Below are 144,179 nucleotides of genomic sequence, written 5' to 3'. Positions count from 1 at the left end.
ATTGTTATGATTAAACAAAAAATCGGAGCCAGCTGAGCGAATAGACAAGAAATCATTTAACAGGCGAACTGGACAAACTTCCGAGTTCCGGAACCTATGCAAATGAAGACGCTTCCCCGCGCCCAGCTGATCCGTTTTACAGAATCGAATCAAAATACTGCAGCTCTCTGCCGATAAAACGACGTCCGAAAATAACAGACCCGAATTTAGCGATCTACTCGAGGGCACTAGCTCGGAAATTCTCAGCGCCGCAAAGAACATCAGTGAAAAAGCCGCCTTAAAAAGGACCGACTCGTAAACCGAAAAACAGACCGAAACCGTAACTGCACATAACTTGGTTAAAATTGAAATCGTGATAGGTTTCCTAGAATCCGCGTGAGAGGTGGTTTTTCGATAACCCTTCAACGCTTGGCGTACCGTAAAAAATGACAGACAGGAAGGAAAATTTTTTAATTTTACGAAAAAGGACACGCCTGCTAGAATCTTGTTGCCGTGTGTCCAAGCATACTCCTTTTGAAATAAACAATTCAAGAAAGATAACACTAAATTCTCAGAAAATCGATCCGCGGGTTCACCCAAAAATTGCAGGTGCGATAACCAAAGCGACCACGCTGATTGATATCCAGCCATGGTCGATGGAGCTAAAGAACGAACGATATTCTTTGCGACTAAATCTAAACAATGTTCCACAGATAGGCCGGATACAGCCAGCTCGCCTCGTCTGCTTCTGGGAACAACGCGAAAAAACGCTCCATCTGCAAGCGAGACAAAGCATCGGCCAATACATTATCTCTGCCAGGGACGAAAGTCGCCTTAATCCAAATGTTCAGTGACAAACACTTAGATACCAAATATCGCAACAAAGCGATAACAGGGGGGGACTTGGATGACAAGCAATTGATTGCAAAAAGAACCCCCTTGTTATCCGTCCTAACCATTAGACGCTTGTTCCGGAAGCAGTCACCCCAGATCTCCAGTGCCAGCACTATGGGAAATAGCTCAAGCAACACGCTATTGCGCGTGTAACCCAACTGTATCCAACGCTGGCACCAACGATCTGCACACCAATGTGTGCGCCAGATAGCTGCAAAGCCAACTGAACCTGCCGAATCTGTAAAAAGACAGAAATCTTTGTCCAGGATGAATTATTCCTGCCAAATATTTTTGCCGTTGAAATCAATTAAAAATTGATACCACACCAACATGTCTTCCCTGATCTCGGCAGTCAAACGAACATGTGAATTGGGAGACTTAAGGCCCGATATAGCCGTGTACAGTTTCCTGGAAAATAGCTTCCCCAGAGGTATGACCCTGGAAGCAAATGCCAGCAAACCGAGTAAAGATTGCATTTCCTTTAAGGAAACTTTCCGTCTACGGATCAAATTCAAAAGACATACCTTGAGTTTGGAAATTTTCTCCATGGGAAGTCTGAACTCCATTGCTGCAGAATCAATTGTGATACCTAAAAATTGGACGCAAGTTGACGGAAAAGCCATCTTCTCCTGCGACAAAGGGATTCCAAACTCTTTGCACATCGTGAAAAAACTACTCAAAAGGTGCAAACAGTTAGAAGAATCAGCTTTACCTAAAAATAAAAAATCGTCCAAATAGTGGACGATGTCATTAGAGACACAAAAATCTGAGATGACCCATTCTAAAAAAGTGGCAAAACATTCAAAATAAAAACATGACAGTGAGCAACCCATTGGGAGGCATCTGTCAAAATAAAACTTACCTGCAAAGAAAAATCCCAGGGAATTAAACGCGTCCGGATGCACTGGCAACAAGCGAAATGCCGATTTGATGTCTGTCTTTGCCATCAGGACACCCCTACCAAGCTTTCGCAACTTACCCAAAGCATCATCGAACGAGGAATACTGAACAGTAGCCAAATCCTGACTAATCTCATCATTCAGCGACTCCCCGAAAGGAAACGATAAATGATGGATGAGCCTGTAAGTATTAGGCTCCTTCTTTTGGACAATGCCCAAAGGAGGGATCCTAAAGTCACAAAAAGGTGGGCAATCAAAAGGGCCTGCAAACCTCCCTAATTCCAGTTCCTTACTCACCTTTTCAGCTACCACGGATTCAAGGCCATACACTGACTTTAAATTATTAACCATTTTGCAGCCATGTCCAAAAAATCTAGGCAAAGGAAATCCATCCCGGAAACCCTCAATTAGGAGGGTGGCCTTCACCCTGTCTGGATAACGCCGGAGCCACGGGAGCATGGCGGTGAGCTTCACTGGGGTTACAGCCTTTTTGCACAGCACTTGCAGGCAAGTTCCCTTGCCTTTTGAAACATTTTGCAATGGGGTGAAACCCAGAGCAAAAGGCACATTCATGCCTATATTTGCACGACCCAGGCCATCTACACACGGATTCGTTGTAGTTGAAACAAACGCCCTTGCGAAATTGAAAACCTGTGGCAGGTGGCTGCTGGGTCTGCTGGTTAGAAACATAGAAACATAGAATGTGTCGGCAGATAAGAACCATTTGGCCCATCTAGTCTGCCCAATATATCTGAATCCTATGAATAGTCCCTGGCCCTATCTTATATGAAGGATAGCCTTATGCCTATCCCATGCATGCTTAAACTCCTTCACTGTATTTGCAGCTACCACTTCTGCAGGAAGGTTATTCCATGCATCCACTACTCTCTCAGTAAAGTAATACTTCCTCATATTACTTTTAAACCTTTGCCCCTCTAATTTAAAACTGTGTCCTCTTGTGGTAGTTTTTCTTCTTTTAAATATGCTCTCCTCCTTTACCGAGTTGATTCCCTTTATGTATTTAAAAGTTTCTATCATATCCCCTCTGTCTCTTCTTTCTTCCAAGCTATACATGTTAAGGTCCTTTAACCTTTCCTGGTAAGTTTTTTCCTGCAATCCATGTACTAGTTTAGTAGCTCTTCTCTGGACTCTCTCTAGAGTATCTATATCCTTCTGGAGATATGGCCTCCAGTACTGCGCACAATACTCCAAGTGAGGTCTCACCAGTGTTCTGTACAGCGGCATAAGCACTTCTCTCTTTCTACTGCTTATACCTCTCCCTATACATCCAAGCATTCTGCTGGCATTTCTTGGGGTCCCTCTCCCCAAGCACATTGTTCACCCCTATATTTGATACAATTTGTAATATTTCATTTTTGTAATAAATCGTGTATTTATTTTTACCTACACCGCATCCGATTCATTGGTTGAACTAACCATCCACCTGCCCACAAAGTCCCACATCTCTTGGTTTGAGGCACCAGCAACCCCCTATAGAATTTTTCAAGGGACGGTGGCAAAACCTACTCATCTATATGTGTACAAAGGAAAAAAAAACCCCCGTTGCTAAGGTCCTTTAACCTTTCCTGGTAAGTTTTTTCCTGCAATCCATGTACTAGTTTAGTAGCTCTTCTCTGAACTCTCTCTAGAGTATCTATATCCTTCTGGAGATATGGCCTCCAGTACTGCGCACAATACTCCAAGTGAGGTCTCACCAGTGTTCTGTACAGCGGCATAAGCACTTCTCTCTTTCTACTGCTTATACCTCTCCCTATACATCCAAGCATTCTGCTGGCATTTCGTGCTGCTCTATTACATTGTCTGTTAGGAAAAGGCTGTCTCGAGAATATCGACCTTTGTGGAAGAAAAAGATCCAACCAAAGGCCGACATCCTTAACTCCCCACTTCATTGCTGGCTGAACTGCCAATTTCTGGCGGAAAGCCACATCGTATTGGAACCATGAAGTTCCCCCAAAACTTTTATAGGCCTCCAGTATCATATCGGCATGTCTGAAAAGACCAATGCTTCTTTCAGGGAATTTTTCACAAAGTACAGAAGCAAAAATAAAAAATCCCTGTAACCAATTGTTAAAGGATTTGGAGATAGGACGTCTCCTCTCATCCTCATCCTTCTTATCATTCTTAGCCACAAAGTCCCTAGCTGATGGTAAAAGAGACAATAGATCAATGAAATTGCCTTGCCAAATTTTCTCTTTGACGGCCTCAGATAAATGAAATCCCAAAGGAGAGACCTCACAAGTGATTGCCTCCCTCAGGGATGTTTCAGGAAGATTCTGAGATTTCGCCAAAAGATAAGCATTCGAAACTTCAGAGTGCAAGCTCTGCGGCCTAGTGGGGTTAATATCCAAAACATCAACTGGGGGAACCCATACATCCCTAGGAGAAGGGGAAAGCTGAACAGCAGCAGCACACACATCCCTAGGATAAGGGGAAGGCTGGACAGCAGCAGCATGAGTGTCGAGCATTGATTTAAATTCATGAAGAAAACCTTGCAGTAAGCCCGAGATCGGCTGAAATGCACTCTCAGAAAAAGCAGTGCTACTCATTGCTTGCTCTGCCCCCCCCCCCTGGGTGACCTCAGAGGGCTGAGAACTAAATGTAGGGGCCGTGACTGGGTTAAGTAAAGCTTCCTCACCTGCCCCGTCCTGTGTGCTCCGCTCCGGACTCCTCCGTACGCTCGGTCCCGGTGCTGTCGCCGCCTGCGACCTGGTTCCGCTGTCTTGAGCTGGCCTCCGGGCAGCACGAGTCCTCGTGGGGTCGACTCCCACCCTCCCGGTGCAGAGTGCGCCTCCTCTTCGCCGGTCCGACCTCCGGACCGGCTCTTCCGGGTGTGACGCGCCTGCGCACACCCCGGCCACTGACGTCGACGTTCTCCGGTCTCGCTGGCGATGACGCTCTTCCGGCTCCGTCTGCCGCGTCACCCGATCCGCGTCCACCATCTCTTCCGGTCGCCTCTCGCGATGCCATCCCGGTCCGGTCTCCGCCCCAAGAGTCTTCGGTTCCCGTGACGAGCGGCAGCTCGAGGCACCTCCGGAGCCAATCTTCGCCCCCGTCTTCACCGGCGCGCTCAATCAGTCTTCGGAGGAGGCTCATCTTCGCCGGGCGCTGGAACCGGTAAGTAGATCTTCAGTCCCTTCCCGATGGACCGCTGGGCCGCAGTCTTCCTGGCTTGACCGACACCGCTGGCTGAAGTCTTCCTGGCTTGACCGACACCGCTGGCTGAAGTCTTCCTGGCTTGACCGACACCGCTGGCAAACCTCTATCCTCCTCCGGACGCGAAGCGGGGCTGTCTTCTTCCGACTTGCTGAGATGTCTTCTCTCTTCTTCTGTGTAGACGATGTGGAGAATCCGTCCGTGAGGGGACCCCTTAAATGGCCTAGCTGGAGACCCCTTGACCAATCAAAATCCTGACCTCCCAGCGGGAAAAACAGGATTAAACAGGTAAGGGGCTTATTCTCCCCAGATACTCGGACAGCTAATGTTATGACTATCAGCCAATCATTTTAAAATATTAGCTGACAGGAAAACTGCCTAACAACTAGCTCTGAACTTATCACTGACTGTATTAACCCTTTACCTGCCACAGCCCCATAAACAAAATGGGCTACTGAGCCCATTTTCTTTTTATTCCAGTCTGAGCTTAGACATCCATTTTAGATTAAGAGTTTATATACAATTAGGGCATTCAACATTTAATTAATGGAGTGTGTATGAGTGTGTGTATATATCAGTCATAACATTATGGCCATCCACCTAATATTGAAAAGGTCCCTCTTTTACTGCAAAAAGAGCCCTGACCCATCAATGAATGGACTCCACCAGGCCTCTGAAGGCATGATGTGGTATCTGGGGCCAAGCCATCAGTAGCAGATGCTTTAAATCCTGTGAGGTGGGGCCTCCCATGGATTGGACTTTCCATAGTGCATACTGGTGCCATCACTTCCCCAGGTGAGAAGGCGATACACATATTCTCAGCCATCCACATGATGTGAAGGCAAAAAACGTGATTCACCAGACCAGGCCACCTTCTTCCATTGCTCCGCGGTTCAGTCCTGATGATAACGTACCCATTGTAGACTCTTTAGGTTGTGGACACAGACACCAACTGGTCTCCGGCTATGCAGCCCCATATGCAATAAGCTGTGATGTGTTCTGACACCTTTGTAATGGGACCAGCAATAACTTTTTCAGTAAAACAAAAGGTTTATTTGTTTTAGTTTTTAGAGCTAATAGTAATGTGGCAGGGGAGAAAAAGGAAGTTAAAGTGGAGTTAAAAAGAAGTTAAATCTAAACCCAAGAACAAATGTGTAATACAGTTGCGCTCAAAGGTTTGCACCGCCTTGGAGAATTGGTAATATACAGTATGTACCATTTTTAACCTCTTCCGGACTGCCCGCCTCAGATTTACTGCGGCAGGCAGCCCCTCCTGCGCGAACCGATGCGCGACTCCAATTGCCGCAGGGTACCCGCGATCGTTCCCCGCTGAGAGAGAAGGATGGTCTGCTGTTGTAAACACAGCGGACTGTTCTCTCTGGAATGATCACAGAGCGCCTGTGATCCTTCTATGTAGGATCACAGTTCTCTGTGATCATTTCAAAAGCCCAACCCCCATACAGTTAGAAACACTCCATTTTTCCTTTTACCTATATCTGAGTACAAACTGATGGGATATTGATCACATGACGGTTACATATTTTTGCGCAGCGATTTTATTTATTTATAATATTTACGCTGTATCAATTGGTGGATTGCTTGCAGCAATTATATTGTTAATTGGTTGCTCGTAGGATTTATCGTTTTAACTCCCCTAGGCTTATATTTAACCCCTTGATCACCCACTGTGTTAACCCCTTCCCTGCCAGTGTCATTATTACAGTAGCAGTGCATATTTGTAGCACTGATTACTGTAGTAATGTCACTGGTCCCCCCAAAAGTGTCAAAAATGTCAGTTAGGGGTCCGCTCTGTCCACCGCAATGTGGCAGTCCCACTAAAAATGCCAGATCGCCGCCATTACTAGTAAAAAAAAAAAAAAACAATCAAAATGACATAAATCTTTCCCGTAGTTAGTAGACGCGATAACTTTTGTGCAAACCAATCAAAATACGCTTATTGCGATTTTTTTTACCGAAAATGTGTAGCAGAAAACAAATTGACCTAAAATGTTAAAAAAAATTAGATTTTTACGATTTTTTTTTTGGGAATGTTATATAGTAGAATGTGAAAAATATTGTTTTTTTTTTTTTTTTTTTTTTTTCAGAATTGTCGCTCTTTTTTGTTTATAGCGCAAAAAATAAAAATCGCAGAGGTGATCAAATACCAAAAGAAAGCTCTGTTTGTGGGAAAAAAAGGACATCAATTTCGTTTGGGTACAATGTCGCACGCCGTGCAATTGTCCATTAAAGTAGGGCAGTGCCGAATCGCAAAAAATGGCCTGGTCATTAAAGGGGGCAAATCCTTCCGGTCCAGAACTGGTTAAAGAACACATGAGTGAGCAGGCAAAATCTATTTTTTTTATTTCCTATGGGATTCATATTCAACTGTAGGTCATAACAGAATGGCACAACGATAAAACAAAACATAGCAACAAGTAAACAAATGAAATGACCCCTGTTTAAAAGTCTGCATCCCCTTACTTCTTAACCGCTTGCCCCTCACAGGCAAAGTGACGTTAATTACGGACCCCCCCGCGCGTGTGACCGGCGGACCCGATGTCTGCCGGTCACTCGGCAATCGTCGGGGGAGAGGGAGAAAGTCAGGCAGCTTGTGTAAACTTGTAAAATTCTCCTCTGTGTAAATACACAGATCACACGGTTCTACTATGTAGAACCGTTGATCAGTGTCCTTACACCTCAAGTCACAGCCAATCACAGTAAGAATCACGCCCCTAGGGACACACACAGCCCCTCCCTCTCAAATAAGGTTAACCCCTTCACTACCAGTGTATTTTTACAGTAACAGTGCATATTTATAGCACTGATTACTGTAGAAATGTCACTGGTAACCCCAAAAGTGTCAAAAATGTCAGTCAAGGGTCCGATCTGTCTGCCCCAATGTCGCAGTACCGCAAAAAATCGCAGATCGCCGCCATTACGCGTTAAAAAAAAAAACAACAAAAATGACAAAAATCTTTCCCTTTGTTAGTAAACGCGATAACTTTTGCGCAAACCAATAAAAATACGCTTTTTGCGATTTTTTTTTTTACCAAACATATGTAGCATAAAACAAATTGGCCGAAAATGTTAAAAAATTTTGATTTTTACATTTTTTGGGGGGGAATTTCATATAGAAAAATGTGAAAAATATTGTTATTTTTGCAAAATTTACGCTCTTTTTTTGTTTATAGCGCAAAAAGTAAAAAGCGCACAGGTGATCAAATACCACCAAAAGAAAGCTCTGTTTGTGGGAAAAAAAGGACGTCAAATTTGTTTAGGTACAGCGTCGCACGACCGCGCAATTGTCCGTTAAAGTCACGCAGTGCCGAATCGCAAAATACCCCCTGGTCGTTTAGCAGCCAAATCCTCCGGGGCTTAAGTGGTTAATACTGTGTATTGCCCCCTTTAGCATCAATGACAACATCCAGTCTTTTGTAATAGTTGTCTATGAGGCCCTGAATTGTTGTAGGTGGTATAGCTGCCCATTCGTCTTGGCAAAATGCTTCCAGGTCATAAAAAAGTCTTGCATGAGCCGCACGTTTGAGATCTTCCCAGAGTGGCTTGATGCTTTTAAGGTCAGAAAACTGTGGTAGCCATTCCAGAATCTTTTACATTTTCTGCGGTAACCACTGGAGGGTCAACTTGACCTTAGGGTCATTCTTGTGCTGGAAAGTCCAAGAACATCCCATGCTCATCTTTCATGCAAAAGAATGCAAATTGTCTGTCATTATTTTCTGATAACATGCTGCATTTGGCTTGCCATCCATTTACACAAGATTCCCCATGCCTTTACAGCTTACCCCCAGAGTAGGGATGGTATTCTTGGCGCTATAGGCCTTGTTGACCCCTCTCCAAACATAGCCCTTATGGTTGTGACCATAAAGCTCTATTTTGGTCTCATCACTCCAGATTACAGTGTGCCAGAAGCTGTGAGAGGTGTCAAAGTGTTGTCAGGCATATTGTATCCAGGGTTTTTTTGGGGCATTTGTACAGTAAAGGCTTCTTTCTGGAAACTTGACTATGTAGCTGATTTTTGTCAAGTATCATCGTATTGTGCTTCTTAAAACAACTACACCATCTTTTTCCAGAGCAGCCTGTATTTCTGCTGAGGTTACCTGTGGGTTTTTTATTTGTATCCTAAACAATTTCTCTGGCAGTTGTGGCTGCAATCTTTCTTGGTCTACCTGACCTTGACTTGGTATCAAGAGATCCACAAATTTTCCACTTCTTGTTTGAACATTACTGACTGGCATATTCAAAGCTTTGGATATCTTTTTTATCCTTTTTCATCTTTATAAAGTTTCATAACCTTGTTACGCATGTCTTTTCACAGTTCTTTTTTGCTCCCCATGGCTCAGTATCTAGCCTGCTCAGTGCATCCATGTGAGACCTAACAAACTCATTGGCTATTTATACACAGATGCAAATTGCAATATAAAAAGCCACAGATGTGGGAAATTACCCTTTATTTGCCATTTTAACCTGTTTGTGTGTCACCTTGTGTGTCTGTACCAAGGCCAAACATTCCAGGGTATGGAAACTTTTGATCGGGCCATTTGGGTGATTTCTATTATCATCATGGTTTTAAAAGGAGCCAAACAACCATGTAATAATAAATGGCTTCATATAATCACTATCCTTTACCCCTTCACGACTGCATTATAGTCGAATGACGGCAACAGCGTGGCCGCACTTTGCCAGGTGGCGTCATATGACATCCTCCCATGCTTATGCTGCCGGCACGCCCCCTGCAGCGTGCATCATCAGTGATTTGTGTTTACTGAATCCTTTAGATGCAGCTGATCACGGATCAGGGTAAAGAGCCAATTTACCGTGGCTCTTTACCATGTGATCAGCTGTGTCCAATCACAGCTGATCACAATGTAAACAGGATTTGCCGGTTATCAGCAATCCTCCCCCTCACGCTGACAGTGCGTGAGGAGAGGAGAGCCAAAAACGGGCAAATCCACAAGGGACATCTGCACTGACAATCAGGGCACTGATCATCAGTGTCCTGATGATCAGTGCAGCCCCAACAGTGTCCACCAGTGCTGCTAATTTGTGCACACCAGTGCTGTCAATCTTTGCCCACCAGTGCAGCCAATCTGTGCCTACCATTGCTGCCAATCAGTGCCGCCCATCAGTGCCACATATCAGTGGCCATCAGTGCTGCCCATCAGTGTCACCTATCAATGCTGCCCATCAGTGCCCATCAGTGCAACTTATCAATGCCACATATCGGTCCAGCCTCATAGGTGCGGCCTCATTAAAATTTCTGTAAGCTTTGAGAAGGAGGTGAGAGGAGGAGGGAGGAGCAGGGGAGCGCCTTTATTGTTCTAGGCTTTGGGGCTGTGTGTTTCTATTGATGCAGACAGTGTAGAGAGACACAGCTCTAGTCCCTGCATGCAAGCGTAGCACCATAGGTCACTGCAGTAAAAAGGAGCCACCCTGAAATAGGAAACCTGCGGCAGTGATCATAGCACCAGTATAAACTGGAACATAGGCAAGGATTGAAAAATAAAGATGCATACTCCGTTAAGTGATTAAATCAGCTGCTGAATGTGCTTTAAAACTGAGGGTTTAATATTACTTTAAATTGTCAGTAAACCCAATTTTTTTTTTTTTTATCATTATTGGTTTTAAAATGATTTCCTCTTATGTGTGCCTTGCATTTCTATTAAAAATGTGTCATTAGATAGTAAATACATGGTGATCCGTGAGAGTGGCAACACTATGGCAGCCGATCCTGCATTGCCACTCTGCCACTGTGTCTTCACACGTTCCAGTTTTCATTATCTCTTTTCTCCTATCCAGCCCCCCCAAGTGACTCTACTGAATGCCTTGTGGGGCGGCTCCAGAAGCATGATTGATAGTGGAGGTGACAGTGACGTCAGCAGGATGCGTCATGTGCTGCCTCTCAGCTCCACCCACTGATCACTCATTATGAGTGAAGAAACATGGGGAAGATCGCTTGACAACAATAAATGATATTTAGACAGTTTTCTCTCTGTATGTTTTTAGAACTGCTACAATCCAATGCTATGCAAAGCACTTACTACGCAACCTGAACACCATGAGACAGGTGATACATTAAACTGTTCCCAGGATTATAAGGTTAGGAATCAATTACAACTCAATTTTCTGAGAACATGTATGTCCCACAATCCACCATGTCGGTGGCAGAAAGTCTAATGACCTTCCTAATTGACATTAAATTAAAATCAATCTGTCCTGTTTAGTTGCCAGCGTGCATTGAAAAATGTAATCTAGGCAGAAGAAGAGGCAGAAGCTGTTCAAATTTTACAAGATAATATGTTCTGGACTTTGTGTACAAAAACATTTGCCACAAATATTAGTTAGTGGGCTAAAAACAAGGTGGAGTATAAAAGATCATTATACAGTGCATCCGGAAAGTATTCATAGCGCTTCACTTTTTCCACATTTTGTTATGTTACAGCCTTATTCCAAAATTGATTACATTTATTATTTTCCTTAACATTCTAAAAACAATACCCCATAAGCCCCCGTTCACACTAAGGCGACCTGTGAGGCGACCTGGTCGCCTCACAGGTCGCCGTAGGTCGCCTTCCATAGGGAAGCTGCGGACCCGTTCTAATAGGAGCGACACAAGTCGCTCCGACTTAGAAAAAGGGTCCGGAGCTTCTTTGGGGCGACCCGGAGCGACCGTCATAGACCTCAATGTTATGAAGTCCGTGCCGGCCGCTCCGAGGTCGCGGCGCGCTGCTCGCACCGCGACCTCGGAGGTCGCCCCCCCAAGTCGGATCGCCCCAGTGTGAACGGGGCCTAATCGCAACTGGAAAGAAGCTTGTTTAAAATCTTTGCAAATTTATTAAGAATAAAAAACTAAAAAAAAAAAACACATGTACTTTTATGTTCACAGCCTTTGCCCAATACTTTGTTGAAGCACCTTTGGCACCAATTACAGCCTCAAGTCTTTTTGAGTATGATGCTACAAGCTTGGCACACCTATTTTTGGGCAGTTTCTTCCATTCTTCTTTGCAGGACCTCTCAAGCTCCATCAGGTTGGATGGGGAGTGTCGGTGCACAGCCATTTTCAGATCTCTCCAGAGATGTTCAATCGGTTCAAGTCTGGGCTCTGGCTGGGCCACTCGAGGACATTCACAGAGTTGTATCATAGCCACTCCTTTGTTAACTCTGCTGTGTGCTTAGAGTCGTTGTCCTGTTGGAAGAGGTCCAGAGCGCTCTGGAGCAGGTTTTCATCAAGGATGTCTCTGTACATTGCTGCATTCATCTTTCCCTCGATCCTGACTAGTCTCCCATTTCCTACCGCTGAAAAACATCCCCACAGCATGATGCTGCCACCACCATGCTTCACTGTAGGGATGGTATTGGCCAGGTAATGAGCGGTGCCTGGTTTCCTCCAGATATAACGCTTGCCATTTAGGCCAAAAAGTTCAATCTTTGTTTCATCAGACCAGAGAATTTTGTCATGAGCCTTTTACTGTTGAGTGGCTTCTGTCTGGCCACTCTACCAAACAGGCCTAATTGGTAGAGTGCTGCAGAGATGGTTGTTCTTCTTGAAGTTTCTGCTCAGAGAAACACTGGAGGTCAGAGTTCGTTACCTCCCTGACTAAGGTCCTTTTCCCCTGAATGCTCAGTTTGGCCGGGTGGCCCGCTCTAGGAGGAGTACTGGTGGTTACAAACATCATCCATTTACAGATGATGGAGGCCACTGTGCTCATTGGGATCTTCAATGCTGCAGAAATTATTCTGTATCTTCCCCAGATCTGTGCCTTGATACAATCCTGTCTCTGAACTTTACAGACAATTCCTTGGACTTCCTGGATTGGTTTGTGCTCTGACATGCACTGTTAACTGTGGGACCTTATATAGACAGGTGTGTGACTTTCCAAATCATGTCCAATCAACTGGATTTACCATAGGTGGACTCCAATCAAGTTGTAGAAAGGATGATCAAGGATGATCAGTGGAAACAGGATGCACCTGAGCTCAATTTTGAGTGTCATGGCACTGTGAATACTTATGTACATGTGATTTTTTTATTTTTTTATTTTTAATACATTTGCAAAGATTTCAAACAAACTTCTTTCACGTTGTCATTATAAGGTATTGTAGAATTTTGAGTAAATAATACATTTAATCCATTTTGGAATAAGGCTGTAACATAACAAAATGTAGAAAAAGAGAAGCACTGTGAATACTTTCCAGATGCAATGTATTTAACCCCTTCCCACTGAGCGCCTACCAGCCCTTTAAGGGTTCTAAAAGCTGAGAGGCAGAGACGGGCATTCGGGTCATGTGACCACTGTTATTGGCTGTCACAGCAGTCACATGATCAGAAAACTCCTGATCGCTAGTATGCATCGGGAGCATGTCAGTATCCGCTGGCTACTGTGCTGGGATTGCCCTCTCAGCACTGTAAGCTGTTTAACCAGGGCTGCAAATAAGCGGCCGCTCAGTGATAAGTCCCACCCACCAAGCGTCAAGTGGTTAATATAGACTTCAGAAGCCTACTTCTTCTGAGCCCAGGTTGTCATGGACCTGCCCCCTTGGAAGACGTCATCATGGCAGTGTGGGCTCACTGTTTTTCTATGTGAATGCTGTCCAATGTACAAGTCAAAGGAGCCACTGAGCAACAGGGGGTGCTGGTCCCAATGATGGCTCCTTCCTTACATTACTTTGGAATGGAGCAATCACTGACTGTAGAGGATTAAAGTATTCTTTTAAAGAGTATGTAAACCCAACATTTCAAATTCCTGATATGTGGCTGCTGTACCATGTAATTGTATGAAAAAGTATCCTGTTCTCTTTTGTATTGCTTCCTTTTTGTGAAATACTTGGTGATCCTGCCAGTCCCTCTGCTAAACTGACCACACTACCCCCGAATCACTGCAGCCTGCACCACCATATCCCCCCCCCCCTCCCCTGTGCCTGTTCAGTCTCAATGTCCCCTCCTGGCGGCCATCTCCTCCCTCCTTCTTCTAGGATGCCTTCTCCTTTTTGGGCAATCAGTAAACAGGTCTAAGGAGGAGGATCCGTGTGACAATAGCGAATATTCAAATTCGCATTCGCTATTGTCACACAACTGGGTGGGCTCAGGGCGCAGTGCTCTGCTCCCTGAGCCCACCCTTTTTTTAAGCCTATTAGAGCCTCTGGCTGTAATCACGTGCTTAAAAAAAAAAAAAAAAAAAGGACCCATGGATAGGGGGTCGGCGCCCCTAATGGACAGGCCGCCACTGGAGAGATCATTAGTAAAAAATCAGCACACGGTACACACATTACACATAATTAGGCACATATTTAACCCCTTGATTGCCCTAGATGTTAACCCCTTCTCAGCCAGTGTCATTAGTACAGTGACAATGTATATTATTAGCACTGATCACTATATTAAAGAGGAAGTAAACCCTCCTCTGCAAGTTGTGCCTATGATAAGGCTTACCTATAGGTACTGTAAATATCTCCTAAACATGTACCCAGGGCCGCTGATAGGGGGGGGGGACCACCAGCCCTCTTGTAGGGGGCCCGAGCACACAGGGGGGCCCACACAGAGAGGGGGATTAGTGATGGACAACAAATACAGAAATCTTCCTCTAGCACCTGAATCTGATCTGTCCCTCTCCCTGCTATCAGCTTTTATCTGTTGAGAAAGAGACAGTTGCCCCTCACTAATCCCCCTCCCTTGTGTGGGCCCCCCTCCCAGCACTTATCTCTGCTCAGGAGTTTATTTGTAAATTGTAACTTTGTTTCTCTCTCTCTGTCTCTCTGATCACTGAGCTCCAACTCCCCAGCCTGTATATTTTTCTCATCTCATCTTCTTTTTTATTTAACATAGTTTTTTTTAGATTTAGCTAATAGTGATTTTGTTGTAATCTTTAATATTTTCTTGGGGGGGGGGGGGGGGCCCTGCCAGGTAGTCTGTATGGGGCCCCGCGATTTCTAACAGCAGCCCTGCATGTACCGTTTAGGAGATATTTACCTTACATGCAGCCAGTCACTGGCGCATGCGCTCTGAAGGAATGGCCGCTGGTGCCGTTCCTTCAGAGACCCGTGCCTTGACCGTCGGCTCCCGTGTGCGTGCGCGGAAGTGACGTCACCGCGGCTCCGGCCAATCAGATGGCCGGATGCCGCGATCCCGGAAGACGGGCGACTGGACATGTTGCCCGTCATAGAGGTAAGCGGGCGGCACGGCGGGGCTCGTTCTAAGGTAAGTATTTCATAATGAGCTAGTATGCGGTGCATACTAGCTCATTATGTGTTTCTCTTGCAGGGTGAAAAAAAAAAATGTGGGTTTACAACCTCTTTAATGGCACTGTGGCAGTTAGTCAGTTCCCCCCAGCATCAACTAGTGTCAGTTTGCCCGCCGCACTATCGCAGTTCTACTATAAGTCATCGTTCGCCGCCATTAGTAGTAAAAAAAAGTTTGAAAAATATAAATTCCAGTATTTATACAGTACCATAGTTTGTAGGCGCTATAACTTTCAGTGGAAAGCACGCCGGGACCAAGGCATATCCCGAGCGAACACCGCAGCTAGGAAGCTATACAAGATCTGCTATTGATTTGCAAAAACGCCTGTTCCCATTTGATTAAATGTGAGTGTAATCTTCATTTATTTTGATTCAATAAATTTAAAATACGGAATTACACTATTGTGCACTTTCCTTCCCCATATGATTGCATATCGTGCTGCCATATTTGCTGGGAGAATTATCCACTAGACCTCCAAGGATATCCATCTGGTCCCTTACTAGGATACAAGCCTTTTTGACTTTTATGCTATATTGCATAGGGATCATTTTAGTCCGGTAAGTGGAACATCCAAAGAGGGTGGATCTGTATCTACACTGCACTGGATTGCTGGCATGGTTTTGCACATATCTATTGGCACTTAAACACTTGGACTATTTTCACTGGCTACTTGCTGAATGCACTTTATGTTTAATTTTTGGACTTTCACGTGGAACTATTTATTATTAATTTCTAAGTGTTTTATTGTATGAGATTAATTATTGTATTCATCACAATTTATTGCACTTTTTTGCACGTTGCACCTTCACTTGTATTTCATATTTCATATGCTAAATATTGATGGCAATTTAATATTATTTAATCACCACCTTTTTGCGCTGTGTATTAGCAATTTCATACATTTTACGAATTTTTATAATTTTTTGAACAGCAGCATTTTGGTTTTTAGCACATTATTTTATCCATAGAACACTTTATATTAGTTTAACACAGCATCGCATGACCAAGCAATCGCCAGTTAAAGCAGCACAGTGGCGAATAGCAAAAAATTGGCTGGTCATAAAAATGGTAACATTTTCCGGAGCCGAAGTGGATAACTGATTATAAAGTGTAAGTTGGAGATTGACTTCAATTTGTTAGCGGTTCTAAATCTCCTAATACATTTAACACTCCTTCCCCCCCCCCCCCCCCCCACACACACAAACTGACAATGCTGCTGTCTGCTGTGGCTCCTCTTCTCATTCCTCCAGAGTTTAGTCTCACTAATACCGGAGGTATGTTACTGGCCTGGTCACCAGGTGAAAACACAGATGAAAAGCCAAAGAAAATAAAACTAATACAGCCACCATATCTAATGATTTGTGTTTAAAAGTCACAAGTGTTAAAAAATAAAAAAATAGGAAAAAAATGTTACCAAAGATTGGGTTGCTGCAGCTTAATGGTGTGTTAACCCCAGCGCTGTATCCTGGCCTAGGCCAACAAGGCCCAGGCCTAGGGCGGCACTTTGCAGGGGGGCAGCAAAAAAATATTTCATTATTTGTATAATGACTATGGACTTCCTATTTATTATACAAATAAGTGAAATAATCCTATAATTACAATCAGTGGCAGAAAACACAAGTCCAAATATCTTAAAAGAGTAATCTTACTAATCCCGTGACATAAGGCTGTACTAATGGGCACTGATAAGGCTGCACTGGTGGCCACTGATGGGGCTGCACTGGTGACCACTGATGAGGCCACACTGATATGCTGCACTGATGGGCAGTAAAGAGACGGCACTGATAAGGCTACACTGATGAGGCTGAACTTATGGGAACTGATGAAGCTATGCTGATGGGCACTGATAGACTGTGGTTATGGTCTGTGGTTTAAAGATGACAGGGTGGGTCATAAACAGGAAGGGGTGTGGACTTTACAGGAAGGGGTGGGTCATATTTAAATTAGGGGGTGCACAAGTTTAGTCAGGCCTAGGGCAGCACAAAACCTAAATACACCACTGGTTAACCCACTAATAGATGCTGCGCTACCCTTAAGTGCCATGGTGCTATGACAAAACAACCAGTCTTGTAACCCAATGCTCATACATGCATAAATACATACAAGTATAAGTGTGAAAAAACTTAAAATTATTATTCAAATAAATAACAGTTAATGAGCTTAAGATCAAGTATGCTCCCAGGGAAAAAAAATAAGTGAATGAATTTTCATCCAGAGGATTCACGGTGAAAGTTCTCCATGTGCATGCAAATAACCACTGCAAAACAACGTGCGTACCCACACCAGGGTGTGCACTCACCCGCAGGTGTGGATCACCTGGACTTATACCGAGGTAGGTATACAAAGCGCCTGTGTATATGTAATTCCATTCGGGAATAAAGAGTCCCCCTTCGAAGGTTGCAATTCATAGGGAAGATAAGATCATAAGATTCTACATAGCGTGATAACGTTTATTAAAAATACACATAAAAGTAAAGATGTTCACTCACATAGTATGGTGTCGTATTCTGACACCGGGAATTATCTGCCAACAGGTACGATGAGGAAGCCGCTTCTGTTCCGCGTTCCCCTGGAGCCAGCACGTGCCCCACTAGGTGGAAGTGACATTGTACTTGACCATTAAGCCCACTCCTACGCGTTTCGTCCTCCAAACGTCTTTAGGAAGTCTGTTGCCTAGATACGGCACCATGCAATGTGAATAAACATCTTTACTTTATGTGTATTTTTAATAAACGATATTACGCTATTTTGAATCCTGTGATCTTATCTTCCCTATTAATTGGAACCATCAAGGGGGACTCCTCATTCCAAGGTGGAATTAAGTATACACAGAAACTTTTTAGACCTACCTTGGTCTAAGCCCATGGGATCCACACCTGCGGGTGAGTGCACACCCTGGTGGGGGTACGCACGTTGTTTTGCAGTGGTTATTTGCATGCACACGGAGCGCTTTCATCTGGAATCCTCTGGATGAAAATTCATTCACTTTTTTTCATTGGGAACATACTTGATCTTAAGCTCATGGACTGTTTTTATTTTAATAATAACTTTTACCTTTTTTTCACACTTATTGTATGTATTTATGCACGTATGAGCAGTGGTCAGAAGACTGGTTGTTTTGTATTAGCACCAAAGCACTTTAACTTTGTTACTCAAAAAAGTGTACTGAAATCGGGTAGCGCAGCATCTATTAGAAGGTACATCTAAGCTGCATTATATTACATTTTTGGCTTTTTGTGTAAAAAAGCTTTAAGAACATGAATTTATCATTAAATTCGGATGGCAATGTTCTTATTCGGTACTTCCATTGACTAGAGTGTTGTAACGACAGCCGAGCTGTGGAGGGATCCCCATAACTGCTGTCATTATAACACATTTTAGTAAATAAAACCATGTTGCAAAATCTGTGTGTGTGAAAACAAGCTCTTTGGATGCTCACCACTTTTCTCATCTCTCAGTTAACTCCTACACAGCTTGACTATAATAAGCAATGCATGATTCAGTCCCATTACCTACAAATAGCAGGAGGAGTGTTTTATAGTCTATGGTGGGTGGAAGTTGTGGGGTGATCCAGTGCCATCTTAAGAGCCTTATAGGCCCCTGGGCAAAGCAGTGCACTGGGGCCCCCTGGCTACACAATCATGCACGAGAATAAAAATGCAAGTTATCGATAAGGCGATATTTATTTTTATTGGTACCTCTCTTGTAGTATATAGGATTCCCTGTAATATGTATATAGTAAGGTATATACTCCAGGTAGTTGTCTCTTGTAGTATATATTGGTCCCTGTAATATGTATATAGTAAGGTATATCCTCCAGGTAGTTGTCTCTTGTAGTATATATTGGTCCCTGTAATATGTATATAGTAAGGTATATACTCCAGGTAGTAGTTGTACTCTCTTGTAGTATATAGTGTTCCCTGTAATATGTATATAGACTATATACACATTACAGGAACCAATATATACTACAAGAGAGTACAACTACCTGGAGGATATACCTTACTATATACATATTACAGGGACCAATATATACTGCAAGAGAGTACAACTACCTGGAGTATATACCTTACTATATACATATTACAGGGACCAATATATACTACAAGAGACAACTACCTGGAGTATATACCTTACTATATACATATTACGGGGACCAATATATACTACAAGAGTCTCTTGTAGTATATAGTGTTCCATGTAATATGTATATAGTTAGTAAGGTATATAATATACTCCAGGTAGTTGTCTCTTGTCTTGTAGTATATATTGGTCCCTGACCTATATGTATATAGTAAGGTATATATTATCCTCCAGGTAGCAGTTGTACTCTCTTGTAGTATATAGCGTTCCCTGTAATATGTATATAGACTATATACACATTACAGGGAACACTATACTACAAGAGAGTATAACTACTACCTGGAGGATAATATATACCTTACTATATACATATAGGCCAGGGACCAATATATAGTAGGTAGTATATCCTCCTCCAGCCAGGACGGGTAGTAGTTGTCTGACTGTCTCTTGTGTCACTCACTGATTGCCACATCGATTAGATCCCCATCATCATACAATGCCATGCCATCATCATTATCACTTCACATGTCATTGATTGAGAATGAGTTAAAAAAAACTGGCAGACTTACCTTACACGGCTGCACATGGCATGGGAGGAGGTGGGAGGAGGCCGGCGGAGGCAGAGCCAGTCTTCTTCTAGGGTCGACTCGACGGACGGAGGAGAGGAGAGTGAGGAGGAGAGCCGACGAGGAGGAGGATCCTCCTCCGAGTCCTCCGCTGCGGCGGCGGCGCTGTGCATCCTGGGTCTGCTCTGCTGCTCACGTCACTGGTTGCTAGATGCCAAGCGGGCTGGCCTTAGCAACCAGTGTGTGCAGGGCAGACTCGAGCCACCCACGGCCGCCGCCGGACTCCGGAAGAAGCAGAAGCAACAAGGGGGGGGCCGGACGCCCGGCGGACAACGGAACGGGGGGGGGCCCTAGACCACCAGGGAGTGGGACATCACATGCCACCAATCCATCGATCCATGTGGGGCCCCTTGGCAAGTGGGGCCCCCGGGCAACCGCCGGGTATGCCCAATGGAAAAGACGGCCCTGGGGTGATCCTTCTACACTCAGAGGAGCCCCAACATGATTTATTCACCACTATGAGTATGGATCATGGAAAGGATCTCAGAGCCTGCCTGTGTCTCTGTGCACAGTGTAAGCCATGGGTGCACAATCTGTGGCCCTCCAGCTGTTTACAGAACTACAACTCCCATGAGGCATTGCAAAACTGACTGTTACAAGCATGACTCCCAAAGGCAGGGGCATGATGGAACTTGTAGTTCAGCAACAGCTGCAAGGCAACATGTTGGGCACCCATCATGTTAGCGATCTCACTAGGACAGATTCTGATTGGGATGACCTGCACAAGCACTGCTGGACTCTTCAGGAACTCCGCTCATAGGGATCAATGAAACTCAGGGCTCCTTCACACCAGACACATTGATCAACTCAGGCACAAAGCACAGTCTAAAAACTAGAAAATTATTAAACCTTAGCACTGCTTTCACATAATAATCACACATGCTAACTGATGAAAAAAGTGCCAGTGCCATCAATAATATATAAAGGTGCAATCAATAATAAGTGAAACATCCACCAATGCATAAACAGTGCCAGTGTTGGTGATTCCTTCTTGCAAAAGATTCAGGTGCCACTTCGTGCTCCCGTCCTGAGTCCCCACTCACCAATAATAAGATTCGAAACAGTGTGGTATGATCCTCAACTAATGGACAGTGGCGGCCCATCCATTGGGGGCACAGGGGCGCTGCCCCCCCCCTATCCATGCATCCGGCCCTCTAATCTACATGCAGGGCGCCGGACGCATGGATTCCAATGGGGTTTTTTTTTTTTTTTTTTTAAGCACGTGAATAGAGCCAGGGGCTCTAATAGGCTTTAAAAAAGGGTTAGCTCGGGGTGCAGAGCACTGCGCCCTGAGCCCACCCAGTTGTGTGACAATAGCGAATGAATATTCGCTATTGTCACATGGAGCCTCCTCCTGGCCAATCAGGAAGCGGGTCCCGAGAGCCGTTTCCCGATTGGCCGAAAGAGGAAGCCATGCCATTGGCCAAGGAGAAGGAGGGAGGAGACACTGAAGACTGAGGGGGTCAAAGTTCATATCGGCGGGCAAAAAGCCTAGGTGCCAAACTGCATTGTTGATAAAAAAGAAACAAGTGGGAGGAATGTGCCTTCCATACCTAAAAGATTATTATACTGCATCCCTGCTTGACCAGTTGAGATGCTGGTTTCATCCCTCTTGGGACAAACCATAGATATCCATGGAAAACGATGTGGTTCATCCTAACAATTTGCAGAACCTTTTACTAATAGCCCCACACTTACCTAAGCACAAGTTCCAACATTTCCCAACCCTTTCTGCCTCATTGGAAGCCTGGAGGTCTTTTATATCTCACCGAGACCTATCTCACTCCCCCCAAACTGTTTCAACCCCCCTTTTATCATTGTCCTATCTTACTGATGAGTTAAACGTATCCCTCTGGCATTCTTCTTGTGTTCGTCAGGTGGCTGACCTACAACCCATGGGTAATCTCCTCTCATTTGAGGATCTTCTTTCCTCCTACCTGTGCTTGAAAAAGGAGAGATTTACCTATTTGAGACTTTGAGAAATCTGATTCACAACTATCGTCCTACTAATCTTGATGTACCACCACAAGTCTGGGCATACCTTACCACAGACACACCCAAACGCAAAGGCATCTCTTTGTTTTACTCTTTGCTTCAGTCCAAGTCAGTTTTCAAGAAGACTCCTTATATGATAAAATGGGAAAGAGATTTTAATACCTCCTTTACAAATGAACAATGGACAAGAGCTATCTCTTGTAACTACAAATATACTAAATGCACTACACATGGGGAAATCGCCCAGAAGCTACATCAGAGATGGTACTACACTCCCTATCTGACGGCCAAATTTCTTAACCCGGCTGGGGGATCGTCGGTTCAGTGTTGGAGAGGCTGCGACCATGTGGGCACTCTTCTCCACATGCTCTGGTCCTGTCTTCACCTTCGCAGCTTTTGGGCTGCGGTTTTCTGATTGACCTCCACAGTCACTGGACACCTTCTTAAACCAGATCCGGCCTTGGCCATCCTAAGTATAGGGGCTGCGGTCATCCACTCCTCTCTAAGACCGACATGTATGTTTGTTCTTCATGCTTCCAGACTTACTCTGATGCGAAGATGGAAATCTGATGAAACCTCTGAAATTAGGGACGTTATTAAGCTCGTTAATGAGATGCATGTTTTTGAAAAACTTCTAGCCATCAAAGACGGCCGTGCCTCCAAATTTTCCCGTGACTGGCTTCCATGGTCCTCATACTTTAAGCTAGACAAAAAGTTATGGTGAATAATGCTTTCTTTTCTTGGGGATTCTGGTATACTACCACAGTTGGTTACAGTTTGCTTCAGTTTTCTATAGTTCGATATGTATTTTCACATGCAACACGCTTGTCATTCGTTATTTTACTGACGTTGTGATGTACTATGCATCTGTACGATTTCTCTCAATGTATCTCCAGAGATGTATAGTAACTAAGTAGAACTACTTCACTACTGTACTTAAGTACCGAAAGGTGGTATCTGTACTTTCCTAGAGTAGAATTTTTTTCTCCTACTTCCACTTTTACTTCACTACATTTTTTCAATGATTTCAATACTTCTACTCCGATATTTTTTTTTCTGTACTGCATAGTTACTTGTTACTATTATAAAAATTACCACTGCCAGAACAGTAGATGGCAGGTTTCATGAAGCTCAAAACATGTGTATTATCAGCGCATAGGAAAATAAATGCTACTGTATGTATAAATAAAAGCTGCATTTGAAATAATAAAAAACAATATGATGTTCAAACTTTTGACTTCTTTCTTTAATAACTACATAACACAGTACTTGTACTTTTACTTTCAGTACTTGAGTAGCAATTTTTTTTTCAAAACTACTGGTACTTTTACTTTCAGTACTTGAGTAGCAAAATTTTTTAAAAAACTACTTGCGATACTAAAGTACAAAAAATGTTGAATACTTTAGTACTTCTACTCAAGTCACTTTTTGATCGAGCACTTCCACTTCTACTCAAGTCACTTTTTGATCGAGCACTTGTACTTTTACTCAAGTATGGGTTTCGAGTACTTTATACAACTCTGTATCTTACTCTATTCTTGAACGTTGTACTGTTGTATACTTCTAAAACGAATAAAAATATTTGTTAAAAAAAAATACTAAGGGGGAAGCCGCCGCCGCTGCTGCCTGCCTGCCCTCCACATGTCCAGGGTGAGTGAGCCAGCGACCGGGGGGATATGGTGTGCAGGCTGGAGTGGTTGGGGGGTATGGTTGGTGTGCAGGCTGGTGTGGTCAGGGGGGGGGGGGTATGGTGTGGTCCGTCTAAACCCCCCCCCCCCCCCGGCCCATGGAGCACCAGCCGCAACTGCCAATGGATGGATGGATCTAGCTCGTTCTCTTTCGGTTTACAGTGCTTTTAGTATAGTGGTGATCAGTAATCCAAAGAAGAGAGATAGAGATAATTTAAGGATATCGGTTCCAAGGACAAACAATCACAACCACATAATTAGTTCTGTATATGGAAGAAAAGAGGAAGAAAGAGGCCAGGAAACATAAGACTGCTGGGGACCTGTAACCCCAACAGAAGTGTTTCTGCACTCTGATCCTAAATCACTGGACTTTCAAGGTTGTGAGGTTGTCATTATTGTAATAGAGGAAACATATTCTATTAAAAATACACCTTTTATTTTAGTATCAAAAAGAGTAAAACAATGATATATCAAAAATATCAATAAATCGTTGTACAACCATGTGACCACATGACATACAAAAACTGTTTCCACAGGCAATGAGACAATCTGCCGTGGCTCCCTGCTAATCAAGTGCAGCGAGGTTTGGACTGAATCCCCCTTTTTTCCTTGGCATATCGTGGTCTTGGTTGTCTCTATTCAGAATGAACATACCTATGGTCCCTACCTTGTCATCACTTCTGCCTGTCTGTGAGTTACCAGCGCGGTCCAGTGCCCGTCAAGGGTCTATCCTCATCAGTGGACAACAGTTCGCCACTGGGGGTTTATGGCCATCGGGTGTGTACCATTCACTGCGCACCGTGAGATGTTTGGGGCGTCTGGCATTTTCAGCAGATTGTCTAATTGCCTGTGGAAACAGTTTTTGTATGTCATATACGGTCCCTGAGGAAGCATTCAAATGAGCAGAATGCTCTGCAAAACGCGTTGGGCTGAATGATTATGTATTTACATCGAATGCTGTATCTACAATAAATGTAAACAGGCAAATGAACCACCACTGTATGGTTGTACAAGAATTGTATTGATATTTTTGATATATTATTATTTTACTCTTTTTGATACTAAAAAAAAAAAAGGTGTAGTTTTAATAGAGTATGTTTCCTCTATTAATGACAACCTCACAACCTTGAAAGTCCAATGATTTAGGATCAGAGTGCGGAAAGACTTCTGTTGGGGTTACAGGTCCCCAGCAGTCTTATGTTTCCTGGCCTCTTTCTCTTCCTCTTTTCTTTAATTTATCAAAGAAGGGAGATATTCATAGCGTGATACTGTTTTGTTTAATGAACATTAAAAACAATTGCACTAAGAGCTGTAAAAATGTTTGAGCACATGTATATCCAGGGATCGCCACTGCAGTGTTCGTCTCAACTGTTGGGCAGAAGCTTCTGAATACGCCCAGAGGGAGAGGTGAAACGCGTCAAGCAGGAACAAGATAATGATGCCAATCCGACAGCTGACACGAATGCTGCAGTGGCGAACCCTGGATATACATATGCTCAAACATTTTTAATGCTGATAGTGCATTTGTTTCAATGTTTGTTTGTTCATTAAACTAAACAGTATCAGGCTATGGATATCTCTCTCGTCTTTGGATTACTTATTCTCTCGCGATTCTCGGCGTAACATCATCTTTTACATTATACCAAAAATTGGGCTAACTTTACTGTTTCGTTTTTTTTAATTCATAAAGTGTATATTTTTTCCAAAAAAACTGCGTTTGAAAGACTTCTGCGCAAATACAGTTTGACATAAAATATTGCAATGATCGCCATTTTATTCTCTTGGGTCTCTGCTAAAAAAAATATATACATAAAATGTTTGGGGGTTCTAAGTAATTTTCTAGCAAAAAATACTGATTTTAACTTGTAAGCAACAAATGTCAGAAAAAGGCTGTCTTTAAAGCGGTAGTATACTTTTTAACTTTTACCTACAGGTAAGCTTATAATAAGGCTTACCTGTAGGTAAAATTTATATTTCCTAAACCTGCACATTTTAGGAGATATTCACCCTGCATGCAGCTGCTGACACCAGCGGCGTATGCGCTCTGAAGGTCCGGCGGACCTTCAGAGCTCCTTGCCGGCTCCATGCCGGAAAGTGAACTCCCGCACGCATGTGCAGGAGTGACGTCATCACAGCTCCAGCCACTCACAGCGCCGGAGCCGCCAAACCCGGAAGAGACGCCGAGGGAACACGACAGCTCCCTTAGCCGTGTCCGGGCGACCGTGTGGGGGCTTTGTTCTAAGGTAAGTATTTCACAATGTGCTAGTATATGATGCATATTAGCACATTATGCCATTGTCTTGCAGGGGTTTTTTTATTTATTTTTTTTGTGTATGTAGGGGACACTACCGCTTTAGGAGGTTAAATTGTCCTCCTTTACAGATGGAAATTCATTCCTTTGATCTAAAAAAAGGAAATGATACAACATTGTGTTTATAGTTATCTAGCAGCCTTAACAATGTTGACACTGCCGCGGCATTAAAATTGCACCACTTTGAATCCGACATCTCAGTGCCACTTTACAGTGGCTTGCATACAACTTCTTTAATCACTTCAGCTCCTGGAGGTTTTACCCCCTTAATGAACAGGCCATTTTTTTGTGATATGGCACTGCATTGATTTAACTGGCAATTGTGCGGTCGTGCGATGCTGTACCCAAATACAATTGCTGTCTTTTTTCCCCCACAAATAGAGCTTTCTTTTGGTGGTATTTGATCACCTCTGCGGTTTTTATTTTTGTGCGCTATAAACAAAAAAAGAGCAACATTTTGAAAAAAAAAAAAAAAAAACAATATTTTTTACTTACTGCTATAAAACATTCCCAATAAATAAATGTAAAAAATCAAATTTTTTCATCAGTTTAGGCCAATTTTGTATTCTGCTACATATTTTTGGTAAAACAAAAATCCTAATAAGTGTATTTTGATTGGTTTGCGCAAAAGTTATAACGTCTACAAGCTATGGGATAGATTTATGGACTTTTTTTTTTTTATTGATTTTACTAGTAAGTATGGCGGGGTTCAGCGATTTTTAGCGAGACTGCGACGTTGCGGCGGACAAATCTGACACTCCGTGACACTTTTTGGGGACCAGTGACACCAATACAGTGATCATTGCTTAAAAAAATAAATGCACTGTTACTGTATAAATGACACTGGCAGGGAAGGGGGAGTGTGCTCCTAGGGAGTGCTTTCTAACTGTGTGGGGGATAGATGTGCTAGAGGAAAAGAGAGATCTGTGTTTCAGCTTAGCTGAAACACAAGATCTCTCCCTGCCTATGTGACAGAACAGCCATTTTCCTTGTTCCCCTGCACGATCGTTGGGTCCAGCGGCCATGATGGCTGTCAGGACCCAACAATCGTGCAGGGGAACAAGGAAAATGGCTGTTCTGTCACTGCCGCTGTGCCTGATCACAAAGGCAGCGGCGCGCGAATGCCCTTGAGAACCCCTGCACAAAATCGCGTACCTTTACGTGATTTTGTGCTGCCGGGCCGCCCTGCCGCAGTATATATGCGATGGGCAGTCCAGAAGTGGTTAAAACAAAAGCCAATGCAAGCAGGGCCTACTCCGCAGACCCTGCTTTGCTCAGTAGGGGATCGCTTTGCTGATCCTCGCTGAGCAGGCGGATGCAAGTTCAATGTCCGCTCACTGTGCAGAGTGGAGACAGACAGAGTCCTGCTCTCCTCTATGGGAAAATCAGTGAAAACGGATCGCCTGTCTGTTTGCACCCGATCTTATGCAATCCTTCAGATGGATGGAAAATAGGGTCACTATCCACCTGGATATGGCGGATCAGATCGGATAGCGGCAGGTGTCAGCGGACATGTCACCGCTGACATCTGCGGCTCCATAGGGGTAAATTGAGGGTCCGATCAGGTCCGCCTGAAAAACTGACAGCTGGACCTGATCAGACCGCTCGTGTGAAAGGAACCTTGAGTCGCACTGATTAGAATGCTTCCATTTCAGTTCATGGGGCGCGAATTTTCATGCAACTTTGAATTCTCAAGTCACATGATCAGTCATGGCAGTCTGTACCGGGGCTCAGTCGATCAGATTCAGAGATTTTATGATGAAAAAAGATGCAATCAACCATTTAGGATTGCATCTTCCACATATCGGTTACAATCCATTTCCCTATGCATCATTGCATGGCAAATTGATTGGGTGGGTTGACAACTATAGGTCAGGTTTTCCTATTAGACAAGGTTGATCAGAAAATAAATAGATTGTTACACAAAAGCGTGTATGGCCACCATGAGAGAACTTACACATGGCTGTATGGAAATTCTGCAACAGGAATGCAGAAAAATCCGGTGTAAAGATGCTCTGTATGCTGTATGTATGGAACACTTGAGCAACCTTTACATGTGAACAGTGGTGACACAGCGTAGTGGTTGCTAGGGTGCAGCCACCTAGTGTCCTTGGTTGCTAAGCTGCTGCAGCATGCTGGTAACTGCTCATCTGAGTGTTTACATGCACACAGGGATGGTGGAGTGATAATGGGGGGGGGGAGGGGGGATCTGTCTGTTGGGGGTGGGGGCATCTTTTTCCTGGTATACATGCGGTTATATTTACAGTTGTCTATGTACTGCGCAGCCTGTCACTGACTTGTACACAACTCCTGCGTGCTCCTTCTTACAGTATATGACTCCCTATGTCAGTGTGATTGAGCCCTACAAAAACACCTACATTTTGCTTTTCTAGTAACTCCATTACCAAATCACAAAATTTCATCCAAATCATCCGAATTTCACCAAAATGTTCCCAATTTCCCTTACCCCCCACTTTCCATTCTCTGCTACAGAACACTTGGAGGAAGAAATAGAAGCTGTTTTATGGAATAATCGGACAAATAATGGTTATCTGGTTATCTGCACCGCCAGAAGTCATGATCTAATCTTTTTTAATTTATTATACAATTTATGTGGAAACCAATCAAAATGATGGAATGAGCAATCAATTGAATAACCATAACCTTCCCTACAATCAATGAACACTCAATTTATGGCCCATACACACGACCTGAAAATTAATGGCAGATTGTCCTTTTCCTTTGCATGCTAGTCGCATATCAAAAATAAAGAGCTTACTAAAGTTACAAATATTCTCGTACGACAGATTAAAAATTCGAATCTACCTGAGGAAGACACTAGACCCTTTGTCGACACGCGTAGGGGTGGGGCAAAGACAGTGATGGCACCCAGAAGCTGCGTTGGTTTAACTGACAATTGTGCGGTCGTACGACGCTGTACCCAAATAAAATTTATGTCCTTTTTTTCCCCACAAATAGAACTTTCTTTTGGTGGTATTTGATAATCTCTGTGGTTTTTATTTTTTGCACGATAAACAGAAAAATACTGACAATTTTGAAAGAAAAAACAATATTTTTCACTTTCTGCTATAAAACAAAAGAAAAATTTTAAAAATCAAATTTCTTTATCAGTTTAGGCCAATTTGTATTCTGCTACATATTTTTGGTAAAAAAAAAAAAAATCCCAAAAAGTGTATATTGATTGGTTTGCGCAAAAGTTATAGCGTTTACAAACTATGGGATAGATTTATGGACTTTTTATTTTTTTTTTATTGTTTTTACTAGTAATGGCGGCGATCAGCGATTTTTAGCGGGACTGCGACATTGCAGCGGACAAATCTGACACTATGGGGTTTATTTAGCAAAGCTAGAAAGTGAAAAATTAGTCACATTTCTGCCTAGAAACCAATCAGCTTCTAACCTCAGCTTGTTCAGTTAAGCTTTAGCAATAAAACCTGAAAGCTGATCGGTTGCTCTGCAGAATTTTGACTAATTTTGAACTTACTAGCTTTAGTAAATAAACCCTCTAAGTGACACATTTTGGGGACCAGTGACACTAAAACATGGATCAGTGCTAAAAATTTGCACTGTTACTGTATAAATGACACGGGCATGGAAGGGGTTTACATCAGGGGTGATCAAGGGGTTAAGTGTGCTCCTAGGGAATGCTTTCTAACTGTAGGGGGAATGGACTGACTGCAGGAAGAGAGAGATCTGTATTCCTTGTTAGTAGGAACACAAGATCCCTCTCTTCCTGTCTGACAGAACGGTGGTCTGCCTTGTTTACATAGGTAGACTGCTGTTCTATCATTCTCCTGAACGATTGCGGGTGGCCGGCAGCCATCACAGTCGCTGGACCTGCTGATTGGCTCCCGCTGTGTCCAATCACAGCAGGAGCGCGGCTCTGACGGCATGTGCGCGCCCACTAGAGCCCTTTTACAAAATCATGCACAGGTACATGATTTTGCGCTTAAGGGCCACCCTGACGCAGTATATGTACGTGGGGCGGTCCTTAGGTGGTTAAAGAAAGAGATTTTAGTGTAAAAGCACTACTGAGATTTTATTCCATATGGTATCTGGACATCAGCGATTGGAGTGGGGTGATGTGACGAGGAGTAATCATTGGGGTCTTATTGGAAACCTCTGCTCTAGCCCAGGAGGCTAAAGGTCTTATTCTGACCAAGCTTAATTGCAAAGGTCGCTCTACTGAAGGTGAGAGTTATACTGGGGGAGCACTCTGTTTATCGGAACACTACAGTATAAAGGGAGAAGGATTGAGAAATTTTGATTAAGGAAGGAGACAGGTGAATGGGAAGAGTTTCACAGTTATTTCAAACTTCACCGTTATGGACTATATCTTCATTTGTTTTTTTTTTTGGTTTTAATTGGTTACTGCATGAATTTATACGTAGTGGTTAACCACTTAAGCCCCGGAGGATTTGGCTGCTCAAAGACCAGGGCCTATTTTGTGATTCGGCACTGTGTGAGTTTAATGGACAATTGCGCGGTCGTGCGACGCTGTACCTAAACGAAATTGACGTCCTTTTTTTCCCACAAACAGAGCTTTCTTTTGGTGGTATTTGATCACCTGTGCGATTTTTATTTTTTGCGCTATAAACAAAAAAAGAGCGACAATTTTGAAAAAAATAACAATATTTTTCAAATTTTTTTATATGAAATTCCCCCCCCTAAAAAATTTAAAAATCGAAATTTTTTAACATTTTAGGCCAATTTGTTTTCTGCTACATATTTTGGTAAAAAAAATCGCAATAAGCGTATTTTGATTGGTTTGTGCAAAAGTTATCGCGTTTTTTAACTACGGGAAAGATTTATGTAATTTTTATAGTTTTTTTTTTAACTAGTAATGGTGGTGATCTGCGATTTTTTTTGCGGGACTGCGACATTGCGGCGGACAGATCGGACCTTTGACACACATTTTTGACACTTTTGGGGGTACCAGTGACATTACTGCAGTAATCAGTGCTATAAATATGCACTGTTACTGTAAAAATGACACTGGCAAGGAAGGGGTTAACTTTATTGGTAATTAGTGGGTTAAATGTATCCCTAGGGGCGTGTGTCTAACTGTGGGGGGGCGTGGCTAGTGATGTAACCACAGAGACATCTGTCTCTGCCTTTACTTCAGGGAGAATGACAGACGGCTGTGTTTACTTCAGCCGTCTGCCTTTCTCCTTCTCCTGAGCGGGATCGCGAGTGGCCGGCGGACATCGGAGCCACCAGTCACACGCGCGGGGATGCCCGTGAACGAGCGGGGGCGTGAGCGCACCTTCGGCGGCGCGCGCTCGCACCCTACAGGCTCCTGGGCGAGTGACGTAATACTACGTCGGTTTGCCCAGGAGCGGCTGACTGCCGCAGCAAATATACTGAAGGCAGTCGGCAAGTGGTTAAGCATGAAGTTTATATGATTTAAACCAATAAGGATTGAGGATCATGTGAGATATCATAGTCTGCCAGTGTTAATTTTGGCACCAAATTTCGATTTAGTTTTAGTTATAGTCATTTTAGTTTTAGACATATTTTAGTCATCTGAATTGTTTTTGTTTCAGTCATATTTTAATCTCCAGAAAGTTTTAGTTAACTAAAAATCGAATAGGTTTAGGTAAATTGTAATCCATCATTTAAACCTTTCTCTAGAATTTCGAAACAAATTTTATGCTCTTGGAGTAAAAATCTAATAATATGTTATTATTTATGATATTAAGGTTTGAACATGCACTACAGACACAGATCTACTGTAGCCATTGTGATATATAACGTCTTTATAAATAAAACCAAGTTTCATTAACAAACAAAAATATTGCCTTTTGACAAACAGCGCAACTTTAAAATACAAAAAAAAAAAAAAAACAGTAAACTCTGTTGACTGTATTGTCCTCGCACATATTACATTGATATATTACCAACATTAACCACTTGCCGACCAGTCACTGGGACTGCACTGCGGCAAAGTGGCTCGATTCCGTCCAGCGACTCCTCCCCTTCTGGGCGGCGCTCGCGCGCCGCCGGAGGCTCGCTCCCGCTGTGTTCAGTCACAGTGGGAGTCGGGCCAGGGGAGGAGCAGCGGCGATCGCCGCCGCTCTTCCCCGATCATCGGGGAATCGAGTCTGGAGATCCGCCCGCTTGTGTAAACAAAGCGGGCAGATCTCCTAAGTGACAGGCAGGGTCAGATTGCAGGGTTCAGCATAGCTGAACATGCGATCTGTCCCTGTGTCACTCAGTCACCTCCCCCCACACACGTTAGTAAGCACCAGGCATACATTAACCCCTCCCTCTCCAATAAAATTAACCCCTTCCCTGCCAGTGTCATTTTTACAGTAACAGTGCATATATATAGCACTGATTACTATAGAAATGTCACTGGTACCCCCAAAAGTGTCAAAAATGTCAGTCAAGGGTCCGATCTGTCCGCCGCAATGTCACAGTCCCGCAAAAAAAAAAAAATCGCAGATCGCCGCCATTACTCGTTAAAAAAAAAAAAAAAATGACAGAAATCTTTCCCTTAGTTAGTAAACGCAATAACTTTTGCGCAAACCAATCAAAATACACTTATTGTGATTTTTTTTTACCAAACATAGGTAGCAGAAAACAAATTGGCCAAAAATTTAAAAAAATTTTGACTTTTACATTTTTTTGGGGGGGAATTTCATATAAAAAAATGTGAAAAATATTGTTATTTTTTTCAAAATTTACGCTCTCTTTTTTTGTTTATAGCGCAAAAAGTAAAAATCGCACAGGTGATCAAATACCACCAAAAGAAAGCTCGGTTTGTGGGAAAAATTTAGTTTGGGTACGGCGTCGCACGACCGCGCAATTGTCAGTTAAAGTCGCACAGTGCCGAATCGCAAAAAGGGGCCTGGACGTAAGACAGCAAAATCCTCCGGTGGTAAAGTGGTTAAATGGTAAGAAAAAATATAAAAAAAATTATTTTTTTAGTACAGACTTACCTGTAAAATCCATTTCCTGAAGTACATCATGGGACAAAGAGCCATAAATCATAACATATGTGTTATAAAGCCACCTTTAGGTGAAGGACACTGGCAACCAATCAGAATTGATGCCCCCCTATATAACCCCTCCCACACAGGAAGTACTTCAGTTTTGTAGCAAGCAATAAAGACCCCATAGAAGAGGGGCGGGACCTCTGTGTCCCGTGATGTACTTCAAGAAATGGATTTTACAGGTAGGTCTGTATTAAAAAATCAATTTTTCTTTTCGTACATCACGGGACACAGAGCCATAAATCATAACATATGGGATGTCCCAAAGCAATGCCTCTGAGGGGAGGAGGACACCTAAAAATACCGCCATCTGACCCCAAAAAAGGATTACATTGCTGCTTGCAGAACACTGCGGCCAAATGCAGATTCTGGGTCCCAACATCCACTCGATAGAAACAAGTGAACGTATGCACCGACGACCAGGTCGCGGCCTTGCAAATCTGAGCTATAGAGGCTTGGTGGTGATGTGCCCAAGAGGCACCTACTCCTCTGGTAGAATGGAATGGTGTAACCTTTCCTTCTAAACCATACGCCTGGGTAATAACCTGGCAAATCCAACAAGAAATAGTAGATTTAGATGCTTCCAACCCCTTTTTGGGCCCTTCTGGCAGCACAAATAATCTCTCAGTCTTACGATTCCGAGCTGTTTTGTGTAAGTAAAACTTAAGTGCACGCATTACATCAAGAGAATGTAATAACTTTTCCTCCTTGTCCTGATTCAAATGAAAGGCGGACACCACCTTGGGCAAAAAACCTGGGTGTGAACGTAGAATCACCCTATCTTGATGAAATATCAAGGATGGCTCTTTACAAGAAAGAGCTGCTAGTTCTAAAACTCTTCCAGCTGAAGTTATCGAAATCAAAAAGAACAGTTTTCTGGTCAAAAGAACCAGGGGAACTTGCCCCAGAGGCTCAAAAGGCTGTTTTTGCAAAACTGCCAATACCAAATTCAAGTCCCAAGGACACAATAGTGGCTTCACAGGCGGAAGCAAACATAACATTCCACTGACGAAGGTCTGAACCAAGGAATGGGAAGCGATCGTTTCCTAGAAGAAAACCGATAAGGCTGAATTCTGCCCCTTGATAGTGTCCAAGGCTAACTTCCGGTCTACTTCTGCTTGAAGGAAACCTAGAATTCTCCCGATGATATATTTGCTGGGATGCCATTTCCTGGCTTCACACCAAGCAATGTAGAATTTCCAGACCCTGTAATAAATGTTTCTAGAGACTGGTCTAGCGTTTATCAGTGTATGAACTGCAGGGCCAGATACACCCCGCTCCTTCAAAATTAAGGCTTCAATAGCCAAGCCGTCAAATTTAGAGTCTGTACAGCACGGTGGAATATCGGACCTTGAGAGAGTAGGTCCGGACACAGTGGAAGGGCCCAAGGCCTCATCAATGCCAACCTCTGGATTGCAAACCAAACCCTCCTCGGCCATGCTAGAGCTACCAGAATTACTGGTTTCCCCTCTAGCTGGATCCTGCGCAATAGATGCGGTACCAGCTGCACCGGAGGAAAGGCATACATCAGGGAATACTCCTCCCAAGGAGTCACCAAAGCATCCACTCTGCCTGCAAGTGTATCCCTGGTCCTGGACACAAATCTCTTCAACTTGTTGTTGAACCTGGATGCCAACAGATCTACGTCTGGGACCCCCAGTGAAGGCAGATTGAAAAACCTCAGGGTGTAAGGACCATTCCCCCGGAAACATCTGTTGACGACTCAAAAATTCCGCCTGCCATTTCTCTATTCCCTGAATATAAACTGCTGTCAGGCATGGCACAAACTTCTCTGCCCAAGACAGGATAAAATCCACCTCTTTCTGGGCTAACCGACTCTTTGTGCCTCCTTAATGGTTAATATAAGCCACAGCCGTGGCATTATCGGATTGTACCCTGACAGTGTGACCCTGAAGCCTCCAAGTCACTGGAAGAAAGGATTTCCCTTTCTCCAGATTTCTGGTCAACAACCACCAATTAAGACTCTGTCGTACTCTTGGTACCAGAGACATGGACCGGTCCAGAGTCTGAACCTTTCTGGTTCAGGTAGACAGAATGTTGATCTGTAAGGGTCTGGCATGGAATTGAACATAGGGTAGTGCCTCGAATGGGGACACCATCTTCCCCCAATAACTTCATGCAAAGCCGTATTGAAGGATATCTCAGCCTTACCAGGGACGGAACCTGATCCTTCAGGTCTGTGGCCTTTCTTGCCGGCGAGAATCTCTGTATCCACAAGAAGACCCATATATTCCAGGACGCTGGACCGGCTGTAATGCTGACTTTACCAAGTTCAGTATCCAATGCAGATGTTCTAGGAACTGCACTGTCTGGTGGACATTTTGGCTTAGAGCCGAATCTGATCGATCTGTTAGTAGTAGATTGTCCAGATATCCTATTATAGATATCCCTCGGGACCTTAGAACAGCCAATACTGGAGCTAGGATCTTTGTGAAACACTCTTGGAGCTGTGGCTTACCCGAAGGGCAGGGCCACAATCTGTAAATGATGGTTCTCTATTGCAAAGCGTAGGAACCTTTGATGAGCCTGGAATATAGGCACATGAAGATATGCATCCTTGACGTCTATGGATGTTAGAAATTCCTCTCCCTTCCGGGAGGCTACGACTGGGCGCATTGACTCCATACGGAAAGTACGAATGTTCAGAAACTGGTTTAAAGCTTTGAGATCCAAAATAGGTCTCACATCCCCATTTGGTTTGGGGACTACGAACAAGTTTGAGTAAAACCCCTTGAACTTTGCGTTCTCTGGAACCTCTATTATTACTTTTTGAGCCTTTAGCTGGTCTAATGCCAGAAAGAGAGACCTTTTTAGGAGGTTTGTTGGTATACTTGCCCTTATAAACCGGGGGTACAGGAACACCCAAGATTCCAGTTTGTACCTCTGTGAAATGGTGAATTTAACCCAGTTGTCTTGGATCAATTTCACCCAAACTTTTGAGAACTGCCACAACCTTCCCCCCACTCACGTGAGTGGGGGCTCCCCTTCACAGAGAGGGCTTAGCGGAAGACTTGTCTTTTTTCTGGGCCCAGGGCTTTTTCTGACACTGCCCTGAAGGCTTGGTTCTGGATCCAGATGGTTGAGGCCGTCACCACTGTAGAAGCACTGGTAGTATGAGTGCTGGGGATTTTGAAAGAAGGACACATGCTCTTCCTTTTTATGGGTAGCAATGTACTCTCCCCCCCAAGATTTTTTGGATATACTGTACTTATCACAAAAAAGGTGTTCTCCCTGAAAAGGGAAGCCAGCCAGTAACTTTTTACATGGTAATTCTTCAGACCAATTCTTTAACCAAAGGATTCTGCGCATATGCACTGAAATCAGAGCACATCGTGACCTTTGCCTTATGGAGTCCATAAGAGCATCCACTGCAAAACATAAAGTGCGAGGTAGATCTGACAGATCTTCGATAGACTCTCCCTGAGAAGGAACTGTTTTGGACATCTAAAAAAGGGGGCTGTACTGCGCTTCAGGGGTTGCTTAACCAGACCGCAAAAAAAATAAATTAATCGGTTATATATTCACTCTTATCTGGTCACAAATGTTAATCTTATATGTGAAAATTCTTCCTCCGTTACTATCCAATAAACAGTGCTTTTGTATTTCATGCACAGTAAACAGTAGAATCAATCAAGTGATATTTGTATATCCTAAAGTGCTAATGTGACCATTTACACACATAAAACGTGAAGAGGGTTATTACCGTGCTTTAAAGTGTATCTACGCTTCCAAAGTGTTGTTGTGCATCAAATTATATTCGTATCTTTATACCATTAAATAAAAAAGTGCTTGTGTTCCAGTTAAGTAAAATATAACGTGCTTGTATCACTTAAAGTGAACTTGTGCGCAAATATAAATATAACCAATGTGTTATGTGTATAAAGTGCTTGTGTTACAATACTATAAATAACACTTAATCATATAGGTGACAGTTATAGTGTCTTCAACGTATTCTCTTCAAAATAATAATAAGTGTCCAATCCAAAATTTGTGCAAAAAAACAAAACAAATGCAATATAAGTGATCCATGGTGCTTAATATCTTCCTCCACCTTTATTCTCTGTGTCCCAGGTCTTTTCAGCGCTTTCACTTCTAGGTGTTCTAAATGCTCACCTCAGTGAGGTCAGTAATATGCCTGTATCACTTGACCCTCTATGGACGTGGTTCCTTTGTCCCAACGCCGTCCACTTCCTCCTGGGATGATCCCTGTATCTCCTGATTTTATTCGGTGCTCTCTCCTGGGGGGTGTGCACCGATTTTCTATGGGGGGCTTTCCTAGGGTCCTTGCGTATTCCTTTTCCTTATTTACTCCCACTGTGCCTTCAGGCTCATACAAATAATGGGGCCATCATGGTGCAGTATATCAAGACTTTATTCAATAAAAAAATAGCCAACTCACATTTAAAATCACTGAATAAAGTCTTGACACCTAGAAGTGAAAGCACTGAAAAGACCTGGGACACGGAGAGTAAAGGTGGAGGAAGATATTAAGCACCATGGATCACTTATATTGCATTTGTTTTGTTTTTTTGCACAAATTTTGGATTGGACACTATTTTGAAGAGAATACGTTGAAGACACTATAACTGTCACCTATATGATTAAGTGTTATTTATAGTATTGTAACACTAGCACTTTATACACATAACACATTGGTTATATTTATATTTGCGCACAAGTTCACTTTCAGTGCCGGTTCACACTAGGGCGACCTGTGAGGCGACCTGGTCGCCTCACAGGTCGCCGCAGGTCGCCTCCCATAGGGAAGCTGCGGACCCGTTCTAATAGGAGCGACACAAGTCGCTCCGACCTAGAAAAAGGGTCCGGAGCTTCTTTGGGGCGACCCGGAGGCGACCGCCATAGACTTCAATGTTATGAAGTCCGTGGCGGCCGCTCCGAGGTCGCGGCGCGCTGCTCGCACCGCGACCACGGAGGTCGCGGTGCGAAGTAGCGTCGCTGCAATGTGAACCGGCGCTAAGTGATACAAGCACTTTATATTTTACTTAACTGTAACACAAGCACTTATTTATTTAATGGTATAAAGATACGAATATAATTTGATGCACAACAACACTTTGGATGCATAGATACACTTTAAAGCACGGTAATAACCCTCTTCACGTTTTATGTGTGTAAATGGTCACATTAGCACTTTAGGATATACAAATATCACTTGATTGATTCTACTGTTTACTGTGCATGAAATACAAAAGCACTGTTTATTGGATAGTAACGGAGGAAGAATTTTCACATATAAGATTAACATTTGTGACCAGATAAGAGTGAATATATAACCGATTTATTTATTTTTTTTGAGGTCTGGTTAACCACTTTACCACTAGAGCATTTTGCTGTCTTACGTCTGGGCCACTTTTTGCGATTCGGCGCTGTGCGCCTTTAACTGACAATTGCGCGGTCGTGCGATGCATGACCCAAACGAAATTTACGTCCTTTTTTCCCCACAAACAGAGCTTTCTTTTGGTGGTATTTGATCACCTGTGCGCTTTTTACTTTTTGCGCTATAAACAAAAAAAGAGCGTAAATTTTGAAAAAACAACAATATTTTTCCACATTTTTTTATATGAAATTCCCCCCAAAAAAATGTAAAAATCAAAATTTTTTTACATTTTTGGTCAATTTGTTTTCTGCTACCTATGTTTGATAAAAAAATTCACAATAAGCGTATTTTGATTGGTTTGCGCAAAAGTTATTGCGTTTACTAACAAAGGGAAAGATTTCTGTCATTTTTTGTGTTTTTTTTTTTTAACACGTAATGGCGGCGATCTGCGATTTTTTTTGCGGGACTGCGACATTGCGGCGGACAGATCGGACCCTTGACTGACATTTTTGACACTTTTGGGGGTACCAGTGACATTACTGCAGTAATCAGTGCTATAAATATGCACTGTTACTGTAAAAATGACACTGCAGGGAAGGGGTTAATTTTATTGGAGAGGGAGGGGTTAATGTATGCCTGGTGCTTACTGACGTGTGGGAGGGGGGGGGAGGTGACTGAGTGACACAAGGACAGATCCAGGGTTCAGCTATGCTGAACCCTGCAATCTGACCCTGCCTGTCACTTGGGAGATCCGCCCGCTTGTGTTTACACAAGCAGGCGGATCTCCACACTAGATCCCCGACGATCGGGGAAGAGCAGCGGCGATTGCCGCTGCTCCTCCCCTGGCCCGACTCCCGCTGTGACTGAATACAGCGGGAGCCACTTTGCCGCAGTAGTACTACGGTACTCAGTGGTAAAGTGGTTAAGCAACCCCTGAAGTGCAGTACAACCCCCTTTTTTAGATTACATATTGAAACTGTTTTATTTGGTATCAGTTTATGTATATGCAGCATTAGGGTGATTAGCTGACCCTTCCAGGATAGCGCAGGAGCCACACTCTAGAAATTTGTCTTGGACATCGTGACATTTGCCCTTTAGACACTGGCGAAAAAACTGAGGTACTTCCTGTGTGAGAGGGGTTATATAGGGGGCATCAATTCTGATTGGTTGCCAGTGTCCTTCACCTAAAGTTGGCTTTATAACCCATGTTATTATTTATGGCTCTGTGACCCGTGATGTATGAAAACAAAAAGCCTTTTTCTTAATTTTTCTCTTTCAGCAGCTTAGTAGATGCCCCTTACTTATGCTTGTGCAGTAGTGCAATACATGTTTAAACTTTAATGTGCTGTTAGAGGCTCTGGATGGAATTGTGCTGCCGATTTAGAAATGGCCAGCAGATTAGTGGTAATTTTGATGTCAATTTTCAATTTTGTTTTAGTCATAGTCTTTGGACTAAAATGTCATTTAAGTTTTAGTCAAATTTTAGTCATCTGAATTGTTTTAGTTTAAGTCGTATTTTAGTCGACTAAAATAGTGTTAATTTAGTCAACAAAAATATTTTAGTCTACGAAATTAACACTGTAGTTCTAAGGTCTGACATTTTTTATTTTTTTTTACAAATCTGTTTATTAAAATGTAATATATACAACAAACCATAAACTTACAAATTTCACATGGAATAACAAACACACAAAAAAAAAACATTTATAAAATAAGGTCTGACTTAGTTACATTTTAATTTTCTTACAGTATTTGTTGCATGTTTATTGTTCATCATTTTTAGTTTGTAGCGCAGCACAATTGAATATTGTTTTTTTCACAACTTTTATATGAGATGGCGATCGGTGCCTGCAGCTTTACACCGTTATTGAGTAAGTTATATTCATAGTAGCTCGCAGGATCCCCTGTTGCTTGTAAAAATTGGGAAGTGATGTCATGTGCGGTATTGGATTTGTATTGTATTTTCAAACAACAACTGTACTGCTTGAAGGAAAATCATACGATCCGGTATCATAGGAGAAACATTTTTGTGCTTGTCTGATCGGATAATATCGGATGAACTGTTGTGATCGGCTTTCTAAAACTGTGTACGAACGATCAGATTATTGTACGGTCACTTAGAAAGCGGTGTTTTTTTGGCCAATTTTTGTATCGTGTGTATGGTCCATTCGATTTGAGTCTTTTAACCACTTTACCACCGGAGGATTTTGCTGTCTTCTGTCCAGGCCACTTTTTGCGATTCGGCGCTGTGCGACTTCAACTGACAATTGCGCGGTCGTGCGACGCCGTACCCAAACGAAATTTACGTCCTTTTTTTCCCACAAACAGAGCTTTCTTTTGGTGGTATTTGATCACCTGTGCGATTTTTACTTTTTGCGCTATAAACAAAAAAAGAGCGTTTATTTTGAAAAAATAACAATATTTTTAACATTTTTTTATATGAAATTCCCCCCAAAAAAGATGTAAAAACCAATTTTTTAAAAAATTTTTGGCCAATTTGTTTTATGCTACATATGTTTGGTAAAAAAAAAATCGCAATAAGCGTATTTTGATTGGTTTGCGCAAAAGTTATTGCGTTTACTAACAAAGGGAAAGATTTCTGTCATTTTTGGTGTTTTTTTTTTTTAACGCGTAATGGCGGCGATCTGCGATTTTTTTTGCGGGACTGCGACATTGCGGCGGACAGATCGGACCCTTGACTGACATTTTTGACACTTTTGGGGGTACCAGTGACATTACTGCAGTAATCAGTGCTATATATATGCACTGTTACTGTAAAAATGACACTGGCAGGGAAGGGGTTAATTTTATTGGAGAGGGAGGGGTTAATGTATGCCTGGTGCTTACTGACGTGTAGGGGGGGAGGTGACTGAGTGAGTCATGGACAGATCGGATGTCCAGCTATGCTGAACAGTCCGATCTGTCACTCCCTGTCACTATGGAGATCCGCCCGCTGTGTTTACACACAGCGCGCGGATCTCCAGACTCGATCCCCGACGATCGGGTAAGAGCAGCGGCGATCGCCGCTGCTCCTCCCCTGGCCCGACTCCCGCTGTGAATGAAAACAGCGGGAGCGTGCCTCCGGCGGCGCGCAAGCGCCGCCCAGAAGGGGGAGTGTCTGACGACGTAGTACTACGTCGTCAGACGATAACGAGCCACTCTGCCGCAGTAATATTACTGTGAGCAGACGTAAAGTGGTTAAACTAAGTAAATCGACCAGGATGGCAAAATGATCACTGTAAAACAAAGAAGAGAGGGCGCACCAGCCTTGTGCATTACCAAAGTGGTGTTCTTAACCACTTTACGACTGCTCACTATTCTGCTACTGCGGCACAGTGGCAGCCCTGGGTCCAGCGACGTAGACCTACGTCACTGGACTCCTAGCTGTTTAGTCACAGCGGGTGTTGGGCCGGAGGAGGAGAGATGGAGATTGCCATTGAAAGTGTGAGAAAATCCGCCTGCTTGTGTAAACAAAGCACAGGCGGATCTTCTCGGTGACAGACAGTGACAGATCACAGGATTCAGCATAGCTGAACCTGCGATCTGTGTCACAGAACCCTCTCCCCCAACACACGTCAGTAAGCATGAGGCACACATTTAACCCCTTGATCACCAACAGTGTTAACCCCTTCCCTGCCAGTGTCAATTATTACAGTAACAGTGCATATTTTTAGCACTGATTACTGTAGTAATGTCACTGGTCCCCCCCCAAAAGTGTCAAATGTCAGTTAGGGGTCCGATCTGTCCGCCGCAATGTCACAGTCCTGCAAAAAATCGCAGATCGCTGCCATTACTAGTAAAAAAAACAATAAAAATGACAAATCTTTCCCGTAGTTAGTAAACGCGATAACTTTTGCGCAAACCAATCAAAATACGCTTATTGCAATTTTTTTTTTTACCAAAAATATGTTGCAGAAAACAAATTGGCCTAAAATGTTAAAACATTTTGATTTTTAATTTTTTTGGGGAATGTTATATATCAGAATGTGAAAAATATTGTTTGTTTTTTTTTTCAAAATTTACGTTCTTTTTTTCAAAAATTAAAATTCGCACAGGTGATCAAATACCACCAAAAGAAAGCTTTATTTGTGGGGAAAAAAGGACATATATTTCATTTGAGTACAGCGTCGCATGACCACGTAATGTTCCGTTAAAATAACGCAGGGTCGAATCGCAACATATGGTCTTGGTCAGGAAGGGGGTAAAATCTTCCGGTCTTAAAGTGTATAAAAATACCCTCATTGAGAATTTTTCTTGTCAAAGACATGTAGATAAATACATTTTGGCCTAAATATATGACAAAAATTGAATATATTGGATATTTTTTAACAGTCAAAGTAGAAAATGTCAATTTATTGCAAAATGTTTGCTCTTTTTTTATTAATATTGCAAAAAATAAAAAGCGCAGAGGTGATCAAATACCACCAAAAGAAAGCTCTGTTTGTGGGGAAACAAAGGCTGTACATTTTGTTTGGGTAAAGCATTGCATGACCGCGCAATTGTCGGTTAAATTTATGCAGTGCCATGTTGAAAAAAGTGGCCTGGTCATTGAGCAGCAAAATCCGTCTTAAAGTGGTTAAAAATAAGTAAAAAGAGAAATACTCACAAACATATCAATGATAAAAGCATACCAGGGTTCATAGAAAACACAAAGCAACCAGGTCACCCAGACTATTCCCAGCAAGGTGGAGGGCCTTCCAGATTGCTAATGTGTTTCGAGGGGAGATCCTCTCTTCCTCAGAGCCCTAAGGAAGAGGGGATCTCCCCTGTGATTTTTTATGGACCCTGATATGCTTTTATTATTGATCACTTTGTGAGTATATTTCTTTTCACTTATTATTAAAAACACCACTTGGGTAATGCACAAGGCTGGAGCGCCCTCTATTCTGTGTTTTACAGTGTTTCTATTGGGTCCTCCTGACCCTTAGAGGGCAGCAAAGGCTGCTGTCTCATTGGAACTGTTAAGGGTCTGTGATACATTCACAAGCATTACATGATTCTTGAGTGCAGGAGATTGTTGCTGTTTTTTCTGCTCTTTTCGGGAAAATTATCAGTTGCATTTGCATCACCGACATGCTTCGATCAAGAATCAGATCGTACTTCAATTGATCAGAGAGACAATTAATACTTGGTGATATTTTCCAAAGATTGACTAAGCCCTTCTTCACATTGACTGCGGCTTTGAAATTGTGCGACTTTATCTGAAATCTTACGAGGTCAGTGCGACGTGGAAGACATCTATGCGGCTCCATGCACAGAAGTCTATGCAAGTAGCACCCAAAAATCGCCAAAAGTAGTCCAAGAACTACTTTTTTAAATTGGTGCGGCCCCCGAAAAGTCTGCGTTGTATGCGGTTTGACCTGTCAAATTGAATGACAAGTCGCTCCAATGTGAATGAGGGCTGAAATCTGCTTCCCTGCCTGTGTCATTTCAATAGATTGGGTTGTACATTATAGATCAATTATTCATATCAGGAGAGATCAAGAAGAAATTGATCGAAGTGTCTGTCCACCATAAAGGCTGACCATAGTCTATATTCAATCTCCTGTAGATCTGCCATCAGGTATGTTGTATAGGTTCCTGCTTGATACGTATTGCATGGGTTGCTTTTCATATAAATTTGCAGATTGTACAACCAGATTGTATGGTCTATGGGCAGCTGTAGCCTGCTCACTGTAGAAAGATGATCTGCACACCGATAGATGCTCTTAAAAAAAAATATTCATCCTTTATTCAGGAACCACAGAACAAAACTGCTGACAAGATCATTTGACGCGTTTCAGCCTATAAGGCCTAAAGCCTCGTACACAAGATCAGATTATCAGATGAATTTTCTAGGGATCGGCCGATTATCGGCAAAGCAGATATATCGGGGGCCGATATGCACTTTCCCTGATATATTGGAATCGACCCCGGAGGTTACGGATATTACCGATATTTCAGGAAAGTGGTTGTACCGGAGTGATACGTGCAGCTAGAGGCATCACCCCGGTACCGGTGTCCATAGCAGATGGTCGGCTGTCTTGTAATGACAACTGAAGCGGCTGAGAAGCCACTTGGCTGTCATTACAAGGAGCGGAAGGGGAAGTCCTCCCCCTTCCGTGGCTTGCCTGGGTCTCCCGTCCCACCAGGAGACCCGAATCAGTTTCCCCAGGCACTCAAATAAAGTAGTGTAATCTTTCATAAACATACCGTAGATTACATGGAGCGGAGGGAGCATGGGAGGAGCTGGAGTGCAGAAGGCTGGAGGGGCAGAATTCAGTTCAGCTGGTGAGGTGGAGCTGGATTGCAGACGGCTAGAGACTGAGGCGGAGTTCCAATCAGAGCAGAGTGCCGCATTCGGCTCTGATCGGGTCTCCATGTAAAAACCCAGAAGTAATGTCATGACATCACTTTCGGGTACACAGCGCCAGATTAGAAAAAATTACAGCATTCAAAACAGCCAAACTTGGCTGTTTGGAATAATTTTAAGTGCAGAGGAGGAGTTTGGGGTATTTTAGACCCCCAGATCCCTCCACAACAGTACCTGTCAAGTGTAAAAATTAAAAAAAATTAAAAATGTTAAATGTACGAAAATATCGGCCTATACCGATATTCAATGGCCAAAATATCAGTATCAGCGACGAAAATGCGATATCGGTCGATCACTAAAATTTCCTTTAGTTTCCACTGTCACCAGCCAACTTATGAGTTTTTTCTGATTTATATTTTATGTATATCCCTTGACAATATACAATTGTAACACTTTTCATTTTTCACAAAATAAAATCATTTGAGACCCGGTTCACACTACTGCGTGTGCCGGGTTCGCATGTCATGTCGGAGCGCACTGCTCCGACATGACATGCGATCAGCTGTGCGGTGCGAGTTTAGCCATACAGTTTGTATGGCTAAATTCGCACCGCACCCGCAGCAAACACGCAGAGGAGGCATTTTTGCTGCCGCATCAGGATCGGATCGCACAGCGGTTCACACTTGTGCGATCCGATCCTGTGCGAACTGCACGATCGCACTGCGCTATGCGATCAAACTGGGGGTGTCGTTAAGATTACATTGACACCCCCAGCGGATCGCATATGGCAGTGTGAACTGCCGGGGGTGCGTGTGCGATGCGGGAACAGGCTGCGAATTCGCAGCCTTCCCGCATCGCAATAGTGTGAACCAAGCCTGAAAAGAGAATTTTCTTTAGTTTTTTGTTGTATGTTAGTCTCATATGGAAAGTGAAGAGGTTACTTTCATATGAAAATTCCCGTATGACAGAATTCACCTTCAGAAGTGATGTCATGTGTTGGATTGCTTTCTATGTGTTCTTTCGTTTCTGAACATTTCTAATCTTGTTTTTAGGATTTTTTTTCGGATGAAAACTGTACTAATTAAACAAAAATCAGACGTTGTGTTGACGTATAATAAACATTTTATAGCCTGCACATCCAGTTTTTGTTGTCCGAAAATCCGTAATCGGCTGTAGAAAGCACCATACTAACAATCTGAAAATCGACAGATCCTTCGTTTGTCAAAATTTTACTTGCAATTTTATTATTTTGTGTGCGGGCCTTTAGTCATAACTACATTTATACACAAAGCTTTGGAATATATAGAGACTCTACATATCACAGGCTCCGCCCATTCATTGTCCTAATTGGCTGCAGTTAACTGTAGTATATTCTAGGGCAGGGGTGTCAAACTGGCAGCCCTCCAGCTGTTGTGGAACTACAAGTCCCATCATGCCTCTGCCTGTGGGAGTCATGCTTGTAACTGTCAGCCTTGCAGTGCCTCATGGGACTTGTAGTTTCGCAAACAGCTGGAGGGCCACCAGTTTGACACCCGTGTTCTAGGGAGACCCATGTATGTGCCAGTTAAAGCGGAGTTCCGCCTCCCCCTCCAAAAATTAAAAGTCAGCAGCTACACATGCTGTACAGATACTGTAGCTGCTGACTTTTAATATTTGGACACTTACCTGTCCTGGAGTCCAGCGATGCAGTGTTAATTTTGGCAGCAAATTTCAATATAGTTTTAGTCTTAGGACTAAAATGGCATTTTAGTTTTACTCCCATTTTAGTCTTCTGCAAGTGTTTTAGTTTAAGTCGTATTTAGTCAACTAAAACGTCCTACATTTTAGTCATCTATAATGGAATGGGTGTAGTTCAATTGTAATTTGTAATGCATTATTTAAGCATTTCTCTACAATTTCCAAACTCATTATATACTACTGCTGGTCCTGGAGTGAAAAATCGAATATGTTATTAAGCTTTGAGCATGCACCAGTGTTAATTTTGGCAGCAAATTTCGATTTAGTTTTAGTTATAGTCTTTTGACTAAAATGCCATTTTAGTTTTAGTCGTATTTTAGTTATCTGAATTGTTTTAGTCGTATTTTAGTCGACTAAAATTGTGTTAATTTAGTCGATGAAAACGTTTTAGTAGACTAAATGAATACTGCAGCGATGTCGGCACCGCAGTGGAGTTTCCATCGACTTTCGGGTGCTGCCGCTGCCATTGCCGGTGAGGGAACCCGGCAGTGAAGCCTTACAGCTTCACAGGCGGGTCCCTACTGCGCAAGCGCGAAGCGCACTGCGCATTCCTATTGGCTCGGTGGCAGAGGAGGGAGGAGTGGGCCGAATTTCCGAGGGACGGCGCCGCGGCACTGTATCCCGGAAGTGGGGAAGAGTATCTGTCAAAAACAGGAACCCGTCCCCCCCTCCCCCCTGAAATGTGGCACCGGAGGAGGGGGGGGGGTGAAACAAAAAAGAGCAGAAGTTCCACTTTAATATCCACAAACTACACAATGGTAGTATACATAGATAGAAATATAAAACAGTCAATGAAAATAATAATAAAAAAAAGAGTTATAAAGATTATTATTATTTTAATTGATTGGGTTGTACATTAATAAATCAATTATTCATATCAGGAGAGATCAATCGTACATTAATTATTGATCGGAGTGTGTCCACCATAAAGGCTGACCATACTCTAGATTCAATCTCCTGTAGATCTCCCATCAGGTATGTTATGTAGGTTCCTCCATGATACGTATAGCATGAATTGCTCATATAAATATGCAGATTGTACAACCAGATTGTACGGTCTATGGGCAGCTGTGGCCTGCTCCCTGTCTTCCTGTGTATGTACGGACAATGACTTTCCCCATCCCCTGTATTGGAGTGAGGTGACCCCAGGGCGGCCTGCTATCACCCCTCTCACTATCATCAGTAACAATGACACTGACCACCCCTCCTTCTCCGCTCTATTTCTAACGGGACTGCTACATCCAATCACAGCCCTTCTCCCATCCGCCGCAGCGCCTGCTGCACAAATCCTCTCTTCGCTGATTGGCTCTCATCGTGCCGCTCGCCCATTGGCGGTGAGTGGGCAGATGGGCGGGCCCCGGCGCAGCAGGGAAGTATCTTGCGGGGTGAGTGTGTATCGCTGGCAGGATTCGGTGTGTTCAGCATCCGATACCGAGCGCAGTCGGCGGAGCACGGCTGGGAGGTAGGTGTACGGCGGCAGCGGTCCGGGGCCTCGTCCTCTGTGGGCGCTCCCAGCTCTCCTCCTCCCTCCATTGTCTCCGCTGTGTGTGCGGACAGCAGCCTATTGTGCTGGCGGTGTACACAGGAGCCCATTGTTACCCCCTGTACTGCCTGCCGGGAAAGCAGACCGCTGATTGGCCAATCAGGAACCCGGGGCTTTAACCCTGTGGCTGCCTGCCAGGAGAGGAGACCGCTGATTGGCCAATCCGGAACCCGGGGCTTTAACCCTGTGCTGCCCGTGCTCAGGCTAGATGAAGGACCACAGCAGTGTTACCCCCTGTGCTGGGGGGGGGGGGAGGAGACGCGCTGATTGGCTAATCAGGATCCCGGTGTTTAACCCTCTACTGCCTGTTCTATACAGCCTACCTAATTGGCTGGACTGAGCCCCCATGCTTTAACTCTGTGCTGCCCATAAATAATCCCCCATCACACCAGTGCAGTCTATCACATGACCACCATGAATGTCTGTGGGGCTCATTCACATCAATCCAACGTTCTTCCATGCAGTTTGGGGTGCAGGGGCCCCTGCTGGGGTGTGTTTTGGGCCCCAGAGTCACAGTACATGCCAGGATGTGGGCACAGCAAAGGGATTTATGCCCGGTTCACACCTCTGCGTCACGTAAACGCACTTTTATTTTTGCGCATGAAGTGATTCCGCATAAATGACTTGTCAAAGAATCGCCCGTGCGTTTTTGTTTTACCGCATGTAAAAATGCGTGTGTGAGCTACGTTTGGAATGCTGTTAATCATTAATGGCACCGCAAGCGAGATTCGCAATTTCTGTGTGTTGATGGAACGCCCAGATGTGATTGGAGCACGGAAGACTTTGTGTGCGTTTTTGTTTTACCGCATGTAAAAATGCGTGTGTGAGCTGCGTTTGGAATGCCGTTAATCATGAATGGCACCGCAAGCGAGATGTGCAATTTGTGTGTTGAAGGAACGCACAGATTTGATTGGAGCACGGAAGACTTTGTGTGCGTTTTTTCACCCAACCCGTGGCGCAGGAACAAGATTTGCGCACTTTGGCTCCAAAGACTTTAAAAAAAGGAGCGCCTGAAAATGCTAAAGCAGAGATCCTCAAACTACGGCCGTTGGGGAACTACACTTCCCATGAGGCCTTGTAAAACTCTGACATTCACAGACATGACTAGGCATGATGGGAGTTGTAGTTCCTGAACAACTGGAAGGCCATAGTTTGAAGACTCCTGGTCTATGGGGCCGATAACGTCCCCAGAGGATCTGGCATACTTCCTGGAGGGTTCTATGACAGCGCTCAGGTGTGGCGGCCCCATTGAGGATAATGGAATTCTTCAGCTTCATTCAGACAAGCAATTACACATCCTGCGATTTCCAGCGGCAGGGATCTGCAAACTCCTGCGTCTGGAACGGACAGATGTGTGCGAATAACGGCCATGTGACACAATGACAGGCCGAGCCTGGAGCGTTGTCTGATGGGATTTGTCACATGACAAGCGCAATCCCATCCTTGCAGGACCCATTCACACCGATGCAGCACAATTCCCTGCGACTTGGGAAAAGGGTGTGATTTTGGCCCCACAGGGCGGATTTATACTGAGCCGCTAAGCTTGGGCTGCAGCGCAGTGTACCTGCGGGTGTGCAGCACTTTGCCATAGACTTCTTTTATGTTCCCAGGTTTTGGTGTGTTTTATGAAAGCGCGCCAAAATCTCAGGAACGCTGTGCTGCGGCCAAAGTGCAACAGCTTAGATTGAAGCTGCCCATAGTCTAGGTTTACCAGTCTCTGTTCATTTTCTTCATGGTTATTTTTCACGTTTATATACAGTTTTTTGTTTTTTAATGTGGTTTCAAGCATGAGTGTGTTGTGGTGTTTTGTTTTGGGCCAGTTAAGTGGGTGACAGGTGTGAAAAACACAGGTATGTGTATTTTTCAGGGGCTCCCATGGGACCAAAACCAAGCTTTCCTGCCCCAAAAAGGTTCCTGTACTGCCTTGGTGTGACAGCGCATCACCCTGATGTGAGGGGGCCCTCATAGAATACAATAGAAGTCTGGTGTTTAGGTGTTGATGGGCTTTGAATTGCTTAGATGTAAATGGGGGGCCTAAAGCTGGCCATAGACGGTTGGAATCTCGGCCGGTTCAGTGAGGGTTGGATGAGATTTGAACCATGTATGGGCAGGCTGATTGTACACAATGGCTACGCGGGAAAGAATGAAGTGATATTTTTTTTTTTTTTTTTACTGCAACTTCTGGTTGCAGGTAAGAAATTCAATTAATCTATGACCAGCCTTAGACTTCAATTTAAGGATATGAAGAAAAACACATGAAAATGCAGTCTCACAAGTGTGAGCCTAGTTTATACTTTGTAGATGAATAGAATAGTAAAGAGCCCGGATGATATAATACATAGGACCACTGTGCTGTCAGTTATAATGAATAGATCCGGCTAATCACCATCTGACACTCTATATCCAGGATCTCCAAACTACAGCAAGATATTACCCAGTCCTTAAATATAAGAGGGACTCTGATGGGAAGGGTGATGTAAGGTGGGACTTTAATGGGGACTCTGATGTGAGTGGGGACTCTGTTGTAAGTGGGGACTTTGATGGGGGATCTGATGTGAGTGGGGACTTTGATGGGGGATCTGATGTGAGTGGGGACTTTGATGGGGACTCTGATGTGAGTGGGAACTTTGATGGGGGCTCTGATGTGAGTGGGAACTTTGATGGGGGCTCTGATGTGAGTGGAGACTTTGATGGGGGCTCTGATGGGAGTGGGGACTTTGATGGGGACTCTGATGGGAGTGGGGACTTTGATGGGGACTCTGATGGGAGTGGGGACTTTGATGGGGGCTCTGATGGGAGTGGAGACTTTGATGGGGGCTCTGATGGGAGTGGAGACTTTGATGGGGGCTCTGATGGGAGTGGAGACTTTGATGGGGGCTCTGATGGGAGTGGAGACTTTGATGGGGGCTCTGATGGGAGTGGGGACTTTGATGGGGGCTCTGATGGGAGTGGGGACTTTGATGGGGGCTCTGATGGGAGTGGGGACTTTGATGGGGGCTCTGATGGGAGTGGGGGCACTGATGTGAGTGGGGACTTTGATGGGGACTCTGGTGTAAATGGGAACTTAAGTTTATTTGCAGTTTCCTTGCTTCGTTTACTGAAGTCTTTTCTCTGTTCAAAATCATTTTATTTTAATCCAACAAAAGAGTGGACTCCCAGTAAAATCTAATCATTCATTTTCAATTAGATTCATTATTTATAAATCCTTTTTGCTGAGGAGGAATATCTGTAGAATATAGGATGTGTGTCTCATAGTGAAAGGTTTGGAGATCTCCTCCTCTATAGAGAACTCTATTGTATCCCCCGTGTCCCCCCAGGGCCCCGCAGATCTCACTGACCCCCATTGTATGCCATGTGTGGGCAGAGTCCCGCTGATCTCTGACATTATTCATAGGAACCCACCAGTTAGCCCACTGAGCTGACATTCTGATAAGCACTTCCCCCACCGTTCTTCCTCCTTTGTACTGTCCTTTCACTCATCATATCTCCAATCACACATCCGTGTAGCAGACCTGTCACCGCACAACAGTGCACAATGCTGCTTTGCAGAGTCATGAATGAAGTGCTCCTTTTGTGACACTTTGAATAAAGTTTAAAAAAGAAAAAAAAAAGCAAACTGTATGATGGACTGAGACCCACTTCACACCGCCCGCTCTCCACCGCTCACTGCAAGGGAAAACTGACAGCTGCCTGCATGGTAAAATGGAGAGTTCAGTGTGCAGGCAATGTGTACAAACCTATCCAGCTGCCGTTGTAGGTTAAAGCGGGTATGTTGGGGGGCAGTAAAATCGTGGCTCAGCCCCCTTTATTTTACCATTCCCTATGCGGCATGTGAATAAGCCCCAACTGGACTTTTCACTGATTTACAGCACCAGCTCCTGGGTTCAGTTTCTGCCAGGGGGCTCTGTCTGAAATGGGTCTCTCTCTCTCTCTGTTCCATTTTTCTCCCACTCTGCCAAAACCTACAGATGGGTCAATTGTCTTCCATCCAGTTTGGGTGACCGTTGGTCAGGACATGAGATTGCAAGCTCCCTCGGTGGTAACTGATGTGGATGATTATCCCTGTGGACTGCGGGCTATCTATCTATCTATCTATCTATCTATCTATCTATCTATCTATCTATCTATCTATCTATCTATCTATCTATCTATCTATCTATCTATCTATCTATCTATCTATCTATCTATCTATCTATCGTAGCACTCCTCCTACAATGCCGTTCCTGTGTATAGGATCCTTCTTCTACCATACTGTTCCTGTGTATAGGATTCTTCTTCTTCCATACCGTTCCTGTGTATAGGATCCTTCTTCCATACCGTTCCTGTGTATAGGATCCTTCTATCATACCGTTCCTCTGTATAGGATCCTTCTATGCCGTTCCTGTGTATAGGATCCTTCTTCTACCATACCGTTCCTGTGTATAGGATTCTTCTTCTTCCATAACGTTCCTGTGTATAGGATCCTTCTTCTATCATACCGTTCCTGTGTATAGGATCCTTCTTCTATCATACCGTTCCTGTGTATAGCATCCTTCTTCTACCATGCCGTTCCTGTGTATAGGATCCTTCTATGCCGTTCCTGTGTATAGGATCCTTCTTCTACCATACCGTTCCTGTGTATAGGATCCTTCTTCTACCATACCGTTCCTGTGTATAGGATCCTTCTTCTGCCATACCGTTCCTGTGTATAGGATCCTTCTTCTACCATACCGTTCCTGTGTATAGGATCCTTCTTCTGCCATACCGTTCCTGTGTATAGGATTCTTCTTCTTCCATACCGTTCCTGTGTATAGGATCCTTCTTCTGCCATACCGTTCCTGTGTATAGGATCCTTCTTCTACCATACCGTTCCTGTGTATAGGATCCTTCTACCATACCGTTCCTGTGTATAGGATCCTTCTTCTTCCATACCGTTCCTGTGTATAGGATCCTTCTACCATGCCGTTCCTGTGTATAGGATCCTTCTTCTACCATACCGTTCCTGTGTATAGGATCCTTCTTCTACCATACCGTTCCTGTGTATAGGATCCTTCTTCTACCATACCGTTCTTGTGTATAGGATCCTTCTTCTTCCATACCGTTCCTGTGTATAGGATCCTTCTTCTTCCATACCGTTCCTGTGTATAGGATCCTTCTTCTTCCATGCCGTTCCTGTGTATAGGATCCTTCTTCTACCATACCGTTCCTGTGTATAGGATCCTTCTTCTACCATACCATTCCTGTGTATAGGATCCTTCTTCTACCATACCATTCCTGTGTATAGGATCCTTCTTCTTCCATACCGTTCCTGTGTATAGGATCCTTCTTCTACCATACCATTCCTGTGTATAGGATCCTTCTTCTACCATACCGTTCCTGTGTATAGGATCCTTCTTCTACCATACCGTTCCTGTGTATAGGATCCTTCTACCATACCGTTCCTGTGTATAGGATCCTTCTTCTTCCATGCCGTTCCTGTGTATAGGATCCTTCTTCTTCCATGCCGTTCCTGTGTATAGGATCCTTCTTCTTCCATGCCGTTCCTGTGTATAGGATCCTTCTTCTTCCATGCCGTTCCTGTGTATAGGATCCTTCTTCTTCCATGCCGTTCCTGTGTATAGGATCCATCTGAGCTCAGCGCTGACATTGTAAGTGGAGCTGTGTGCTTTAACCCCGTGCTGCCAGTCTGAATCGGATCCAGCTGTTCACAGCTGTGCTGGCCGGGTACATAGTGCCCCTTTGTTTCCCCCTACCCCCCCCCCCCCCCCCCCTCCACAGCTCCAACCTCACCGCTGCCCTCTCCTCCTAGTCCACATCCTCCAAACATCACGGTTTCCTAGCAATGCCAGCATTTCCCTTTCAGTTCTTTTTTTAGTAATACTGCAATCGTATGTCTGACACGGCTATTCACTGAGTGATGGACTATGGACTCCATTCACTGAAATGGAGGAGATCATTTATTTCCTGACCATCATCTTCTATAAATGATTAGTTCACAAACATCATCTAAACATGTTGTTGTAGAATGGGTTTTTTTTTTTTTAAGTGGTTGTAACCTCCGACATGAAATATGAACAAAGCATATCCCTCTATAATGTGCACTTGTCCCAATCCAGAGCACTGAGTGTCATTTCTGTCTGCTGTCTCATTGCTCCGCTATCTGTATGAAATACTGACAAGTTTTCCTGACACCAAGAGAAAAAAAGGTGACAGAGGAGGGACCTCCAGCTGATTGACAGCCTCTGCTCTGTTCCTATGAGCTGTGTGAAGGGGGGTGTGTCCCTTCCCTCCAATCAGTTCTCGGAGCTCCCCTGACTGAGCTCAGCAGAGTGTATCTTCAGCTTCCCGCCCCCTTTTTTTCTGACGGCTTAGACAAGCTTTAAAAATTCTGGACTTTGAACAGATGTAGAGAAGGGAACACTGCAGATAAACAAGTACAACTGACGGAGGGGGATTTTTTTCATCTGTTTATTACCAGAGGCCAGTCACTATAATGGGTATATGTGAGGGTTTACAACCACATTAGGTAAAGTGAACCTGTGTTCATTTTAAATATACAAACAAAGATTCAACAAAACCTCCAGAGAGCACATCCACTGTCAGTACCTGACCTCACAAAAGCACTTCGGGAAGAATGGTCAAACATTCCCATAGACACACTCCTAAACCTTGTGGACAGCCTTCCTAGAAGAGTTGAAGCTGTTATAGCTGCAAAGGGTGGGCCAACTCAATAGTGAACCCTATGGACTAAGACTGGGATGCCAATAAAGTTCATGTGCGTGAAAAGGCAGGCGTCCCAATACTTTTGGTAATATAGTGTATGTGTCACTGGAGTTCTAGCCTACACAGGGCTATATACTCCCTGTGCTAAAACACTGGCCCAGGGCTGTCACATGCTCCTCCATACCTGCAAGTATGGGGTGGGTGGAGTGGTGGGGGAGTGAGGGAAAGGGAAGTATATGCAGGAGAACAGATAAGGGGGTATTAAATAATACCTGCTTCCCCTGAAGAGGCAAAGTACAGATTTCCTTTAAATCCGGTGTACTTGGATAATCATCGATGTGTTTTGCTGTTTATGGTGCATCTGAAAATTTTTTCTCTGCTCCTTCTCAGGAATGAGACTTGAAATGTTTATGTAACCAAAGTTGGAATTTTACATGTGAAATATTTTTTCCCTAGGCTCGTTTGTCATGGGACGGGGCGGGCAGCCTGTACATGGACGGGTGTCGTTACTGCTGCTTTTTCTCTCTGTAGTGACTGGTGAGTAGGAAATAATTGATGCAAAAACTGGTTATGATTTTTTTTTTTTTTTGTCTTCAATGCTCATTGGCTATTTGTTAAAAAGCGCTTGTAAGTTGCACCAGGCATGTATCATGGCTGTGATCTCAGTCACATTTCATGTTCCTGCTGTGTGTCAGTGGAGCCTGTAACCTAAAAAAAAAAAATATAGACCAGGGCTCGACAAACACCAGGCGCCAGGTCGCATTGGCGACTAGAATTAGCAGCCTGGCGCCTGGGCTACACTGCGGCAGGTGTCTTGTCCCAGACATCCTAAGTCTCTTGCGAGGTACAGGAGTCTGCCGCATGCGGGCTTCAGCTCTCTGATACCCGCAAGTGCCATGCGATATCCCGGCTGTCTGTGTCAGCTGTCAGAACGGAGCTGACGCTTCCTGTATAGTTCCGGCTCCGTCCTGTCATAGGCGGAGTGATATCAAGTGCACTCCGCCTGTGAGAGGAGAGATACAGGAAGCATCGGCTCTCTTCTCTACTGCACATGTTTCCTCCAGCGCCGCTCCTCACACTCCCTGCCAGCAGTGTTCACCAGCAGTACCCGCCTGCAGTACCAGTCTCTGTGACATAGAAATAATATGCACAGCGGAGCACATTATTTAGAGGTGGTCATCTTTGCCTCTTTGTGATTTCTTTAGACTGTCATCATGGGGGGGGGGGGGGGGGGAGCAAAAGGCTGAGGCCAACAGATGCCATTTCTTATTTTGGTTTAAAGGCTAAGTTCGCCTTTAGGGCTCATTCATACTAGGGGTTTGGGGGTGGAAAAAGCCATGTTTTTACCACCACCCAGCTGCTCCCCCCCCCTTTAGCTGCAGAGGCAACCCCTGTGGGTGTACACATGCCACGACCATGATGTTTTTCTTTGTGGGTGTGACAGGAATTCTACCCCATGCTATGCTCTGTCGAATGCTACAGATTAACCACTTGCCGACTGTATAACTTACATATATGGCAGCAAGGCGGCTCTGCTGTGCAGGATCATGAACCTAGTATATGATCCTGCAGTTCCAGGTCTGGGGCACACAAGAGTGCCACTGTCACCTTGTCCCGGTGTGATTATACACAGCCAGAGCTGGTCTGCGGGTACTGCAGAGTTGATGTCCCCTAGTACCCGCCAATCATCCAGCAGAGAGCCAGAATGGCGATCTGCCTATGTAAACAAGGTAGATTGCCGTTCTGTCAGTAGGAAAGGCATGGATCCTGTGTTCTTGCAAAGCAGGGACATGGATCTATGCCTTCCCCTAGTAAAAGTACCCTCACACAGTTAACCATTTGATTGCCCCTGATGTTAACCCCTTCCTAGCCAGTGTCATTGGTACAGTGACAGTGCATATTTTTTGGACTGATCACTGTATTTGTGTCACTGGTCTCCATATAGTGTTAGTCTACCGCAATATCGCAGTTCCGCTATAAGTTGCTGATCCCTGCTATTACTAGTAAATCAATAAAAATTCGATACATATATCTCAGTTTGTAGATGCTCTAACTTTTGCGCAAACCACTCAATATACACTTATTGGTATGTTTTTTATTTTTTTATCAAAAATATGTAGCAAAATACATATTGGTCTACTTTGATGAAGACATTTTAGATTTTTGTTTTTCAATTTTTTTTGGGATATGTTTTATAGTAGAAAGTAAAAAAAAAATATTATTTATTAATTTTTTGTTTATAGCGCACAAAAATAAAAAACACACAAGTGAGCAATTACCACCAAAAGAAAGCTCTATTTGTAGGGGAATTTATTTGGGTACAGCGTTTGCACAACCATACAATTGTCAGTTAAAGTAAAGCAGTGCATTATTGGAAAAAAAAAATGGCTTGATCATAAAGGAGGGTAAATCTTCCAGAGGACAAGTGGTTAAAGGATACGACACGTTAGTGTGGGGTTCAAAGGGTTAAAGCAGGCAGTGGGAAGGCAATACAAGATCTGACTGTGGATCACTCTTCAGGGATGAAAAACACGTGTGAACAAGCCCTTAGGAACATGTTTCACCTGTATTTAGGATGTAACCTGTTGCAGTCCCTCCCAAACCCAGAGCCTACCCCCTGTGGCAGCATGCAGGGGTTCTTCAGCTCTGCAGCTGCTGTCACTTTTGACAGTAGAAGTCCCGTCTACCACAGTACTTATAATAGTCACTTGACACTTCCTCTAGGTCTCTAACTGAAAGGTACGGGCAGAGAGCTGGAGGAAAGGTCTGCAGGAGCCTGACGTGACGTCTGTGATCCACTGATCTTGGGTGCAATGCTTTGCAGGCTACTTTGAAAAAAAAATTGTATGCAACTGTGCATTAAAGTTGCATGATCGTTAAAAAATCGCGATCTTAATTCACAACCCCCCCCCCCAAGATTTAAAACTGTATGTCCTCGATTCTTACAGAGCTGTTCTCTGCTCACTCACAGCTGTCAAAAAAAAAAAAGAGCCCTATCAACATTGTGAAGGCTGCGAAGATAACTATAAACAATGTTTTACAATGTATAGTTTTGTTCTTTTAGATCAAAGGAACGAACTTCCGTCTGTAAATGAGGGCAGTTTAACCTCTTAACGACTAAGCCTTTTTCTGAGAATTGCCGCTTACAAGTTAAAATCAGTATTTTTTGCCAGAAAATCACTTAGAACTCCCCCAAACATTATATATATTTTTTAGCAGAGACCCTAGAGAATAAAATGACGATCATTGCAATCTTTTATGTCACACTGTATTTGCGCAGAAGTCTTACAAACGCAGTTTTTGGGGGAAAATATACACTTTAATAAAAATAAAAAAAATCAGTAAAGTTAGCCCAATTTTTTTGTATAATGTGAAAGATGATGTTACGCCAATAATCGTGATCTTTATTCTAAGCAAAAAAAAATAGTGATTCTCATTTTAACCAGAATCCTGCAGCTGTAGTGTGCTTATTAGAGTTCTTCTTCAACACAGAAAACCTCTGGTCATTAAAGAGTAGGCCTGCACGATATTGGAAAAAAAATATATTGCGATATTTTTTTTCCAACGATATATATTGCGATATTGTGGGACCCGTCCTTTATATGGAGAAATATAAAGGAGGTTGGCTGCAGCCCACTTCAGAATAATTATCAGAATTATTCAGAAGAATTATAATAGATTATAAAAAGGAAGAGGAAGTGATTGGCGCTGCCAGTATATATGTGAAATAATCTAAATAATCTATATTGACATGGTGTGTATACAAAAAGGGAAAAGTAGATGGATGTATGTATATGTAGAGGAAAATAAATTAATATATAAATCACCTCTGAATGATTAATAATTTATTTTCCTCTACATATACATACATCCATCTACTTTTCCCTTTTTGTATACACACCATGTCAATATAGATTATTTATTGTATTTCACATATATACTGCTACTGGCAGTGGTGGTAGGAGGCTGGAGCGGTGGACTAGAAAGGAGCACAGCCGCATACATTACATTACTCACTCGTGCACTGCAGTCCGGCCCCACACGTTCAGTGAGTCTCACTCTCCGCCCTAGTTTTCTCAATGGCACATTCAGGGAGCCAATCACGCCGTGTGTAGCGGCACAGCGAACCAATCAGGCGCTGCTCACCGATGTGTCGGCTGCTACAAGAATAACTGTGAGTCCTCCCCGCAATCACTGCGAGTCCTCCCCCCGCCGAGTCCCGACTTCCTGCCTATGCGAATATCGTGTCCTCGGCGATATGAATATCGCCCACGGACAGAGAACGATAGTCGATATCATATCGACTATCGTTCAGCCCTATTAAAGAGGTTGTAAACCAGAAAAAAATGTTTTTCCTCTTTTTGCAACCTGAAAGAGAAACACATAATGAGCTAGTATGCAACGCATACTAGCTCATTATGAAATACTTACCTTAGAACGAGCCCCCGCCGTGCCACCCGCTTACCTGTATGAGGGGTGACATGTCCAGTCGCCCATCTTCCGGGATCGCAGCATCCGGCCATCTGATTTGCCGGAGCCGCGGTCACGTCACGGGTCTCTGAAGAAATGGCACCAGCGGCCGTTCTTTCAGAGCACATGCGCCAGTGACGTCACTGGCTGCATGTAAGGTAAATATCTCCTAAACGTTACATGTTTAGGAGATATTTACAGTACCTATAGGTAAGCCTCATCATAAGCTTACCTATAGGTACAAGTTACAGAGGAGGGTTTACTTCCTCTTTAATGGGTCTTAACGACTGGAATAATTCCAGTATAAAGCCCCTTGACAGTCAGGGGTGGAGGGAGGGGGATTTTTATGACACTGCATTTTTTTGCAACCCTTTTGTTACAAGATCATCGTCAAATGACAGTGATCACTTGATGGATGTTGGGTGACAAGCGCCTGACGGTGATTGCTGGTACGATCGTCTGTACACTTTAGGACATGTCCTGTGTCGTAGGATCATTAAAAAGAAGGTGTTGAGATCTGTGTAGCAGTGCACTGCAAGTTAGGTCATTTAGAGGTTAAACTCTGTAAGGCAAACCAATGAAATCATGAACTTTTAGGTTGATTTCAGATGGGTGTTTTGCCTGCCAAGATTTTCTAAATTGAGCATCCCAGCTTGGCTTCCTGACGCTTTGTAGAGAAACACTACATGAGCTCAGCGTGAGGTTGGGGGAGAGTCGCTCAGTGTGCTTATGTTGGGGAGATCCTCTTTAGAGAACGCTGCACGCCTTCTGGATGCATTGATGACACACTTGTCAGCTGAGAGTGGGATTAGCTTTCTTTAGATTTTAGTTAATTGGACCTGTACTCACAAAATAAAGATTTGCTTTATCAAAGATTTGCTTTCTTAAAGGGAACCTTAAAATATGTTAGTGGTGTCTAAAGAAAAATGTACTTTTTTTTTGTCCTGAATTCCTCCTAATAGTAGTGCATTTCCTGGCATGTTGGTGTGCCTGGGAACTCCTCTTCTGTAGCTTCATAGCTGTGTATCTGCAGCATGAGATCTAAAGCCCCGTACACACGCACAGATTGTTGGCCGTAAATTGTCGGCCAACGTCCGATCGGCCGATTGTCGGTTTGTTAGTATGATGCTTCCAACAACCAACTGCGAATTTTCGGCCGAAAAAAATCTGATGTGCATGCTATAAAATTTTTGTTGGCCAACAACAGAACGGCCGATTGTTCCGTCAGTCAGTACAGATTTCGGCAGACAAAAATCAGATGAGCAAGACTGGGCATGCTCGGAGAAGAAAAAACACACGGAAAGTAAACCATCACATGACATCACTTCTGAAGTTGGTTTTTGTTGGCCAACAAAAGTCCAGTGCAAGTCTAGAGCACATTTCAACCAACAAACAACACTGGACAAAAGACGGCCGATCGGTCGGCCAACAATCTGTGCGTGTGTACGGGGCTTAAGGCATTGCTGCCTCTGACTGCTAGTCTCAGGAGATTTACAGTGCATCCAGAAAGTATTCACAGCGCTTCACTTCAAATCACATGAGCAAAGTATTGAGCAAAGGCTGTGAGTATTCACAGCCTTTGCTCAATACTTTGTTGAAGCACCAATTACAGCAGGACCTCTCAAGCCTCCATCAGGTTGGATTGGGCGCATCGGTGCACAGCCATTTTCAGAGATGTTATATTGGGTTCAAATCTGGGTTCTGTCTGGGCCACTCAAGGACATTCAGAGTTGTCCTGTAGCCACTCCTTTTGTTATCTTGGTTGTGTGCTTAGGGTCATTGTCCTGTTGGAAGATGAACCTTCACCCCAGTCTGAGGTTAAGAGCGCTCTGGAGCAGATTTTCATCAAGGATGTCTCTGTACATTGCTACATTCATCTTTCCCGCGATCCTGACTAGTTTCCCTGTTCCTGCCGCTGAAAAACATCCCCACAGCATGATGCTTCCACCACCATGCTTCACTGTAGGGATGGTATTGGCCAGGTAATGAGCGGTGCCTGGTTTCTTCCAGATATGATGCTTGCCATTCAGGCCAAAGAGTTCAATCTTTGTTTCATCAGACCAGAGAATTTTGTTTCTTATGGTCTGTGAGAGTCCTTCAGGTGCCTTTTGGCAAACTCCAGGTGGACTATTGTGCCTTTTACTGAAGAGTGGCCACTCTACCATACAGTCCTGATTGATGGAGTGCTGTAGAGATAGTTGTTGTTCTGGAAGAAAAACTCTGGAGCTCTATCAGAGTGACAATCTGGTTCTCGGTCACCTCATGGACTAAGGCCTTCCCCCCCCCCGATAGCTCAGTTTGGCCGGGTGGATCCAAACTTCCATTTATGGCTGATGGAGGCCACTGTGCCCATTGGGACCTTTGATGCTTCATAAAGTGTACCCTTCCCCAGATCTGTGCCTTGATGCAATCCTGTCTCGGAGGTCTATAGACCATTCCTTGGACTTCATGGTTTGTGCTCTGACATGCACTGTTAACTGGGACCTTGTATAGACAGGTGTGTGCCTTTCCAAATCATGTCCAATCAACTGAATTTTACCATAGGTGGACTCCAATCAAACATCTCAAGGATGATCAGTGGAAATAGGATGCACCTGAGCTCAATTTTGAGTGTCATGGCAAAGGCTGTTAATACTTATGTACATGGGATTTTCTCTTTTTTTTTTTTTTTGCAGACATTTTAAATAAATAAATGTTACCAAGAATAATGGTTGGTGAAACATCGGCCTGTCCTCGAATAACTTTCCAGTGCCTGCTTCAATGCAGCACACGTGGTTCATCCATTGTCCCCTCTTCTTCATAGAAAAGGTAGACTCCAGTGCTCGGTCAGATTATTCTACATGTTGTAAAATTATTTTGTGCAGTGGTGACGGCTTCTGCTTTTTGATGGCACTTTCTACTGTACCCCGCCATCGAGCAATGCTCAGATCTGTGGCCTTCTTGAGTCACTTTTGGTCCAGGTTGGACTAGTAGTAGTAGTATCCCCCAAGAATCTCTAAAGGAGCAATCATACGAGGGGTGATCTACTAATTATATTGAACTGGTGGTGGAAAAGAGAGGAGATTAACCTCTTGTCCTCCGCCCCAAGTATATTTTCTGCAGGGCGGCAGCTCCTGTATGCAGAATCGTGTACAGGTACTTGATTCTGCACTTCCGGCTCTGGGGCACGCCTCCGGCGACCCGCTGCGATTGGACACAGTGGGAGCCAATCGGCGGGTCTGCCGGTCCCAGGAAAGCCAGACCGCCATTCTGTGAGAAGGGAAAGTTGTGATTCTGTGTTCCTACAAAGCAGAAACACGGATCTCTGCCTTTTCGTAGTACAAGCACCTCCCCCACACAGTTAGCAAGCACTGCCTAGGCACCCATTTAACCCTTTGATCGCCCCTGATGTGAACCGTTCCCCTCTCCGCCAGTGTCATTAGTACAGTGACAGTGTGTAATTTTTAGCACTGATCACTGTATTGGTGTCACTGGTCCCCAAAAAAGTGTCACTTAGTTTCCGATTTTGTCTGCCACAATGTTGCAGTCTTGCTATAAGTCGCCGATCGCCGCCATTACTAGTAAAAAAAAAAAATAATCCCGTAAAAATATCCCATAACTTGTAGACGCTAAAACTTTCATGCAAAGTCAATATATGCATATTGGGATTTTTTTTTTACCCAAAATATGTAGCAGAATACATATTGGCCTAAATTGATGAAGAAATTTTGATTTTACTTTTTTTTTTTTGGATTTGTTTTATAGCAGAAAGTATGAAAAAAAAAATTATATATATATATATTAGAGCTGCACGATTAATCGTATGAAAATCGCGATCTCGATTCACCCCCCCTGACGATCTAAACCTGACATATTCTTGATTCTTTGCATAGTTGAGGGAGCAGAGAAAACAGCTGTGGAAAACTCCCAGTAACTATAAACAAAATGATTACATTGTATCTTTCCTCCTGCAAACACCTATCAGCATTAAGTCTCCCAGTAAATATAAACAAAATGATTACATTGTATCTTTTCCTTCCCTCTGCCAGGGAGAAAGGAAGTTTAACCTCTTAAAGACTAGACCTTTCTCTGACACTTGTTGCTTGCAAGTTAAAATCATTTTTTTTTTGCTAGAAAAGTACTTGGAACCCCCAAACATTTTATATATTTTTTTAGCAGAGACCCTACAGAATAAAATGGCGATTGTTGTAATATTTTATGTCACACTGTATTTGCGCAGCAGTCTTTCAAACGCAATTAATAAACTTTAATGAATAAAAAAAAACGTAACAGTAAAGTTATCCCAATTTTTTTTTGTTACACAGAGAATCGTGAGAGAATCGTGATCTTTATTCCAAGCTAAAAAATCGTGATTCTCATTTTGGCCAGAATCGTGCAGCTCTAATATATATATATATATATATATATATATATATATATATATATATATATATATATATATATATATATATATATATATATATATATATATATATAATATAAAATTTTTTTTTTTTTTTTTTTTTTTCAAAATTGTCAGACTTTTTTTGTTTTATAGCACAAAAAATAAAAACCACAGATATCACCAAAAGAAAGCTCTATTTGTGGGAATAAAAAGTACATCACTTTTTATTGGGTACAGTGTCGCACGACCGCGTAATTGTCAGTTAAAATAACGCAGTGGGATGTAATATGAAACACCGTTCCTGTAAACAGACTTAAAGCTGTGGGTAAGAAATCCAGGAGCCCGTGCATTGCACCCACAATTCACAGATCATAGTTGCAGTGCTCTGCTTGCTTCAATGCAAAAATTAAATAAATGCACTTTTTTTTTTTAACCACTTTCAGCCCATGGACGTCATATGATGTCCTGGATTTTGAATGGAGATATCTGATTGCAGGCATCATTTAGATATCCTCTTTTGCAGCCGGCGATTGCCTGCACCATACGAACAATCATTTATTTATTTATTTATTTTCAGGTTCTTATATAGCGCTGTCAATTTACTCAGCGCTTTACATATACATTTTACATTCACATCAGTCCCTGCCCTCAAGGAGCTTACAATCTAAGGTCCCTAGCTCACATACATACATACATACACAGTAGGGGCAATTTTTATACAGGGTCCAATTAACCTACCAGCATGTCTTTGGAGTGTGGGAGGAAACCGGCAGTTCAGCCACTTGATTGTTCTTCGAGGCGGCGTTAACCCACCCATGCACCGTAGGGAACATCTATTATATTTTTGTGTTCCCATTGCAGCAGGGCAGCCAACTGGCGCAGGAACCAAAATGTTGTGGAGATCATTGCAGTATTGGTGCCTCCTATGCTGATTTCCAGCTTCCATTGGGATCCCACAGGTATAGCACCTACAGTACTTCCATTGGTCCAGGCTACACCAGTGTAACTATATGGAAAAATTGCTATAACTTTAAGGCCCCTTTCACATGGCCCGGATCTGTTATGATGGACTCCACTGATCCCCTCTGAGCAGGCGGATGACAGGTCTGTTTCCTCTGACTGTGCAGAGACGGACCAGAGTCCTGCTCTCCTCTATGGGGAGATGGGATGAAAACCCAGAGCATGCCCGCTTTCATCCGATCCAACCCACTGGACGACGAATGTATCGCCATTCGTCTGTTTTCAGCTGATCTTGTGGGATCAGATGCCAGGTGTGTGTCCGTCTCCCCATAGAGGAGAATGGGTGGCCCGATCGGAGGTCCGCCTGAAAAACGGACAGATTGGTCCAATTGTGTGAAAGGGGTTGAAGTATTTTTATATCTGATTTATAAGTTATTATGATACAAAGAGGTCAATCATAGAAGCCCCAAGTGGCCTGTGTAGCCCTAGCATTAAGGCTCCTTTCACACAGTGTGTCCGTCAAACGGACTCCGCTTTTCTCAGCGGGGGATCGATCCGCCAATCCCCCGCTGAGCAGGAGAATGACAGCTGTTCTCCTCACTGTGTGCGGAGACTCAGCTGTCACAGCCCCATAGATCTCTATGGGGGAATCGGATGGGAACGGACCGTCGGTCCATTCTCATCCGATCTGCTGGACGGATGGAAAATAGGGTTTCCATCCGTCCAGATTTGACGGATCGGATCGGGTGTCAGCGGACATGTCTCCGCTGACATCCGATGCCCCATAGGGATGCATGGGGGGATCGTTCAGATCCACCAAAAAAAAACGGACAGGCAGATCTGAACGGTCCGCCTGTGTGCAAGAGCCCTAAATCTTTCGGCCCTTTGTAGTGTTGTCAGTGGAAGTCCATCAGCTGATTACTAGATGATGATTACTGGCTCTTCTATTTTAGATGATTTTGTCTACCCCGGGGATAGGTCCGAGATGGGTGAAATCTGGATGAGTCCGGTTCCCTGTGTGTATTGATATCAGTGCGGGTAGAGGGAAGCTTTTGTTTTGTATATGTACTATGGAGAAGAATCCCCGATGGAATCCACAGGCCGGTCACAAAGAATGTCAGCGAGTTTCTCTGGATTTCCCATAACACCATGTCTGGAATTCATGTGATTTCACTTCCTTCCAGAATTACTAACACTTGTATGGAAAGAGAACTTTATTTATGACAGATTGTGACTCATGTATAAATAGTAAGTGCGCGGTGTGATGGGAAGTTGGCTCGGCCGGGAAGCTTTGTGCGTGAAATGTGCTTTGGTACAGTTCCTGTTAATCTTCATAATCAGATGTGAGATAAGGTGGAAGAAGAATTTCCAGTGAATCGGTGGGCTTTTATAAGAAACTGAAAGCAAAGAAAGCTGTATATCTTCACTGGGGGGCTATTTACAAAGGAGGGTACAAGCACAGGTTTTGTCCTGGGTGTTTTTTTTTTTTTTGTTTTGTTTGTGTTTTGGGGTTTTCATTCCTTTTTTATGTTTAACCATATGCAAAAAATAAATAAATTGTCCCACATTTTAATTTTGACTGCACTAAGGCTGCATTCACCCCTTAGCTTTGCTTTTTTGAGCGTTTTTTACAGGTATTTTGTCGCACATTTATATGCATGGTTTTTGGGCCTTTTTTTTTTTTTTGCCAATAGAGAAAAATATCATCCCTTTCATTATTTGTTTCAATGTTTTACATCTTTTTCCTCCGCTTGCATTTATAAAGAGATGTATGGTGTTTTTTTTTTTTTTTTATTAAATCATACAGTACTTGCCTAGGGGGATGCAGCATCGTTCTCCCAGCACCTCGAACACCGTGGTATAAATTTTATTTAATGTGTACGTATGTATTATAAAATTCAGGATGCACTTGGCTAAAACCGAAAATGACAGTTTTTAAAAAATATATATATTTTATATATAATTGCATTTTATATATATATATATATATATATATATACACACATTTATTTATTTTATATATTATATTATAGATTTTTTCTTTTATTTATTTTATATATTATAGATTTTTTTTTATTATTATCATGAATTTAAATTAATATGAGTTTGTCCGCCATTATCAGCACCTTTCTAGCTCAAGAAAAATGCATCGCTTTAAATTTTAGGTATGTCTTGATGCTGCTCTGATTCTGCATCGGTCCCCCGACACCTCGAACACTGCAATCGCTCGGTTCTCACAGTTTCTTGAGCAGAGAGCTGCTGACTGCCAGTCCCCCGCTGGGCTGTGAAGAGGGCAGGAGCGCCCGGCTTAAGTACTCAGCCCGCTGTCTACTGAAAACGGGTCACAGGAGTGCAGAAGGAACTGTCCTTCTCCTTTTAAATATATGTGTGTGTAATTATGAAATTCAGGATGCACTTGGCCAAAACCAATTTAAATTAATATGAGTTTATTGGCCATTATCAGCGCCTTTTTAGCTCAAGAAAAATGAATCCCTTTAAATTTTAGGTATGTCTTCACAATGGTCTGTTGCTTTTCTTTTGTGGTGGTAAAAACCTTGCACCAAAAACGCACCTCCCCGTTGAAATGCATTGAAAACTCAGCAAGAATGCATCTATAATGTACCTGTGTTATATTTAAGTGGTATGACCTATGAAAAACACACCATAAGCACAGCAAAATTGCGGTACCGTTATCAGCATTTTTTTTCTCTAACGGCAAAATGCCGAAAACACAATTTTCAACACATCATAGATTGAGAGACTTGTATATCTGTATATAATATTTTGTTATGAGTTAGTATTAGGTTTAGGGGTTAATTTATTTATGATTTTATTGTTGTGTTTTTTTTTTTTTATGTAATTACTGCATTTAAGCAGAAAAATGCACTCAAAAGCATGAATCACATATTTCAGTTCATTTCTTTGGGGAAGAAAACCCTTCAAAACGCACTAATCTGCCTAAATTGAGCTACAAAAAAAGCTCTAAAACTTTTGAGCTTAAAGCGTTTGGCTTCAGGCGACTTGGAGTAAAGATGTGAACCAACTCTATAGAGAATAATTGATTTTTTTTTTTTCTGTGTATGGATGTATGTACAGTGCCTTGCGAAAGTATTCAGCCCCCTTGTTGCTTTTACGCCAAACATAACGTTTTGCATTGTTGCCAAAAAGTTTGATTTTGGTTTCATCTGACCAGAGCACCTTCTTCCACATGTTTGGTGTGTCTCCCAGGTGGCTTGTGGCAAACTTTAAACAACACTTTTTATAGATATCTTTAAGAAATGGCTTTCTTCTTGCCACTCTTCCATAAAGGCCAGATTTGTGCAGTATACGACTGATTGTTGTCCTACGGACAGAGTCTCCCACCTCAGCTGTAGATCTCTGCAGTTCATCCAGAGTGATCATGGGCCTCTTGGCTGCATCTCTGATCAGTCTTCTCCCTGTATGAGCTGAAAGTTTAGAGGGACGGCCAGGTCTTCGTAGATTTGCAGTGGTCTGATACTCCTTCCATTTCAATATTATCTCTTGCACAGTGCTCCTTGTGATGTTTAAAGCTTGGGAAATCTTTTTGTATCCAAATCCGGCTTTAAACCTCTCCACAACAGTATCTCGGACCTGCCTGGTGTGTTCCTTGTTCTTCATGATGCTCTCTGCGCTTTAAACGGACCTCTGAGACTATCACAGTGCAGGTGCATTTATACGGAGACTTGATTACACACAGGTGGATTCTATTTATCATCATTAGTCATTTAGGTCAACATTGGATCATTCAGAGATCCTCACTGAACTTCTGGAGAGAGTTTGCTGCACTGAAAGTAAAGGGGCTGAATAATTTTGCACGCCCAATTTTTCAGTTTTTTTTTTGTTTGTTAACAAAGTTTGAAATATCCAATAAATTTTGTTCCACTTCATGATTGTGTCCCACTTGTTGATTCTTCACAAAAAATTTACGCAGCGCTTTATGTATACATTGCACATTCACATCAGTCCCTGCCCTCAAGGAGCTTACAATCTAAGGTCCCTAACTCGCATACATACACAGTAGAGCCAATTTTGTACAGGATCCAATTAACCTACCAGCATCTCTTTGGAGTGTGGGAGGAAACCGGAGTACCCGGAGGAAACCCACGCAGGCACAGGGAGAACATGCAATCTCCAGGCAGGTAGTGTCGTGTTTGGGATTCGAACCAGCGACCCTCTTGCTGCTAGGTGAAAGTGCTAACCACTACACCACTGTGCCGGCAACAAAAGTGAGTACACCCCTAAGTGAAATTGTCCAAATTGGGCCCAATTAGCCATTTTCCCTCCCCCATGTCATGTGACTTGTTAGTGTTACAAGGTCTCAGGTGTGAATGGGGAGCGAGGTGTGTTAAATGTGGTGTTATCGCTCTTACTCTCCCATACTGGTCAGTGGAAGTTCTACATGACGCCTCATGGCAAAGAACTCTCTGAGGATCTACGTTGTAGCAAAGTGTCATTACTGTGTGTGTGTGTGTGTGTGTGTGTGTATATGTATGTATGTGTGTATGTGTGTATATGTATGTATGTGTGTGTGTATATATATATATATATATATATATATATATATTATAATTCTTTTTTGTATCCATTTGCCTGGAGTTCTGCCTTAACAACATCTTCAGTACTGCAGGGTAATGTGCTGGTTTTATTTTTACACCCAGCAATGCTTCTGCTCTCCTTCCCTTTTTATTTCTGTTCATAGATACCAGCAATGTGGGTCATAGTCTGTAGGAGACACATTGCCCAGTTACACTGATAAATGTACTCCAGAATGTGGACCCGCTTGTGTGCCTCTCAGTAAGCAGCGATGTGATATTTCGCACTTGACTCCAATATTTGTGGTTTCTTCCATTGGAGAATAGAGAATGCCCGGAGTCAGCTTTATCCCCAAACTGCCTCTGGGGAGAGCTTGTGAAAGCGGAGATCATATCTGTCAGCTCTACAGGAAGACAAGAACAGACCTGTGCTGCTACATCCAGACTCTGCCTTCTCCATTTCATTCTCCACCATTGAATCAGACGGTATAGTCACAGAAATATCAACATCTGTTTGGTTATTGATGTAAGCTCCTCTAATAGAGTGCTGCGTCATGGCGGAGTGCTGCGTCATGGCGGAGTGCTGCGTCATGGCGGAGTGCTGCGTCATGGCGGAGTGCTGCGTCATGGCGGAGTGCTGCGTCATGGCGGAGTGCCGCGTCATGGCGGAGTGCTGCGTCATGGCAGGATTGGCTTTAAAGTACATGGAAGCCCAATGGCTGAAATGGCATAGAAGCCTTAACATGGAAAAGGGGAGCTCCAGCCAGATATAATAAAGAAAAAATAAATGGTCGCTGAAAGATAAAACCACAAAACCATCTTTTGCTGCAATAGTCACCTTCAGTCCCAACGATTTTTCTGTCTTCTTTTTTAAAACCAAGATTCCTCAGCCTGAGGAGCAGCATCATTCAAACCATCTCATTTGAGCCCAGGTTGTCTTTGACCCGCCCCAGCCTGTGACTAGACCGTAAAGGAAAGAAAAAAGTATCAGCATGGTGATGAGCTCATCTCTCACTCCGCTAACTCTTCCTATCAACATGCTTCTTGCTAAACACCTTTTCTCATCAGCAGTATATAGCAGTCTTGTGACTTCTATCAGTGTCTGGTTAAAGCTTGCAGGAGAAGTTTTCATTCTCCTCTGACTGTCCTATGAGGCTGCATGACTCCTGACCCTCTGTCTGGACAGTATTTATTGGCCCTGTGCTGATCACATGCACTCACCCAAGAAACAAAAACTCTCTAGCAATACACAACAAACTGAGCATGTGCAGAGTGCCCCAAGGCTCTGTTCTATCAGCAGAGGGATTAGGGACTGTGGAAGAAGGGGAGGATCAGAGAAGGCCGGATCAAACAGGCTTTTTACACAAGGCTGAGGATTAACCCCTTGGGTTCCACAGTGAGTATAACATGCTTTACTACACATACAGACTGATTTTACTGTTGTCGGTTTAGTAACACTTAAACACGTTTTTGGGATTGGTGAAGAAAACCCATACTGTAGGAACTTCATTGAGATCAGTCCCTGATGTGATCTGAACCCGGGACCTTATTTCTGTAATGATGTGCTAAATCAGCCTCTCTAATTTGTCATCCCATTAAGCTCATCCTCATTTAGAGAAATCATATCTCCAGCCTCTAATTCATGTGACCTTGGGCAGAGCTGCGGTGACAACTGCAGGTGTTACTTATTTATAGAGCGTATTCGGTGAGCCGTAAAACGCAGAGCGTAATTGTGTCTGATGCCACTATGTCTTCAGAACACATTGCTTCTGTTCAGTTCTCTTACAATTTTATCTCTCCTGTTTATTGGTGCAGAATTCTGCCCTGGTATTCAATGGATTGTCTTCTGTATAAGCGCCACTGGCCGCATCACGGCGACTATTGCTGTGTGTCTATTGTACATATTCTAGCGAGATTCACCCTCCACCTGTAGAATGGTTTACCGGTAGTCGTGTGTAATTGGAACTAATGCTTGTGTGTGTGTGATGATTCGCACTGTGCTATCAGATAATAGAATACGTGCTAATCTGTCTCTGCTGGCTCTTTCTCTTCTTACACATGAATGGAAACAAGGGCAGGCAGGTCATGTACTGCATACTTGGAGGGGGGCATAGTGTACTTCCAGTGTGCACACTTCCATAATATCACAGGTCTTGTACTGCATACTTGGAGGGAGCATAGTGTACTTCCAGTGTGCACACTTTCATAGGATCACAGGTCATGTACTGCATACTTGGAGGTGGGCATAGTGTACTTCCAGTGTGCACACTTCCATAGGATCACAGGTCATGTACTGCATACTTGGAGGGGGGCATAGTGTATTTCCAGTGTGCACACTTCCATAGTATCACAGGTCATATACTGCATACTTGGAGGGGTGCATAGTGTACTTCTAGTGTGCACACTTCCATAGAATCACAGGTCATATACTGCATAATTGGAGGGGGCATAGTGTACTTCCAGTGTGCACACTTCCATAGTATCACAGATAATGTACTGCATACTTGGAGGGGGGCATAGTGTACTTCCAGTGTGCACACTTCCATAGTATCCACAGGTCATGTACTGCATACTTGGAGGGGAGCATAGTGTACTTCCAGTGTGCACACTTCCATAGTATCACAGGTCATGTACTGCATACTTGGAGGGGGCATAGTGTACTTCCAGTGTGCACACTTCCATAGTATCACAGGTCATGTACTGCATACCTGGGGGGGGGGGGGGGCATAGTGTACTTCCAGTGTGCACACTTCCATAGGATCACAGGTAATGTACTGCATACTTGGAGGGGGGCATGGTATACTTCCAGTGTGCACACTTCCATAGTATCACAGGTCATGTACTGCATACTTGGAGGGGGGCATAGTGTACTTCCAGTGTGCACACTTCCATAATATCACAGGTCTTGTACTGCATACCTGGGGGGGGGCATAGTGTACTTCCAGTGTGCACACTTCCATAGTATCACAGGTCATGTACTGCATACTTGGAGGGAGCATAGTGTACTTCCAGTGTGCACACTTTCATAGGATCACAGGTCATGTACTGCATACTTGGAGGTGGGCATAGTGTACTTCCAGTGTGCACACTTCCATAGGATCACAGGTCATGTACTGTATACTTGGAGGGGGCATAGTGTACTTCCAGTGTGCACACTTCCATAGTATCACAGGTCATGTACTGCATACTTGGAGGTGGGCATAGTGTACTTCCAGTGTGCACACTTCCATAGGATCACAGGTAATGTACTGCATACTTGGAGGGGGCATAGTGTATTTCCAGTGTGCACACTTCCATAGTATCACAGGTCATATACTGCATACTTGGAGGGGGCATAGTGTACTTCTAGTGTGCACACTTCCATAGAATCACAGGTCATATACTGCATAATTGGAGGGGGCATAGTGTACTTCCAGTGTGCACACTTCCATAGTATCCACAGGTCATGTACTGCATACTTGGAGGGAGCATAGTGTACTTCCAGTGTGCACACTTCCATAGTATCACAGGTCATGTACTGCATACTTGGAGGGAGCATAGTGTACTTCCAGTGTGCACACTTCCATAGGATCACAGGTCATGTACTGTATACTTGGAGGGGGCATAGTGTACTTCTAGTGTGCACACTTCCATAGAATCACAGGTCATATACTGCATAATTGGAGGGGGCATAGTGTACTTCCAGTGTGCACACTTCCATAGTATCCACAGGTCATGTACTGCATACTTGGAGGGGGGCATAGTGTATTTCCAGTGTGCACACTTCCATAGTATCACAGGTCATATACTGCATACTTGGAGGGGTGCATAGTGTACTTCTAGTGTGCACTCTTCCATAGAATCACAGGTCATATACTGCATAATTGGAGGGGGCATAGTGTACTTCCAGTGTGCACACTTCCATAGTATCACAGGTCATGTACTGCATACTTGGAGGGGGCATAGTGTACTTCCAGTGTGCACACTTCCATAATATCACAGGTCATGTACTGCATACCTGGGGGGGGGGGGCATAGTGTACTTCCAGTGTGCACACTTCCATAGTATCACTGATCGTGTGTGTGTTTTATAATGTTGGGCCCTAACATGCATTAACAGTTATTAAAAGGCAACGTCATGCTTTGCTTTTATCAGGAAAACCTTATCCAAGTGTAACAGGAGTTGCAGGACAATAGTTTAGTTTATTTTTTATCAAATAATAAAATGGAAAGTAAATGAGCAGAAGAAAAATCTAAATCAAATTATTATTTGGGGTGACCACCCCATACCTTTTTAAAAAGCATTAAAGCGGAGTTCCACCCTAAAAGTGGAACTTCTGCTCATCTGCTTCCTCAACCCCCCCACACCCCTCCATTGCCACGTTTTAGCACCTCTCAGGGGGTAGGCTTGGAACAGGTACCCTTCCCCACTTCCAGGAAACCGTGCTGTGGCGCCGTCCCTCTGAAGTTTGGCCCCACTCCTCTTTCTCCCGCCGCCGGGCCAATTAGAAAGCACGACACGCTTTGTACATAGGCAATGGGGAACCAGCTGTGAAGCCGGTTTCCCTTAGAACAAATGGTGGCGGCAGCTGATCTAAAAATTGACTTGTGTGCTGACATCACAGGCTCCCCGGACAGGTAAGTGTCTAAATGTTAAAAGTCAGCAGCTACAGTATTTGTAGCTGCTGACTTTTAATTTTTTTTTTTTTTTCCTCCTCCAGCTGGAACACCTCTTTATTTCTTCTAGATACACTTGCACACAGTTTTTGAAGGAATTCGGCAGGTAGGTTGTTCCAAACCTCTTGGAGAACTAACCATGGATCTTCTGTGGATGTCAGCTGCCTCAAATCCTTCCGTCTCTTCATGTAATCCCAGACAGACTCCATGTTGAGATCAGGGATCTGTGGGGCCCAAACCATCACTTCCAGGAATCCTTGTTCTTCTTTACACTGAAGATAGTTCTTAATGACATTGGCTGTATGTTTTGGGTAATTGTCCTGCTGCAGATTATCTTTGGGGCCAATCGCACGCCACTGTGATGGTATGGCATGATGGATAATTATCTGTCTGTTTTTTTCAGGATTGAGGACACCATTGTACCAGAATAAATCTCCAACTCCATTTATAGAAATGCAGACCAAAACTTGCAAGGAACCTTTACCATGTTTCACTGTTGTCTGCAGACACATTCTAGTACCGCTCTCCAGCCGTTTGGCTAAAAATCTGCCTCCTGCTACAGCCAAATGTTTCAAATTGTGACTCATCAGTCGCAAGCATCTGCTGCCATTTTCTGCACCCCATTTTCTATGTTTTCATACATAGTTGAGTCGCTTAGCCTTGTTTCCACATTGGGGTGTAGCTTTTTGGCTGCAATTCTTCCAAGAAGACCACTTCTGGCCAGACTTCCCCGGACAGTAGATGGGTGTACCTGGTTCCCACTGGTTTCCACCAGTTCTGTGAGTGATGGCACTGCTGAACATCTTCTGATGTTGAAGGGAAGTAAGCATGATGTGTCTTTCATCTGCTGCATTAGGTTTTCTTGGCCAGCCACTGCGTCTATGCTTCTCAATGTTGCTCGATCAATGGTGTCCTCAATCCTGACAAATAGAGGCAGATACTTCTCTATCAAATCATACAATGTGATTTGCCCCAAATTTATCTGAGCTTGATCTCGATCAGCGCTGTTCCCAAGAACAGTGCTGTTTTCTGTTCTCTCCCTCCTTATAGGCTCAGATACAGTGGCGGGAGCCATGGGGCCCTGCTTCTGTCAATCACAACTAGTGAGGAGGGAGCAGGGGGTGGGACTGAGCCCACACTGTGTGTGTCCATGGAGCGAGCCAGCATGAGTGCCCCCATAGCATTGGCTTGCTATGGTGGGCACTTGGCAGGGGTGAAGAGCACCAGTGGGAGACTGAGAAGAGGAGGATCATGGCTGCTCTGTGCAAAACCATTGCACAGAGCAGGCAAGTATGACATGTTTGTTATAAAAATGGGATTACAATCACTTTAAACTGGTCATGTACTACACTACAAAAGTCAAACCGATTTGCTCCATCCACGCTACACAGCACGGGTATACAAATCCCCCTGCTAGGCTATTGTATACTGGCCACTGATAGCTGTCCGAATACCCAAACAACAACAACTGCTACTGATTGAATGCAGCAATTCTGACAATTTTCCCTGTTAACATGCGTTGATGGGGTTTTATTTTATTCTCGTCCATTATAGATACTTGCCTTCCCTACACTCTTTCACCGGTATGTTTGTCAGACTGAGCATGTGAATAAACTGGAAATGATCAGGAATGAATGTGTGGCCTTCTTCCTTTCCTTCCATGATGCAGTGCTCCAAGGCTGAGCAGCCAATCATCAGGCCCAAGCACTGTCACATGGAGACATGGTCCTTAAGCCCCGTACACACGTGTACAAAATTGGCAGGGAATTTTCGGCCAACGTCCGATCTGCCGATTTTTGGCTTGTTAGTATGATGCTTCCGACAACCAACTCCGACTTTTCGGCCGAAAAAAAACCTGGTGTGCAGACTATAAAATTTTTGTTGGCCGTCAACACAACGTCCGATTTTCGTGCAGTCAGTACAGATTTCGACGGAAAAATCTGATGAGCAAGACTGGGCATGCTCAGTGAAGAATAAACACAAAGAAAGCAAACCAACACATGACATCACTTCTGAAGTAGAATTTTGTTGGCCGAGAAAATTCGTGTGCAGTCTAGGCACATTCCAACCAACAAAACACAACTTGGACAAAGGTCTGACGATCGGTCGGCCGATAATCGTTGCGTGTGTACGAGGCTTAAGTCCTGTGTAAACTCATCACACATGGGAGATCCAGCAGGTGATTGGGATGGCTGGTAATCTCAGACAAGAGAAGTATTGATAGAAGACGAACAATTAAGACAACCTGTTACTTGGATGGATGTATGTGTATATATATATATATATATATATATATATATTCTACTTTTTTTTTTTTTTTTTATGATCCTTTCATGGGAACTCCCCAGGATATCTCATTAAGTGGGGGGGGGATGAGGGTGGGAGTAACTAGAGCATCAACTCTGCCCCCACATATGTATGGACTATTGACTTCACCGATTGTTCTGTACTTATTGGGGAGGAAAAGGAATCTTGTTGCCCCAAATGCCTCCATTCAGAGATTGCAAATGCAGAATACTGATTGAAGTATGAATACGGTATTTGGACGTTTTTTGATTTTTCTGCAAGACCTACTTCTTCCTTGGCGTGACAGCAGATTGAATAACAGGAATGCCCATTTAAAGGCATATTGCATGTTTATAGTAGATTGCCTTCAAAAACAAGTATTCTCAACCGGAGTTGAGCTATTTATAGCAGCCACCTGCTGCCGGCATTGTTTGATGCTAAATATGTCTTTGTTGGGGTTTAGAGCAGCTTTGTTTACACTTTATATACTGTTACCTCCTAGAACAGATGTGTAAAGGGCAACTCCGAAAAAGGAAAGCGTGAAGATTCTGCGTAAGCTTTATGTTCAATTTTGTCCTAAAAATGACCTTTTCTAGTTCAGTTTGCAACCATGTTCTAGAATAGTCCAAATGTGTTTTTTTTTTTTTGCATGATTGGCTTCCTATTGTTCCTCTTATGTCTGGTACACATTAGTGGAAAATATGACTAACAATCGTTCAGCCTGGGTCTAGTGTGCCGGTTCACACTACCGCGAACAGAAAGTCGCCCCATGGCTTGTTTAGAGACTTGTTTAGAGACTTGTTTAGAGACTTGTTTAGAGACTTGTTTAGAGACTTGTTTAGAGACTTGTTTAGAGACTTGTTTAGAGACTTGTTTAGAGACTTGTTTAGAGACTTGTTTAGAGACTTGTTTAGAGACTTGTTTAGAGACTTGTTTAGAGACTTGTGAATAGACTTGTTTAGAGACTTGTGAATAGACTTGTTTAGAGACTTGTGAATAGACTTGTTTAGAGACTTGTTTAGAGACTTGTGAATAGACTTGTTTAGAGACTTGTGCACTACTTTGAAGAGACTTAAATGATAGGCGACTTTGTCTGTGGGGAATGCCTGGGTAATCTTTTTCTTCTTCCTGGAAAGTCTGATCACAGTCGCTTGAAAATAGATAAGGATCCGACTTAAAGGCGACTCCTATTGAAGTCTATGTGCACAAGTCGGATAGAGGTCACCTTGAAGTAGTACAGGAACCTTTTCTGCAGTCGGAGCGACTTTAGTAGTGCATATTAAGACGGCTCTCATTCATTTACATTGAATTTGTAATGACAAGAGACTTGGGGCGACTTGAGGGCACACAAGTCGTGTCCCAAGTCGGAGTAGTGTGAACCGGCTCTAAGGGTCCTTTTCACACTGCTCTGTAGCAAAATTGCGGAAAATATGAGTTTTAGTCCCGGTTCACACTTCCGCCTGACAAGTCGCGGTCCATTCAGTGCTATGGGAACCGTTCTAATAGGAGCGACTCAAGTCGCTCCGACTTAGAAAATAGTTCCTGTACTACTTCGGGGCGACATTGGAGCGACTTGCATTGACTTCAATTATGTGAAGTCCGTGCAAGTCGCCCCGAAGTCGCGGTGCACGCGACTTCACACATCGCTCCCGAAGTCGTGCCGCGGTACTGTGAACGGACACTTACTGCAATTTTTTTTTTGTTTTGTGTTTCAGATGCACTGTTTTTTTTTTTTTTTTTTGTTTGTTTTTTTTGGTTGCCTGCCCCTGTAAAAAATGGACATGTGACTGAAAAAAGCACAAACCGCTTGCATTTGTGTAGCATTTTTGCCGCATTTTCCATTCATTTCAATAGGGAGCTGCATTGAAATGTTCTGCGCAATATGTAAATTGATATTTGTGCACAATTGCACGTATTTGTGCAAAAATGCGCGCATGAGGCGTATATTACTGACAAAATGCAGGTTTTTTCTAATTTTGTTTTTACTGAAGAATGCACAGCCCTCCTTTTTACATGCCTTTGTGTATAGGCACATTACAATTTAATGGGCTGTATTTTAGCACCATAAAAAAAAAAAAGCCATACTGAGCTTTTTCAAGCTGCAGTGTGCAAGAGGCCTAAAGAGAAGAGAGTTTGCGGTTAGTGCAAGCCCTTCATTTCACAACCTCCGTGTGGTGACCTCTTCTGCAAGCTGACAGCAATGACATGGGAACTTCTAGAAGTAAATATCTCAGGAGTAATTGGGGATTTCTAGGAAAGAAATCTAATAACATTCATTGCAGTGGGCTCAGTTTTGCTGTTGTAGATGATGAGTTTTCCCTGTAAAAAAAAAACAGCCGGTGCGGCTTTGAAATCACACTACTTCAGTGCGATATCAGTGCGATTTGCGCTGCTGGTTTTATTGTGGCTTGTGACTATACAACAGAAATATATCTGAATCGCAGTAAATTGCCAAAAAGTAGTGCAGGAACGTTTTCAAAGTTGCTGCAAATTTGCCGACATTTAATGGGGTGCGACTTATCATGTGATTTGGAACTGTCAAATCGCAGTGGTGTGAACGGGGGTAAACATCGCTTGTGGAGTCATTACTTGTTGAATGGGTATGAAAATCTAAAGATAGTGTTTTTTCATTTTGCAGTAGTAGATCAGGGTTAAACCTCTTTCACATTTTGTGCTTTTTTCTACCTGCATCCCATTGGGTAGACTTCACTTCCTGCCTTGTAGACCCAACAGGAAGGAAGAGAAAATGTCTCCAATTTAGGGGAAATCTTCTAATTTAGGGCTCATTCGCATGGTCCTTGATGGCTGTATGCCACCCTGAATAGTGTATTTCTGCGGCAGGTATTGCTGTGCCCCTGCTGGAAATCTGGACTGTGAACAACCATATGAATGAACCCTTAGACCCCATTCACACTAGCGCCTGACAAGTCGCGGTGGGTCGTTCGCCATTGATTAGCACAGGACCCGTTCTAATAGGAGCAACACAAGTCGCTCCGACTTAGAAAAAGGGTCCTGTACTACTTTGGGGCGACCTGGAGGCGACTTGCATTGACTTCAATGATATGAAGTCCGTGCAAGTCGCGCCGAGGTCGCCCCATCAAGTCGTGTCGCCCCTGTCTGAACGGGGTCTTAAAGGGTAACTCCACTTTCATGGGGAAAAAATAGCAAATAAAAATCTAGCATATACAATTACAACCCAAGTCCTATTGTAATTAAATGTTATTAAAAATGACCTTTCTTTTTCAATCTGCAGCACTGTAGTTTTCTATAAAATGCAATATGGCGACCTGGAGGTGTTCTATACCCAGATGGTGTACTGACCACACCTCAGAAACCTCATCAATTCCTGCTTGTGTGATTGGCTCACGTGTCACAGGAGGCTGCGGGTAAGGGGGTTGAACTTCTAGGCTGCGGGACCTTTCAGAAAGTGTAGCGTGTCCCGTGGAAGCCAGCTTTGAAACGCCAGGAAATCGAAGCTGGCTTCTCACAAACAATAGGGTGGCACCTTGGACCCAAAGACCAGCGAGGAACCGGCTAGGATAATGACAGTGCTGGATCCCTGGCCTAGTAAGCATCTATATTAAAAGTAAGCAGCTGCATTATTTTTAGGGGCAGATAAAAAAAAAAAAGGAAACACCCTTAAATATTAGAATTTATGATGCCCAGTGTGCATGAGGTCTTAGGTGTTGATGTTGTCAGGTGAAGGTGAGGGGTGCAGGTATTTATTATTTGTCTACTTTTTCCAAAATGGATTTGTCGTGATGAATCAATAAATTGTGAGCTGCCTTCTGTCCTCTGGAGTCACCCTTTCAGGGATCAGACTACAGGGGATATGGTGATGCTACCATACTAAGGCATGGTGGGACTTGCAGTCTCTCTAAATGAATGGGGGGGGGGGGCAGTAGTCTTTTTTTGTTCGCTTCCCCCAACAGGAAGTTGAGTAAAGTGGCACACAGCAACCAGAGCGATGAGAGAGTACGCTAGAAGAATGTAGGAATTTAAGAACGGTTTAGGGTGTTTTTTTTTTTTTTTGTGCACCTCCCACAAAACTCCGGAATCAGAGAACTGTTGAGGCAGTGTTAGATCTATGAGGGATCAAGACCACAGGCAGGGATACATACACATAACGTAATCTGCGTGCAGTTTCACTCCTTAATACGGTTTTTGTCCTCTATTATTTATTCACAGATCTTGTGTTAATGCCAAGCTTTGCTTTCCTTTTTAAATGTTTAATATTCTGCTCCAAAGCTGCGGAGTGGAAGGACATGGAGTGAAAGTTTTCACTCCAGGCAGCTGTCTGTCCATATGCAGCTGATATTTTTAGGTCCCGACACATTTTGCCAAAATGTTTTTCCTACAGTTGCACAGAGACTGTATTTTGTCTTTGTACACTGATGAAGTGTCCATCACAGAGGGTACCAGAATGATCTACACAGGGTACCAGAAAGGAAGCTTCTGTACTGGATTTTGTCTCTTGAGACTAAAGGCCCGTACACATGATAAGAAAATCTGAAGGGAAATTTCGGATTGTTAGGCTCCATGTACACGGGACGTTGTTAAAAGTCCCTTTGAATGCTGGAATTTTTAGGACGTTTGAAACGTCCGTTCAGTCGCGTTTGTACCCGCGTTTAGTGGGCGTTTAGCAGCGTTTGCGGGCGTTTGCGTTTAGAAGCGTTCCTAGAGGTCAAAAAAATTATTCCCCTTTTAAAATGGAAAAACGCGAACGCTAAACGCGCGTCATCGCGTTCGGACGCGTTTGTGCTTTTGAAACGCCGGGAAACACACGTTCGAACGCAAATAATTGCGTTCTAAAAACAGTCCCTGAACGCAACTGCCTGTAAACGACCTGGTGTACATGGACAAATGAGATAAAATGTAGATGGGTTCAGGGGCTTCTGAAAAAAACGCCCAACTGCTCCTAAACGGCCATTTTCAGCGTCCCGTGTACATGGAGCCTTAGTATGGTGCTTTCGACAGCCGACTCCGACTTTTCGGCCGACAAAATCCTGATGTGCAGACTATATAATTTTTGTCGTCCATCAAAACAACGTCTCATTTTCATCTCATTAGTACAGATTTCAACGGAAAAAAATCTTAAGAGCAAGACTAGGCATGCTCAGAACCGAAAGAACACATAGAAAGCAATCCAACACATGACATCACTTCTGAAGTAGAATTATGTCGTACGGGAAAATTCGTATGAAAATAAACTCTTCACTTTATACATCAGACTAGCATGCCACAAAAAATGGACGACAGATCGTCCGATAATCTGATCGTGTGTACAGGGCTTAAGACTGGTTATACACAAGTCCATCGATAGATCAACTTGTGTACAACCAGCGTGTATCCTGTTGGCACCAGGCGTTTCTGTGTTTCCACAACCCGGCTGTGGTCTCAATGGCCCCCTTACATTGCGATCACTGGGTCCCAGACAGTGATTGATGGCCGGGACCTGCCGTTCATCCGAGCAAGTGACAACAAAGAGATCTCTGCCGGTTTTTGTCTCTCTGTATAGCAGGGATATATTTTATAGCAAAAAGTTAAAACATGTGAAATATATAATAGGGTGCGCTAACTTAAAATAAGTGGCAGCATCTAGGATTCCAAACCGTTTTGGAATAAATAAGGATGGGAAAAAGCAAACTAGTGCGCTCCAATAATTTTACAATAAATAAAGACAGTGGATACAAAGAAATCCAATACAATGCAATGAGAAAAAAAACTCTAAAACAAAAATCATAAAGGTGAATAATATGTGCAACGTGCTAAAAAAATGATGTCATGCATTATAATAAAATACAATGTGAATAAAAAAAAAAAAAAAAAGGTCCAAAGAAAGTGACAAATGGATCTTCACTGATGTATTCCTGATAATAGGAATAATGGGCCATACACACTATAAGATTTTCTGAAGACTTTTTCCTTTAGATTTACCAAAACCATATAATATGAGGTCAAACCTAAAGACTTTCAATCTGTATGCAATCTGGCAGGCCCTTGCACTACATAAAAAAAAAGGTTAATCTGAAGGAAAAAGTCTTCAGAAAATCTTATAGTGTGTATGGCCCTTTACTCCTAACGTAGGTCAGCAGATTCCAACTTCCCATATAGCACCACGTGACTCAAACACATAAATGCGATGGCTCCTTACCGACTTCCCACCGACATGTAGCATATAAAAAAACGACATCCAATCACTGGAAAAAAGGCACACGAACCAAAGTGTCGTCCCCACACTCAGTGTATCACCACGTGGTAATAAATATAGTTTGCTTCTTACCAAATTGCCGTAACCATGGGCTTGGAACAGTATGTTCCACAAAGGGTCCACAAGGATGGACACTTGGGCTTGGCTTAACACTATCCACACAGATGACGTCACATAGGGAAGTGCTGCATCCCCCAGAGTGAATGCTCACAGCGCTGAATGAAAACCTTTCAGTTTTTTAGACTTCGCCATTGGCAGAATATTCAACTATCATGAAGGGGGCCTCCGGAAAACCAGCAATCCAGCTAGAGACCAGGACCCTCGGGGTTTCTGGTTTTTGCTTGCCTCAGTGACAAAATACTGCAGGATCCCAGATTCAAAGTCAAGTATAAAATATCTGTTCTGCCATCACTGGATGAGGTTGGTGTACTTGCTGACTTGTCCCTGCTCCCTTCCTCCTCAACTCCCAGGCTGGCCGATCCTCCTGGAGCTCAGTCCCCGTCCAGGCGATGGAGAAGATCCTGCAGAGGTGGCTCTACTACTGCTCCGGCTGCTGCTGTTAAAACATATTGCAGTGTTTTTGTGCAAAAAAAAAACAAAAAACCCCAGTGGTGATCAAATACCACCGAAAGAGTTTTTTTTGTGTGAGAAAAAATTTATATAAATTTAATTTGTGTACAGTGTTGCATAAAAGCATAATTGTCAGTTAAATTACCAGGTAAAGCAGTTGTATACCACTGTTTTTTTTTTTTTTTCCCCTTCAAGGTAGTCATAATGTGCTAGTATGCATGTGAAACCTACCTTTAACCACTTCCCGCCCGCCCTATAGGCGATTGACGGCGGGAATGTGGTTGTATTATCCTGACCGGACGTCATATGACGTCATATAGCGGCGATCGGTGATGCGAGGTGTCAGCCTGACACCCTGCATCTCCGATCTCTGTAAAGAGACTACTGACGTAGCTCTTTACCATGTGATCAGCCGTGTCCAATCACGGCTGGTCACATCGTAAACGGGAACAGCCGTTGATCGGCTTTCCTTAGTTCGTGCCTGACAGGCACGAGTAAAGGAGCGCCGATCGGCGGCTCCCCTGACAGGGGGGGGGGGGGGGGTCGGCACTGGTAATCAGATCATTTATTACCAGTGCAGACACTCGGGGGGGGGGGGGGGGGATGCCACTAGAACCACCAGGGATGCCCACTATGACCCCAGGGATGCCCACTATGGCCACCCATTGCCCTCCCCATCAGTGCTGCCCACAAGTGCCCATCATTGCCATCTTTCAGTGTCACCCACCAGTGCCCATTATTGCCCACCAGTGCCACCTATCAGTGCCCACCAGTGCCGCCTATCAGTGCCCGTCAGTGCCACCTATCAGTGCCCATCAATGCCGCCTATCAGTGCCTAGCAGTGCCGCCTATCAGTGCCCACCAATGCTGCATATCTATGCTACCTATCAGTGCCGCCTATCAGTGCCACCCCATCAGTGCCTCCTCATCAGTGCCTGTCAGTGCAGTCTCATCAGTGCTCATCAGTGCAGGAAAAAAACTTATTTATTTACAAAATTGTATAACATAAACAAAAAAACGTTGTTTTTTTTTTTTTTTTTTTCAAACTTTCTGGTCTTTTTTTATTTGTTTAGCAAAAAGGAAAAAACCCAGAGGTGATAAAATACCACCAAAAGAAAGCTCTATTTGTGGGGGGAAAATGACATAAATTTGGTGTAGGTACAGCGTTGCATGACCGCGCAATTGTCATTCAAAATGCAACAGCGCTAAAAGGGGAAAATTGGCCTGGGCAGGAAGGGAGGAAAGTGCCCAGTATTGAAGTGGTTAAAAACAAAGCTGTTCAGCGCTGAGATGTTAGCGCTGCAGCCGCTTCTATCGTCGCCCATCGTGCTTCCGGGCTTCGGCTCTGTGACTGGTCGAATTTCCGTTCAGGGAACGATCGGACGATTTTCTACTCGTTGATGCTCAGCAATCAATACCCGATATCCATACTATGAATGAAAAAGACCGATTGAAAAAATGGAAAATTTCTGTTGTATCGTTTGCGAACAAATGATTTTCTATTAGTTTAGTGTGAAGGTCGTCAGTAGAAAATCTATAGAACATTATCACACATGAGCGGAAATAGTTGGCGACCCGGAAGCAGTGTTCAAGAATGAAGTTTTGTAAACGCTAATGAAAAATTCCAAATAAACAAGCCAAAAGAAATGTCAGCAAAAATATATATATATATATATATACGGTTTCAATGCCGGTCCCTTCAAAGAAGTGCGTAGGAACATTTGTGCTGGGAGGTCACACGCACACTACATCACTGCCACTTGTATGTGAAATGTCAACACTACATATGAAATCCATTGCTCTTTGAAAGATTTTTCTTTGATTGTTAACGTTGGCGACTATTTCGTCCAATGAACACTGTTTCGTTAGTCTGCGATCGAACGATTGGTTGATATTCGAACCGTGTATTCCTGCTATAAGGCACACCTGTGCAATAATCACGCTGTCTAATCAGCATCTTGATATGCCACACCTGTGAGGTGGATGGATTATCTCGGCAAAGGAGAAGTGCTCACTAACACAGATTTAGACAGATTTGTGAACAATATTTGAGAGAAATAGGCCTTTTGTGTACATAGAAAGTCTTAGATCTTTGAGTTTAACTCATGAAAAATGGGGGCGTTTTTTATAATTTTGTTCAGTGTATGTTACATATTGCCGTGCATCCTGAAATAAGAGAAACAATTCTAGCACCAGACCTCCTTCATAACGCCAAATAAAGCTTTCTTAGTTTAAAAAAAAAAAAAAACAAAAAAAAAAAAAACTTTGCTCCTAACTAACCAGATTGGTCAAGCCCTGCTCTGATTACTTTAACATTACTGCTACCCCATCCTGATTACCTGTTAACCACTTCAGCTCCGGAAAGGTTTTACCCCCTTAATGACCAGGCAATTTTTTGCGATACGGCACTGCGTTATTTTAACGAAAAATTGTGCGGTTGTGCGACGCTGTACCCAAATACAATTGATGTCCTTTTTTTTTCCCCCCACAAATAGAGCTTTATTTTGGTGGTATTTGAACACCTCTGCAGTTTTTAGATTTTGCGCTATAAAAAAAAGAGCGACAATTTTTGAAAAAAAGCCATATTTTATACTTTCTGCTATAAAACATTCCCAATTAAAAAAAAAAAAAAAAATTTTTAAATCAATTTTTTTTTTCAGTTTAGGCCAATTTTGTATTCTGCTACATATTTTTGGTTAAAAAAAATCGCAAAAAGCATATTCTAATTGGTTTGCTCAAAAGTTAGTGTTTACAAATTACGGGATAGATTTTTGGAATTTTTATTTATTTTTTTTTTGTTTTTATTAGTAATGGCGGCGATCAGTGTTTTTTAGCGGGACTGGGACATTGTGGCGGACAGATCGGGCCCCTAACTGACATTTTTGACACTTTTTGGGGACCAGTGCCATTAATACAATAATCAGTGCTTAATATTATGCACTGTTACTGTATAAATGACACTGGCAGGGAAGGGGTTAATACTGGGGGTGATCAAAGGGGTTAATGTATGCCTAAATGTGATTACTACCTGTGGGGGGGTTCTGTGACAGGCACAGAGAGATCGGGGTTTTAGCTTAGCTGAAACTCCTGATCTCTCCCGGCCTATGTGACAGAAGACTCGCCTGCTTTGTTTACATAAGCAGGCAGGTCTTCTGTCAGTTTATCTGACGATTGCGGGAGGAAAGCGGCGACCGCCGCAGCTCCTCCAGTGGCCCGCCTCCCACTGTGGCTAAACACAGCCGGAGCGCAGCGAAACCTCATGCACGAAAATCGCATAGTACTATGTGATTTTGCGCAGCGGAGCCGTCCTGCTGCAGTAATACTACAGTGGGCGGTCGGCAAGAGCTAAATGGCAACATACATTTGGAAAAAGGAGGGTTTGGCTTTTTTTGTTTTGTTGTTATGGACAAAGTAAGAAAGAAATAGTTTAAGAAATACTTTAGGTATTTTTTTATTTTTTATTTCTTTAAGTATTTTTTTAAGAAAAGTTAAACTTGTCAATTTTTTTTTTTTTCTCAAAATGAAGGAATGTTCCTTCACCAGTGGCCCTGGTGTCTTGCTTTAGATGGGAGATATTATCTTCAGGTAGTTGTAGTAGCAGAGCTTACATCTTTAGATCACACGTCCAAGTTTATGATGCCGAGTGTAGACATTGAGTGCCTAAGGTTTTCATTAGGTGTGAGCAGGAGGGTTGAACTGTTCTCTTCCTTTTACAGCCTGTTAATGCCGATCCTTTGATACAGAGAGTGAAGGAATAACTGAGCGCATTCTATTCCCAGTAATCCTTTTTGAGCTGGCTGTTTAAAAATTCAGCAGCCCTAAGGCAGACAAGCAGTGTGTTGTAGCAGCTCACACCTGAGCGATCCCCACATGTAATAAACCCAGTCTACCTCCTATTCATTCCACATCGGCTCCCTCTAGAAAGGTGACTTTCCTCCCGAGGTGAACTACATCCGTCTTCCCTGCTATCGTAAGTTGGAGGAATTACATTTCCCAAATTAAAGTTCAAATGCTGTTTGTGTATATTTATGAGATTGGAAAGAACATGTGGTTTGTCAAATCGCAGTGCAAGGTCTCTCTATGTCCATTACCAATACCAACCGCCACCCTGCATCAGAGCATGAGCCATGTCCTCTTCTCTCAACGGTTTAAAACAGTCATGGGGATACCAATATGGGGTTGTTGGGAGATGTACCTCTGTAAGGGTCCTCCTAAAAATGGAATATTATGTGTTAGGAGGAGCAATCCCTTACAGTGGAGCTTTAGTCAGAAAATAAGGTCCTGCTAGATCACTTTAGGCTGGACCATTTTGCAGGTATAGCTATGTAAAACATTAACTGGTTGCCGACCACCCGCCGCATTTTACTGCGGCAGTGCGGCCCTCCTGCGCAAACCAACGTAGGTCTATGTCGGTGGCGCGCCGGCAGCTAGGAGGCGAGTGCACGCCGCCACCGGCGCACTCCTGCCCCCATTCGGCAGCAGGGAAGTCAATGCATGGGGCAGGCAGCTCTGATTGCCGCCTGAGCCAGGGCTGTGGAGTCGGTAGATAAATGTTCCGACTCCTCAGTTTTTTGTACTTCCGACTCCCCGACTCCGACTCCTCTGTATTAATATGCAAATGTATTTTATACATTCCTTGAAGAAAAGCAAGGAAACATACATGTCATTACCACAGGACTACTGGCTGGGAAGCCAACAGTCTACTGTATTGAACAGTTTAAGCAAGACAAACACAATGAAAACAATAACGTTTTTTTAATAATTTTTTTTTTTTTTTTTCATTAATTAATCAAGTGGCTGGATAGTAGCAGCAGGCATAAACACCAGGAACAGGAACTTTACCAATTCAAAAATACAAACCACGTTATTTGGTTGTTTTAGAACAAAAACAAAGCTTATCTATTTGAACCAAAAACAAAATCTGTAAAACCTAGAAATGGTTTATATTAATCTTGAAATGTAGTTCTAGGCTTAGCAAATGCAAATCAATTCAATGTAGAGTTCTAAGGAAGAGAATTGCCTCTGCCAGATCCTCTTTCATAGAGGCTCTTAAGTCAGACTTTATTATTTTTAGGGCTGAAAATAATCTTTAGACACTGACTTGGGTGGGTGACATTGCAGTAACTATTCTGGCCACATCACTAACGATCTCTGGATAAACAAGGATGGCTTCTTCAACAGTAAGTTTTGATGAGCGATCATTTTTCAACTTCTTTTGGTGCTTTATAAAACTCCTGTTGGAATTTTTTTATTTGGACATTTACTGGTTCTTTAACGCTTATGCGACGTCGCTTTCCTTTAGCAACTTCCATTTTGTCTAAGAAGGAATCAAAGTCTAATTTTTCGTTTGAAGATGATCCTGAGTTACCACTATTGCTTAAAATAACTTCATCCTGTGGAGGTATTTCAGGTCGTAATCCCTTCATGCGAACTGCTGCATAATAGAGGGCCTTTTTCCCAGTAGCAGTCTGTTCACTGTTCAAAAAAAGTCAGCTCATTGGGTTGACCTAAATAGCCGCTAACAAGATTTCATTTTCCAGCAAAAGACTCTCTCTTTTCGTCATTGAAGATGCAATGCCCTCAGCTATTAACCCTCCATTTTTGTTCAGGCGATATAACAGGCTCTTCCATTCCAAGAGGAATTTACCCGGGGTTAGATCGTGTGGGGTGTGAATTGGGACATTTAAATTTGTTAGGGATGCACCGAATATTCGGCGGCCGAACATTATTCGGCCGAAAATAGAAAAAATAGCACTTTCGGTGTTCGGCCGAATAAGTCAAAAGGCCGAATAATTTTGTGCCGAACAATAGGGCTGAACGATAGTCGATATGATATCGACTATCGTTCTGTGGCTGTAGGCGATATTCATATCGCCGAGGTCAGGATATTTACAGGGGGAAGGGACTCGGAGGAGGACAGGAGGACTCACAGACTTCCGTGTTAGGCAGGGGAAGCCGGGACACTTCAACGGTGAGCATACATACATTACTCACTCGTGCACTGCAGCCCGCCCCACACATTCAGTGAGTCTTACTCTCCTCCCTAGTTTTTTCAATGGCACATTCAGGAAGCCAATCACGCCGTGATTAGCTGCACAGCGAACCAATCACGCGTGCCTGCACACCTGATTGGTTCCGCTGTGCCGCTACTCACGGCGTGATTGGCTTCCTGAATGTGCCATTGAAAAAACTAGGGAGGAGAGTAAGACTCACTGAATGTGTGGGGCGGGCTGCAATGCACGAGTGAGTAATGTATGTATGCGGCTGTGCTCCTTTCCAGGCTACTACTAGTCCACCTCCAGCCTCCTACTACCACCACTATGAGAGACTGTCTGTCACTGTATAATCTGATCGAGTCCACACTGACTGACTGTCACTGAGTAATTGATGTTACCACATTAACCCTGACCTGCCCAGTGCCCTGTATCTGCAATTAAAATTTACAAGGCTGCCTGCATGCTTCCTGATTTCCATTCCCAGCATCCTTCCCAATCCAGTGTGCACTGAATCCCATTCCCTACAGTAACATTTAGGGAGAGAGACATGAGAGAGAGAGAGAGACATGAGAGGACAAGAGAGAGAGAGACATGAGAGGACAAGAGAGAGGACAAAAAATTGGCAAAATAAATGGAAAAAATGCGAAACACCGCGTTCGGTATTCGGCCTTCGGCCAAACATTTCATTATTATTCGGCTTCGGCCAAGAATTTCATTTCGGTGCATCCCTAAAATTTTTTTTTTTTTTCATTCCAATCTAAATTTAGTAGGAGTCGGTGCATTGTTTGCCGACTACGACTCCAGGTACCCAAAATTTCCTCCGACTCCTCGACTCCACAGCCCTGCGCCTGACACCTGCGATCGTTCCCCGCTGAGAGAGAGAACAACGGTTAGCTGTTGTAAACACTGCTGACCGTTCTTCTGGAATGATCACAGAGCCCCTGTGATCCTTCTATATAAGAACACAGGCCCCTATGATCATTTCACAAGCCACGCCCCCCACAGTTAGAATCACTCTCCTAGGCTCACATTTAACCCCTTGATCACCCAGTGTTTACCCCTTCCCTGTCAGTAACAGTGCATATTTTTTAGCACTGATTACTGTAGTAATGTCACTGGTCCCCCCCAAAAGAGTCAAAAATGTCAGTCAGGGGTCCGATCTGTCCGCCACAATGTTGCAGTCCCGCAAAAAAATCGCAGATCGCTGTCATTACTAGTAAACAAAAAAAAATATTAAAAATATTGTTTTTTTTCTAAATTGTCTTTTTTTGTTTATAGTGCAAAAAATAAAAATTGCAGAGGTGATCAAATACCACCAAAAGAAAGCTCTATTTGTGGGTAAAAAAATATTTCATTTGGGTACAGCATCGCACGACTGTGCAATTGTCCGTTAAAGTAACGCAGTGCTGAATCGCAAAAAATGGCCTGGTCATTTAGGGGGCAAAACCTTCCAAGGCTGAAGTGGTTAACTCTGTACAGCGTTCATCCCAACCATCCGTAGCATATTTCAGGCTGCCATAGACTGTGACAGGCTGCAGGACATGTAGTTGGATGCTGCACCCGTGCCTTCTAGGCACACTAAATATCGGGAATTGCAAGCATAGGGGCTAGATACTCTGTGTGCAAGGGGCATGAAGAGGACCTAAACTGTGGAAGCTGTGCCCAAAAGGACAACTAGAGGGCAACTGACTAATCCCCAGTGTTGTCTGTGGTCTCCCTGCAGCTGATCTGTTCCCATTACTGACTTACCGTGTCGTCTTCTGCACGGTCTGTGTGGAGGTGGCCATCTTGGTAGAGGAGCTGGATTTTGCATCCTCATGTCAGAGCTGAAATCTTGATGACTAGTGAAGCAAGAAATTGCTCTCAACAGAATCTTTGATATAGGTGCCACATCTATATGACTATTGGAGTAATATTCAAGAGGTAGCAGAAGAGGTTGAGGAAGCACAGATACACAGATTGGTTGGTTGAAGCCAAGATCTTGCACTGTGGTTTTCTCTCCAACTCCGAATCTGGTGAGACTAGCAGTCAGAGGCAGCAGTGCCCTGGATGATCTCACACTGCAGATACACAGATATGAGGTTGTAGGCACACTCATACCAGGAAATGCTCTACTATCTTTTAGAAAGAACTCAAGACAAATCCTTGGAACAATTCACGTTTCTAGATGTTCACTATAAGACAGAAAGGGGCAGATTTACTAAAACTGGTGTACTCAGAATCTGATGCTTAGTAACCAATCAACTTCTAACTCCAGCTTGTTCAAATAAGCCTCGGCAATAAAACCTGGAAGCTGATTGGTTTCCATGTAGAGGTACACCAGATTTTGCACTCTTTAGTGTTAGTAAATAACCACCACAAATCATCTTCATTTTTTGAGTTCTGTTCCCCTTTTAAATTGTTGCTATACCCAGGCCCCTGCATTTACTATATCTGGTCTCCTGCAGTACTCAGAATATGGAAATTCAATTACCCGTATTTATCGGCGTATAACACGCACCTCAATTTTAGGAGGGAAATTTCAGGAAAAAAAAGTTTAAATTTTGAAATAAACAGCTTTGAACTCCGAACATTTTTTTTAATCAAATGCAGCCTCACCAGTGCCCATGAATGCAGCCTCACCAGAGCAGTGTCATTTATTGCAGCCTCGCCAGAGCAGTGTCATTTATTGCAGCCTCGCCAGAGCAGTGTCATTTATTGCAGCCTCGCCAGTGCCATTACACAGAGCGGGGGAGGGGGCAGGCAGAGGAGAAGGGAGGACGAGCGGCCGCTGTCATTTGAAGTCCCGGCACCTATGATAGACGTCACACGTCCCGGCCAATGTGCTGTCTATCATAGGAGGCGGGACATCTATCAGTGTCTCAAAAGGGGTAGACCGGCTCATAAAAGTAATAAATAGATAGAGAAGCACCACGTCCCTAACTGAATGTCAAAGGAGAAAAATATTTTTGGGCGTATGGTGGGACTTTTAATATAGGGGTGCTTAGTATATATATAATCCAAGATAAGAGAGAAAGTATATAAGAAAAAAAAATTTATTTATTGAGTACACTTGAGAAAACATAAAATTGTATACTGTACCAACAGGATACAAAAGGACAATATTTGAAATATTGCAGTTTAAAAACATTTGCAGTAAACAGATGTATTTGGCATATATAGCAGATTACAAATGATTTACAATTCCTACATTAGGGTAGATGGCATATTCCCTAGACTCATACAAAAGGAGGTGTCTATGCAGGATAGCGATGAAACCCACAGTGTCAACCCAACATGTTTCTTGGCCTTATAGCTGCTTCCTCAGGGGTAATTTTTATGGGGTATCACTTTGTAAATATTTCAACACTGTCTGGTAAACCAACAAGCCAACAATGGTAGAGGTCCTGGACCACAAGGTAGGGGGAAAGGTCCCCCCGGGGGCGAACACAGGAGCTCAGACCAAAAAACCACAAGGTAGTACTGCAATAAGAGGGATATCTCTGTCCGGGTGATTCCGGATATGAGGAATGGACAGGGAACGGGAGCATGCAGCATGCAGGGACGGGACGGGACGCCGATAGTTACACTACCGCAGGCTATGTGCAGAGGATCTTGCTGTGGATATTGGATGCTACACGGTCCTTGATCCAGCATATCCATTACACCCGTTCCCTGTCCATTCCTCTTATCCGGAATCACCCGGACAGAGATATCCCTCTTATTGCAGTACTACCTTGTGGTTCTTTGGTCTGAGCTCCCGTGTTCGCCCCCGGGGGGACCTTTCCCCCTACCTTGTGGTCCAGGACCTCTACCATTGTTGGCTTGTTGGTTTACCAGACAGTGTTGAAATATTTACAGAGTGATACCCCATAAAAATTACCCCTTAGGAAGCGGCTATAAGGCCGAGAAACATGTTGGGTTGACACTGTGGGTTACATCGCTATCCTGCATAGACACCTCCATTTGGATGAGTCTAGGGTATATGCCATCTACCCTAATGTAGGAATTGTAAATCATTTGTAATCTGCTATATATGCCAAATACATCTGTTTACTGCAAATGTTTTTAAACTGCAATATTTCAAATATTGTCCTTTGTATCCTGTTGGTACAGTATACAATTTTATGTTTTCTCAAGTGTACTCAATAAATAAAAAATTTTTTTCTTATATACTTTCTCTCTTATCTTGGATTATATATATATATATATATATATATATATATATATATATATATATATATATATATATATATATATATATATATAACTAAGCACCCCTATATTAAAAGTTCCACCATACGCCCAAAAATATTTTTCTCTTTTGACATCTATCAGTGTCTGGTTAAAGCTTGTAGGAGTTTTCACTCAACTTTGACTGTCCTATGAGGCTGTATGACCCCTGTCTCTCTACTGATTGGCCCTGTGCTGATCACATGCTCACTCCTAGAAATGCAGAGGATTACCTCTTAGGTTCCATAGTGATTATAACCAGCATGATTTGTTGGATATTGTGTATGGAAACATTTGGCTTGACTTGCATCTGGGTGTCTGGAAAGTACTCTATGGGGGTTGTCAGTATATGTATTTTTATTATTTTCCTCTTGATTTGGACATCTGGTGTGAATTACAGTCTGCATTTTTCCGGTGTCCTCGCAGTAACCTTTTTTTGCCTGGCTGACATTGCACAATCTTCTGCTTACACAAATTGTTGTACAATCTGTACATTGTGTATGATGTGTGTGCATTGCTCTCATCTACCTCTCCTCCAGTGTGATGTGGAATTCTGCAGAACTCGTTCAGCACCCGCTCTCCCGGCCCCGATCCTTATACGGCCTCAAGTTAAACCGGAGCGCTGCACTTCTTTCACACGTGTACATCTCTCGGAGAAATCAATAAATAAAGATCTGCAGAAACATGTCAGAAGCTGGCTGCCTCTCCCTACACATCCCAGAAGATGGATGCCTTACTATTAACCATTTTAAGACCGGAGAGATTCCCCCCTTAATGACCAGGCCCTATTTTGCGATTTGGCCCTGCGTTCTTTTAACGGACAGTCGCGCTCTTACGACACTGTAATCAAATAAAATTGACGTCTTTTTTTTTTTTTTTTCCCACAAATAGAGCTTTCTTTTGGTGGTATTTGATCACCTGTGCAATTTTTTTTTTTTTCTTTTTTTGTTTTATTTATTTATTTTCCGCTATAAACAAAAAAAGAATGACAATTTTGAAAAAAAAAAATATATATTTTTCACATTCTGCTATGACATTCTCCAAAAAAATTTAAAAATCAAAATTGTTTAATATTTTTAGGCCAATTTATTTTCTGCTATCGCAATAAGCGTATTTTCATTGGTTTGCGCAAAAGTTATTGCGCCTACTAACTACGGGAAAGATTTGTCATTTTTTGTGTGTGTGTTGTTGTTGTTGTTGTTGTGGTTTTTTTTTTTTTTTGTCGGACTGCGACATTGCGGCGGACAGATCGGACCCCTAACTGACACTTTTGGGGGGACCAGTGACATTACTACAGTAATCAGTGCTATAAATATGCACTGTTACTGTAATAATGACACTGGCAGGGAAGGGGATAACATTGTGGGTGATCAAGGGGTTAAATGTGAGCCTAGGGGAGTGATTCTAACTGGGGGGGGGGGGGGGGCGTGGCTTCTGAAATGACCATAGAGACATGTGATCCTATATAGAAGGATCACAGGGGCTCTATGGCCATTCCAGGGAGAAGAACGGTCAGCTGCGTTTACAACAGCCGACCGCCCTTCTCTCTCAGCGGGGAACGATCGCAGGTGTCATGGCGGCAATCAGAGCTGCCTGTCCCGGGCATCGGCTTCCCCACTGACGATCGGGGGCGGGAGCCCCCTATCTGCTCCCAAGCGACCGACGTACCCATACGTTGATTTGCTTGGGAGAGCCACCCTGCCGCAGTATATATGCGGTAAGAGGTCGGCAAGTGGTTAAAGGAGAACTCCAGAATAGCACAGTACTGGAATACATTGGCCACAGGCCTGCACTTGGGGCTGCATTTTTACAGCAATGAGAAGCCTCCTTTACAACACAAGGGAGATATTTATCATGAAAATAGGTGACCCATTTGGAAGCATAAGCTAAATTCTCTTTAGCAAAAACTATGCTAATATGTAAAGCACTGCCGGTGTCTTCCACAACTCCCAGCGCATAATCCTGTTTAGCTGCATCTGCTAATGCATCTCGGTGGGCCGCTGTATGTGGCAGCTGTGAGTCCTGGAGAGTGGCTGCAAGCTGTACGACCATGTGCATGAAGTCTTAAGCTGGCCATACATTTTACAATTTTCTTTAAATTTGCCTTCAACTATGTAATACAAAGACCTGCCTAATTGGATACAATTGAACGTGTTGCTTAGTTTTGACCTCCTATTATATGTTTTTTGGTAAATCTAACAGAAAATTGACCATGTATGGCCAGCGGCCATACATGTTCAATTTTCTTGTACAATTTTCTGTTGGATTTACCAAAAACCATATAATAGGAGGTCAAAACAACACTTTCAATTGTATCCAATTAGACAGGCCTTTGTATTACATAGTTAAAGCTAAATCTAAAGAAAATTGAAAGAAAATTGTATAATGTATGGCTAGCCTTAGTGTCATTAAAGACTATCATTAAATGGTGTATTACATTATGTTCATAATCAGGCACTATGAAAATTTGTTTTCTGTATTCTGCAAAAAACCTGGTTGATCCTCCTGCTGCTCTCTATCCTACGCCGCCCCCCCCCCCCCAACTGTCCATGTCCCCACTGCAGTTGGGGATCTTGCAGAGCAGTTAGTGCACATGCTCAGTTTTCAGTGAGTTTCTATGTTGAGCATTTCCTCCCTATCACATCTGAGCAGCCCATGTGACTAGAGTCACACAGTGGTAAATGACAGCCCCCTCCCTCCCTCCTCCTTCATGCCCACTAACCAGCTAAACACAATGGGCTGGGATCTTACATGTAGATTATTGAAGGCTTCACCTCCCTGTTAATCTAAGACAGCTTGAGGGGCATGATACATCCTGGGACTGGCAGAAACCTGCCCACACCATGTTATTGCATAGTAGAGATTTAATTTCAAATATATATTTGTATGACCATTTGAACAGTTTATTGATCTCATTTTTATTACTCTGTATCCCAAAGGCTGTTTGTTTTTTTCTTTTAATTTTGAACATGTGACCAGCAGCAGAGGACTAGAAGCTCCTCCTGCCACTGTTTGCCCTGCAGAAAGGCTGGGAAAGAGCTGGGTCACGTGAGAGCTGTATATTAGGGGAAAAAAGGGTACTGTACTACATATTTGTGTGTTTTTAATTAAAATAATTGCAGTACCATCATTCATATACAGAAAGGGAAGGGCCAATGTGTTCTAAGTGTGTTTACCCCAACAATGAACTTCTCGTATTAGGCCCCTCTTGGTCTGCATTATACCATTGAACATGGTTGGTTATATCTCATGCTGGTTATATCTATCGTTTTTTTTTTTTTTTTTTTTTTAACCTTTTTAATGCATTTTCTGCATTAGGGTAAAGAACCTTCTGTGCCATATGATCCCTCTCAGCCCCACTTTATACTTTCCTCATCCTGATATTGGTCAAGCACTGTGCTCGAGAGCTCCCTCCCCTCCAGATTGATAGCAGCAGGAGCCATTGACTTCTGTTGCTGTCAATACAATTCAGGGACGAGGAAGCTGGTGGCCGGGCCAAGCAGCCCTGTCTGTGTCTATAGATGCAGGCAGCATGGTTCGGGGTCAGGCCCGCATGAGTGCCCCCATAGAAAGTGGACAGGAGAGAAGACAGGGATGCCAGAAGAGGATCGGGGCTGCTCTGTGAAAAACTACTACACAGAGCAGGTAGGTATAACATGTTTTTGTTATTTAAAAAAAAAAAAATTACAATAATTTTAAGAATAACCGCAAAGTAATTGAAAAATGCATAATTTAGGCAGTGATGGAAGCATTTATACAAGAACTAGTATCACTGCTTTAGAAAGAAGGATGTGACTATGGAGGATCTTTTCATTGTATTGAGGAATTAATTTTTTTTTTTTTTTAGAAAATGGCGTCTTTGGTGAGCACTCTGAAAATGTTCATCTTTCAGGACTCCCAGTCGGTAAGTCTTTTGTTTTAATATAAATATTTTCTTAATTGTAAGCTCTAACGAGCAAGGCCCTCTGATGTCACCACTACTTTTACAAGGTAATATCTGTTTATAGACTTTTGGTCCACAAAAAAAAAAGTAGGTAGATTTATATCTTGACCATTTAAATGTTTTTGTGCGCGGAGTTCAGCTTTAAGACCTGTTGCGGATTTACCACTGGCCTACTGGACACTTTCACCCCCTTCCTGCCCAGGCCAATTTTCAGCTTGCAGTGCTGTTGCACTTTGAATGACAACTACATGGTCATAAAACACTGTACCCATATGAAATGTTATCATATTTGTGAGACAGATTGGTGGTATTTAATCGCCACTGGGTTTTTTATTTTTTGCGAAACAAACAAAAAAAAAAAAGACCAAAACTGTTGGGAAAAAAAAGTTTTTTCTTAGATTCCCTTCTAAAATTTTGTAAATAAGTAATTTTTTTCCTTCACTGATTTGCGTTGATGGGGCGGCACTGATTGGCAGCACTGGTGGGTACTGATCATCAGTGCCCTGTGTGGATTTGCTGTTATCGGCTCTCCTCTCCTCACGCGCTGTCAGCATGAGGAGAGGAATGCCGATAACCGGCAAATCCTGTTTTCTGCTTGGACACAGCTGATCAGATGGTATAGAGGTGCTGTGATTGGCTCTTTACCATGATCTTTGATCAGCTGTGTCTCAAACACACTGCAATCACAGATGCCTGCGGATGTGCGCTGCAGGGAATGCGGGAGAGGCGCAATCACAGGAGGACGTCATGACGCCCTCCCGGAAATTTTTCGACCTCCACTGTAGCCGTCATTCCGCTTTAGAGCAATCATGAAGAGGTTAATGCCAGTGTCTCATTACTAAATTCCTTATTGCATCCACATCATGCAGTCTGTGTGTAAAGGACAGAGGCGGATCTGTAAGCGCGGTGCCAGCCCGCCGTCCCAGAAAAAATAACGATGATGATGTAAGCTACCGCCACACATTTTGGCTGTGGAGTTTTCTGCCGCATGCACTGCGGGAAATGGAGCAGCTGAACTCTGAAAATATTCCGAATAGATTAAAGTGACATCTGCCTGCCTCTGAGCAGATTTCACTTAGCTAAATCGTCTGCCTAATTTCACTTCCTACGTAAGCCTTGCATTAGTCGGCTGATGAGAAGGCATTCACATTCAGCGATTCCATAAAATGAAAATTGTTCCTGGGCTCCGTGGAATAGAAGTGTGGAGGGAAGAAGATCGTTACTTGGTTACTAATTCAGGTCTCACAAACTTTTTTTTCTTTTTTTTTTTTTTTTTTCTTTTTTTCTTTTTTTCTTTTTTTTCTCTTTTTCTGCTAAAAAAACAATCCATTATAGGAAAATGGCTTAACTGACTCAGATCTGGGTGTTTTAACCTGCTAATGGAAGCCTGTCATGAAAGAAAAGTGATGCCATTGTTCATTCTCTTTATGGAAAACCTGCTTCCCTAGCTGTAATATTTGACCCAATGGCTTTGATACTTTGGGGTTGATTTACTAAAACTGGAGAATGCAAAATCTGGTACAGCTGTGCATGGTAGCCAATTGGTTTCTAGCTTCAGCTTGTTCAACTAAGTTTTGACAATAATTACTCATACACACGATCAGAAAATGATACAAAAAAAATCTGATTGTTAGTACACAGCTTTCGACAGCCGATCACAACATTCCGCCCAACAAAATCCAAAGGGACAAACACAAAAACTTTTGTTGTGCAATAGCTTAGCGAATGACAATCGTTTAATCAGCACAGTATGCGTCCGCTAAAAATCGATAGACAAAGAACCGCGCATGATCAGAAACACGAAAATAACCAGGAAAAAGCCTAACTGCCATTGTTTTTGTTTTGCACTATCCGATACGTAGCTACGCAACCAGGAAGCTTTTCCAGAATCGTATGAAAAAAAAAATCATACGCTTAGTACATTGTTGAATTCGATATTAGTATCGAACTAGTATCGAATTAGTAGCGAACATTAGGTCGTCCGATTATCTGATCGTGTGTACTAGGCATTAATCCTTGAAGCTGATTGGTTTCTATGCACAGCTGCACCAGATTTCACGCTCTCCAGTTTTAGTAAATCACCCCTTTGACACTGATCTGCAACATATATTCTGACTAGAGATCGACCGATTATGGGCAAAGCCGATTTCTCTTACGTCCTCCGACAGTCGCCGCCCACTTCATATTCATCACCAATGGGTTATGTCCTCTATTCCGTAGGAGTAGCTAGGCAATAGAATATGTTAGTACAAAGACTTTTAACATATCCCACCCCCAGGGGGTGGTCCCCTCAGTACATAACCCTCCACTTCCTGTATCCAACTCAGTTTCATTTGTCTAGCTGTCAGGAGTAGCTGGAAGTTTCTGTGCTGGGGCACCTTGTCTCAGCTCTCTTTCCTTTCTTTGGATTTTATTTGAGTTTTTTTTCTCTCTTTCTTGTTAGCTGTTATTTTACCAGCGTTAGTTAGTTCTTCGGAAGAAGAGGATCATGCGGGCTGCGTCTCGGGCTGACCCCCCTGGTAGCAGGCTGTGGGTCAGTGGTTTCTCAGCCCGCCATCGAGCGTTCAGTCAGGTATCGCTCCTGAGTTATCTGAACGACCCATCCCTGTTCTGTGCAGGGATGCTAGGTGAGGTGGCTACCTCACTGGACGCTGTGCGGTTTCTCAACCCACCTTCTGCTGCGTCCTGGATGCGACTCTCCCTGCCTCATGTGCAGCGGTTTGTTCGCCTGTGCGGGTCCCCCACGCCATGTAAGAGGTAAGTGCATTTATGTGGGGACCTGTCTGTCTGGGGGGTGTCAGTCTGGGACTGTGTACCTTGCCCTGTGTTCACACTATTACGTTTTCCCTATCTCTCACATTGCATGCTGTGGGCTGCAGGAGGGGGGGCTGGCTGCACTCTGTGTCAGTTTTCTGTCTGTGTGAACGGCTGTGTGCTGTGGGGCTTGAGTTTCTCATGCTTGGGGCACATTACAGCGCCGCTGCGGCGGTTTACCATGTTCCTTTTTTGGGCAGATGGTGTGTTTTACTTCACCCTCATGGGGTGTGGGAGCGGCGGTTTCGGCGCCAAAACGGCGCCATTTTGGCTGCGATCGCTCCGGCCGCATGTTTTACATACATGGCGGCCATTTTCTTGTAGCCTCCATAGGCTTTAATAGAGCGCCCTGTATGCCAGCACTTACTTTCCTTCAGGAGCACCGCAGGCAGCAGCAGCAGCACCAATCTCTCCAGGTTCATTTCTCTCTATTCCCTGTATCCTGCCTTGGTATACTTGTCCCTGTGGGGGTCCCTTGTGTGGGGTGCTTAGTGTGAGTGGGCTACGATCGCAGCGCTCTCTTAAAGGGGCGGTCACCCATTTATTTTTGCTACTACAGGGGCAAGGATTCTCAGGAATGCTAGTTTCCTGCCAATTTAGTGGGAAGCCAGGGGGACTGCGGTTTCCCCCCCCCGGGGGGGATTTGGCTGCGATTGTGGCTAGCCTTGCGACTCAGGTGCAAATGCTGGTGGCTGCTCAATCCTCTAAAAGGCCCAGAGTTTCAATTTCCTCTGATTCAGAGGGTGATGGTACTGGGGCTGCTGTGGCAGAGATCTCCTTATCGGGGTCTCGTTCCTCCCTGGACCTTATAGGGTCAGAAATGGAGGCTGAGGTAGAGGGGGTTGATAATTCTCCCCCTGGCTCGTCTGAAGAGCTTGCACTCATGGATGAATTGGTTGCTTCTATCAAGCAAACTCTGCGTTTGGAGGAGGAAACATGTCCTCCAGCTGCCTTGGCGGCTTATGGGACGCAGAAAAGGCGCAAATCATCGCAGATGTTTCCATGCACTGATGATTTTCAGCGCGCTGTGAAAGAACGATGGCGTAATATACGCAAACCTTTTGCTGTACCAAGTAGGTTTAAGCTGCGCTATCCTTTTACGCCCGCTACTGATGGGCGTTGGTGTGTCCCGCCTCCGGTGGACCATGCGTTAGCAGTTTTGAACAAGTCCACTGCGATTCCTGCTGAAGACACCCCGGTGTTCCGGGATGCCACGGACAAGAGGATGGAGTCCCTTGCCCGTCGTACCTATTCTATTATGGGTTCTATGTTGAAAGCTTTATTTGCTTCACTTATGGCGGCCCAGGCGGTCGCGAGCTGGACGCAGGTGCTTAGGCGTGTCCTGGTGGCTGATTCTGCCCCCCAGGCGACTTTGGATATGGTGGATCAAATCCACCAGGGTGTCATGTATTTGTGTGATGCGGACCTGGATATGGTTCCATTGGCTGCACGTGTACACAGTGTGGCGGTGTTATCTCGCCGCCTGGTTTGGTTGAAGTGTTGGTCTGTGGATCAATCTTCACGTAAGACCTTGGCCAATCTGCCTTTTGATGGTTCTCGCCTTTTTGGCGAATCCCTGGATGCCCTAATTAAAGGGGTCAAGGGGGGTAAGAGCACGCTCTTACCTCAATCCCACAAGACTAAGACGGCTCCTGGAAAACAGAATGCTTTCTTTCGGCCCCCTCAGGGGTCCTTTCGTGCCTTTCGGTCACACTTTGGGGCAAGCCGTCCAAGGGTCAAGGCTCCCGCAAGAAGCCGTGGGCAGGTAAGCAAAAGTCCGGCCAATCCGGTTCTGCGGCCCACAACAGTGCGGCCTGAAGGGGCGCCCTCACCCACTTCACAGGAAATCGTTCGATCTGGCTACTAGATCGAGTTTCTCTCTCAGCAGGAGAGCAGATTTTTTCCCTCAAGTCTTCTGTTATCCCCGGAGCGTTTGCTGGACCTGCATCTAGCGGTGCAGGACCTGAGGGCTCAGGGAGTGGTGGTCCCGGTGCCTCATCGGGACAGATTTTGAGGGTTCTATACCAATCTGCTCACCGTGCCCAGGAAGGAGGGCAAGGTGCGTCCGATTCTGGACTTGAAGGCGCTGAACCGCTTTGTGCGGGTGCGCAAGTTCCGCATGGAATCCCTGCGGTCGGTGGTGGCTGCCCTGGTTCCGGGGGAGTTCATGGCTTCCATCGACTTGAAGGATGCGTATCTTCACATCCCGATTTTCGAGGGTCACCAGAGGTACCTTCGATTCGCCATAGCGGAAGATCATTACCAATTTGTGGCGTTGCCTTTTGGTCTCGCCTCGGCTCCGAGGGTGTTCACCAAAGTGCTGGCACCGGTTCTGGCTTTGTTGAGGGCCCAGGGCATTTCGGTTCTGGGGTATCTGGACGATATTCTGGTTCGGTCTGCGACCAGCCAGAGTCTGGAGAAGGATCTGTCCGTCACGTTGCAGACTCTGCAGGAGTTTGGTTGGACGATCAATTTTCCAAAGTCGACATTGTGCCCATCGGTTCGGATTTCTTACCTGGGTATGATTCTGGACTCTGTCCACGCGAAGGTCTTCCTGCCGGAAGAAAAACTCGCAGCTCTTCAGGAGGCAGTCAGGTCCCTCAGGGACGTTCCATCTTCGTCCATTCGGACGTGCATGCGGTGTCTGGGATTGATGGTCTCGGCTTTCGAGGCGATTCCCTTCGCCCAGTTTCACACACGGGATCTCCAAGCGGAGATATTGTCCAAGTGGGACGGGCGTCCGCAGTCTCTGGATCTCCAGATGTCATTGAGTTCTCAGACCAGAAGGGATCTTCTGTGGTGGCTTCAATCCCCCTCAGTATCGGGGGGTAAGTCTTTTCGTCCCCTTTCGTAGACGGTGATCACCACGGACGCCAGCCTGTCGGGCTGGGGTGGTGTTCTGGGCGTTCTGTCCGCCCAGGGTGTTTGGTCGACGGAGGAATCCTCCCTTCCGATCAACGTTCTGGAACTGCGAGCGATACTCCTCTGTCTTCGTCGTTGGACGGACAATCTTCACGGCTACCCGGTTCGGGTGCAGACGGACAATGCCACGGCGGTGGCTTACATCAATCACCAAGGGGGCACCAGGAGTGCCCGGGCGGCTCGAGAAGTGGCCGCGATTCTGTCTTGGGCCGAGACGCATGTCCCGGCAATATCGGCAGTTCACATTCCGGGGGTGGAAATTTGGCAGGCGGATTATCTGAGCCGCCAGACCCTGGACCAGGGGGAATGGTCCCTTCACCCGGCTGTCTTCCAGATGTTGTGCGCGAGGTGGGGTCTTCCGGAGGTAGACCTGTTCGCGTCTCGTCTGAACAACAAAGTACCACGGTTCGTGGCAAGGACGCGCGATCCTCGGGCAGACGCGTCGGACGCGTTGGTTGCCCCGTGGCATCAGTACTAACTGATGTATGCGTTCCCACCGATTCAATTGCTGTCCAGGTTCCTTCGCGGAACCGACCACGGTGATTCTTGTGGCACCGGACTGGCCTCGCCGGTCCTGGTACGCAGACCTCGTAAATCTGGCAATCGGCGCCCCGTGGCATCTGCCTCTTCGAGAAGATCTTCTGTCGCAAGGACCGATCTTCCATCCTGCTTTACAGTCGCTGGCTTTGACAGCCTGGCTGTTGAAACCGAGGTCCTGAAGAACAGGGGTCTTTCCCCTGAGGTCATTCACGCCTTAATAAATGCGAGGAAGTCTTCCTCGGGGAAGGTTTATTACCGTACTTGGAAGGCGTATTTTGCCTGGTGCGAATCCAGGGGTTTCTCTCCTGACACTTATTCGGTGTCTAGGGTGTTGCCCTTCCTTCAGACGGGTGTTGACCAGCGTCTGGCGCTGGCCACGATCAAGGGTCAGGTGTCTGCTTTGGCCGTTCTTTTTCAACGGCCTGTGGCATCTGATTCTTTGGTTAGCGCTTTTGTGCAGGGGGTACGTCATCTGATCCCTCCTAGGAGGGACCCTCTTCCCCCTTGGGACTTGAATCTAGTTCTATCAGTATTGCAGCGTGCTCCTTTTGAAAGGATCAGGGAGATCTTGCTGTCTTTGTTATCCACGAAGGTCGCCTTTTTGGTGGCTATCACCTCGGCTCGTCGAGTGTCGGGGCTGGCAGCCTTGTCCTGCAAGTCTCCGTATCTGGTTGTGCATTTGGACAAGGTGGTCTTGCGACCTAACCCTTCTTTTCTTCCAAAAAGGGTTTCGGACTTTCATCTCAATGAGGACTTTGTCCTACCTTCGCTTTGCGCGAAGCCGAAGCATCCGACGGAGGTGTTGCTTCACTCCTTGGATGTTGTCCGGGCGATTAGAGTCTATCTCAAATCGACTGAGTCTTTTCGCAAGTCGGATGCCTTGTTTGTCCTTCCAGAAGGTCCTCGGAAGGGCATGGCGGCGTCGGCTTCTACAATCGCCAAATGGATCAGACAGACCATTGATCAGGCCTATGCTTTGATGGGGAAATTTCCCCCTGTACCTGTGAAGGCGCACTCTACAAGATCTCTGAGTACGTCTTGGGCCTGTCGTCATGGGGCCTCTGTGGCCCAGGTGTGTAAGGCGGCGACTTGGTCGACCGTACACACTTTCACGATATTCTACAGAGTAGATGTTCAGGCATCGGCTGATGCTTCCTTTGGCCGCAAGGTTCTTAGTGCGGCAGTTCCCTAGAGCCCTTGTTACGGGTTCTTTGGCTTTTTGGGATATTTGTTTTTTCCCTGGGTTTTCTTGCTCCTGTTGAGCGAGTGTTTTGTTCTTATGCCCAACTGGTTTCCTTCCTTTGGTAAGGTTCTTTTCTCTGATGGGGAGACGGCGTTGCCTTGGGCGCGGCTGCGTTCTTCCCACCCCTCATGTTTACACTGCTTTGGGACATCCCCATTGGTGATGAATATGAAGTGGGCGGCGACTGTCGGAGGACGTAAGAGAAAACGGAATTTTTGTAAAATCTTGCCTGTAAAATTCCTTTCTCCGAGTCCTCCGACAGTCGCCGCCCCCGCCCCTCTTTTGGGGTTTTGATGTACTCTCTACTGCTATTCCACTGAAACTGAGTTGGATACAGGAAGTGGAGGGTTATGTACTGAGGGGACCACCCCCTGGGGGTGGGATATGTTAAAAGTCTTTGTACTAACATATTCTATTGCCTAGCTACTCCTACGGAATAGAGGACATAACCCATTGGTGATGAATATGAAGTGGGCGGCGACTGTCGGAGGGGAGAAAGGAATTTTACAGGTAAGATTTTACAAAAATTCCGATATTTCGAGGGCCGATATGCACTTTCCCCCGATACATTGGAATTGGCCACCAAGGTGACCGATATTGCCGATATTTTGGGAAAGTGCTTGTACTGGAGTGATGCCTGCAGCTTAAGGCATCACCCCGGTACCTCCGTCCATAGCTTACGGTCGGCTGTCTTGTAATGACAACTGATGCGGCTGAGAAGCTGCTCGGCTGTCATTACAAGGAGCGGGAAGGGACGTCCCTCCCCCTCCTGCTGCCTTCCACGGCTTGCCCGGGTCTCCCGTCCCACCGGGAGACCCGGGCAACCAGCCTGCACAAAGGCTCTGAACGGGTCTCCATGCAAAAACCTGGAAGTGATGTCATGAGTGACATCACTTCCGGGTACTGTCTGGCGCCAGATTAAAAAGCAATGACAGCATTCAAAACAGCCAAACTTGGCGTTTTGGATGCTTTTAAGTGCAGAGGAGGGGTTTGGGGTCTTTTAGACCCCCAGATACTTCCACAAGAGTACCTGTCATATAAAAAAAAATTTTTTTTTGTATGAAAATATCGGCCGATACCAATATGCATTGGCCAAAATATCGGTATCGGCAACAAAAAACCGATATCAATCACTAATTCTGACATCCCACTTCTCTGTATGCTTGTTACAGGTCAGGGATGTAGAGAGCCAGGCAAATGGCATTCTCTGAAAAATGAGCAGTAGACGACTAATTTATTTTTCTCATGACCAGTGTCCTTAAAAGATCTCTGATGTAAATGAAAGATCTGTATGTAGACTGCAGTGGAGGAGGGGTTAAATTATATAAACGCAACAGTGCATAAATGAGTTTGGTTTGTGTAGCATGCAAGATAGTCTCCCTCTGATCCCTGACATGTTTAGGTGTCTGTACCACCTTGTCTATTTTATCAAGATGGCCATCCATAGCTCATGGGGTATAACCGATTTCAGAGGTCTGCTTTAAGAACGGCCATGCATCTCTTTAATAAAAAGTACTGGGTTAAATGTTTTCCCTCTGAGGGAATCCACACTGAATTTAGATAAATAGAAGTACCCTGCGCTACTCTACTTAACGCCACTATATAAAAACAAAAAAATAGTTACCACCTACAACGTTATTACCGCCCTGTTAAATGCAATATATTCTATCCAATGGTGAAGCACTTCCTCTAGTGTAAACCTTAATAATAGTACTTTAAAAGAGAAGTATGGCTTTTAATGTTTCTCCCCATTTATACTTGCCTAGGTGGATGCAGCATCTGTCCCCTGGCACCTCTACACTGAGAACAGAGCGATTGAACACCGCCGATCGCTCAGTTCTGACACCTCCCCGAGCAGAGCACTGCAGACTGTCAGCTCTGCCCCCTCCTCGCTCATTGGAGCGCTGGGCTGGGGAGGGACAGGGAGCGGCCGGCTCGCTCAAGAGGCTGAGCGGGGTGTCTGTCCAGGCACCTGGCGGATCCCGACTTCCATTGTTATGATGCCGCGGTGCCTGGACCGACATCTGTGACTTCAGCCGCTCTCTGCTGAAAATGGGTCACAGGAGTGCAAAACAAATTGCACTCATGATCTATTGGAGATGTACAGCCAAATTGGCTTTGGCTATACTTCTCCTTTTTTAAATAGTGATTTTTTTACATAATATAAAAAAACTCTGTGACCACTCATAATAATAATAATACGATTAAGTCAATCATAATCATATAAGCTAAATACAAATATACAGTGGGTACGGAAAGTATTCAGACCCCCTTAAATTTTTCACTCTTTGTTATATTGCAGCCATTTGCTAAAATCATTTAAGTTCATTCTTCTTCCTCATGAATGTACACATAGCACCCCATACTGACAGAAAAACACAGAATTGTTGACATTTTTGCAGATTTATTAAAAAAGAAAAACTGAAATATCACATGGTCCTAAGTATTCAGACCCTTTGCTCAGTATTTAGTAGAAGCCCCCTTTTGATCTAATACAGCTAGGAGTCTTTTTGGGAAAGATGCAACAAGTCTTTCACACCTGGATTTGGGGATCCTCTGCCATTCCTCCTTGCAGATCCTCTCCAGTTCTGTCAGGTTGGATGGTAAACGTCGGTGGACAGCCATTTTTAGGTCTCTCCAGAGATGCTCAATTGGGTTTAAGTCAGGGCTCTGGCTGGGCCATTCAAGAACAGTCACGGAGTTGTTGTGAAGCCACTCCTTCGTTATTTTAGCTGTGTGCTTAGGGTCATTGTCTTGTTGGAAGGTAAACCTTCGGCCCAGTCTGAGGTCCAGAGCACTCTGGAGAAGGTTTTTGTCCAGGATATCCCTGTACTTGGCCGCATTCATCTTTCCCTCGATTGCAACCAGTCGTCCTGCCCCTGCAGCTGAAAAACACCCCCACAGCATGATGCTGCCACCACCATGCTTCACTGTTGGGACTGTATTGGACAGGTGATGAGCAGTGCCTGGTTTTCTCCACACTTACCGCTTAGAATTAAGGCCAAAAAGTTCTATTTTGGTCTCATCAGACCAGAGAATCTTATTTCTCACCATCTTGGAGACCTTCAGGTGTTTTTTAGCAAACTCCATGCGGGCTTTCATGTGTCTTACACTGAGGAGAGGCTTCCGTCGGGCCACTCTGCCGTAAAGCCCCGACTGGTGGAGGGCTGCAGTGATGGTTGACTTTCTACAACTTTCTCCCATCTCCTGACTGCATCTCTGGAGCTCTGCCACAGTGATCTTTGGGTTCTTCTTTACCTCTCTCACCAAGGCTCTTCTCCCCCGATAGCTCAGTTTGGCCGGACGGCCAGCTCTAGGAAGGGTTCTGGTCGTCCCAAACGTCTTCCATTTGAGGATTATGGAGGCCACTGTGCTCTTAGGAACCTTAAGTGCAGCAGAAATCTTTTTGTAACCTTGGCCAGATCTGTGCCTTGCCACAATTCTGTCTCTGAGCTCTTCAGGCAGCTCCTTTGACCTCATGATTCTCATTTGCTCTGACATGCATTGTGATCTGGAAGGTCTTATATAGACAGGTGTGTGGCTTTCCTAATCAAGTCCAATCAGTATAATCAAACACAGCTGGACTCAAATGAAGGTGTAGAACCATCTCAAGGATGATCAGAAGAAATGGAAAGCACCTGAGTTAAATATATGAGTGTCACAGCAAAGGGTCTGAATACTTAGGACCATGTGATATTTCAGTTTTTCTTTTTTAATAAATCTGCAACAATGTCAACAATTCTGTGTTTTTCTGTCAGTATGGGGTGCTATGTGTACATTCATGAGGAAGAAGAATGAACTTAAATGATTTTAGCAAATGGCTGCAATATAACAAAGAGTGAAAAATTTAAGGGGGTCTGAATACTTTCCGTACCCACTGTAAATCAGGTATGTGATCCACATAAATATAATTTATAAAGTCCTATCCAATCTTGATCAATGTGCAAATCCCAAATTCGTAAAAAAAAGAAAAAAAGTCCAAACATATATTCAAAATTTAGTGTTACATACACTGCTATATATATATACACACACACAGTGCCTTGCGAAAGTATTTGGCCCCCTTGAACTTTGCAACCTTTTGCCACATTTCAGGCTTCAAACATAAAGATATAAAACTGTAATTTTTTGTGAAGAATCAACAACAAGTGGGACACAATCAGGAAGTGGAACGAAATTTATTGGATATTTCAAACTTTGACAAATAAAAAACTGAAAAATTGGGCGTGCAAAATTATTCAGCCCCTTTATTTTCAGTGCAGCAAATTCTCTCCAGAAGTTCAGTGAGGATCTCTGAATGATCCAATGTTGACCTAAATGACTAATGATGATAAATAGAATCCACCTGTGTGTAATCAAGTCTCCGTATAAATGCACCTGCACTGTGATAGTCTCAGAGGTCCGTTTAAAGCGCAGAGAGCATCATGAAGAACAAGGAACACACCAGGCAGGTCCGAGATACTGTTGTGGAGAAGTTTAAAGCCGGATTTGGATAGAAAAAGATTTCCCAAGCTTTAAACATCCCAAGGAGCACTGTGCAAGAGATAATATTGAAATGGAAGAAGACCTGATTGAGTCTGCAAAAGACCTGAGACTGGGACGGAGATTTGTCTTCCAACAAGACAATGATCCAAAACATAAAGCAAAATCTACAATGGAATGGTTCACAAATAAACATATCCAGGTGTTAGACTGGCCAAGTCAAAGTCCAGACCTGAATCCAATCGAGAATCTGTGGAAAGAACTGAAAACTGCTGTTCACAAACGCTCTCCATCCAACCTCACTGAGCTCAAGCTGTTTTGCAAGGAGGAATGGGCAAAAATTTCAGTCTCTTGATTTGCAAAACTGATAGAGACATACCCCAAGCGACTTACAGCTGTAATCGCAGCAAAAGTTGGCGCTACAAAGTATTAACTTAAGGGGGCTGAATAATTTTGCACGCCCAATTTTTCAGTTTTTTATTTGTTAAAGTTAGAAATATCCAATAAATTTCGTTCCACTTCATGATTGTGTCCCACTTGTTGTTGATTCTTCACAAAAAAATTGTTTTATATCTTTGTTTGAAGCCTGAAATGTGGCAAAAGGTTGCAAAGTTTAAGGGGGCCGAATACTTTCGCAAGGCACTGTATATCACCGATTGTATAGATTGGATGGTGTATGTAACACTAAATTTAGAATATATGTTTGGACTTTTTTTTTTTACGAATTTGGGATTTGCACATAGATCAAGATTTGATAGATCTTCAGATTTATGTGGATCACATTATACCTGATTTATATTTGTATTTAGCTTATATGATTCATATTAATATGAGTTTTCACAGAGCGTTTTTTATGATTTATAAATTATCATTAAACCACATGTCATTATCATTATTTTTAACTACTTTTAATGAGGTTTAAAGGAAGCGCTTCCCCATTGGATATAATACATCACACTGAATTTAGGATTGTGAGGCGTAGAAGATAATGAGCTTTCTTGTCTAATGTATGGATTGGGATTATAAATGGGCCTGCTGATTTGGGTTTTTGGGTGTTTACATGCAGGAGGTGTCATGGCGCCACCTGCTCGTGATAAACGTTGTTGTTCCTATAAAATAATTCGTAATAGAATATTTTTCAATTTAATTTCCTGTTTGTTTTTTTTTTTTTTTTTTTTTTTGTTTTTTTTGTTTTTTAGCAAAGTGGGGAAGATCAGAATTATTTCCCTACTGGATAGGAGTGCATAGACTGACAGTAGATTTGTGATTGGTTGCCATACGCTCCTGCACACCTTTTGCACTTTCAAAAAATACATATATATGTACTATATGACTTTTGTATAGAAAGTTATCAGCACACATGTTAATGTAAAGCCGTTCTTATTCTTAAAGGACATTTTGTGTGAGCTTGTGTATGTCCTTTTAAGGCTCCTTTCACACGGGCGGTGCGCCCGATGTAGTCCGTTTTGCTCAGCGGGGATCGCCCATAACAGTGCTGCCAATCTTTGCCCATCAGTGCTACCAGTCAATGCTTATCAGTGGCACCTCATCAGTGCTGCCTCATAAGCGCAGAATTACTTATTTACAACATTTTTTTTTTTTCTGTTATTTTAAATTTTCGGTCCTTTTTTTATTTTTTTTTGTTTACGAAAAAATAAATAACCCAGTGGTGATTGAATACCACCAAAAGCAAGCTCTCATCGGTCAAAAAAAGAAGCTAAACATTTTGTTTGGGTACAGTGTTGCGTGACCGCGCAATTGACATTCAAAGTGCGACAGCACTGCAAGCTGAAAATTGGCTTGGGCAGGAAGGGGATTAAAGTGCCCGGTAGGAGAGTGGTTAATACAGCTTTAAGAACCACTGTCCTAGGTAGAAGGGAAGGACTTGTACAGTTAGCAGAATGGGCAGACGTCTGGGGTGTCCCAGGACAGCAGATTTAAGCTGGTCATAGATAAATTGAAATTCAGGCGCTTCAACAGGGACAAGCCAAGTTTAGATCCCATGTACGGCCATTCCCACTGGGCAGAAGTCGAATGTTGGAAAGCTTTTGTCGATCAGAGACTGCTACCAATTGGCTGTAGCGCTGAGAAGTGCACTCTGATGGTGGAGGAGTCCAATTGTTAGAAAACAATGGCACAACAGGGAGGACTCCTCCATCCACCTCACTTGTGTGGATGGGGGAACTTGATTTTTTTTTTCTTCAACCAGCCTCTGCTGGCTGATTGAAATAAAAACAAAAAAATGAATTATCTAAAGCCAGGTTGAAGGGCCAACACATTAGTGATCGACCGATATCGTTTTATTAATACCGATACCGATATTTTGGTCATCGGATATCGGCAAATATTTTCGGACATTTTTACATGGAGACTGGCGCATGTGCATTTGCGGCAGGGATACCATCTTTCACAGGGACACATCTTCACGCTACACCGCGTCTTCTCCTTGGCGGCAGTAGGATGCCTGGGTTTCCCGGTGGGACGGGAGACCCGGGTGAGCCGTGGCGGGAGGGGGGGGGGCGTCCCCTCCCGCTCCTTGTAATGACAGCCGAGCGGCTTCTGAACCGCATCGGTTGTCATTACAAGACAGCCGACTGTTGGCTATGGACACCGGTACCGGGGTGATGCCTCTAGCTGCAGGTATCACTCCGGTACAAGCACTTTCCCTTAATATCGGCAATATCGGTAACCTCAGGGGCTGATTCCGATATATCAGGGAAAGTGCATATTGGCCCCCCGATATATCGGTGTTGCTGATAATCGGTCGATCTCTACAACACATAACATGGTTCTGGATGATCAGCACCAATATTCCTGGGCACAATCCCACCTCCCCCCTTCCCCTGTAGTTCATCTCTACAGTAGTTGGCTCTTACATTTGTATTCTTTGTTGCTTGCTTAATCCATTATCAAAGCAAGCAGGCGGTTTAAAAAATAATCAGCCATGAATAAATAATGGTTACATAAGTGTGCTTGACATGTAGTTAAAGAGAAATTTTCAGCAGCCCAGTAAGATGCAGTAGCTAGGAACTGTAAAGAATAAAGGAGATCTAAACTCAAGAACAAAAATATATATTTTGCACCTTACCAAGCTGGTGGCTGCAGTCGTTTAATTTTTCACCTGGTGATCCTACCAGTAAAACAACTTCCTGTCCTATGGTGACAACCCCCTCACTATAATGTATCTGTAAAGCAGCAGTGTTGTCACCTGAGTCTGCTTTCCTAATTTGGACTATTAAAACCTCCATCCCCATTTTAGGAGAAGTGTTTTGTTTACAGAAGACCACTGGGAATGCTGAAAACATTGTTTGAGATTTCTGTTCTGTGCACAGAAAGGACTTTGGGTGTCTTAGAAGATCAACAAGTGTTTTTCTGTGTTTTACCTGGGGGGGAAAAAAAAACGAATGCAGTCTCCACATCTGAAGATTGGTAAGCTGCAATAAATTACATTTTTATTATTGGGTTTAGGTAAATTTATGGGATTGATTTTATAAAGAGGTCATTCACCCAGTGAAAGTGCATGTACTTTCTTTCTGTGCGATAGCTGTGTCCTCAGTCCCCTTGTTCACATCCCAGCCCCTACTTTGCGTCATTGTCCCTTTCACACAGGTGTCCTCAACCCCACCTTCATCCCTTTGCATCACACCCCTCCCCCTCCTTCTTGTCCCCCCCTTCTACTCCTCAGCAGTGTCCCAAGGAGTAGCAAAGTTTTGGGACCTGAAGGAGTCCTGCTTGGCCCCGAATTGTTGCTACTCTTTCCTGTGATGTGATCGCACCAATAAGCTTCTGGACACTATTTCAGAGATCCTTTAGCGTGCTGGCGATTTATTATCCCTTAACCCCTGGCATCCAATCACCTGCTTGCCAAACCCCTGGCATCCAATCACCTGCTTGCCTAACCCCTGGCATCCAATCACCTGCTTGCCTAACCCCTGGCATCCAATCACCTGCTTGCCTAACCCCTGGCATCCAATCACCTGCTTGCCTAACCCCTGGCATCCAATCACCTGCTTGTAAACTTGGGCAGCTCCCGCCAACTGCTTTGATGTGAGGATAATGGCAGCAGCTGGCAGGAACCAGTAGAGGGATTTACAGGGTAGCCGGGCGAGAGAGAGAGAGACACCAGTGGAGCAACTGCGGTTGTCCAGATGAGACTGGTCTATATTTCCATAGCACACATTCCTGGATCACGGGCTCACCTGTGGCGGGTGGATCACGGGCTCACCTGTGGCGGGTGGATCACGGGCTCACCTGTGGCGGGTGGATCACGGGCTCACCTGTGGCGGGTGGATCACGGGCTCACCTGTGGCGGGTGGATCACGGGCTCACCTGTGGCGGGTGGATCACGGGCTCACCTGTAGCGGGTGGCTCACGGGCTCACCTGTAGCGGGTGGCTCACGGGCTCACCTGTAGCGGGTGCTGTAGAGATTACCAGCTGGACACTGGAAATATTACAGATCAATACACATATTTGCCAGCACACCATGGATCTTCACTTGTAGTCCAAACTTGTATTGTAGAGAGATCACATCACAAAGGAATAGGTGCAATGTTTTCGAGCCTCTGAAGCATTGCACTTATTCATTTGTGATGTGATCTCTCTACAATAAATGTTTGGACTACATGTGAAGATCCAAGGTCTGCTGGCAAATGTGTATTGGTCCGGATGAGACTGTCACTAGGTCCAGACTGCAATCCTCCCTTAACTCACAACTGCTCTATATCATTATTTTATATGCCAAATGCAAGTGGACTCATGCTTCGCTTATGTAGGTCTATACGGTTCATTTAGTTGCACCCACATTGCCTATATTCACCTTCTTTTTACCCTCATTACACCAACCCCATCATTTATCAGCCATGATGATGTTTAATACCTGGTACTACTTCTTAGCATGTGATCCCTGAACCCCCAGTAGTCCACCCCCGCACCCTACTCTCACAATGCAGTGCTGATTGTCTAAGTAGTGGTCACATGGGAACTGAAAGAGCTTCAGCAGGGATGGCCCAAGATTCCAACCATGTATGGGCAGGCTGAATGTACCCAAGTGGATTGGGTACAACCAGCCTGTTTTATTTTACATGTAATTATTGCCAGCAGCTATTATAGCCACCAGCAGTAAATACTGTGTTCTCCCGGCAGAGATGGCTCCCCCCACCCCTCTGCGAAGAGCCCAATGGCTCCATAGGAAGGAATCCCCCCATCAAAGCCAACTGCGTTGATCGAGCAGGTTGCAGGAAATAAAATGTCTGGCCAGCTTTTATTGTTTTGTAAGGCTGGTACACACTAGTTCTTTCATTCAACCCAGCGGGCTGAATGAAACAAATACTGACCGCTCCGGTTTGAGCAGCTGTACTAACAATTTGAAGTTAGTACAGCGATCCCTCCCTCTGTGCTATTGTGTTCTTACAGGGGGACAGAACCTCTCCAGAACACACCATTGGCTGAGAGCGCTGATCGGGAGTCGGTCAGCAGACCTTTTCCGGACATTTTTCGGGCTCCTGTCAGACCGGCTACAGTACACACAAACCAAATGTCGGGCGGCTTCTGTTGAATTGGCCAATGCCACCGGACATTTGGCCCGTGTGTACAGGGCTTTAGACTAGATGGCATTTAGGCCTTGTGCCACCTATCAGGAAAAAATGGTGCTAAAAACTCCCCTAAGCTGTGTGTTTTTTTTTTTTTTTTTTTTCAAACCATTTCAGGCGAGTTTTGGCAGTCTTTGGGCATATAATTTATGCCAAAAACTGTAATTTATTCTGGCCATTGAAATGATTAAACGCTCAAGTGCTGGACGCACCTAGTGTTAAGACACAATTCTTCTGTGTTTAGGAAATGAAGCTTTGACTGCCTCTAAACTCTGCTGCTCCGAAACTCATCTAAAAGCCTTTGTGTGCATGGACACCTAGGGGGAGATTTACTAAAACTGGAGCACACAGAATCTGGTGCAGCTTTGCATAGTAACCAATCAGCTTCTAACTTCAGCTAGCGCAGTTAAGCTTTGACAATAAAACTTGGAAGCTGATTGGTTTCTTTAAAAAGTCCAAGAAAAACAAACAAACAAGCAGGTACCCTGATCAAAAAAGAGCTCCTCTTGCTGGCTGATAGTTGTAGTTCTTTTAAGAATGATAAATCATAAGCTGACAGAGTGCTGCAGCTCTCTAGAATTCCACTAGGTGGCAGGAAAATACTGTGGCAAAAACAAGAAAGGAGCGAGCGCACATCCGCCCTACTGTAACACAGCTGTAATATATAATCCAATAAAAAACACTTCAACTATTGCACTCACATTTGACAGATGATAAGTTTAGCATGCGAAGATCTCTGGCTGCTCTCCTGGGTCACTAGAGATGGGCTCGGGCATGTTCGAGTTCCCACGAGGAAGCCTACACTGCACTCCGCTAATCACAGGCAGTGAGACATTACCCGGTCTGTGCAGCTGCGGGTCAGGAAATGTCTCACTGCCTGTGATTAGCAGAAAGTAGTGTCAGCCTCCTGGTGGGATCGGGCACGTTGGAACTCGAACACTCCAGAGTCCATCTCTAGTCACCACTGTAAGATCCCAACCTCACTTGCTAGCTGCCGGGATCCTGACAGCAAGTCCTCAGCCGTGACGCAAACACAGCATGCATAGCCTGATGCGCATGCGCCCAGTCCAGCCGGCGCTGCACTCCATCACAGGAAACCAACATGAGGAGGAGGCGCACCTAGCTATGCTTGCTGTGTTTTTGTCACAACTTGCTGTCAGGAAGCGGATGTGCGCTCTCTCCTTTCTTGTTTTTGATTGGTTCCTATGCAGAACTGCACCAGATTTTGCATGCCCTGGATTTAGTAAATCTCCCCCAAAGGCTTTTATTGAAGTGCGTTCAGGGCAGAAAACACCAAAAGCCCCAAAAAAATTCCAGGTTAGGTACAGCTATGTGCTATGTTTTTTTTTTTCCGTTTGTCATGTAGGGGGAAAAAAAAAAAGGAAGGTGGGTATATGCATTTTTTATTTTTTCTGTAATTGAAAGATAAAATGTATTTTCATTTTTGTCTTTATTGTTGCAGCTTGTGCAGGGATTCCGGAACAGATCAGACAGCCAAGTGGAGTCATCACTAGTCCTGGCTGGCCACTAGAATATCCTTCAAGAGTCAATTGTAGTTGGTGCATCCATGCCAACCCTGGCGAAATAATCACCATAAGGTATGTACTGCCTTTCCTGACCCTAGAGAGAGACTAAGGCTGACCATAGGTGATTTTTTTTTTTTTTTTTTTCGATCTGCAAGAGGGATGAGCGAAAATAAGCCAAACAGATTTCCAGATTCATCAGAGTGAGGTGGATGAATGAATCCTCCCCTCTTTGCCCATTTTCTGCACTGAGCACCCAACATGCATCAAACTGCTACTACATATTACAGTTATTATCAGGACTCCCAAATCTGTATGTAAAGGGACCCAAAGCTACAGAAGACCTTTCAATCAAGGAAGTTGTAAGGTTATATTGCCTTTAACTAGTGTTATGCTTATATGTTCAAAGTCCTGTAACTTCTCCTGGGAGTGTGTAAAAGGGCGCAGAGGGACCAGATGACTGAGAGGTGTCCCCTCAAAAACCGGTCTGGCTGCAGATACGCGTAGTCATTGAACCCTTTTCTATAGACTTTGAAGGGAAGATGATCACCCTGTGATAACCAGGGCACATTATCTGGTACAAAAAGTGAATGAAAGGGGGGGGGGGGGTTACTAAAGCCGGAGCAGAAAGAATTTGGAGCTAACCATAGAGCAGTGACTGTCAGTCACTGCTCAGAGCAGACCGAGAGCTGAGCGATCAGCAGTCATGTGATCATTCATTTCTCGGTCTTAGTGCTGAAGTTATCCTTCATCGTGGAGGTGAGTACGGTTGTTTGCTTTTTTTTTCATAAACCCATTCTTCTGCTTTAACCACTTAAGCCCCGGAGGATTTGGCTGCTAAACGACCAGAGGGTATTTTGCGATTCGGCACTGCGTGACTTTAACGGACAATTGCGCGGTCGTGCGACGCTGTACCTAAACTAATTTGGCGTCCTTTTTTTCCCACAAACAGAGCTTTCTTTTGGCGGTATTTGATCACCTGTGCGATTTTTTGATCACGCGCTATAAACAAAAAAGAGCGTAAATTTTGCAAAAATAGCAATATTTTTCCCTTTTTTTTATATGAAATTCCCCCCAAAAAAAATGTAAAAATCAAAATTTTTTAATATTTTCGGCCAATTTGTTTTATGCTACCTATGTTTGGTAAAAAAAATCGCAAAAAGCGTATTTTGATTGGTTTGCGCAAAAGTTATTGCGTTTACTAACAAAGGGAAAGATTTTTGTCATTTTTGTTGTTTTTTTTTTAACGCGTAATGGCGGCGATCTGCGATTTTTTTTGCGGTATTGCGGCGGACAGATCGGACCCTTGACTGACATTTTTGACACTTTTGGGGTTACCAGTGACATTTCTACAGTAATCAGTGCTATATATATGCACTGTTACTGTAAAAATACACTGGTAGTGAAGGGGTTAACTTATTTGAGAGGGAGGGGCTGTGTGTGTCCCTAGGGGCGTGATTCTAACTGTGATTGGCTGTGGCTTCAACTGTATGCAGAGTGATCAATGGATCTACATAGTAGATCCATGTGATCATCTCTCATACAGAGAGGAGAATGACAGGCAGCTTGTTTACACAAGCTGCCTGACTTTCTCCCTCTCCCCCGCCGATCGCAGAGTGGCCGGCGGCGATCGGGTCCGCCGGTCACACGCGCGGGGGGGTCCGTGACCACGCGGGAGCGGGAGCGCGCCTCCGGCGGCGCGCGCTCGCTCCCTAAACCCTCACAGGCGAGCGACGTAGACCTACGTCACTTTGCCTGTGAGGGGCTGACCGCCGCCGTAGATAGTCGTGCGGCGGTCGGCAAGTGGTTAATAAGCCTATTTTCAAACCATCCCTGAGTTCACCTTTTGAAGAAGTACAGCCAAAGCTTGTTTGGTTGTACTACTTCTGTGGATCACAGGATTGCAGTTTGTTCTGCACTCCTGTGACCCGTTTTCAGCCAGAAGCTAAGAGACTGGTTTAGGCGCTCAGAGGTCAAAGAGTTCATATAGATATAAGCTGAAACAATGGCAGATAAAGTGTTGATGTACACAGGTGGGGCAAAAACAGTTCGCACAGGGGGGGATTAAGAGTCCATGTGCAAATTTCTGACAGTTCTTAGAGGCAATCCAAGGGTGATCCGCAGCTCAGAGTCAGCTCATTCAAACAGAGTGAAGTCAACTCTAAACGGATAAAGGAGGAGGGAAGAGCGCCACTTAAATGCAAGATTATGATTTATTATGACATAAATACGTAGTAACTTACATTAAAGTAAGGATAAAAGCGTCTGTCGGGTCCAAAACGGTTCCACCAGTGTGGACCCCTCTTACCATCGTGGAACCGTTTTGGACCTGACAGACGCTTTTATCCTTACTTTAATGTAAGTTACTATGTATTTATGTCATAATAAATCATAATCTTGCACTCAAGTGGGGCTCTTCCCTCCTCCTTTTTCAGCCAGAAGCTAAGGCCCACTGTCGGGTGACGTTACAGAGGAGGTCCAGGCTTAGGAAATATTGCAACCATATGGTTTGGATCCACCCAGGAGCCTGGATCGGCACCTGGCTCTGCCCCACTCCCCCACAGCCCAGCGCTCCGGTGAGCAGAGAGTGGTGACTGACCGCTCAGCACAGCTTTTTTTTTTTTTTTATTCTACTGAGCTAAAATACAGCCCATCATTTGTAATCTGCCTATGCACACAGGCACATAAACAAAGCCGTACATTCTTCTTCAATTAAAAAAAAAAAAATATATATATATAATCTGCTTTTTTGGTTAGTAATTTACTCCTCATGTGCGCCAATATGCTCAAATGCCTATTTACATATTTTGCAGAGCAAGAATGCGGGAAAAAGTTTTTGTGCACTTGCGCGAACACATATACATGAAAAGGTGTATATATACGCACAAATGCATACAAAAAAAAAGTCTGAAAAAGTAGATCCTCAAACAGGAGTATTATGTGCAAGAGGCCTTAAAGTAAAAAGTAAAGTAAGAACTTTCCTAAGGCATATGCAGACTGAGAAGTCTGAATTTGCAGCTTCCAAGATTTCCCAGGAAAGGTTTTCATTAAATCAAATTTTAAATGCATGTTGACTTTACATTTAGGAGCTAAGCTTGCTGTAATGTATTAACCTGAACGGTAAATGGATCATTCTGCTGTGGTTTGTAAAGCAGGAAAAGTGCATTGGTTTTACAAAAATACATTTGTCTTCAGCAGGACTCATTCCACCAATGCTTTGCGGCATTTTTTATGTGTTGCCATTATGGTCTTTCCCAGAATCAGAGTAGCATCTGTGCACATAGAAAGTAGTTAGGCAGAAGCGCTAGTTGGAGCCGAGAAGGAGCGGTTTGTAATCGGTGGGGTATTGGAAGTGTCACTGCTGCCATTATTCACTGAGCTCCTGTTATTAGCCTCTCTGCTCTGTCATCGGATAAAAGAAAAGCTGTTCAGTGAGCCTCGAATAAAACTAAATATCTGGGTTAAACTACATGGCATCATTTGAGAGACAGTTCTGAGTCTGCCTGGGGCTGCTGATATCAAAACGAAGATGGCGGCTCCCAGCAACGGCCTGAGACTTGTTTTAAGAAAACGAAACAAATAAACTACACTCAAAATGTTGCCTTCCAGTTGCTCCTTGTTGCACTACATACATTTCAGTATAAATGGCAATGTAACTGCCTTGTTTAAATGTGCAGCTAGTGGGTGTGACCTCTCTCTCCCCTGATGACCACGCCTAGCGCTATGGATGCTGGTGGGTGACCTCCATTCTCTGGCTAAGCCAACCAACCAGAGTTCTGTGAACCCTATGGTTTCAACAGAGGTTGCAAGGGGTTCCTTAAGCTGTGGCTGGCTTACTTAGCATCTGATGAAGTCTGCATATTTTTGGGTCCAACACCACTTGGCAAAGCTAGCAGCAAGGACACCAATCCTCTTTTCTCTTACGTCCTCCAACAGTCGCCGCCACTTCTAAGTCATCACTATTGGGTATTGACTTCCGCTCCGTAGGAGTAGCTAATCATAAGACTTAGTCAAAAGAACAAAAGCATTTGCATAGAAACACCCATGGGGGTGGTCCCACTGGTCAATACCCCCCTGCAGTTATCACTCCCAACTCAGTTTGTTTCTGCCTAGCTTTAGGAGTAGTTGGGCTTTCCCTGTGCTGGGGCTCCAGTCTCAGCCTTTCTAATCTTTTTTTCTTTGATTTTCTTTGAAAATGTCTTGGATGTTCTGGCATCAGCTGATGCTTCCTTTGGCCGCAAAGTTCTCAGTGCGGCAGTGCCATGAGGGACCCTCGTTTTGTTGTGGGTCCCTGACTGTTGGGGTTGTTTTATCCCCTGGGTTATTTGCTTTCCTGGGCTGTTGCTCCTGTTGAGCCTTTTTTCTGTTGCCCAGAAGGTTCTCTTACTGTGCATGCAAGGTTCCTTTCTCTGATATGGGTACTGCGTTGCCTTGTCTATGGTTGCGTCTCCCACCCCTCATGTCTACACTGCTTTGGGACATCCTAATAGTGATGACTTAGAGGTGACGGCGACTGTCGGAGGACGTAAGAGAAAACTGAATTTTTGTAAAATCTTACCTGTAAAATTCCTTTCTCTGAGTCCTCCGACAGTCGCCGCCCCCGTCCCTCTTTTGGGGTTTTTTCTTGTACACTTACTGCTATGCTACCAAACTGAGTTGGGAGTGATCACTGCAGCGGAAGTCAATACCCAATAGTGATGACTTAGAGGTGGCGGCGACTGTCGGAGGACTCAGAAAGGAATTTTACAGGTAAGATTTTACAAAAATTCAGTTTTTAGCTGTCTGTAAGGGTGGCATTTTGACCACCACTGTAAAGAGGACATTTTTTTTCCTCCAACCTCCAATGGGTTTTTTTTTTTTTGGTCAAAGCCTAATTGAACAAGCTGAAGTTAGAAGCGGATTGGCTACCAGATTTTGCATTCTCTAGTTTTAGTAAATCAACCCCACTGTGTGTCTTAGGGCGATTTTTGTAGCACCTCCAAAATCTCTCTTGCAGTTCTCTTGCCAAAATCACCCAAAAGGGGAAGTTCCGCTTGTTTACCTCCGCCACCCTTCCTCTGCCACATTTGGCACTTAGTCTTTTTTTTGGGGGGGGGGAGTGGGTAACTGGTTTTGACAGGTACCAGCTCCCACTTTGGCCCAGATTGCTGCTGCAGTACGAGCGGAAGTTCGCCCCCTTTGCCTGCAGCCTTCTGGACAACATCACAGGTCCCAGAAGACTGCAGGACCATGCAAAAGCAGAGCGGCTCACGCATACGCAGTGTGAAGTTGCAAGGCTTCACTGCCGTTTTCCCTAGGTTAAGATGCTGACACCTGGACCCGAAGCCCATTGATGAATCAGCTCGGGTGAGGACAGTGCTGGATCCTTGGACAGGTAAGTGTCCTTATAACAAAAGTCAGCAGCTATAGTATAGCAGCTGCTGACTTTTCATTTTTTAGGGGGAAACTGAAGCTTTTCTTTATTGGCAACCAGTAAAAATTCCATGTTACAGCAGATCCAGTAAGTTTGTAGCTCAGTGTCTGAATAAATGACTTTCTACAGTATTTAGACCTACATACAGATTTGAAGGCTTCAGTATCCTCCTAGGTTTCCAGTGAAGCTGTGCACAGGTGACTTGTTAGCTTCGTAGTCTTGAACTGCGGGAGGCTACATGACAGTGGGGGAGAGAGATTTGTAGCTGCCGCATAACTCTTGCTTCCCTTTGTAGGTCTGATTTACAGCATGATGAGAAACCGATCTCTGCTGCCCCATAGAGAACACTGCCTGACACAAAATGTTATTTGTTAAGAAGAGCTGTGAGTTTGCCAGCCAAAAATGTTTTTGGGGTAATTACTTAATAGTGTAACCCTTTCAAAGACAGATATACAAATGGCATATGGAGCTTGGCACAAAGGCAGTCAGGTCTGCTGTTGTGTACATTCAGGACAGAGCTTTTTACCTATTTTACATTTGTCCTTCATATTCCAGTTTTCAGGAATTTGATCTTCAGGGATCAGCTACTTGCAACTTTGACTGGTTATCCATCGGGCCCTCTCCAAATTCTGATGGACCAAGAGCATGCGGCTCTACAATTCCAGCACCATACACATCTGTACAAGACCACGTTTGGATCAAATTCCACGCCGATGAACGCATTTCCAGAAAAGGATTTCGGCTATCCTATATTGCAGGTAACATTGCGATAGTTGAGAATTGTAGGTATGACTACAGAAAGGCTTTTTGAGCAGTAGTCTGTTGAATAAAACCTGTAAGGTACACATAATTACATTTGTCAGTTGGGCTTCTTGCATTTCTTAAAGTGGAACTAAAGTGACACAATTTCAGTCTTGCTCCCAGTTTGCACTGCTTTTGGGGATGCACATCCACATGGATATTAGATTGGTACATTAGTTGTGTCCGTGCAGGTGCTCTGTCCCATATGACATAATTGGGACTACCTGCACATTGCCTCATATATGGGCAAACACGGCCCTTCACATGGGTGTGCATGTTAGTACACCTGTGTGAACGAGGCCTAAAAACTGCATGCTATGTCTTCTGCAATAGAAAAGCTTTAAAGGGATTGTAAAGTCTTGTGGGGATTTTTTTTAATCAATAAAAATAACAAACATCATACTTTAAAGCGGTTGTAAACCCGAAAACCAAAAAAAAAAAACCCTGCAAGACAAAGGCATAATGAGCTAGTATGCATCGCATACTAGCTCATTATGTATTACCTTGGAACGAAGCCCCGACACGGACCCCCGGACATCGCTGCGGGCGCTGCCATGATCCTCCCTGCGCGCGGGAGTGACTTTCCGGCAAGGGAAGCGAAGCTGAAGGTCCCCCCGGACCTTCAGAGCGCATGCACTGCAAATATCTCCTAAACCATGCTGGTTTAGGAGATATTAATTGTACCTACAGGTAAGCCTTATTATAGGCTTACCTGTAGGTAAAAGTGTCAAAAGCGGGATACTACCGCTTTAACTGCTCTGTGCAGTGGGTTTTGTATAGAGCAGCCCAGATCCTCCTCTTCTCTGGTCCCTCTTTGGCTCTCCTGGCCCCTCCTTCCTGTCAAGTGCCCCCCACAGCAACCAGCTTGCTATGGGGGCACCCCAGACGAGTCACAGCTCCCTGTGCCGTGTTTACATTCAGGCACGAAGCTGAAGCCCAGCCCCGCCTCCTCTCTCTCCTGATTGGCTGACTAAGTTTGACAGCAGCAGGAGGCAATGGCGCCACTGCTGTGTCTCAGCCAATTAGGAGGGAGAGTCTCAGACGGCTGAGACACTGGTAGACATTGTTGGACAGAGGGGGGCTCAGGTAAGTATTAGGGGGTGCTGGAGCGGCTACTATACACAGAAGGCTTTTTATCTTAATGCATAGAATTAATTAAGATAAAATATCTTCAGACTATACAACTCCTTTAAAGGAGAAGTATGGGCAAAGCTTTGTTGGCTGTACATCTATGGATCACAGGAGTACAGTTTGTACTACACTCCTGTGACCAGTTTTCAGCTGACAGCTGGCTAAAGCCCACTGTCAGCTGATGTCTCAGAGCTGGCCCAGACTTGGGAAAGATCCTGACTTTACAGTTAAAAACGCAGACTACTAAAGCACACTGCAGGGTCCAGCCCAACAGACGGCAATCTATGGTGTCAGCATGATGTGGACAAAAGTTCATTTCAACTCACAGGGATCCTGCAGCTTGCCAATTGAAGATCCAGGGAGCTCAGACAACAAAGGAATAGCAGCGCAAGAATGATAAAGTAATTTATTCAAATAGTACACTTGCATGAGAAAATCTTGGCAATTAGTGCAGATAGGAGATAAGAAACACCACAGGTTTGTCAGCAGTGTGGTGGATTGAGAAACCTGCAAAGCTGTCAGTGTATAAGCTTCCTATCCTTCCAGCCAGCTAAAGAGATCAGATCATGATAGCTGTAATAGAGTCCACCAATTGTCAGCATTCTGCACACAAGCAGTCTATCTCGTGGCAACCCCTTTGTGTCTGGAGGAGGTGGGGACGATGCTGAGAGGGTGTTAACGCGTTTCAGAGTTTAACCACTAAAACACGTTACTGCCCCCTCACCGCCGCTTCTGTACTATATTTTTTATGAAATAAATTATTTTAAAATGAGGATCTCGCGCTGCTATTCCTTTGCTTCACTCTACAGTCAGGTTCCACCCACATGCCTGGACCAGCAGCAGCTGGCTCAGCCTCTCTGCGATCTGCTGAGAGCCTGAGCCAGCCGCTCCCGCCCCCTGCACAGCCCAGCGCTCCAGTGAGCATTGGAGGAGCCAAGGAGAAAGCCGGTGACTGCTTTTTGCAGCCTGGAGACCGAGAGCTAAGCGGTCAGCGGTGTTTGATCACTCAGTTCTCGATCTGGAACCAGCAGGGGACAGATGCAGCATCAGATGAGTATAATTTTTGTTTTTTCAAGAATCTGATACTTCTTTTACCTGCATGTTCGCAGTCCACTTCAATATGTACACTGAGCTGTGCGTCTGCAGTTTAGTGTACATTGTCCTGCCAGCGTAAAGCTGGATACGCACTATCCAACGTTTGTGGTTAGATTTCCTTCAGATTTACCTTTTCTATGTAGTGCAAGGGCCTGCCAGATTGCATACAAATTGAAAGTGTTTAGGTTTGACCTCATAATATATGGTTTTGGTAAGTCTAAAGGAAAAAGTCTTCAGAAAATCTTATAGTGTGTATGGCCCATAAGACTCTGCACCTGAAAGAAGGAGAGCTCGCAGACGTATCACTGGAGGTGGGGATGAGTTTTTCAGGATTTAGTTCAACTTTAACATCTACATGCCTGAATCACTGAACAATATTGAAATAGTTTTTTTTTTTTTTTCTATTTTCAAGGAAAGAAAAAATGTGAACGGAATCGGTTCCGCTGCAACAATGGAAAGTGCATTTCAGAATCATTGAAATGCAACCACATGGACGATTGTGGTGACAATTCTGATGAAAAGCTGTGTCCGAAGTTCAGTCACCCCACTGAGGTATCCTTTCAGCCCTGTGCCGCCAGCCAGTTCCAATGTCTCTCCCGTGTCACCAAAGCCTACACCTGCCTGCCCAACTCCTTGAAATGTGATGGGAACATCGACTGCTTGGACCTGGGGGATGAGATTGACTGCGATGTTCCCACCTGCGGGCAGTCCCTGAAATATTTCTATGGCGCATTTAGCTCCCCCAACTATCCTGACTTTTATCCTCCTGGCAGCAACTGCACGTGGCTCATTGATACCGGAGACCGCCGCAAGGTTATATTGCGTTTTACAGACTTTAAACTGGATGGCACCGGTTATGGGGACTATGTAAAAATCTATGATGGGCTGGAGGAAAATTCTCGTAAACTTTTGAGAGTTTTGACTGCTTTTGATTCCCACACGCCTCTTACGGTGGTTTCTTCCTCTGGACAGATACGGGTGCATTTTTGTGCTGATAAGGTCAGTGCAGCTAGAGGATTTAATGCCACATACCAAGTTGATGGCTTCTGCTTGCCCTGGGAAATTCCCTGTGGAGGGAACTGGGGCTGTTATACAGAACAGCAGCGCTGTGATGGCTACTGGCACTGCCCGAATGGAAGAGACGAGCTGAACTGCACCATGTGCCAAAAAGATGAATTCCCATGCTCCAGGAATGGTGTCTGCTACCCTCGTTCTGACCGATGCAATTACCAGAACCACTGCCCCAATGGGTCTGATGAGAAGAACTGCTTCTTTTGCCAGCCAGGGAATTTTCACTGCAAAAATAACCGCTGCGTTTTCGAGAGCTGGGTGTGTGATTCACAGGACGATTGTGGGGATGGCAGCGATGAGGAGAATTGTCCGGTGATTGTACCCACGCGGGTCATAACTGCAGCGGTGATTGGGAGTCTTATATGTGGACTGCTGCTAGTCATTGCACTGGGATGCACTTGTAAGCTGTACTCTCTGCGAATGTTTGAACGCAGGTATGTAAAAATGCTTTGCATCTCCTCTGATTGATGATTGGCTTGCAGTTCCAATGTTTTTGTGGTGATGCCGATCGCCACCAGGGTGTTATAACACCATGCCAAAATTTGCTAAAAAGCATTAATAGGAGTGGAGTGATGTCTGCCTGTTGGCTTCCCTAAAGGACCGATTATAGAGAAAAATAACACATTCTGGTAATTTCATGTGGTTAATACCTGTAATGATCGTATTCAGCAAATGAGCATGTACATGCAGACCAAGCTGTCCAGTAAAAGTGACAGTTGGGGCTAATTCACACATGTGGTGGGGGGGGGGGGATTAAAAAAAAAGGGCAGTTGAGCTGCGTGTCTACTTCCCCCCCTTAAGTTAAAACAGCGGCTGGAGGGGATTGTATAAATGCCACTGGAATCAACGCATTGCCTAACTGTCTCCGCAAAAACGATACCCCTTTTTTGCATTCACCGGGCAGGACCGCTGCCAAAACAAGTGGGGCCGCAACAACTGCCTGGCAACCATGTGCAACATACGAGGTTGCAGCGTAGTGGTGCTGGCTTTTTTGGGTAAACAGGTAGTGAATAGGTGACATTGCCATCCTGCTTACTGTAAACTGCTCTCTGAAAAGTAGTAAAAATGGTAGTTGGACTTTAATTTGTTGTCCCTTTTGTAAAGTCCATGTAAAGCTACTTGTCCATCCAAGCCTACCCTGTCCACAGTGTGACAGCATAACTACATAATTTCACTGCAGAACATAGATGTCACCTTGTTGATTGAAGAACAAATAACAGCTCTACTGGCAGGATCAACCGATATAACTGTTACGGAGGACTCGGAAAAATAAAAACGTGTGTTAATGCTATTGGCAGACATTGCCTTGTATACAACCTTATGAAAACAGAAGTGCACCCCATGCAAATTGTTCCTTTTTTTTTTTTTTTTTTCCCAACATATTTGAAAAAGCAAATGTCTTTATTTTGGCAGTGCCTGCAAAATAAAGGTAATATATTTAACAAAAATATCAGTAGATATAATGGTGTACTTTGGACAATGTACACCCTAGGCCTTAGAAGCTGGTATTGCCCCCTTTAGAAGAAATAACTTCTTGTAGGTGTTTTGCATAACTGCTATTTTTGATTTTGCCCATGGTTGTACTTTATATGAAGACTTCACTTCTGCAAACCTGAGCTTTACCCACACTAGTCAAGGTCTCACGAATGCCTGTTGATCCTGCCAGTGAAGTCCACCTCCAGACAGCTTCCTATGATGGTGTGGCATACATGCTGCACTGCTCTCTAAAGCAGAACTTCACCCAAAAGGGTAAATTCTGCTTATTTGCATCCTCCACTGCCACTGTTGGCACTTTTTGGGGGGAGGGGAGCGGGTACCTGGTTTTGGCATGTACCCCCACCCACCCCTGCAGCTTTCTGGGACACATCATAGGTCCCAGAGGACTGCGGGGGGCCATTCACAAATCTCATGCACAGTAGGAAACGGCCGTGAAGCTGGAAGGTTTCACTGCCAGTTTCCCTTTCCTAAGATGTCAGCGCCTGTACCCGAAGCCGATTGAAGAGCCCCCTTGGGTAAGGACATCGCTGGTTCCCCAGACAGGTAAGAGTCCTTATATTAAAAGTCAGCAGCTACATGATTTGTAGCTGCTGACTTCGTTTTTTTGGGGGGAGACTGCAGCTCCTCTTAAACCTCCCTGGCGGTATGATTATGTCAAGAATTCTGTACCAAAAGCGGTACAATTTTTTGCATGGAAATTTGGCGTTATGTATTATAGGCCTACAATTCTTAGTAATTACTGACTTAAACCTGACCAAAACAAGAGTCTAGTAGACATCCCAGATGTGATGAATTTGAAACACAAACGCATGAATTATAATCTAATCAATAATATAATTTTATTATATATATATATATAAAATGGAGGTGATACAATATAATCTGAAATTATATATAATAAATTTATTTATATATATATATATATATATATATATATATATATATATATATATATATATATATATATATATAAATTTATTATATATAATTTCAGATTACATTGTATCACCTCCTTTTTATGTGTTTGTGTTTGGTGCAACTTTTGAATTTCCCTCCCAGTTCCGCTCCCATGCAGCATTGCTGCTGCTGGGAACGGAACCAGGAAGTCATCAGAGCGGCGGGGATCTCGGCGGTGATCACAGCAATGGGATATCATCGCTGGATCGCCAGGAGAAGGTAAGGAACACCGCTGCAGGCTCTGTACATCTACCCCGAGCGTGACTCGGGGATACCAATCTTAGCATGAAAAAAACCACCCCGAGTCATGCTCGGGGATACCGCTAAGGGAGTTAATTCAAAGCCGAGTTGCCGCTGTCATGCAGCCACTCTCATGAAGGCTGCTCCGGATGGCACTACAGCGGGATGTAAAGTGTTGCAGGCACATGGCTATAAATGTTACTGCTGATTAGCAAGCCTATAGCTTGTCAATCCATACCTGGCCACACCTAGTCCAGCCCACTTTCTTCTGTATTGACAGAACTGCTACTGAAACCCACCCAGTGTGAGCTGCAGTGCCTGTGGAGGGGTAGCATTTGAGACACAAATGAAGGAGGATTTGACTAACTCATGAAATGCCAAGGAAGCGTCTTGTTTTATAACTTCCAGGCTTGTAGGCTTTAGATAAAAGTAACCAGGGGTTAGAACCTCCTTCAGGAATTCTTGCTGTCGGCATTTCTCCTTTTTGGAGGTTCACTTTCTACATATGGTGCTTGCTCATACAGGCTCATCAGATTGCACCTTAAACCCATGTGCATAAAAGGAGCATAGTCTAGATCACCAAATAAAGAGAAGGGTATGACCAAACGGGGGAGATGCTCTGTGGAATTCCATTGGAGGTTGATAAGTTAAAAGGCAAATTCCTCTACAAGATCTGTTAGCGTGAAGGCAATGTAGAGGGCAGAGCTGCAAACCTCAATAGCACAGGAGGTTGTGTGATACTGCTGTGGCTGTGATGGAGGTACATGACCAGCCACTTCTGCATTAGTCATGTAGTGTAATGCCCCATACACACGTGCAGACTTTTGTCTGCAGACTTACCTTTTCTATGTAGTGCAAGGGCCTGCCGGATTGCATACAAATTGAAAGTGTTTAGGTTTGACCTCATATTATATGGTTTTGGTAAGTCTGCAGACAAAAGTCTGCAGATAATCTGCACGTGTGTATGGGGCATTACCCATGCTGAAGATCAGTCTAGGAGACATTGTGCAATGTAGTTCTGTTTATAGGTCTAACTGAATTTTGACCTTTTGTGCCAAAATCTTTTTTGTCTCTTTATTTTAAGGTCCTTTGAGACACAACTGTCCCGGGTAGAAGCTGATTTGCTGAGACGAGAAGCCCCTCCTTCTTATGGACAATTGATCGCTCAGGGTTTAATCCCACCTGTAGAAGACTTCCCCGTGTGTTCTCCAAACCAGGTAAAATATCTCTTGAAAACGCACACCTTTTTTTAATAACCAAGAGCCTTTATCTGTCACAATATTAAACTGCATAATACACCCAAAATGACATTCTTTCTGAAAGCAGAGCAGTCGTTTACCTGTTCCAATTTGTATGCGTTCAAGCAAAGCGGTGCTCAAACTATGGAAAGCAAAAAAGAAGTCCACCTCTGAAGTCAGGTTTCAGTACATTTATGACTTCAGCACCTGCTGTATGTTAACATAAGAGGCCTGGCAAGTTTATGTTGGCATAGAAAAAAAAAAAATGGAGACTGTGATTTCAGTGCCTCTGTTGTGAATTTCAAAGAGTAATTTCTCCATGATGCTTATAGCTACAGAGGTGAATGAAGGTTTTTTTTTTTAACATTTCTTTAGTTATTTCCTGGTTTCTTTGCCTTGGCAAATTATGTCATACATCCCAGGAGTCTTTGGAAGGAGAGGAGGAGTGTTTTTCCCAGCTAAGCATACTCTCCTGCATGCATACTTGAGCGAAGGGGAAATGGTATTCCAGCAAGTAAATGCTACATCAATCATGAGGGCCACAGCCAGAAATGCTAGGGGTTGTTTTTCAACGTGATTTCTCAACTAAATAGTAAAAAATGGGGGTATTATAATGAAAATACTTCAAATATAATAAACCCTACGTGATCCATCCAAAGGAGGGAAAATCTCCACATGCCATCTAGTGGCCTCCTAATATAGGAACCCAAGAAAAAAAGAATGTAGGCTGTTTTTTTTTATTTATTTTTATTTTGAACATGTGACCAGAAGCTCCTCCTGTTTGTTTCCCTGCAGACAGGCTGGGAAAGATCTAGGTCATGTTACAGTTGTATATCGATTTTTTTTTTTTTTATTTAAAATAATTACAGTGCCATCATCCACATACAGAAATAGAAGGGACATTGTAAATGAAACAGTGTGTATTTAATAGCACTTTAACTGCAGCAGAGAAAAATCAGGTCTCCTGCCCTCCCAGACTTAAGTATGTGTAAAATATATATATATATATTATATACAGTATCTCACAAAAGTGAGTACACCCCTCACATTTTTGTAAATATTTTATTATATCTTTTTATGTGACAACACTGAAGCAATGACACTTTGCTACAATGTAAAGTAGTGAGTGTACAGCTTGTATAACAGTGTAAATTTGCTGTCCCCTCAAAATAACTCAACACACAGCCATTAATGTCTAAACCGCTGGCAACAAAATTGAGTACACCCCTGTAATTGAACGTGTTCAAATTGGGCCCAATTAGCCATTTTCCCTCCCCTGTGTCATGTGACTCGTTAGTGTTACAAGGTCTCAGGTGTGAATGGGGAGCAGGTGTGTTAAATTTGGTGTTATCGCTCTCACTCTTTCATACTGGTCAATGGAAGTTCAACAGGCACCTCATGGCAAAGAACTCTCTGAGGATCTGAAAAAAAGAATTGTTGCTCTACATAAAGATAGCCTAGGCTATAAGATTGCCAAGACCCTGAAACTGAGCTGCGCTGCAGCACGGTGGCCAAAACCATACAGCCGTTTAAAATGACAGGTTCCACTCAGAACAGGCCTCGCCATGGTCGACCAAAGGGGTTGCGTTCATGTGTTCAGCATCATATCCAGAGGTTGTCTTTGGGAAATAGACATGTGAGTGCTGCCAGCATTGCTGCCGAGGTTGAAGGGGTGGGAGGTCAGCCTGTCAGTGCTCAGACCCTACACCACACACTGCATCAAGTTGGTCTGCATGGCTGTCGTCCCAGAAGGAAGCCTCTTCTAAAGATGATGCACAACAAAGCCCACAAACAGTTTGCTGAAGACAAGCAGACTAAGGACATGGATTACTGGAACCATGTCCTGTGGTCTGATGAGATCAAGATAAACTTATTTGGTTCAGATGGTGTCAAGCATGTGTGGCCGCAACCAGGTGAGGAGTAAAAAGACAAGTGTGTCTTGCCTACAGTCAAGCATGGTGGTGGGAATGCCATGATTGCTGCTGGCACTGGGGAGCTACAGTTCATTGAGGGAACCATAAATGCCAACATATACTGTGACATACTGAAGAAGAGCAGGATTCCCCTCCCTTCAGAGACTAGGCGTCAGGGCAGTATTCCAACATTATGACCCCAAACACGCCTCCAAGACGACCACTGCCTTGCTAAATAAGCTGAGGGTAAAGGTGATGGACTGGCCAAGCATGTCTTCAGACCTAAACCCTATTGAGCACCTGTGGGGCATCCTCAAACGCAAGGTGGAGGAACTCAAGGTCTCTAACATCCACCAGCTCTGTGATGTCATCTTGGAAGAGTGGAAGAGGACTCCAGTGGCACCCTGTGAAGCTCTGGGGAACTCGATGCCCAAAAGGGTTAAGGCATTGCTGGAAAATAATGGTGGCCACACAAAATATTGACACTTTGGGGCAATTTGGACATTTTAAATTAAGGGTGTACTCACTTTTGTTGCCAATGGTTTAGACATTGATGGCTGTGTGTTGAGTTATTTTGAGGGGACAGCAAATTTACACTGTTATACAAGCTGTACACTCACTACTTTACATTGTAGCAAAGTGTCATTTCTTCAGTGTTGTCACATGAAAAGATTTACAAAAATGTGAGGGGTGTACTCGTGTGAGATACTGTGTGTGTGTGTGTGTGTGTGTATGTATATGTGTATATACACAATTATGTTATGTGTGTAGTTTTTTTGTTTTTTTTTCATTTTTCTATGGCTTTACCATTTTCCATTCTTGTTTTCACAGGCCTCTGTTTTAGAAAATTTGAGACTAGCGGTCCGATCTCAGCTCGGCTTCACATCAATCAGACTCCCAATAACAAGACGATCCAGCAACATCTGGAACAGAATTTACAATTTTGTGCGGTCACGCAGCTCAGGATCCCTTGCCTTGGCTTCAGGCGATGGGGACAGTTCTTCAAGCCGGGGCAACAGCAGAGATGATCGGGGTGGCACGCACAGAGGACTCTTCTCTGTGGAGTCTGATGATCATGATGGAGACCATGACAGAAGAGATGCACAAGGAGCAGTGGGTGGTGTTGCTGCTCCATTGCCTCAGAAAACACCTCCTGCTTCTGCCGTGGAGGCTTCAGTGAACGGAGGTGGAAGCTCCACGACTCCGTCCTCCAGCAGTGGCAGCTCAGCAGATAGCCGGCAGAACACACGTGTGCCAGAACCAGCAGTAGTCAGTCCAGCTCGCCAGCAGCTCAGCAGTGCACTTAGCAGAATGACTCAAGGTTTACGTTGGGTACGAATTACTCTTGGGAGGTCAAGCTCTGCGGGCCAGAACCAAAGCCCCCTGAGGCAGCTCGACAGCAACAGCGTTGGGCGGGATGATGACGACGACGTAGAGATGTTAATCCCTTCCTTAGACTTTGATCTTAATGACTGCACTAGACCTTTACTCGATCTTGCTTCTGAGCAGGGACAAGGACTTGTACAGCACAGCCCAACGCCTCAAGGGGCCAGGCCATGCGGCCGAGATGGCCCTTGTGAGTGCTGCGGAATTGTGCACACCGCTCAGATTCCAGATACCTGCTTGGAAGCCGTGCTGAAGAACGAAGCAAGCGACGATGAGGCATTGCTTCTCTGCTAGGCAGCGTGCGCACACAGCATTGGTCGATGTATGTTCGGAGCAATATCTAGTCACTGTTTTGTACTTCACAGAAACAAATGAGGGCCTGGTAATTTCAGGCGGCAGTGAGCTACCCCAGGCACGAGTTCTGCTTCATGGCACTTCTGGTTATTACAGTGAAATGTTTTGTCTGCAGAAATATAGGTGGATGGTCCGTGAGTTCTTGGCACGGTGTACAGTTCGTATATAATGTATGCTACAAAATGATTGGTTGTGTTAAGTGGGCTCTTCATCTGCAAACAGTGCAGGCAAGCATTTTGTCATTTTCATCTATTTCCTGGGAGCTGGTACCTGCAGTACTTGTGCTGTAATGAGATTCTTAGTGGAGATGAAAGAATCTATTCATATTCAGTTTGATTTTTTTTTGTTTTTTTACAGACGGATATTTACTTCTCCCTAACATGCACATGTTGATTTTGCCAATCTCCGGAAAATAGCATAGTATATGAATCCCAGTTGATGATATGATTTGCAAGATTAACCTAAACTTGTCAGTACATTAAGTTATTCAATGGGCTGCAGCAGTGCATCATGGGCACCTAGCAGTGCCTGCAGCCGTGCATCATGGGCACCTAGCAGTGCCTGCAGCCGTGCATCATGGGCACCTAGCAGTGCCTGCAGCCGTGCATCATGGGCACCTAGCAGTGCCTGCATGCACCTTTAGAGCCGATAGTGGTCTGATTTTAAGGCTAATGTATTGTGCCAACTTGAGCACTTTATAGTATCAAGGCCCTGCACTCTCCACTCATTCTGACCAATAAAGTCATCTGTTTTACTTATAGGCCAATCGCATTAGGCAGTGCTCAGCACTATCTGATGAGTGCTGAGAATATCTTGTGACAGTGACCTGGGATTCCAGGGTAGCAGCTGCTAAGATCAGTTATGCTTTCATGTACACAGCTGTGTATTTTTACACAGGATCTTGCTGGTAACAAGATCCCTGCATTAAAAGCTTACTGAACTGCTTCTGAACTGATACAGACATGTACCCTATATACAGTATGTCTGTATGAGCTGAGATGTGTACATGCTGCACATGGGATGCTGCTGCGTGAATGACTCATTCAGAGCTAACCTGTAAACAATAGTGTGCAATAAGCAGAAGTGCCCTTTGTTTATACACTATTCCTGTGTCAACCCTAAGGCCTGGTTCACACCGGAACGCTCTGTGCAATTCACATGCAGTTCTGTGCAGTGTGATTTCAGCCCATTTATTTTGAATGGGCTGAAATCACACCACACCAAAAGTTGTACTTCTGTAGCATGTGATAAGGGGTGGGCAACTGCACTGTGTTTGCAACCTGCATTTGGGGTGTCATAAATTTAATGTGGACACCCGCTGAAGATCACAACTGCAGTGTGTTTTTAACATGGTGCCGGAAACACGCACAGAATGCGAGTTTCCTGCACCACGTTGTAGTGTGAACACGACCTGAATGAGTCATTTATGTGGCAGCACATGTGTAGAATGACCCCAGCCTAGGTGATTCTGAATGTGCATTGTGTGCATGCTCTGCTGCTGCATCAATGACTGACTAATGCAGGACTCCCATGTAAATGGTGTGTAGTTGGCGGGGCTTGCTGTGCAATGGGTTCACCTAGGGTCCAGTACATTGTACACATGTAAACCTTGACACAAGAGTTTATATGCATACAGTGTAAAATACGGTCCAATCGCAGTACCATGAAAGCAGTATTGGTTGGTGCAGCCAAAGGCTGTGGACCAAATGCAGAGCATACAATACTGCTGTGTTCAGATCTGAACGTAGTATGTTGGACACCTTTTACAGAAGTCCCTATGTATTGGAAGAGTTTACTGAATCACGGACAGATTAAGGAGGTGTGTGGTTGGCTGTATTGGCACTTATTGCAAGCTTCAATCCTATATTTTATTAGGTGGGTACATTAAAACTTCAAACTTTTCAGAAGACTTAGAACTCCTTCTCAGGCCCAGTATAGTTCAGGAACCCTTTAATAAGATTGCAAAGTTGCTGCTGGCTTATCTGGTTGCTGGTTCCAATGGAATAAACAGGCTGCATTTGTATCCAACACACATTTCTGCCAGTGCACATTTAAGGTTCCATTCACATATAGGCGTCTCGGATCATAATGTATAAACAGAGAATGTTGCTGCCCACGATCCCGAACCATTGCAAGTCGCGGGACGCCCGTGCCATTCCCTTGACTGGCAATGGCACCCTAAATGCGGCGCGATTTTACCGTGATTGACCGACAAATAGTGGTAAAATTGCGCAAACAGAATCGCAGAACGCCTGTTGCTCAAAAAAAGTACAAGAACTTCTTTTGGGCGACCGGTGTCCTGCGATTGTTTGCGTGATTTTACCACGATTCGTTATGCTACAATCACAGGAAAATCACTCCGCGTTTGGGGTGTGATTGCAAGTCACGGTAATCGCACGGGCTTCCCGCTACTTTCAATGGTTCGGAATCGCGGGAAGAATCGCAATTCTGCCCGAGATCTGATACTCTGATATGTGAAGGCTCCATCAGTTTTTTTTCCGACACCGTTGGTTGGTACTGGAGACCCCTTGAATCCCATTAAGGAAATCCCTAGGATAAAATAACTGGTCTCCTAAAAGTGTCTACAGGAAGAAATGTGCTTGTTTCTCATATCTACCGATCAGTCTTACCCATACAGCCCTGGGTTAATAATGAGGAGGAGCAAGCAGAACATTTCTTTCTTGCCTCAGACACTTATGTAGATATTTTGATCTGATTCCATTTCCTTAGTATTGTTATATTTTTTTGTATGAGGAAGTAACCTATTTGGGTTTTTTTTAATTCTTTAGCCTTTTATTTACCATTTGTATATATTTTTCTGCATTGACCTACTCTTTACCTGAAATAGGCCACATATACTGGTGGGGTGGGGTGGGCTGTCTGTTATAGAAGACCTCTACCCAAGATGTGTAAAGTATTGTGGAGAGTAATGGGGGCAGATGGTGTGTAGAATTAGGCCTGCTTCTGCAGTCCCAAGGTGAAGATCCCACACCGTTGTGGTGTTCTGGCAAATTCCTCCACTTCCTGATTGTACAATTCGGTGTAGGCCTCTTCCTCTGACACCAAAAAAGGGAAGTAGTATGCGCCACAACCAAACTTCATGTTGTATTGCTGTTTCTTCACATGGGCACTGTAGAGGTAAGTTCCATTTACACACACCTTTCATCCTCCCTTAACTCAATCACATTTGGGTGATGGCCTTCTGGAGTATGGAGGTGTATTCAAGCTGTGACAGAGAATTGCAGATTTTATCGTGTTCTAGAAAACCTGACATGGGAGAAATACTATTTTTGCTGATTGCCTTCTGAAAATACAAATTGCCTGGCTTGCCATGTTCATCCAATTTTTTTTTTTTTTTGTATGATCCACTGTCTTTAAATAATTATGCAGGACAAAAGTGTGGATCTCAATGGCTGCAAACGTGTTCAGGCCAGTGACTCAAATCCAGATGATGACCGCCAGGCAGCTAGTATTTTCAGCAGCGGTAAAAATCATCAGTAAACTGGGGATACCCAAAAAATGAGATGACAAGCTGAAATTTTGACCACTCTTTCATCTTTGTTCATATCGCCATCAGTCTAAATATTCGCAATCACCTGCTAGGTACCAGCCTTATCTCAGGACAAGAAGAAAATCCTGGAAGATCGGCTTCAGATGATTAAGGCACACCATACATAATTCATACAGTTTTTTATTTTTTTTGTTCAACCAGCAGGTTGATCAAAAAAAAAAAATCTGATTTCCCCCATCCACACTTTCAATTATCATATATAGGAATATTTTTTCTCTCACACATCACGAGCAGCAATATTATGGGTGTTTGTTTATCCCTACATGTTAATGGGGTTAAATCAGGCAACACCGTGCACTTTGCCAGGAAGAGATTGGATGAGAGATAAAGCTGTGAAAAAGCTGTACAGCTCGGCATTTTACGGCTTTCTCTTCTTCATTAGGTTGCAAGCCCCATGTGTAGGAGTTTTATCATCAATGCAGGACACATTGTAAAGCTGGTTGTGAAAGCCTGAAGCTCTCCAGTGCATCTGTATATTATCACATGCAAGGGTCTAGATTATCTGGTATTTGTATCCTACGTAAACCCATTATGAGCCCCTAGTGGCCCTTGAAATAAAACTAAATGCAAAACTTTTTTTTTGGGGTAGAGTAAGGGTGGGTTATACCCCACCTGTCAGGTTTTTGCCATCTGTGTCCCATGGGGGAGATTTCCATTCACTTCCTGACCTATAGCCAAAACAGGAAGTGAAAGGAAATCCCTACATAGTGAGGGAATCCCGTGGTCCCACTAGAACTAGTGTCTCCATTGGAAGATTTCCCCTCTACTTCTGTTCTGATGTTTGACATAATAGTAAAGAGGACAAGTAGGGAGGATGAATCACCTTAATGGGGGCACAAACAAATTAAATACTGACAGGGTTAATCATTCCTCTCCACTCCATCCAAAACTTCAAAAAAAGCTTTGCCCTTTAGTTACATCTTAATAAGAAAAAGAGCAGTGTGCTACCCTTAACAGCCAGTCAGCAACAATCTTGGTTTATACATTAAGGCCTCTTTCACACTGCAGCTTGAAAAAGCTCAGTACAGAGTTTTTTTTTACTAAGATGAAATGTAGCCCATTATTTACAACGTGCCGGTGCACACAGGCGTGTAAACAAGCGCCGATCTATTCCTCAGTAGTAAAAATAAAAAAGAAGGAAAATCTGCATTCCCAGTGCATGTAAAAATAAATGAATTTTCCTTAGGCAGGTATCGTGTGCGCAAAACACCTAAAATTACGTCCAAAAAAGCAGAAGCTCAAACATCAGTGCCTTGTGCAAGAGGTCTTTAAAGTATTGGAAGGGCAAGTCAAGGGTAGTCTCCACTACTGCAGAAAGCTGACGTCCGCTCCTCTTTTTGTATTATTGTACCCTGAGCGTAAGCGAATGTGGCGAAGGAACTCTAGTAGGTATGTCCATGACAGCCTGAGCTTCCAGGAGGTGGGCTAAATTATGTTGGCCCTTATTAAACAATCTGGAAGAAGACTGGTGGCTAAATGTAGTTTCTGCAGGGCAGCCCTGTAGACCCTATGTGGAACATTTATCTTGTTGCGAGTAAAATCTGTGCCAGACGGGAGTAGTGAGAGGCATAGCGAAGGTTACATCCTGAATCATAAATTCCTCATAAAAACCAAAGTCCTCCTTTGGCTGCTCTAAATTCAGCACTTGCAACTGCATTAAACCTGACCACTTCCCAATTCTGCATCTATTTAACCCCTTAGTGCCAGCAACTCCTGGCCCTTTAAGAGGTTTCAGGTGCCAGGAGGTGGAGGCGGGCATTTTGGTCATGTGACTGCCATGAGTGTATGTCACAGCAGTTACATGTTCTGAAAACTCCCAATCGCAAGTAGGGAGCTTTCCGTTATCCGCCAGGAACTGTTCTCAGCTAAGCATTGTTTATATTTTGGTATGCATATATTGGGCCTCTCTGCGTTATGCCCCATCTGCCAAGAGGCTGCAAATATGGGTACAGCTGGTGTGAAGAGGTTAAAGTGAAAATCCTCCTCCAGTAATAATTCTGTCTTTAAACTTTGCAACTGTTGCACTTGACTGCCTAGGAATACAGAGGCACAGGACTGACTTGCTGCCGGGACTTGGCGGAAGGAGATGCAGCCTGCTTTGTGACTTATTGTGTTGCTATTTAAATACAATTTCATGTGAAATGGAGACTTTCAGGAGATAAATATCCAGTTTGTATTAGTGATAGACCGATTATCGGCAAAGCTGATATATCGAGTGCCGATAAGCTCTTTCCTCGATATATCGGAATCAGCCACCAAGGTGGCCGATATTGCCGATATTTCAAAAGTGTACCGGAGTGATGCCTGCAGCTAGAGGCATCACCCCAGTACCGGCGTCCATAGCCAAGGGTCGGCTGTCTTGCAATGACAACCGATGCGGCTGAGAAGCCACTGGGCTATAATTACAAAGAGCGGGATGGGACGTCCCCCCTCCCGCGGCCTTCCGCAGCTCACCCAGGTTTCCTGTCCCACCGGGAGACCTGAGCTGATCAAAGCCACATTCGGTTCTGATCGGGTCTCCATTTAAAAACCCGGAAGTGATGTCATGGGTACTCGGCGCCAGATTAAAAAAAATGACAGCATTCAAAACAGCCAAACTTGGCATTTTGAATGCTTTTTTAAGTGCAGAGGAGGGGTTTGGGGTCTTTTTAGACCCCCAGATCCCTCCACAAGAGTACTGGTCAAGTGATAAAAATAAAATAAAATATTTTTTAAATGTACGAAAATATCGGCTGATACCGATATGCAATGGCCAAAATATCGGTATCGGCAACAAAAAAAACGATATCGGTTGATCACTAGTTTGTATGAAAGATACCCAATCTGTTCCTATATGCATTTTGTTTGTGAACTGAAAACTTTCATCTTATCCAGTAAATCGAAGAATGCCGCTAAATCGCCCCATCATCTTGGTGCATTGACCCCATAGTCACAGCCTGTCTTTTGTTCCTGTAAACTTTGGGAGTTGCGCTGAGCCTCTGTTTTTATCACTTTCCTGTTTACTGACCTGGAACAAGTAGACAATCGAGTCAAAAGTCTATATTTGCGTACTTGTTTAGGGTCAGTGACTTTAGGTATCCAAGCCAGAGGGTCAGTGCAACAACCAAGCAGTTGTTCCAAAAGAGAAGTTTAGTAAAGGCAATCTCCCATGGGTTTTTTCTTTTTTATCTTTGACCATTTTATGGGCCAGTGGGGGCAATGAGTGAAAGGCTTGCTGTCCAGTAAGTGCTACAGCTAAAGTTTACTGAATTTACTGTAATTTGAGTTTTAAGTCTGCTGTATCCTCTCCCCCCTGCTCTGCACTGCTTATTATGTAGAATTGAACTCTGTAACTTATGTCTCGTACACACGCATCGATTGTTGGCCGTGAATTTTCGGCCAACGTCCGATCGGCCGATTTTCGGCTTGTTAGTATGATGCTTCCGACAACCGACTCTGACTTTTCGCCGGAAAAAATCTGGTGTGCAGGCTATATAATTTTTGTTGGCCGTCAACACAACGGCCGATTTTCCGTCAGTCAGTACAGATTTCGGCAGACAAAAATCTGATGAGCAAGACTGGGCATGCTCAGAGAAGAAAAAACACACGGAAAGTAAACCATCACATGACATCACTTCTGAAGTAGATTTTTGTTGGCCGAGAAAATTTGTGTGCAGTCTAGGCACATTCCAACCAACACAACAACACTGGACAAAAGTCGGACGATCGGTCGGCTGATAATCGTTGCGTGTGTACGAGGCATTAGAAATAAGGAGTCTGTCCTGTTAGAAGCTTGTAGACCTTGAGGTCAGGCAGTTACAAGGGCCTGCAGACTAGAAGCTGCAGAGTTGGACTCAGGCAAAGTAGAGCTCAATGAGGTGACTTTTGTATAATTCTTTCATAGGTAAGCCTGTATATCTATAATGATTAAAACATGAACTCCAGATAGCTAAAAAATATACAAAGAAACAAATGCTGTGATCATTTTTAAAAATGCAATCAATGCAACTACCTGATATTGACTTGGTATCAGCCTCTTATAGGCCCAGTACAGCAGAGCTCAGGCTGGGAAAGGGAGAAGCAGAACAAGGAGCCAGTCACTTGTGCTGCAGTGCTCAGTGCTAACAAGGAACATGCGGAAGGGAGAAGGGAACAGAGAGGTGGCCTAGCCAGTCTGAAGCCCTTACTTTCACGGTAACAAGCCAGAGGAGGGGTAAGAAAATGATCCCTCGTATTGGGGCTACGCCTGCATTGCTGGTGTTAATAGCTTATTTTGTTTAGGGGAGATCGTAAATCCATTTTACTTACCTAATCCTCCGCTCCCCGGCAGGCGGCGTCCCATGATCTGCCAATGGACTCTCCCTCAGCATTCTCACATCCAGAGCTGGGCTATGGTCCCTGATCTTGTCTTGATTATATCAGGACCTTAGAGTGCTGAAGTGCAGAAGCTGTGGAGACCAGTCTAGCTGTGGGGAGGAGCAGAGGATCGGGTAAGTATATCTCCTTTTAGGCTTTATTCACACTTGTACGACTTTGGACACTGAAGTCACATGACAAGCCGCATCCCATGTATTTCAATGACAATTGTTTAGATATGTGTGACTTAAAAAAGGTTCCTGCACTACTTTGGTCCAACTTTCATGTGACTTGAGTGCTATAGACTGCAATGTAAACCTTCAGTCCCGGTTCACACTTATGCGATGCGGGAACCCTGCAAATCTACTGCGGGTTCCCGTATCGCATTCCCCGCACAGGCAGTTCACACTGCCATATGCAAATCGCTGGGGGTGTCAATTCAAAATTAACGACACCCCCAGATCAGTTCAAATATCGCAGTGCGATCTGATCGGACATGAATCGGACCGCATAAGTGTGAACCACCATGCTATCCGATTCTGCTGCGGACCCAAAAAAGGGTCCTGTGCGTGTTTGTGCCGAATCAGATGCGAATTCAGCCATACTATCTGTATGGCTGAATTTGCATCGCACAGATATCATGTGATTTTCAGAGCAGTGCGCTCCGAATCACATGCAATCTCTGCCATCGCAGCCTTAAAAGTCACATGAATGTTATACATCTGACAGTTGTGCAACAGTTGTCCATTATCATTGGTCAACGTTGGCATCCAGGTGGCACCCATTCAAAGTTGCACTCCAAAGTCGCACAGACTTTGGGATCATACAAGAGTGAATGGAGCCTTAATGTTCCCGTAGACAAAAGTGAGCAAGGGGTCTTTTTTTTTTTTTTCTAATCTACCCGGAACTAGGCTTTAACTATAGCAGAAAAATATCATGTCTCCTGCCCTGCTAGCTAGAAATGCAAATCCTTTGGCTGGCATTAGCTGCTTTTGTATTTCATTGGTGTTTGTTTTATCAGTTTGCCTGGAGTACTGTATTAACCCTAATGGTGTGAATACACGATTAGAATATCGCCCGATCATTTGACCACCGACTTTTGAAAAAGTATTTGTCGCTCAAAAACGTTGCCAACATACATGGTCCGAATATCGCCCGACCGTTGCCCGCCGACCATCGAAACAGTGTTCGTGCGTGATGAGGTTATACAGATTTAAACTGAACGACCTCAACACCAACGTATAGAATATCGTTCTTTCGCAAACGAGACGACAGAATTTTTTCGGGTTTTTCAAACAGTATTTTTCGTTCACAATATCGATATCGCTCATTGATGGCTGGGCATTAACCAGTAGAATATCGGCCGATCGCTTGCTGAAAGGAAATTTTCGGCCGATTTTCTTATAGTTTATTCCTGCCATTATGGTTGGTTGTGAATGGCTCTCTTATACTTCAGCTTATATTTCGGGTGCAAGTTGGAGTGGATTGTCGGGAAGACAAACCGTCCTCCCAGGGGTCTTGGATATAAATGTGGACATACCCTTTTAAATTTAATGTTTTTAATTCTGAGTACAACAGTGTTGAAGGGACAAGTAAAGTAATACTATGCATTTTCCTATCACATCTATAATTGGTTATCGTGCATTTTTCTTCTTGTATTTATTGGTACAAAATGTTACTTTTCCATGCGTCTGTCTGATCGAGGGTTGCATTTCCAGCAAGATTTGCTGATTAAAATAATGGGACACTTGTTACGACAAAGCAGAGCTTATTTATTACATTTTTTTTTTTTTAATTTAGTGCTGTTTGGGAGTATGGTACTTGCACAGTTCTGTGAATCATTGTGTGTATATTGCTATATACATGCACTAACAAAACACTATGCGCTTACTCGGATCTATTCAGGTGGATAACGCTTTTTGCTACAGGCAGTTTTTGCTTAAAATAACCATTTTTTTTTTTTCCTGGATTCTTGCCGGTTCTCTGAAACTTTTTCACACTATTTGTGTTTTTCTATATTTTTGTAATGTTAAATTCACAATGTAATAGGAATGTACATTACATTGGAAAATAATTTTACTGCTGTTATTTATTTTTTTGCATTTGTTTTTTCTTTTATAAAGTATACTGAACATTTAATTATGAGAACATTGTGTTTGTGTCTGTATGCTATTTATTAAATTGAAACACTTTGAAAAAGGCATTTTACAAGCATGTTTCAAGTCCTGTATGTCCTGTGTAGTCAGTAAAACTGACCAAATGTTTTATGTATGAACATTAAATTTTACTTTTTTTTTTTTTTTGTAAATGTGAATTCTTTGTGTGCGCGCAATACATTTAATCCATTCCTGATGGCTATTGAAAGAGCTAAAATTGTGTGCAGAAAACTGAATCGAAACCCCTCATGGACTTTAAAGACAGACCAACATAGTAAAAAGTTATTTTATTATTAGATTATAAAAACATACAAACATTACATCTGTCTAGAAAAAGATACAAGTAAAAACTGGTACCCGTTGCATCACAAAAGTATGGCGAATGTGCGGCCATCTGTAGTGAATCATCAGGCTCACTGCCATACATTATGCGTGAACACCTAACATGTTTCGGACTAATACTGTAGAGTCCTTCAGGGGTGCAGCAGTGGGTACTTTTATTTTCTAGAACACAAATATGTGCTGTTAATAACAGAATTATGACTAACTTCGGTAATAAGGTAAATGTATCAAAAAAATGATAAATAATGTCACAGTCAAAATATTACATGGGCTGCATTATACTTACAAAGTTCAACAAATACATTGCACATCATAGCTGGATAAGAGATAACTACTGTGGGATGGATATGCCTGATCAAGTACCCCCTGTAGGTGTGAGCCAATGGGTCCCAGGAAAAACCGAGTAGCAGTCACAAGTGAATACATATTCTGCATCCTGTTGCAGATTCTGGTATAGATTTTAGGAGAACCCCTTGCCAAAATGAAAGAAAAAAAAAACGGCGTGGGGAAACCCCCCCAAATCTGTACCAGACCCTTATCTGAGCATGCAACCTGCCAGGATGGGGGGGGGGGGCTGTACGAGCAGTCCCCCCTTTCCAGAACCATACCATGCTGCTTGCCCCTAACATGCCCCCCAAAGCACCTTGTCCTAATGTTGATGAGGACAGGGGCATCTTCCTAACAACCCTGGGCTGTGGTTATGGGGGTCTGTGGGTGGGGGGCTTATTGGAATCTGGAAGCCCCCTACAAGACCCTGTGATGTCAGAAGGGAG

At 43.9% G+C, this 144,179-nt stretch overlaps 1 protein-coding gene across 1 annotated transcript; it reads left to right on the top strand.

Moving 5' to 3' along the window:
• Positions 1–47,656: 47,656 nt before the first annotated feature.
• LRP12 (LDL receptor related protein 12) lies at positions 47,657–133,495 on the top strand. Its single transcript, XM_082258535.1, has 8 exons — positions 47,657–47,770; positions 55,010–55,090; positions 96,698–96,754; positions 115,846–115,981; positions 121,875–122,077; positions 124,759–125,851; positions 129,196–129,328; positions 132,094–133,495. Exons 2-8 carry the CDS (start codon positions 55,021–55,023, stop codon positions 132,940–132,942), a joined length of 2,541 nt encoding a protein of 846 aa, XP_082114661.1. The 5' UTR covers positions 47,657–47,770; positions 55,010–55,020; the 3' UTR covers positions 132,943–133,495.
• Positions 133,496–144,179: the final 10,684 nt, after the last annotated feature.

This window comes from Pelophylax lessonae (assembly GCF_965119305.1).
Source record: "Pelophylax lessonae genome assembly, chromosome: 5".
Lineage (NCBI taxonomy): Eukaryota > Metazoa > Chordata > Amphibia > Anura > Ranidae > Pelophylax > Pelophylax lessonae.
This window is presented reverse-complemented; position numbering and strand designations above follow the sequence as displayed.

Excerpts from the sequence above, each read along its gene's own strand:
- LRP12 (XM_082258535.1), top strand. The coding sequence starts at position 55,021 with ATGGGACGGGGCGGGCAGCCTGTACATGGACGGGTGTCGTTACTGCTG. Across the intron at positions 55,091-96,697 it reads TTTTCTCTCTGTAGTGACTG|AAAATGGCGTCTTTGGTGAG; the intron begins GTGAGTAGGAAA and ends TTTTTTTTTTAG. Across the intron at positions 96,755-115,845 it reads TCTTTCAGGACTCCCAGTCG|CTTGTGCAGGGATTCCGGAA; the intron begins GTAAGTCTTTTG and ends TTATTGTTGCAG.